A 144,179-nucleotide genomic window follows, 5' to 3' on the forward strand; every position below is an offset into this window, starting at 1 on the left:
AAACATTTTTTTGCTCTGCTGAGATTGTCCAACGTCAAAGCGATGATTTCACGGCCAGAGCGTGCGGGCCGAGAGCGTTGTGTGAGCCACCACGGTGACGTCAAAGCGTGGCGTTATCGTGTTTACTCTCTCCATGAAAGATCAACACCAGCCTGCAGTATTTATTGACATGCTGTGATGCAGTTAGGAAGCATAACATAACAAGCCATTTAACATTCTGTTGTGGCCTCAAGTTCATCACTAGGTCAAAAAAGAAACAAGGAAAAAAGGCAAAAATGAAAACATGTTTGCCACTTGGTGGACAAGATGACAGCTGCTGATAGGAGAGGACTCTGTCATGGAGGCAAAACTCATCACACCTAGAATTCAATTTCAGTGTTAACCCTGTGTAACCTTGTTCAAGAGGGTATCATCTGTACTGAATGATTTTACAACTTAAAGGTGATAAACTGTTCTAGAATCAGTGTAAAGTGGACAGAGGCAGTTGACATGTATCTACAGTAGAGATTACCAGATTGTGATTACATATTCACCATCTCAAACATCTGGGCCTGTATTTATCAAACTGCTGAAAATAAAAAAATTTGGACTGAAAAATAAAAGCAAAAATCCTTCTCTTTTACTCACAAACTATTCATCAAACTTCTTACTTAAAAATTACTCTCAAATGTCAGAGAGCTGCAGAGTCTATGAAGTTGCAAGAGCCAAACGTTGATGAAATATTTAGATCTTTTAAATCATTTAATGACATTTGCACAGAGTTTCAAATCCCCAGATCACACTTCTTTAAGTATTTGCAGGTGCGTCATATTATTGGTTCCCTGCTCAAAAAGTGACAATGCTGATTAGACTCCACTGAGTTGGAACAACTTATTAACTCTGCCACTTCAGTTAAGGGCAAAATTTCCCACTCAGAAAAATCTAGCTGCTCACTGCCCCAGTTCTTATCGATCTTTGAAAATAACTTGGGAACAAGACCACGGCCTCACTGTCAGTGATGGAGAGGTGGCATGCCTGTGCAATAAACTGACCTCCCCACCACTAGGTAAACAGACTAATTATAGATTCTTATATACATTTTATTTAACCTCAGTGAAGGTTAATAAATTTGACCATACAGTCTCATCTCTGTATAGAAAGTGTAATAATGAACCTGGAACATTAAGCATTTATTTTGAAATTGTAAGGTTGTTTCTTTTGAAAGAAGATCCAATTTTGAACTCTGATATGGTCAACAGCTTTCTCCTTTTTCTCCTGAAAAAACAAATGCATTTATAATGCTTATCTATTTTGCAAAAAAAAAAAAAAAGTATTCTTGCAGCATGGATTTCTCAATCAGAGCCCACCCTGGTGCAGTGGTTGGAGCAGATAATTGAATTTCTATCACAAAAGGAAATTACAAGTGAACGACAATTGAGACTGCAATGTTTTCAGTCCACATGTTCTTCAGTATTGGATTATATAGAGAGTTAAAAATAATATTTTCACAACAAATCGAAATCTGTCCACAGGTTGGTATGGTAGGATGCATTTATCCATTTATTCTTTTTAATGTTATTATTACTGTTTTTCTGTTAATTAAAAAAAAAACATTTAGGTGTGGACATTTAACAGGTTGCTTTTTTTCTCTCCTTTTTTGGTCATTTATCAGCTGTAAACAAACAACAAGAATAAATCTGACACTGATTTTATTTCTAATCACTGTCTAAACATTTTCACTGAATGCTTGTCAGTGTGGAATCAGATTCTCCTTATTATGTGATTTCTCTGACGCACCTCATCTACGAACAGAACATCTTACAGCAGAATTTTATTTCTGTTTCAGACAATTTCCTGTTATTTCACCCTGTTTCTATATTTGCACATTATACATACAGAACAGGATATTGGATATGATGGATTTTTTATGGAGGTGGGAAACACTGGGATGCTGGGGACGGTGCCCTCCAAAATAGAGAAAAATAAGTATTTTCAGATGACTGTTAGTGTGAACGAGACTGAAGGAAAAACTGAGAATCTTGGGTTTTTACTACTTCAACATATTTCTGTGTTTTCCCCCCAGGCTTTTGGAGAATTTGAACTTGAGAAATGGTCACCAACGCCTGGGAAGAAAGACAGAAAAAAACAAACAAACCAAAAACTGCGTTGTCATGGTGATCACTTCCTTATGTTCTCTCACACACATGCACACACATAAGCATGGTCAGATTAAGGCATTCAAAGGCTCTCAGGCTGACCCATGTTCCTTCCACTCTCCTCTGTACTTTATGTAACCAATCGCCTTCAAGTACCCTCATGTGAAGCGCACATACACAGCAGCTTCAAGGGATTTCGCTTGTAGCCCCAGAAACCAACAAGCTGAAATAATACCTGCCCCCATGTATAAAGTCAGGCCAATACAATGACTAGGATGGTGTTATGAAAAATGTGTTGTATCAGCTGGCCAATAATTGACAAGGAACTGCAACATATAAAATGTCAAAAGATTGTCAATACATAGAGGATTAATGGTAACACAACTGTAGGGCGACAACAAGTGACCTGCAAAAAGAACAGCAAACAGCAGGACTGAAGTGCAGAGTGAGTATGGTTGAAAGAGGAAAAAAGCCCTTCATCATTGAGGAGCAAAGAAGACCATAATGACTGGAGTGAAAATCTGGTGAAGGGTCAGCAATGATGTCGGGATGCTTCAGCGAGGCTGGAATTAGGCAGATTCGCCTTTGTGAAGGAGGCATGAATCAAGCGACGTACATCCACGTTATCCTGGAATAACGCTCGCTGACAATGTTCCCCAACTCTGAGGAACTGTCCTGGATCAGGACAAAGCTCCATGCCTCATAGCCAGATGAATTAGGCTGTGGATGGTAATGCATCTCAAGACACATGAAAGCTTCATGCAGATTTTGAACTTTTCCCATGTTATAACATTAGCATTGTGCTGTTTTAAAAATGAATATGAACTTGTTTTCTTTGTATTATTAAAAGTCTTGTTACCAGTTGTTATTTTCTGCAAACAAATGCTCGAAATTATATTTTATTTCAAATTTGGGTGAAATGTTGTCAGTAGTTTGTAGGGTAAACAAAATAGGATTTCTTCAACACATATCTATAAATAGTAAAATCCATGAAACCAATAATTTTGTACTGGTCTCTTAATTTTTTCCAGAGCTGTATATGTGTGTGTGTGTGTGTGTGTGTCTGTCTCATACTGTGCAGTCATATTACCAGCTAATGGCAAATATTGCCAGAGTGGAGACATTGTCATCATCATGTGGGTGTCTGTGTGTTTGTGTCTGCTGATGAACACACACTTTTAATCATGATCATTCGCAAAATCTGGATGCCGTCACATTTTTACACACCACATGACTAACCCTGACTCACAGAAACATTTTTGTGTTACAGCAAAACTAACTTTAAAGTTTCTCTGTGTGGTGCTTTTTATATTCCTTAAATTAAAAACCATATGTTTCATCAGCTGTGGTTAGCTGTGACCCAAATCCATATTACTCTTATTTTTGAGCAGGTCTAGGGTCTGGTCTGTCTGCAGAACCCCCCTGACAGTGTGCTTTTGATGGACATTATTCTGCCACAGTGAGGTAGAAGCTTGTAAAAACCAAAACTAACTGTGGGTGGTGGTGACAAAAAAAATTCTGCTATCTCTGTATGATGTTAAACTGGCATTGACACTTGCACTTGACAAGTTGCAGTATTGTATCAGTGATTTACTATATACCAAGAGCAAAAACAGTATACTATAATGGTTAGTATGAGTACACACTGATATTCAGTTGGGATTGAGTATGGACACCTGATGGTTTCTTTTGGCATGCAGGTACTCTGCTTTGTAAGTATGGAAAACAACTATAAAAGTAACTCACTGTTAACATGACTGACACTGGTGACTCCTTGTGGTGGCAACAACAAAGTGGCAAACAGTAATGCAAGCCTGTCTGCTGTCTGCTCGCTACCCATAAAATACCCAACATAAAACCAAGGTGAGCACAAGACATTCATAGGAGGCATTCTGGGAAATGTTGGAACCCAGTTACTGAAGACCAAGAAGTCAAACCATGTTGAGGCTAAAACTAAAAAAAAGCGTGAGGCCTGATGCAACCTTCCGAGTGAACAGGGCAACATCCTGTAGGTACATCCCACATATATTTCCACATAAGTACATCCCTGTACTTATGTGGAAATAGTGACATCAAGTGGCCATTTGTGAACACTGCAACAAAGCAATTAAAAAGCAGCTTTACAGCACATTACAATATATCAAATGTTATCAGATTTGGTGTTTTTATATAACTTTTGCATGTTGCTGCTGTTGTGAGAAATAAATAAATATAACAACAAATATAAACTTACACTATTTTTTGAATATCATTTTAGCAAATTTCAGCAATGTACAGATTGCTGTGTGTACATAAATACACGACCACCAGTGATGGAAGAAGTTTCCGATTTTTTTTAGCTGAAAGCTGATTAACTCATCTCCTTCTACCTTGTCACGAACCTTCTTCTTGTACTGCATGTACTCCTGGTAGCTTAATCTATGATGATACATTATTATATGTCATTTGTTGACTATATATTGAATAAGTAATATGAAACTACAAAGTCACTAGATACTAAAGCTTTAAAATAAACAGTGGGGTAAAAAAAAGTATTACATACGTTTTACACTGCCACATACTGGAGACCAGTGGTAACTCCAACCCCTAAATCCACAACCCCTGAACAACAACAAAACATAGTAAATAATCTTGGTGTCATATTTGTTCTTTAATCATCAATGGTTATCACACAGACCAACAAGTTTCAACATAAAAAGTATTCCAGGTCTTCACAGTATTGCATTTTGCACAGTGTTATACAGACTACAGAGTTTTTGAGTGAAGGCACAAAACTAGAGATTACTTCTGCAAACGAAATCCCTACAGACAAACATGATGAACTCAAAGATATTAAACTTGGCCGCGGAAACAGTTTTACACAACATAAAACTAACTTTATCTCTAAAGACTCACGGCAATAAAGGTAGTAGTGTCATAATCAAACAAACATTAACTCCAGTTAGAATACTTGCTTCTCAGCCTTTTTTTCTCTCAGTTTCAGAGCTCTTTGCACATTTTCCCAAAACATCTCGGAACACAGAAGTAATAAAATCTATTTTCAAGACTTTTCCAAACCTGTGCACGAACCCTGCTGATTGTCCAGCATACAACACATCCCTTCACATGAAATCCAACGGCTCAAAGCTAAGTGCTCTCAGTCGGTTTAGTGCAACTCTCCTTCAAATTCCATTAAAATAGACCTCGCTCTGCTACAAAAGTACACATAATAGTACAAGATAACAGTATTTTATAAGTACTTTGCTTTTTTTTTGCTACATATGAAGCATGCTTTCACAGTAACACAATAGCTACATATGTAGTAGTAGTAGTAGGGCTGCATCATGCATCTTCTACCACCTTCCAATGACTGAGCACCAGAAACTCACAACAGGAAGCAGTTCACCAGACACAAACCTGAAGCACTACACACACTCCTCCACACCCGCATCTTTCAAGAGCTATGCTGCTGCTTCAATAAAAACCCCACAACTCGGATTTCGATGGTTACAGGTTTTATATAGGTTTTATCATGTAATGTAAATAAGACACTTGGTTTCTGCAAATGGGGGTAGGAGATTAGAGAAACCTGGTGTCTCATTTACATTACATAATAAAAACTGATCGAGCTTTGTGACTCATGTAGCTGACAACAAAAACTGTTCACTGTTTTCACTGTTGATACAACTCTGTGTATCTGTTTTTCTAGAACAGAAACTGTTTTTTTAATTGACAGCAGCAGACACACTTGGGCTAACATCACCACTATCTAAATTCACAAAGTGCTAGAGGATTCAGAAGTCTAATCACACACAGATCTCTGGGATACTCAGTGGGAAATTTGTCCAAATTTATCTAGATCAGGTTTTCATGTGGTGAGAAGCAGAGGAGGGTGGATCTGATGAAACCCTACTGAAGTTTACCCTAAGCATTTTAGGGCCCTGAAGCCATTAAAAACTGCTAATGCCTTTTTTGCTTTATATTCCATATATATTCCATTTAACATATAATATTACTGAATTTCTAATATTTCAATCTGACTTCATTTGTTTAACTGGTGGAAAAAAATACAGTACAGCATCTGGCTTAAAAATATTGGCAACTTCCGCTAAATTTGGAACAAATCATTGTTGATACCACTGCTGGTCAAGCCTTTAAAACGGGTGCCTGCAAGCTTTATTCACTTATATTTAAAACTTTTTTATCACCTCATTAATTCCAATTAGAAATGTAAATAAAGTAAACTAACTTCAAAAAACTAGAAATTTAAAACAAACAAACAAAACAAAACAAAAAAAACATAATGGTGAAGCATCAGAAGAGTGTCTGTCTCTCAGCAGAAGAATAAAACACCAAGATGTGCGTCAAGGATTTTGAATTCTGTATTATGTAACTGTATTCAAGTCAAATACTTGAAGGCCTTGAATTTATATAACATAATTCAAGGAATTTTAAAACCTTTCCAGGACCTGCAGACACCCTGTTGAAAATTAAAAAAAAGATATTATTTGTGTTTGTGACCCAGATAAATGTTCTGCCAAGTTTAAGTACTGTGGGACTACTACTTCCACTTGACGACACATAATAGCTTTGTATACAAAATATCTATTAACACTGTCAACAAAACCTAAACCAATGACGGTAAAGATACATTTTACACTGAATACCATCTTTTACATATACATTCTTATGACTGAATGAGTGCAAAAATGACATGTAAACAGATCGTACGGAACGATGCAAAGAGAGAGAGGAATGATTCTATAAACAAGCTGTCATGAGTTGTTTAGTTTACTGCAAATGTACTGTATGCATTCACGGCACTGTAAGTCACTTTGGATGAAAGCGTTGATAACGACGTCATTCGTTTGTGATCGGAGAATCTCCACCCGTTTCTGTGTGAATGAGTGCGAGTTTAAGCCTGAGCGAGATAAAAGTCAGGTCTTAAAACACTGCATCTCTTCAGTTGTGAGCTATACATTAACTCGGAGTACATTCGTTATATGTGTGGTGTCCCTCCAGAGCTGGGCCAAGCTGCTCCTGCATGTACATGGCTTATTTTATCTGGCAATGTCGTGGAGAGTAAAACGTCTCAACTTTTTTAGCACAAAGACTGGCATCAGGGTAGGCTGATTTAAGCTTTAATTAAAGGATAAGTCTGGTGTTATTCTATTTTTTTTTGTTACAAATTCCCCAAAAAAGACCAAAACCAAGTATCCCAAGCCTTTTGGTTCACACTGAAGATGTAAATATTTAAAAACAGTGCACAAATATGTAGTTTCATGATCAAAAATTTGAGACTGTAGTATTTGGGGCAGCAGGACAGTGTATGTTGGACTGAGTCAAAATAAACTACAGTGTGTGTGCTCATGGCAATGAAGGAACATGTGAGCCAACAGTGTGGCTCACTGATGTGTTGTAATAGTTTCTGGAGCTCTGATAAATCTTATTCAGGCTTTGATACACACACACACACACACACACACACACACACACACACTATTGTTTGTAGGAGACTTTCATTTTGGTTTCTGGGCTTTTTGTGAGATTTGTTGACAAGAATAAAAATACAGAACTTATCCTTTAATCTGTGGAAATGTGTGCTGGTCTTCACAACTATGGGTATATCAGAGAGCTTGACAGTTGTTAGAAGGTGTATCTTGATGGTGCTAGGCTAGCAGATTCCCCCTTCATCCAGTCTTTGTGCTAAGCTAGGCTAACACATCCTGAACCGCTCTTTGTTCTGAACACAGAGACATGAAACAGATATCTATTGTCTCAACTGACTCTGGCTAAGGTAGAAAACAAGTGTTCTTCCAAAAAAAAAGTTGTACTGCTCCTTTAAAGAAAGGCTGAAAAGTGGGTTAACTAGTGCACATCTGGGTTTACCCTCCACTACATCTCTGGTTTAAGCCTGCCTTGGTGACAGACTGGTGGATGGCTAGCTCCATACAGCAGGACCACTACTGCAAGGAAAAATAAAAATCATAAGTATTTTCAAGTCAACATATCCAACATTTCTCTCTATATACAATTACCAGAAAGTCTCTGAAATGGTCCTAATGTAGAGAAGCCCACCATCTGTCATCTGAAGCAAGTTCAAACAAAAGCCAAGAATAATATGCAGACTGTATATGACCCAGGTCTGGTGTCATCAGTCTCTTGTCTGTGCTTTATAAACCAAATCAGAGCTGCGAGGGTAACACATAACAACATGTCAGCTAAAAAAATGATCCCCTAAAAAAAAAGTTCCCATTATTAATTACCACTATATGTACAGCTAACGATTAGGGTTACATTTTAAAATCCATGAATAGGGTCACCTTTGTTGTGCATATGTGACAATATGTCTGTTTATGGGTTTGAAATATTATATGAAAAAGTGTGAAACACATTCAAACCTAAGACAATAATAGTTTTTAAACTGCCCCATTGGCCAGATAATGCATTTCTGATGGGGAAAAGACGCACCAAAAGATATCCACAGCCTCCCCCTTACAGGGTGATGCACCAAATCTAAATCAACATCTGCTACACTTCTGCAAAAATGCTCTGAGAAACTGGTGGCAGAATTGTCTGTCTGTTGGTGGAGGACGTTACAAAACAAACAATATTTCAATCAAAAAAAGGTATAAAGTATTCTGATGGTGTGTATTATTTTTTGGCACAATGACTCAATCAATGAGGATGAACCAGTAATCAGTCAATAATTTAATCCCCCAGCTTCACCATTATTTTGGAGGGAGTCTTGATGCTGGTGGTGGTGCAGGTGGTGAGGGTCTGATGTTGGAATCTGCTTCACAAGGTGGAAACAGCACTCTCTTAGTGCAGTTTATTGACAGTTCACCATGCCCGTCAAGCTCTCCATTTTTGCACTGTACAGTGCAGTTAACACTGGTAACAGGGGCAGATTTATCACTCCAAGATTATCAAATAAATAAATTATTACATGTCTAAACAATGCATCCTTAATTTCAGACAGAGGTAGACAAAAGACTTCTGACTTCAGTGATTTCTTTACCGTTTCTGGCAGATTTTATCACCTGTAGCTACCAAGCTAATTAGGCTAACATACGCTGGTTAAAAACAATGTCGGGCTGCTTAGCTCACATACATGTTTATGTTTTCAAACAGTAATCCCTAATGTAGGTGGAAAGCTAGCAAACCAGACATGTTAATGATTGCAGTTTACATTAAGCCAGACAGACTGTGTTTTTTTGACTTAACGTAGCCACGGGACACGTGGTCAGTTTTGTCCTGCAACAATTTCAGTAAACTTAATCAGACAAGACAGCTGTGTTCTCAGTGCTGACAGAAAGGTAGCATTTCTTTGTGCAATTCTATTATGAACAGAAAGTGAGAATAAAGTAAGAAAAATATGCATCTGGAGTATATGGAGTCTGGAAAATGCAGACAATATGACCTGCCTGCTCTGAAGTGAAGTTCAGTTTCCTATCACAGCGGATCTTAAGACTGCCGCCGCTTCAACGTGCAGAGAAATCCAAAGCTTGACAGACCGGCTGTGCTTAGCTGTGGATGCTAAGCTAATGTTGAACATATATTATTCAGACGAGGGGTCAACTGATGAACTGTGTCAACTAGTAAAGGTGATCACTGGCAATAGTTGCTGCCATTTGGCCTTAAAAGCACAGACAGAGAGAAGATAACTGGACTGATCAGGAGTTTTTGGGAAACCAGGCCGAGATGCAAAGGTTCGACCAGAGGAGAGGACGTGTCATCAGCATCACTGGGACCTACTTATACTCAAGCCATCTGATTCAGGAGGATTTCCATGATCAGACCTCAGCTGTCATTAAATCTTAAATAAGTAAACTCATACAAAAGCACATTTTTACCTGAAGTTTCTCTAAAATTGAGTAAAGAATTCAGAACAGAAGTAATACTAAAGACTGAGACTATCTATTATACTGAGATAAATACTATGATTTGTGCTGTCTAATTAGACAAAAGACTAGAAGCTGACATTCATTTATATGTTTGAACACTCACATCCCACTGAAAAGCACCCAGTGTAACTATTTATAACCGTTTATTTCAGTAAAATAATCTATGGAAAAGTACAAAATACACAATACGACAGTGTTGGTGATAAAAAACCATCACAATATATACCGTTATGTATTTGAATACATCGAGCAGTAATATTTATTATTGCATATTGTTCTTAAACCCTGTTATGCAGTGTTATGTACTGTGATCTCTAATGTGTTTTCTTCAGTTTGAAACAAAATGGAAAAGTTAGTTTTGTTCTATTTTTGTATTTATTCTCTCTACTGGGGATCAAACTGCCCAAAACCAAGCAGCAGTCATTTATAAGAGTTTTTGATTTATAGTTTAGATTAACCTTGTGCTGAAAAAATGACTTAAGTGATTCTCATAGTAGCTGCAATTCGATGAATACTCTAATTGTTGCATCTTGTACAGTGTATGCAGAGAGTCACTTACATTTTGTTGAAAATTTCAGATTTGCATGTCATTTCAAAAAAAGATTTCATAAATGACTATTTAATTTTCAGTTCCATACCTACTAAGAAACTTAAACGTGCCATTTGAAAAAAGAGTGTAGGCAAGGCAACCTTCTTGTAGGCAAAAGGTTTGTGGTCAAAACAAATCTGATTTGAGCTCTGTGAGTTATTTCAGTATAAAGCACTGTCATAAAGACACTTAATTAATTTAAGTTTTATTATACTGAAGAGGAACTGCTTAATGTAACTACTCCAAAGAAGACTGATGTGGTGGATGTGACCTTGCAGTACTTTTCCACAGGTTATCAAACTGGAATAAAGTCATTGTATAATAAGGTTTTACCCACTGACATCCCCTCTCCCCGGTGTGTCCCTACAGTTCTAGGCCTCGTACCCGGTGGAGCGGCGGCGCTGGTGGTTCCAGATGTCGTCTCTGTGTTCGGGTCGGCAGAACAGCCTGGACGACTGGGCCAGCCGCTCCCGGCGCTCCCGTTCCCGGTCTCGTTCCCCGCCTGGTTTGGAGAATGGAGGACGGCTACCAAACTGGGAGGAGGACTGGGACCTGCTGTCATGGAGTCCAGACGAGGACAGCTGACCTCCTGCTGACCTGGGAATGACACAAAAACATGAACAAAGCAAATAATGGGTGTTGTCCTATTTTCACTATTCCTTCTCTCCTAAAGTGCCTGGCAAGTGATATCCACCACAGCTCAGTGTGGAAGCCAAGGCTGAAGACACCAACTTTTTTGGAATATCTGGTGTTACCACAACTTTCCTGTTCTGGGTCAAAGTCAAAAAGCCACTGTAGCAGACAGGCACAGTAAGAGACTAGCTGATGAACACAGCGGAGCATTTATCAGCTTAAATGCTGGATACTTCCCTCAGGAGTTGGTAGAGACCAAAATCAGTGTGTGGTGTGTCCTGTTACGCCGTGGTGACCAGTTTTAAAAAGGCAGTGCATATGCTTAACACAACAGGGTGTTCAGTGCACCACTGTATCCCTCTAAATAAACGCTTTGCTTCACTTTGTTGCAACTGAATGTGCCCTTGCTGATAATGCTGTCAGCAACCCAACAGGAGAGACACTCTGCAGATTTCATTACATGGTCCTGTCATATACTAGGTTTTTACCTAGTCTCACTGTCAATGCAGTCTTTTTCAAACAATTCTTAGCACTTATTTTAATCTGCTTGGAGTAACAATTGGGAAGAACCTCTTTATTCTTCACTCACATCACTGCTGATATTTTGATAGTCAACACTCACTTTCAAAGTGGGAGGAAATGTTCAGTTGGGATCACTAATGAATGCAATGACAAAATCCAGGAATGTCACAGGTGAATAATGTCACTCACAATATGCAAACTCACACACACACACACACACACACACACACACACACACACTCTTTCAGCAGCACAGTGAGAGACAGGTAATCCCACTCCCTTGACTGAGCGGAAGGACAAAGTGTCACATGTTTAGTGATGAATTAAACATGACGACAAATCAGAAATCTGACAGACGACACAAGAGTCCTCATGAATGATTTAGCAGCCACTCTGTTACCTTTTGGCTTTGATTCAGACCAGCAGCAGGTCGGAGCAGCAGTTTACCTGCCCTGTTAGGACGATTCTGCTTTTTAAAGCTGAATTTGAGTAGTTAATAAGAGGATGTTCTCACAACTTAGTTTTCTTGTCTGTCAGGTGGTTAATTTAATTGAATCTCTGTCTGCAGCAACAGTGTGTTTATTTATTCATATGATGACTTAATAAAAGTGTATTTATTAATTTCATAGTAAACTGGTAAATGTTTTTTTGTAGAATTTGTGCAATCCAAATTGCACCAACATTGAATTCTATGTGAAACTTAACTCACCTGCTTTTAGTAATTCTGTGAGGTCCATTATCAGTTGGCTGCTGGTGCTATTGAGAAGACAGAAAAGGTCAAAGTTCATGTTTTCACTACAGCACTCAAAGACCACGGGCAAAAATCCAAGCAAAAAAACAGTTCTCAAACTTTAATTAAGTCAGTGATTTGAAGTCGGTGTGTGTTGTGTCATGACAGACTAAGACCTATGTGCGTATGTGTGTGTGTGCTGTTGTACCTTGTAGTGGTTGCACTGTAGCGGACTGCCGTTAACCTGGTAATACTCCACCAATCTCTCGGCCAGAGCGATGCGTCTCAGCAGGTTCTCAATGAAGTGCTGGATTCGAACTTTGCCGCAAGTCTCCTGTCTAGCTGCTGCTTCCAGAAACTTCTGGATTGTTATCACCTCCCTGGAAAACAAAAATGATGCCAATAACCAAATCTAACCTAATCCCTCAGAGCGAGTCAGCATTGTCACGGCTGAAGGAGTTTTCAGGCAGTTTATTAATGTCAAATTTCTTGGCCTTGTCAGAAAGTTCAAGTAGTTTTAAGACATCTGGCAGCCTGAGTTTTGACATTTCAGTGCACAAGTGATTCATGCGTGACTGGATCAGACGTCAAGGTGTCCTGAGTGCATGCCAAAGGACCCAGCATTCCAGTGGGCCCCTACATGTGCAAGGATGGATTAAAGGTTAAATGGAAAAGGTTCACTTAGCAGTTGCTGTGGATATCAACAATGGTCCCACAGCACAAAACACCCAGAATACTATATGTAGATTTTTCCTCTTCAAGACTGCACTTGTGATGCAGTTTGAGAAAAGCACCGAAACTGATGCAGCAGTGAAGTGATATTGTCTTTTTTACTCCACACATTGTCTGTTCGTCTTAAAACCTGGCTCCTACATCACCCATAATGCAACTCAACAACAGACAGTTGGGTTGGAGACTGGGGTGTGATATGTTAGTAGGTGCTAATGTGTCCTGGAGCCTGCAGCAGAGGTGCAGCGCATATATCAGACATCACATGGCTCAGAAACTAAAGGCTTTATACTGCTATGTAGTTATATCCCTCCCCAACACCTGCACAAGGACACTGAGGATGGAAAATCAGCTGAGTTTTCCTTTAAGGTCTTCAGATGCCCACACCAGTCAAACCCGTTGCCCTTTTACCTCTCTCGTCGTTCCAGTTCATTCTCCGAGGCGTTGAGCTGCTCCCTCAGCGCGGCGATCACCATGACAGCCACGTCCACCTGCCGGCTCAACGACCTCTCCCGTTCCGCGACCTCCTGCCTCTCCTGGGCCAGGTGCTGCGAGTGAGCGCGCTCACACAGGAGCTCCGTGTCGGTCTGGGCCAGCTCCGTGCTCACCTTGGCCAGACGGCGCTGCATGGTGCTGTCCGCCGCCCGCAGGATGCTGGCCAGTCGCCGGCGCACCGCAGCTGAGGCCGCCGCCGTCTCCAAACCAGAGTACGAATTCTGCTCTGGTGGTTACAGTACAGGGAATACAAGTCACTGCAGATGTAAGCATGACTGTACTGTTTGAACTACACTGGAGGTGTCCCCCACATACAATCTCAACATTTCAGTGACCCTGAAAACATCATCTATAAATAAGACCCTGCTCCAAAAACAATGTAAGTAAGTGAATCTGAACGTACCGACAAGATCCAGATCCAGGTCCAGGTCCAGGTCCAGGTCTGGCGGGGGGCCAAGAGGAGCCAGTGGAGGGAACGGGAAGTGATGGTGGTTGAGGTGATGGTAGCCTGCATCGGACTTTTTTGTTTTGTTATCTTCCTCATTTCTACCTCCATCTCTCTCTTGGCCATTGTCTTCCTCCTCATCCTCTTCTCCTGCATCTTCATCCTCTGTGCCTCCCTCCTCTTCATCTTCCTCTTCCTCCTCCTCGGCCTGCGTCCCCACCCCGACGCTCTGGGTGCGCCTCCTCACAGAACTGTACGAGTGGAGGTATCCGCTGTCCCTGCTGTCGCTGAGGGAGCGGGCGTGAGGCGGCCGCCCCGCGCTCTGCTGGCCCCTGCGAGTCGGGAGGCTCATGTCGTGCCAGGGGATCGCCGCCGTCAAGGGGTCAGGGAGTTTACCGGTGATGCTGAAGCCGCCGGTGATCACATCCGGCGAGCGGTAAGAGTGGCGGTACTCCAGGTGGGCGCGGAGTGAGGCCAGGCTGCGGAAACGCTCCTGCTCACCGCAGCGGGGGCAGCGGAAGGGGAGGTCACAGGAGGTGATGGGGTCGGTGATGGCGCCACAGGCCTGGCCGTTCCTCTCTAAGAGGAAGGAACCAGAACCTCTGGAACACAACTTCTGCTGCATCACTCTGCACCTGGAATACAGACAAACCTGAAGCTTTTCAACCTGAAACAATGAGTCAGTTAGTCAATAGGTTGGGGTTTTGGATTTGTCAAGCAAAAAAAGCTATTTAAGGATGTCGCCTTGAACTCTGGGAACTGACATTGTTCTGAAATTTTGCAGAATAATGGTAGAAAGACATTTGATAGATTTAGAGCTGAAAAACAGCTAATTAATTATCCTGTCTATGAACAGAAATACACTATAATCACTTCACCTTTTAAGCCATCATCATGTAAAAAAGCCAAACATCCTCATGTTCCATTTTCTCAAATTTAAGGATGTGCTGCTCTTACATGATAACATACTGAATATCTCTGGGTTTTGGACTATTGGTCAAACAAAACAAGGCATTATAATGCATTTTTCATATATTCTAAATTTTTTCAAACTAAATGATTAATGTATTAATCTGGAAAAATAATAGAAAAAATGACACATAATGGAAAAAGATGTTGGCTGAAGCCCTGAACTACACAAGTCGTTATTAAAGTTTAGAATGAAAGTTAAATGGAACCAAACAGACCAGAACAGCATGGAGAAATATTTAATGATCACTGGGTAATACTGAAGAAAAAAAACTCCAAAAGTAGCCAAAAGACTTTTTGCTGATATTAATTTAGTATGGCACAATATTAGTTTAGATATTCAACATGTTTTGTTTTAGGAATTGATTTAAGAACAAAGCTGTTAGTAATTGAGGGTTAAAAAAATAATAAAAAGACTCATACTATATATGCAAATGTGTATGTTGCACTAAGAGACTAGATGTAATTATGATAAACAGGGGCCTGATTAAGTCATGCAGGAGGGGTGGGCGGTGGGGGCATTGTCCATGCCTGTGGGATCACATTTTATGATTAAAATGATGTATACTTATTTGTCATGTTATTTGGCATTCATTTACTACTCTGTATAACCAATGTAACTACTGATAATGTGCAGTTTATTAAAACTGTTTCCCAATTTGCCCAAGTCCTACTGAAGTTTCTAAATCTGTACCTGGGTCTGCTCTGTCAAGTCAAATGATTTACAATAAAAACAGATGACAATAACCTGACACTGCTCAGTGTATACATGTCATTGCAACAGACCTGTGTTTTCATGTATCAATGAGTTACATAATCACTATAATCAAAGACAATGTGGCAGCATGACACCACAGTGCTTTGTATTGAAACTGTGTGATTTCCAACCTGAATAAATGCCAAGAGGACAGACTGGACGGCAGCAGGTGACCTGAACAGGCGAACAGCGGCTTTACTCCCCAGACACAAACAAAACAAACTGGGTCTTTTACATTTTACAGTTTCCCTCTGGTGTCCGTTTAATTCTGCGTCTAAAAACGGCGTAACAGGTCAATTCCTCCCACAGTCTTTAGCATTTTTGGCCAACTCAACGTTAGCTCTGCTCTGTACGGAGAGAGGGGGCTAACGTTAGCTAGCAAAGAGAAACAACCGCTGAATCATTACTGAACATGAATCAGATTTAACGTGCAGCTCTTACCGAGTGTAGTTTAACGGCAGACTGCGAATAAACGTCTAACCGTTACTGTCTGACGGTGGCATGTCGCAGATGGACACAGGCAGCAGCCCGCATGATGTCATTCATTCAACAGAGGACCAGCATCAAGTTAGCCCAAAATAGTCACAGCAATAACAACGAGACATCCGGTCAACGTTTTCAAAATGAAACCAATACAGTTACTTCCGGTCTGGATTTTCAAAACATTTTAAGTATGTCTTTGTGCCTCTTCTATTGTCTGTGACTTTTATTTTAAACTGCTGCTTTTGTCTGTCTCTAAGGAGAAGGTGGGCTTTATTGTTGACTTGTCCAAAAAGACGAAGAAGGAATGAGATGCTGGCTTAAAAACACAAAAACTAAAGGAAGCTCTGATAGCTGAAACAGAGAAGAAGAAAGAGGCTGAGACATGACTGGCCAGACGGGATGAGGACACCTTCAAAGTCAGAATTTCACTGGCCCAGGCTGGAAACAACCTGGACAAGTCTCAGTGCCAGTGAAGCTCTTTAGAAGAACTGTGGAGAAATGTGGAGAAACAGCCTCTCTATTCTCAAAATTTTATCATTCCTAACCCCTATGTTCTCCTCCCTCCTCCTGCCTTTCTCCCCTCTCTTTCCCCTCAGTAACACCTTTAACCCCATGCTCCCAATCTTCCCTCCCAACTCTTCACTCCCCATCTTCTCCCCTCCCCATCTATCCACTCTGACTTCAAGCTGGTAAGCCAGCAACTTCATGTGTGGGCTTTCTCTGGGTGTTCCACTTTTCTCACACGCTCCAAAGACACAATGTGATCATGTTGTAACACAAAAAAGTTGACTCTTACATACCCTTAGTTTGACTTGAACTCAGACTCTACAAGCATTTCGTACTGAGTTTGAGTCAAACTGAAGTTTGGACAGTGTGACCCTCTGTCTGTCCTGTGCTGTTTTAATGGTTCTTTGTGGAGTAAGGGAAAATCTGTTTCATCAAGCTGCTGGCAGGACTTCAGGTCAACCACCTCTTGGAGATTTGCTGTACTCCAGGGGTTGACTGGCTGAGGCATTTGGCTGCTGCCTCAGTAGTTTGGTGTTTTTCCCTCTCTGCTGGTTCCATAGATGCATATTTTATTACAGTCCTTGCAGTGTTTAGTGAGGCAATTTTCCATGAAATCATATAATCTTGGATTATGGTGACATTTTATAAGTGCATACCTTAGCTGTGACTCTGAAACGCTCGGATACCGTTTATCATTCTGCACTAAGATTTATTACTGGTGATAACTGTGATCTATATGCCAAGGCTGTGTGGCCCCTCTCTTTGTGGGGTGGGATAGACACTGGGTTTTATTTATTCATAAGGCCCTTCCTGGTTTCTTAGCCTTTATATTACTTCCTTGCTGTTAATGCGGGTTCTTATCAAACATGCTTGAAGGGTTGGATTAAGCAGGTGCCAGCTGTTTTTACTGACCTCGGAAAATCCTGTTTTTGTTCACCTGCAATGTGGAATGATATGCGGAACAATCTACCTCATTTTTATCCTTAGAGCAAGTTCTATTTTTTTCTCATCTTATTTCACCAGCTGTTTTGGGATTTACTATTTCACCAATTTGGTTTTAAAAAAACAAACCAAAAATTTTTTACATTTTATTTTTCATTTTATCTATATTCTTTTCTGTGTTTCTTCTTTTTTATTAACCTCACTATGTTGTAAATGAGATCTATACCTCTGTGTATTTCCAAATTAAATTGAATATTGCAATGAAAATTCAAATATTGCTCAATGAATTGCAATTCACCTTCTGTCCTTGTGTGTGTGTTGTGTGTGTGTGTGTTCTCCCTGCAACATATGATCATGTGTGATTTCACATGTGTAATTACTGTGACAAGGCTCGGGGTCTAAAACAACTCCTCTGAAACCAAGGTGCTTTAGTGTAAGTCTACTTCTGAATTGTGTTTTGTTGCTTTTCTTTAATTGGAATAAGCATTACTGGGCCTATTAACAGCCTTGTGCATTAAATATACATTTTATAATGGCAATGCTTTTTTTTCATACACTGTTAATGAGAGATTAATGATAAATACAATAACACTCACCCCTAATAATACATTTTTGAATAGATTGTGTGCCACCATCACCCAAACACACACACACACACACACACACAACACACACACACACAACACACACACACACACACACACACAGCTTTCTGTCTCCTACCAGTTTAATCTGTGTCAGTATTGAACAGAATGGTGGCAATCATCTCAGCCAAACTGAAGAAGCTCTGGCACACTCCCAGTTAATCACACACACACACACACACACACACACACACACACACACACACACACTTTTTGATAGCTGGATGGACTCTCAGCTGAGCAACAAAGATGAAGTGAAACAACTTGAGATCAAATACGTGATCTGGAAAAGAGTTTTTATTTTTCATTATGATCATGTGTTGTGATGTACAGTACAGTACAAACAGTGAATGTGCATGTTTACAATAGCCTGTAATCTCATCACAGTATTGTTCCTGCCATGGTTTCACAGTCAGAGTGATTCTGTGAGTGTTTCCAGAGTGAGTTCAGGTAGCTGCCAGTATAAGAAGGATTTAGCCGTTATGTGTTTTAATCAGGTCAGTGAAAGACATCTGAGACTATAGCTGTGAATTGATGCTGCACTCATTGGGCTATTTTGACAAAAACTCAAAGCCAGGAGGTAAATAAATCAGATTAACTCTGGTTTAGCTGAATACAAAACTGCATCTGCTTAAAGCAAACACGAACCAACTTGGTTGAATGATATATGAGGTTTCCAAAGTAGTATTTATAAAGTGTTTAATTCTATATAATTGTTGAACCTTTTTTTGTTTTCCCTTTTTTGAGGTGTTTCAGCCTATTACCATTTTCTGTCTCCATCAACTGACAAAAGTTGGTTCAGAAATCTCTATTCTCTCATTATTGACTCATACAAATTCATTATTAAACATTCAGGTGAAATTTCTGAGAAGAAAAAATGAAACACAACAAAACAAAAACATTAGAGCGATTTCTTGCTTTGTCGTCTGTGTGGATGAACAGTGTGTTTGTCAGGTTTTGAAGCCTGGCCACACAGTCAGACTTAAGGTGAACCCAAATTCAGCTGCTTGTGGAGTATTAGGAGGAATAGTTTGACATTTTGGGAAATACACTTATTCGCTACTGTTAGTATGAAGCTACAGCCAGCAAGAAGACTGAAAACAAGGGGAAGCAGCTAGCCAGGCTGTGCCCAGCAGTAACAAAATCCATCTACCAGCACCATTAACATTCAATAATTATTTGTTTCATCCTTACAGAAACCAAGTATAAAAACGATCATTTGCTGTTTTATGGTTGGCTGTGTACCTGACTATTGCTTGGCTGGGAACTGTAATTAACAGGAGATTGGCATTGACCTCCCAAAATGTCAAACTAGTCCTTTAGTAGTTTCTATTCCAGAGCTTATACAACAACAAAAGATCACTGACTGGAGTTAAAAAGACTAGAAACCATGATGTACTTTTTCCCTTCTTGTTCCCCTTTTCTTCCATTTTTCCTTGAACCTTTCACATTGGGACTTTTTGCCCTGAACTAGGTCTTGCAGGCAGTGTTTCCTGTCAGTTTCTGTGCCGCCTCCAACAACCTCTTCTACCAGTTTGGGTTAATGTGGTTAAGGGTTCATGCCATGGTTGGGATTATAGTCCAAAATTATGATGGACCTGTCAAATGCTTGACTGAGGGGCTGAAAAGTCCCCCACACTCCTCTTTTCTACATACGCTCCCTCCCCCTTTTCCTTAATTTTATTCCTTCTTCTTCCCTTACTTCTTTGCCTCCTGACAGTACAGTTGGTAGTTGAGTTTGGCTCCCAGCCTGGTTCCTGCCAGGTGTTTGTTGAAGACCTCATCCATTTCCTCGCTCTGTTCAGGTGTAAAATGGTTCTTCCAGTCCCCGACCTCACCTGCCCAAGGACAAAAATATTACACAGTTAACCTGATGTTCATCTGTCAATCATCAGTCATCCTATTTGATCTTGAGGCTGTTTCATCTTGCCATTTTGCAAGACTGATTTTTTTCTGCTGTATCCATTTTAAAGGCAAACATTTCAGGAAATATGCTTATTTACCTTTTTTTTGAGATGAGAATTCCAGCATGTAAATCCTCCTAAAACTGCTAAATCAGGTTCAGAAGTGCTGGCAGGGATTAATAAAATTTCACTATCAATTAACTAGATGACTTTTTCCTCAATTAGCTGCGAAATGGCAGAAAGATGACAGCAGCACTCTCACAGAACATGTGAGAGTTGTATCGACGGGTTAGTTTGCGTGTGTTACTGTGTGGTATTTTTACTGTTGTATATTGGATAGTGATGATGTGAAGATGATGAAGAGATCTCCGCTGACACTGTCTTGCTTGTATAAAGAAGTTTATTACCTTTGTAAAGGCTGTGAATACCCGTGTTCTGTTCTGTAAAATTACCGTTTTTTTTCAATGGAGGCTTGCAGCAACATGTATGTATATAGTAATGTTAAAATGTATATATGTTTAGTTTAGTTTGGGTTTTTGTTAAATCTGATTTCGAGACTCTCAAGCACCTTTTCTGAAGATGACGTTTCCCATATTGCCATGGGAGTTGGCGGAGCTCTCCTTCATGGCTGTGAAGGTGCTTTCCTTTGCGATCTGCTGGACCTGAGCCTCCGTCAAGCTGAAACCAAAAAACCTGGAGATCTGACGGATGCTTTCGCTGAGGTCCTGCAGGAACAATAAACAGAATCAGAGCCAGTAAAGGCAGACACTCGCGCTGAAATTCTACTGCCAATCTTTGTCATTGAGGAAGTGCACTGAAAGCCTATTTAAACACTGATGGATAATTTGGAAATTTGTCAGCAGAAACAACAAGAAAGCACATCTGAATATATCACATTATACAAGTTATTCATACCTGTTTTAGCTCTTCATAGGTGACTATCATGACATTGGGGTCATCCAGCCTCTTCTCCCAGGCCAAAGCGTGGTCAAAGTATGACCCCCAGGGAACTGCACACAACAGCAACAACAAACCAACAAACAAGATCAGCCAGTGAGCACTGAGGTGAAAAGTTGTTTGTAAAAGTAAATTATATTTGGACAGTGAGTTGAAAGTTATCAGACATCTGTTCAAAATGCAGGTTCATTGTAATGCTGTTGAAACAACTATTATATGTAAGTATGTAAGTGTAGGTACAGTTTCAGCCTTGATATCTTGACTCTTTTGACTTTTGCAGGGAAAAAAAATAACATTAACCTCAAGTGTGCTGCAAACAAACCATAAGCTCATAAACAGATGACGTGATCCAACATTATCTGTGTAAAAGGCTGCAACAGTTCTCACAGTGATTCTGATATCTGACAGATGTTTGGAAGGTTTTGTCATGGTGAACCTTTACTGTCACTGTGGGTCTAAGCTGGCAGCTTCACACACACACACACACACACACACACACACACACACACACGCTCTGCCTGAGACACTTGCTGAATACTTGAAGCTATAAAGTTAACTTCTTTACAGCTCTGTAATCTCTGGGCAGAGATGATTCCATTTTATGCTACTTTGCACTGCTGGTCCACTTCTTCTCAGTGGTATATATTGTACTTTCTACTCAACTACATGTATGTAAAGGTTGGAGTCAGTTGCTACTGTGTAAATTAAGATCTGACATTTGATTTAAAATGACAATAAGCTGGAACTGAAATCTTCAGGATTATAAATAAAAAGTTTTGAAAAGATAATATTTTAAATATGTCTGCATGTTATGATAGCCAGATCCCAGATAATAACACAGTACTACAATGATTCATTTGTCCAGCTCTACTTAAATTTTTAATGGATTTGAATGCGTCCAGCATTGCTTCAGTGACCCTGCTGAGTTGGCTGCACATACTGTTTATTAGCCCATAAACCCAGTGGAGCTCATGTCAAACTGTGAATATATGTGCATAACAAAAGGTGGCATTCTGTCATAAAGTCTCAGCCAATGATCTCCTCAGGAGGGCTGGGGCTGACCCTGCATCACTTGAGATTAGTTCGTCTTTCTCACAGGTCCTAAAACTATAGAGCCTGGTAGATGTCAGGAGGAAATTTGTATTTGTCGATAATTATTGTGCTTGATCACGCGCTCCTTCATTAGCATGAACACACATACTGTAGTTTATTTTGAGTCAGTTACACGTGCACTGCCCGGCTGCCCCAGATACTCATGAGAGCAACAAATGTGGATTAATCCACCACTGAAAATAGTCCCCAATAAAAGCACAATTTTTTCCTGTTTGGCCAGGATCATTTTCCAAGTTAACTCATTTTATCTGTGAAAACAGGTGAAAGGAAAAATAGGCAGGTGATAAAAAAATATTATTATTATTTTTAATTCAAGTGTTTGTTGTTGTAATACTCATTTGGACCACGGGAGGCTAGAGTGCACCACCACCATAGTCTAAACTGGGGCTTCTTGTGGATGAAATGAGTATTACAACAACAAATGTCTCACTTGCCTTTTAAGGAGATTACTGAGACTGTTAAATATTATTATGTTAAATATTATTATTATTATTCATTCATACTATGAATCAGTTTTTTTCATTCAAGCAACTCAAACAAGTTCAAAATGTAAAGAAGTCTTTCAAAAAAAGAAAAAGAAAACTTTCCATTAAATATCACTTAAAGTTTTTGAGAAATGTTCCTAAGAAACAGCACAAACGGGCATGTCTTTCAAGCATATGCCTCACCATCAAGTATGACCCAGTTAATAATAAACAGACAGTGCTCATTTAATAATAATAATAATAATAATAATAATAATAATAATAATAATAATAATAATAATGTGCATTAAATGCCGTTTCTTTGGCTGGTTTGCTCACCATCTCCACTCAGGAAGTTTGAGTAGAAGGTTTCCCAGGACTGTCCAGATGGGAGGACCGGGTTGTTGTTGCAGAAATGATAGAAGGAAACCAGAGTGTCTTTAGGATTCCTGAAGACCACCAGCATCTGTACAATATATGATACAATACATAAAATACACAAATGACATTTCATTGTACTACAGTTACATTTTATGATCTACAAAGACAGGATCAGTAAGGATGGACAGGGAAAATAAATAAATTTTTAACAAATGATAAAGAAAAAGAAAAAATAAACCAACAGGAGAAAAAAACAGCAGAAACAATCAATAAAATAAGAAATAAATAAAGCAGTTTTCATGTAAATATGATTACAGGATGCTGTCGCTGGTCTGTTTTTCTTCCTTTGCAGTCCAGAAGCTACAAATTAGATTTGAAATCCAAATATATTCAGAAGTGATTTCATTACAAGGATACATAATGAAGAATAATGTTTTGTTTTTTTCTTTTTGCTTTATCTATTGTCCCTCCCTATTTTTTCCTTCTCTGCTGATTTAATCTCAACCAATCATATCAATGACATTAAGGCATAAAGCTTTGATTAAGCTCTGTGACCTCTTGACCTCCTTTCATGTTGTCTAGTTTTACAGTTAATGACATGAGGAGAAACTGTCTGTTCTCTGAGGTGAAAGCCTGTCTGTGGAAGTCTGGAAATTCACCTTGGTTTTCTTTGTATAGAAGGAAGCAGGGATGTTGTCGGGGTGCATGTGAGTCCCCAGGAACCTCGGAGAGGGATTCTGATCCATGACCTGAGAGGAAAATATTCAACATTAGCTGCTTCAGTTATTTTTGTTGCCAGATTTTAGTGTTGACTGAAAAAAAACAATTAATCTAAATAAAGGTAGAGTGAATTGTGTTACTAGAAAATGCCCCAAATCCAGCATAAACACAAAAACAGGCAAGAACCGCCTCAAAATCAGGAGAAATAGTGGCTGTATACTGATACTGTAGCTGCACTGTTTTTACACTTTGATTCATGTACTGACTAAACAAATGACATATAACGTGTTACTTACTGAGCTTAGAGGTGCTTATGTTAGTCTTTGCTCAACACATAATAAATTAGACCACAGCAAACTGTTTACACACACATGAACACACCCGTTTCTGATTCAACTGTTGGAACAGACCCAGCAGGTTTCTAAGAGCCCTTTCAAACAAAAAATTTAAGTTTAAATCCTTTATTTAAACAGGATGTAAAAATATATATGTTATGATCTGTCTCTTGATTAATGCCACCAACGCATCCTGAGGTCAGATTCAGATGAGTATCTTATCTGCGTCCGATCTCACTGACAAACCACAACAACACTGAACTCTGTCTGACTTTTGAGCATCAACAGAGCTACATCTAAAACCTGAAGTACTGTAAACTTGTTTAGAGCTGTTTAAACCAGACACAAACAAGTGTAGACTGATTTTTGTTTGTTTGTTTGTTTGCTTGTTTTGTGTGTGCGTTAATTTTAAATAGCAGATTTGTTTCTTTTGTTGCTGCCTCAATTTGAATGTTTGACAAAATCTGTCCAGGGTGTACCCCACCTCTCGCACAGCAACAGCTCCAGCCCCCCCCCACCCTCACCCTTAAGTATAAGTGTGTAGGTGATGGTGGTTCTAACTGAAACTGGTTGAAACCAGAGTCATTTAATTATTTTTTGCCTTTACTTTTTAGTACAGTGAGAGAGACAGTAACAGGGAGAGAGCAGGGGAATGGCATCCAGTAAAGGTCTTGCTGGATTGGGAGTTGAACCGGGGTCCGCCTGCTCAGACAATTAGGGCCCACACGCCCTAACCATTCAGCTATGAGGGCGTCCCAGTCATTTAGCTATTTTTAAAAATTCCTTTAAAACACCAGCTTTGATTTGAATATTTCAAACAACTGGTTTGAAACCAGTTTAGCCTGTCGGAAACTGGTGTTTTCAAACCTTCTTAAAACCCAGCGGTACCTTTATTTGCAGAGCACATTTCAACAACCAGGCAATTCAAAGTGCTTTACATAAGATGAACTGGTTTTTACTGAATGAAAATAGTTCTGGGGACAATGAATACCCACAGCTAATGTTAGCACTAACTGAATGATAGAGATCTTTGACTTTTCTTAACATCAGATATTATAATGCCTGTGTCTCAAATGTAAGACAGTGTTGCCTTAAACAAAATGTTTTCTTCAAATTGCTGATCACGTTTAAATGCAAGACTTAACACCTGCAGAGAAAACTGACCTGTAGTAAGACAAAAGCACACGAATCCACAACGTCAAAAGACAGAACCAAGAATGAAACTCAAATCAAAACGGACAGAAACGGACAAACTGAGGAATCAGCCTTTTCAAACGATCACAGATGGTTAGTCTCCTGATGAAATGTGCAACTGTTTCAGGGCTGACTCTCAGAGGAGAGAAACACCTGAAATAACAACGCTGTCTTCCTCTAACAGAATATCTGGAGTTTCACTTTAGTGTCAGATCTTTACCATTTATTTCATAACATTTGCTCCTCAGAAACAACCCACAGGCTAATCATGCCAGTCAGCGCGCTCTCTCATGTCCTGATCTTCTCTCAGTTTGTTCCTATAAGGTCACTGAGGAGAAACATGTCAGAAATCAGTCTCTCTCCCTCCTGGGACATTATTAGTTTCTCAGGGTGAAGTGTGGAATAAAATATCTGCACAGCTACTCCACAGAAGACTGGCTTTTAAAATCACAGACGATGAATGTGCACCACAGTGTATGTGTCATCACACATGTTGTGAGCATTTAACCAGCACTATGTAAAGTGGATTAGCTGCAGAAGACCTTTCACTTTTTGGGTCTTTACAATCCTGCAGATGCAGATGTAAGAATGTAATTTGTTTTGTGCTCTTTTGTGTGTATTTTTGTGTTGAGCTTTGTGTATTTCTATAAAGGTCCTTTAAGGCCTTGCAAACTAGTTTATGTTCTAAACGTTGTGGTATGTGACATTGGTCCTTGCCAAACACGTATCCCTATGAAAATAAACCTCTTAAAAAAAGAAAGACTTCCAAAGTCATGTTGAAATATTTTTTTTTCGTCCTCAAAGAAAAAAAGGTTTCAATCTCAGCTTCAATCCATAACACTAACATCTGTCTTTGTGTTGCTTTCCACAGCCACATAAAGACAAATACAAAATCAGCCTACTACCACCTTAAAAACATAGTAAGAATCAAAGGAAAAACCTTATTTGTGTGTTTATTTTCAGCAGGGAACACTTGTAATGGTGTCTTTTGAGGTGAGTGTCAGAGTCGTCACTAACACTGAGAAAGTGCAGCACATCACTCCAGGCCCTTAAAACACTGCGCTAAAGCACAAAGCATCCAGACCCCTCGGGTCATCTGGGACAGGTTTACTCAGCATTTGAGTGTTCCCACAATCAAAACCAAATGAGGTGAAGCAGCTTTCAGTTTCTGCTCCCCACCTGTGGAGCAAGCTTCCTGAATACCTGACTGTCAGCTCATTTAAATCAGAACTTAAAGGTAAGCTAACGTGAAAAGGCAGCGTTTACACTAAATGGAATCCATTTGCCATTTAACATTTTTGCCGCGACTTTCCAATAAATTACATATGTAACCTCTTTCTTTTGTTTCTGCTTTTATTATCTTTGAAATGCAATTTTAATGTCTTCTTATTTTCTGTGTATTTCTATGCCTCTGTAAGGCACCAACTGCCTTGTGTCTGATTTGGGCTATGTAAACAAACTTGCCTGACCTTGCCTTGCCTAAAGCAGGGTGTGGATGAGAGATATGATTATCAAGCTGCTGCTGATTTATTGTCCAGTAACCAGGTGCATGTGAGCATTTTATCAGATGACCTGCGAGACCTGGTTTCTCTGAGTAACCCAGTTCTGAGCCATGTCATTAGTATTCAGAGAGGAATAAGAGCAGCGGGAACGGCAGCAGAGAGCTGCCGCGTGAAAGGCTGCAGGCGACAGGCTCTACCAGCACACCTCCAACACTTCATCAATCAGTGTATTGTGCAGTGGAAAACCATTTAAAGAGTGGCACAAAAGCGTCATGCCTCTACAGTGCCTTTTTTCATTTGGGTCGGGGAGAAAGTAAACAAAAATTTACTGGAAAGAACAAAAGTACTGGGGATTAAAGAGCATTTTTTTAATGTGAGCTAACAATGTCCACATAAAAGGACAACCAATTATAATGAGTGAGCTGGTTTTAGTGTAACAGTCATTTAATATAGACTGTTATGAAGTTTATGCTGTTACGGTCCTTACTTACAGCTCTGTGTTAGACAACATTAGATAGTGGTGACTCAGAAGAAGTCACCTGCTCACACAAACACAAACAGACTTTATCTCTGTCTCACCTACACACTACCTACGCAACACATCCAGTCAGTACCTTTATGACATCTGGTCCAAAAAACTCGATCAGCGGCGGCATCCTGGATTCAGTTTTCACCCCTGTGGCTTCTGCAATGATCTTCCTCATCACCCCCACCATCCAGTTAAAACCTGCACCACACACACACACAACACACACACACACACACATTATGTTGTGGAGACAAGCGTTCTTGAGTTACACTCCATCTTAAATTCTGGCCAAGACAGCTGAACATGAACCTGAATTACAGAGAAATGTCAATAAAATGATGGTGCAAAACATGTTTTTCTTGTATAGTCAAGAGAGTAAGTGTTTGGTTTTAATATGTCACTCACAGTAACAGTAGAGCAAATACAACATGTACAGAATATGTGATCTTTCATGGAAACTATCCCAGAATTTAAGGGGTTCAGCAGTTTTAAAGTTAAGAGTGTTTGTGGCGAGTGATGTTTCCTTTTGATAAGAGAGGTATGTCATGCAGTAAGTCAGTGATGACGACTGATGAGACGTAACAGTATGAGAAAAATAATGGACCGGGTGGAGGTCTTGAGTCTCTTATTGTTTTTCACTTTTTATGGCAGAAAATTAAAATTGTTTGAATATGTTCAGTTGATAAAATGCAGCTTTACAGCAAATGAGCTCAATATACACTATATTTTTTTTTTTTTTTTTTTTTTTTTTTTTTTTTGCTTAGGTGCAGAGTCTTTGGTCCCTGGTAAAGTCCTTACTGGGAGTAAAGACTCATGATTAAAGTAATTTGAGGCAGCAAATTAATTAACACACATATTTGTTAAGTTTTTCTCCATGGCACTATCCAGGGTCCATACTGATTTTACAATTAGACAAGCTAGGGAACTGAGACTGCACCTGATGGCTATACTGAACATTAATATGAAATTATATAAAGGTATAATACATATTAAACTATGTTCCTATCCAGTCTTATACAGTATACTGTATGTATGCTTACAAAACACCCTCAACATGATTCTTTACAACTGTCAGTAAACCCTGTCTCAGAGACATGTAGTCTATCTTAAAACCTGGATGAACACAACCAGGATGATCATGCTTCTTTTTATTACTTGTGTAGACTGACACTTAAAAGCTAAGGACATTCAATAAAACAATATTATTTCTGTGCAATCCAACTGGAGCTCCCTTGAAAGTAAACCTGGCTACCTCCTGGAGTGACTGAGAACTGTTCTGTTCTTCTAAAAACAGCATCAGGGAAGAGAAACTCAGATCAGCTAGAGCCATGTAGTGCAGTGACGCACAGGAACTAGTGAAGGGAAAAAAATATTACAGAGCAGTAACAGCAGCAGACTGAAAATATGAGAGTGTTGCGGTGAAGGTCGGGTTAATTCTCCTCTATCGTCCTCATAAATCACCAAGATGTCAGAAAGCCATTATCTGTGGCAGTCTGCTGTGTAAGGTAGATTTCACAGCCTGTAAAGTCAAAGCAGGACATACAGTCATTTAAAAAGAGGCCTCCCATTAGTAAGACAGAAGGAAGGCATGTGTAGTCTCACACCCATAGATAAATATCTCTGTTATCCCAGTGTGGGCCCTGATCCAAATGGGCCCCTACATATGCATGGAGATGTGGGATGGGTGTGTATAATCTAGCATTCCTCCAAAGGTGATTAACTCATCTGTCTTTGTGTTGTTTCTCCACCAGCAAGCTGGCGTGCAAAAGCCTTTTCAAAAGTAAACACTTCCCTGGAAAAAAAAGAAAAAAAAACTTGTCACATTCCTCAAACGCACCGCGGCGACAAGCAGGAATGTCACGCTTTTCTTCCTGTAAAAGCTCACTGTGGACACTTTGTGAGAGTAAAGGTGGCGAGCTTTCGTGTATCAATAAATCATCATCACATTCATTCATGTATTAGTGCAAATTTATGCACTGTGGTACCCAGAATGCCTGCAGAGTGATGTCAGTTAAGTGGTCTCTGAGGCTTCACAGGGAGAAGGTCAAAGCGCTCGTATGTTACTGCTCAGGAGTCGGCTTTGAAAAGTAATCTTGGATTTAAAAAAAAACTATTCATTACTGTATGTCTGGCGATTTCCCACTTCCAGTGCCAACATTTAATTTAGGAAAACATCAAATTCATAAGACTTTGCAAGAGTATTTCACAAAAAGATGGTATGAATGTCTAAAAGAAAACATAACTTTGTGTAGCTGGAATATGTTACCCCCTTGTTAATCATTTTGTGATCCCTTGTCAGGGTCCCAACCCTTAGGTTTTAGATTCACTGACCATTATACAACTTTTGTCAACACTTTTGCTACATTTAAAAGTATAGTAAGTGACCCTGCAGCTGACTCTGAAATCGTGGATGTCTGAGTGTCCTTGAATGCACCAACAAGGAGGAGTTTTCAAACTGGTCCTCGCTCACGGGCTCATTACCACAAAACAAAAACTTCACCGTGACAGTAAATTAAAGGTAACATAACACTGACTCTGCAGAAAGTCTCTTTGTAAAACCAGCTGCTGCCTGGAAAAGAAGGAAGGAAATCAATCTGATCACCCGTGGATGAGCTGCGAAATAATCAGTTACATTTTGTTGCCTCCGCCAATCTCCTGTCCACCCCCCCACCCCCCATTTTGTGCAGATGTTTGTGGGGATTGCTGATTGTGGTATGCGCAACAGCTCATCAAGCCAAGTGGGAATTAGGAGGAAACAAAAAGGAAGTTAGTCAAGAAAAAAAAGGGGCTCTGTGGATTTTCTTCCCCACAACAGCAGCGTGTTCAGTGTAACATAAGAAATACGAGATGCTTCGTTCTGCACATTTCATCACTTCATGGTTTATTTTCTTCATGTAAAAAACAGGAAATACATTTGTTAACTCTGGATACAGAGTTATTTGTTAGACATCGGGTAACTTAAGTCCACATTCATGTATTTGTCCTGCACATATCCTGTATTAGTGTATGTGCACTGAACCAAAAGTTGTAAGGTGGTCAGAACCTGAGAAAGGTCAAAGTAATATTTTATTAAAGAGATGATTTAAGATATGCTAATAATATAATATGATATGCTGATTTAAAGTGAAAAAAGCTATGGCAACAAATGACAGTGTATCCATCCGCCCTCGGCTTCAATGCAGCATATCTAGCTAAAGTGTAGTCAGAAAACTTCCCTGTGACAGCAGGGAAGCTACTTTAGGAAGCTGCACTGATTTCCAGCACCCAAATGTCAAACTTTTATTTTTTACATGTTTGTGTAAGCAAAAACCACAGGACACGTTGGTGTCAGAGGTGTTGGTAGGTGTATTTCTTATTTCTCATGCTAGCTACCCCTGCTTTTAGTCCTTATGCTAAGCTAGGCTAACCGTGTCCTAACTTTTATTGAACAGACACTGATATCAACATCTCTCTCTCAGAAAAAACCCCAACAAATTTCCAAAATGTTTGAACTATACCTTTAAAAGCACATATTTTAGTTTAATTAGTTTAATTATTTCTGTGCATCTTTAAGTTAATTCAAAAAAATCACTTCTTGTGAAGCAAATACTTCACTGATTCTCTTTACAAACTTCCCCCTGTTATTCAGCTCTCTTTTCTTTGCAGCCTGTAAAGGTGGTATGTTGCATGTATGTCAATGTTAAATCTTTACTGTCCAGCCAAGTTGCAAATTTCAGTTAAACATTTCCATCGGCAGACTGACTTATCACATGTCACATGTCACTAACTGAGGTGGTTGGACAACTTAACATTCAATTTTGATACTGATCTTTACCACTTGAATCGGAAGAACTGCTTAGGTTTTATTTGAATGGGGCCCATCCATGTTGCCTGGCAAGAAAAAGTTGCATCATGCTCAACTTTTGCTGTGTCATCTGGCAAGGTGATGCATCTGCCAGTCAAATGCATGCAATCGCACATTCCTGGTAGATTACTTTGTCACGGGGAGCGCTGTTTCCACAACTTACCTTGCAACTGTCTGACAAACATTGCCAACGTGATAACTTTTCAGAGCTGTAAAATCCTCTCTGTGAGTAGTGTAAACTGCTGTACAGTGTTTTGGTGCAAGATAAGCCTTTAAATGCATTAATCTGTAACTCCAACTGTCACCTCATTAGGCTGTACAGCTCTTATCAACAAATATTGGATAGACTTTACTCAGCAGATACTCAATATTAAAACACTGATCAGAATCAGGAGCAAAAAAAAAAAAAAAAAAAAAAAGGTCCTGATGCTTGGCCATTGCCTGCACCTGGTTAAGAATGTTCAATAAAACCAATCCATGTGCCTATAAAAGTAAAACATCTATTTAAAAAACCACACATAAAACTTTGTTACCCATTTAATCCAGTGTAATTTCATCTGGTGGTCCTTATTCTCTGGCTCAACAGGCTTCTGTTCATCAGTACATTTTGTAATTGGATCACCATTACTCACCACATTTGGGATATGCCACCAGCATGATGTCATCCTCTCTGGCCTTCACGTTCTCCAGAGCCTTTAAATGTTCCTCGGGGCACATGATGGTGGGGTACAGCACCCCGTTGTATCTGTACAATTTCTCCTCGTCACTGATCTCCTGTGCCTTCTGCATCCTGGACTGCAGGGTGGCGAGGGCGTTTGCGCTCATCCTGAATCAGTAAAGTGTGGCTGCACTGATTAGAGGAGAAACTTCCCTTTCACAGCAAGTCAAAGACAGTTATTCAAGAGTCACTTCAACTTAAAACCACACACACAAACACACACACACACATGCAAAGGACAAAGAGTGTAGCAGGAAAATGAGAAGCTTTCTGTGCTCTCTGTGCAGCTGAGCGTCTGTCTGCTGCTGCCCTGTGAGTGAGCAGCACTGAGAAGGAGAGAAAGACAGAAGGAGTGTGTGTGTGTGTGTGTCTGTATGTATGGAGGAGGAGGTGCTTGGTGCCTCCTCCTCCATACATACACACACACACACCCTCACATATGCATTTCCCGCATGTGTGTGTGACTGTGCGCGGAGGTGTGACTGATGGGAGATGCCTGTACAATGTTCACCAGATGGGAGGTGCATGCTGACAGACTGACTGCAGACTCTCTACTTTCTCTTTCACACACAAACACACACACACGCACGCACGAGCGCGCACACACACACGCACACACACAGTTCAGTTAAGTTCAGTTCAGTTCAACTCAGTTCAACTCAGCTGCAAAAGAGTAAATTACATTCATTAAAGACCAGCCACAATCATCTTGTTCACTTTCTTCCTCTTTAACTCTGGTTTCTTTGTGTAGCTCAGGATCTTGTTGGCCTCCCTCCTCCTTTGGCCTCCCCCCCAAATTTCTATGAAGAAAAAAAAAAAAAAAACTGGAGAAATGCGAGAAGCCTCCAAAGACGAGATTTTAAAGCATGGTCCCACTTCCTCTGATGGTTGGGAGCCGTAATAGAAACCTCACAAATAACAAGAAGAACGTTAATCTTTGTTCCACAGTTTCTTCGGCATATGCTCCTGTTGTGTACGTGCGCTTTCCTACATTTCCCTGCAAAGAGCAAAGAACAAAAAAAAGATTGTTGTTTTTCCCTCTACTCTTTACTTCTTTAAATGGGTACTTCAGTGATTTACAGTTGCTTACTTGCTGTCATGGATTTGGCTTCAGTCTGCTTATTCATCCTGTCATTCATTCAGCCCAGTTGTTTGCACATTCCATGCTCTAATTTTGCTGTCATTTCACACCCTGCCACTCCCTCCTGCCTGTTTTTTCCATTAACTCTTGCTCTCTCTCAGATAGTCTCCATACCATGTGCCTTGCCTTTCCAGTACTCTGTTCTTTCAGGAACAGTTTTTATCCAACAGCTGTAACTACGCTCAGTACAGCTAAAAACATAACCTGAGGTGCAATGAGAACAGAATGTATGGTGTGTGTGTGTTTGTGCTTGTTTTTATTTTATTTACTTGAGCTGTTTCTATTTTATTCATTTTAGAATACGCTATTTTATGAATGATGCATCAACTGGCATTTTTAATTTTGATGTACATGTGACATGACAATAAAGATATTCATTCATTCTTTGCCTGTCTGTTTAGATCCTGGTTGTGTTTCTGACCTCTGATCTTGCCTGTCTTTTTTTATTTTATTTTTTTTTTGCCTTAGCCCAACCAGTTATCCTTTGCCTGCTTAAATACTCTTAACATTATATCCACTTCCTTAGTTGTGCTCCTCATGAATCATGACACTTATACACTCGTATACATTTGGAGTACCCCGAAATATCCTGAATACGTCCTTGTACATATCCTAAAAGTCCAGAGAATGGCTCCCGTAATGCAAATCGATTCCTCGACATCCTCTGCCTGGTAAACGCCCTCATATTTCAAACTCTGCACCCTCATTGTGTAACTCAAGCTCCCTGTTGTAAATGTGTACTCCCTAAACAGAAAACCTGAGAAAACCCCAGATGACACCACTGTAACAGACTTCCTCCAGAGCTGCAGAGGACCGATCTGAAACATTTGTTTGATGATCTTTTCTCTCTGGTCAAAAGTAAGACTGCCTCACATGTACATGCAATGTAGTGGTGAGAGAAAGCTGTTATGACAGATACAGGTGGGAAAAAAAATCCATCCTTGCTCATTAATAAAGTGAAAATACCAAAAGGGTGCTGCAAAAAAAAAAAGAAACTTATAGTAAATTAACAAGTTGTACGTCATTTCATTTTGCAGAGGATTTTCCTCCAAACAAAAACTGGCCTCAAATTCAAAATCTATTGAAGAAAGTTGCCTTTAAATTTTGAGTTTTCTGAACTTAGGTGCTCCCAACACTTCATTGAGGTTAGAGAAATGCCTGGTTTAATATCTACAGTCCACACTAACTAACATGTGTTTATTAACATTAAACCAAAAACTATGATTCTTGTGTTGCCGAAACCTAACCAGATCCTAATCCCTGATGTCAAAGTCCTGTACTTTGTATGCCCACAATCAAATACAGTACATAAATGCAACACTTTATTTACTTAAAAAACCCATTTATCAATTACATAACTGGGAAAACTATTTACCTATATAAAAACAAAGTTCATAACGGGACAGAGTTGCCTCAATATTAGCTCACATCCCCTCTCTGACTACAGTTACAGTGAGAGTGAACTGTTGCTGAACTGTGGCCACAGGCTGTCATCATTTGGTTATGGTACACTTCCTTACATTTCACCAGATTCTCTTGTGTCACTCAATACTGTAACCACTCAGTAGACAGACAATCAACATGTCTTCCAACAAGACTTCAATGTTTTTATTTCTTTCTTTCTACCTATAGTAGAAACATATAGAAAACCAATCACTCAGCACATATGTGATGATTGAACATGTGAATCCAAGTATGTGTTCATTTTGTTTGCAGCTGGAGTCCCAGTTCATAAAAAAGGTGCAAAGTCTGTAGATATTACTCCATAAAGAAAGGAAAACCATTTTTTATGGAGCTGGCTTTGTACAATCTGTTCCCACAAAGTTGGAGGAACACTGTTTCCTGAAATATCATTGTACTGTAGCATTAAGATTTTCCCTGCATTGAACTAAGGGGCCCATACCATGAGAAACAGACCCAGGCCAGGGGTATCCACAAACATTTGACAGTGTAGTGAGTAAATAAGCTAGCTGTGCCCTCAGGAGGTTAAACACACGCTTCTTACTAAACAAAACAGGAAATGCCCATCACCATAGATAATGATACTGCTCACTCATCTGTTGTCATACAAAATTTCAGTTTCTGCTTTTCATGGACAGAAAACACTTCTGAACACTTTCAAACGTCTCAGCACAGTGTTTCAAACCCAAATATGTCTCTAGTGAGGTGTTATTGAATCAGCGCTGGTGCAGATGTGCTGTCAGAGGGTTTTGTACTCTACTTCCACTTCACACCAACTGGTCCTGGTCCCTTACATGGTGAACCCTCTACAGAGGCAAAGTGGTTGAAGTCCAAAAGTAAAATTTAAAGATAAAGCTAGTTATCTTTTAGTTATCAATTTCCTTGAAGATATAATGATGACTTTATCCTGCTGACAGTATGAGGCTCTTTCATGTGCTTTTAATATTGGTCTGGAGACAATGAAGTTCCAAGGCAGTTGAGGCTTAAACTGTCTTTAGCTTGTTAGTCAAATGAAGTCATCATGTGCTTGTTTCTTTTGAAGTGATCTGTGTATTGCATAATACCAGTCTTATCCTTTAACTCTTGATTTTGGTTGACTTTGGCTTTATTTCATTCATTGTGTGAGGGACTGTTTCAGAATCAGCCGTCCTTTCTTTTCTTTTGTATGCAGAAAAATATTGAAACAGTTATTCCTCCCTTTGGCTTGAAACATCACTGATGCTACTACACTAAATAAGGGTATACTTCATATTTTTGCCAAAATATTTGCCAAAAATTCATTCAAAGATAAAAACATTTCTGGTGTGTTATAGAGAAGCCTAACTCCCTATTAAAGCCAAATATTTGGGAGGGATTCAGTGAATGTTCATTAACAAATGTAAAGCATTTGGATATCATTTGTGTGTAACCAGGTGTTAAAGCTGATACCCCTCCTTCAGTTGCTGGAAAAATGCATAGCCAGAACCCCGAAAAGAACTTTAGGCTTAAAAAACAAATGAATCAAGGAAGAGTTCAGCTGAGGAGTGGGAGCTCAAAGAGGAGACGTCAACTCTCTCGTGGTACTGTAAATGTCAGTACTTATTGTGTGTATTACTGCGCCGCAGTTACCTCCATCTGGAAGCAATCTTCCTGATCAAACTGGTGAAAACTGAGTGGACCAACTGAAACACCATAAGGAACAGCATGAATTCATTTCTCTCTTTACAGCCCGAACGCTGCACTTTTAAATGTTATTTTCTAGCAAATCTATGGAGTGATAGCCCCTTGACGGCGCCAGATGTTGCTGACATATTTAAACACCACACTTTCCCTCCACAAACACTGTGGATTTTGAGCAGTAATGTTTAAAATGCCTGTGTTGCTTTGGGCATTTATCTGAAGGTTCACAGATGTGGCAGGGAACAGATCAAGAGGCCGCTGAAACCTGCATGCCAGATGGAGAAAATACATTTACTGTAACACTGTAGTGTAAGAGCTTTTTTCCAGAAAAAAAAGAAATCTGTCTGTCTCTTATTGTTTTTGTAAAGGTCTGTTCATATCTCTCACTGTTTCATTTGCAAATAAGATTCCAATTTTGTTATCTTTGGTTCTTTTTTCTCTGTTTCTACTACTCTGTCCTCAGATCACTTGTTTCCCTCTTCCTCACCCTCCCTTTCCCACTTTCTCTCCTTGACCTTGCTTCACTTTCTCTCTCTCTCTCTGTCTCTCTCCCTCTCTCTATCTCTCTCTCTTTATGCATTTCATTATGGGCCTCCAGAGGCCCCACTCAGCTTTGGGGCTGGGGGGGGGGGCTCACACTGTCACTTGAGAAACTGTCCCAAACAAAAATCTCCATTCACAGTCCTACAAATGAGCAACCACATATTCCACACACACACACAGACTCAGCTTTGACGGAAATGCCCATGAACACACACACAAAATTACATCAAAGAGTTTGCTCTGTGGGGCCTTGGACATAATGCACACATTTCCACGCCTGAATTGGTCACGCTTCCTCCCCTTTCACTCATACTCTTTGATTACATGAATAATTTTTGAAACCCTGCTGACTTCGCCTGCTGACTGCCTGAACAGTCTCACTGCTCACTGCACACATCCACAGCACTGTGCGAACGTTTTAGGCACTTTACATATTTAGATTCTTCTCTATCACCAGCACCATTGGGAGGGGAGCAGCAGGATAACAAGGACAAACAAACTGCAAGAGTAATCAAAAACTACGGTCAGCAGCAACAAGGAGTCCTGCAACAGATGGTCTGACCACCACAGAGCCCTGATCTCAGCATCATGGAGTCAGCCTGGAATTACATCAGTGGGTCTCAAACTGGAGGCCCCCCTGGAGAGACATAGAGCCACTACAGTAGGGGTGTAGATCACCAGCAGAAAAAAAAAATGGAGTGAAAGCTGAATGGATACAACTTCACTAAAATTCAACTTGGATCCTTTTTATCAGTTGCTTCCGCTCTCATTGTTGATGACTGCAAAATATTGTGGTGTGGTGCGTGAAATTCTTTCAGCTTCTGAGGGGGACATGCCAAAAAAAGTTTGAGAACCACTGAATCAAGGGAAGAGACAGAAGTCACAGAGACAGCCTAAATCCACAGAGGAACTGTGGCAAGTTTTCCATGATTGGAACAACCTACCTGCTAAGCACCTGAAAAACTGTATTGTGGGCAGGTGTAATGAGGAGAATTGGAGCTGTTTCAAAGGCAAAAAGAAGTCACAGCAAACATTTAATTGATTTTGTTTTTTCTTTTTACTTTATCTCAAGATAATCAATTCAATCAATTGATAATAAAAACTATTCATGGCATTCTTCATATTACTTTAAGTGCCTAAAACAGTTTGCACAGTTCTGGACATTTAATCATGTTATTGTTGCAGCTGTAAAATTATAAAATTTTTTGTAGAGGCCTGTTTTTGGGACAGTATGCTGTCAGTCAGATGACTTACAGCTCTCTCCATCATTCGAACTTCATTCAATCACTCAATCTCCTGCACTTGTCATGCATGCAGAAGCACAACTATGTAGTCCAGCCAGCTGAACACAACTTTCCAACTACCAAACAGTATAGGACAACAATATGAATGATAACAAAAAAATAACATTCTATACACAGAAGTATTGTAAAACTATTGCAAAAGCTAGGACAGAAACAAGGAGACTGAATTCACAATGGTGTGGATAAGCTGTCAAACTAGTTTAACTGTGTTTCATATCAGGTAGAAACAAAGTATTATCAGTTATTAGTTTTTATTCATGCCAACAAAAAAATCTTCATAACCAATTTTGTCCTTGTCCTCAAAAGACGGGAATTTTGATTTCACTAATGAGAATAAAAAAGATCTCTATAGCATATGAACCGTCTCACTCCTGCGCGGCACCACTATGACGATGTACAGATCTGTGGGAGCGCGCATGCGCCCTACAGCCAAATAGAAGAGACTTATGGGTACAGGAAGTCCAAAATGGCGATGGACGGAATGATGTCCACGTCCTCTGGTCTCTCTTATCACAATGCTGGGGACTTTTACCCCCGAAAGTTCGGCCCGAAGCCGGACGTGGTGCCGTCCGGGGTGACCGAGAGGAAGGTGGGCCCGCTGGATAAACCTGACATGGTGTCGGTGGACGTGATTAACATCAAGGATTCAGGTTTGTTATGCTAACCGGCTAACATCTAATAACACGTATTCAAACGGGCGGCCGAGCTAACTTTGCTATCAGCCGTTTCTGAGTCGTTAACTGGGCATAACAACAGTACAATTAGTAACATTAATAATATTTTTAACAGTCATTTGAACCAGCTTAGAGCTCCTTTTACCCTTTTTGGCCTTTACACCCTGTGTGTTGAAATTAGCGTTTGTGAGTCTTCCTGTGAGACAGAGGAAGCAGTTAAATGTCTAAATCAACAATGACGCCTAAACGACAGGTTATGCTTAGCTACGTTTTTTGGTTTTTATTGCCAGTTTATCTGGCCACCACCACCTGAAACAGTATGTGCCTGTGGTGGGTGGTAGAACCACGCAGGATTATTTTCAGTTCTGAGTTGAAAAAGCCTCTTGGATGAGAGGTGAAACGTCTTCAGGTATCTACAACCAAATCCCACTGCTCTTGATTCAACTCTTCTTGGACTCCCTAACCAGCTCCAGGTCTTTTTTTATTCTTTGCATGAATGCACAATTTAAAAAACTCTTATTTATCTTGCACCGGCCTTTTATGCAGTCCCTTAGTTCAGCCTGCCTGAAACGAGCAGTTTGAGCTGCTAATGAGCACACTCTGTTCTGATTGGTCAGTTTCCGGAAGCTTCTCCCGTTTCCGGAGCAACGTATTCAAACGATCTGTCACGACATGGGCTCGGCCTGAAAATAGTGGCAGCCTGAAGCCAGCGCTCTGTACTCACAGGGATTACATCTACATACGTTTACTTCATTATTTGAAACGTTGGCCACGTTTGATACGAACATTCAACATTGTTACATTATATATATGGCAGAAAATAAGGCAAAGCATAATATATAACCTTTAAGAACAAAATTCTGAACATCTAAAGTATCTTAATCTTTTGCAGAGTACTGTATATAGCATTTATAGTTGTTTTTTTTAAACATTACTTTTAGTAATGTGACACAACCATTACAACATGCAGCACAAAAACATACAGTCAAGGAAGAAGGAAAGTACAGAACAACAACAATAATGTAAGACTATGTTAGAGCCATCCAGATGAGAACAAAAACACCCTGCTTATTTCACATATATCCAATATTTAATGCCTGTTCACCTTTGACCTATTTTTGGTTCAAGTGACTGTGTCCAGTACCAGTACAGTAAAGAAAACTGGGAGCTGATCCTCCCATGTTGTACCCAAGATTAACAAAGAGAGAGAATTTTCTTGCCAAGTGCAGTTAACAGTAATAAAACACCAGTCCATCTTGTTCCCACCAGGAGGTGTTTTATGTAATCTGTCTATTTCACTCTTACCTTTAAGACTGTTTGGTGTTTTTACATGTACATTTTCATTTTTTTTTTTTTTTTTTTTTTATTATTTAGTGTTTTGCACTCGTCCTTAATGTCTATTCTTATGTCATGCATATGTGTGTAAATCAATATAAAAGCTGAACTTAAACTTGATTATTTCTTCACGTAAAGCATAGAAACACGCTGTCATTACCTGCACCATAACACAAAAACCTTCAGTCTAACTACCTGGAGTTCAGTATCGTGCCATACTTGCATGCCCAGTTGCCATCAGATTTTGTTTAACATGTTATATATCTCTTCCTCCACAGATGTTCCCATGCATAGGAAGAAGCACGAGCACGACACATACGTCTTGGTGAGTGGCCTGGTTTTGATATCTATTGGATGGGTTTCAGTGTTGATGACTATCTGTCACGTCAAGGTCTGTTATCTCCTCATGACTCTAGCAGTGCACTTGCACACAGATTCATTCTGTGAGGATTTAGAGTCCATAGCTTGCAACAGTTGTGGTGTGTTCTGCAGAGAGAGAAAAAAAATTGTATGAATGAACAAGTTCTACTGGGAGACTGGAAGCTCCTCAGGGAATTTTTTCTTTGGCTAATCTTTGCAAAGACTATGAGATTATGACTGTGTCGTCAGCATCATTTTTGTTAAGGTTTCTAATTTGTTTTGTTGCGTGTTTAAATTTGATTAACTTCCTGTTGTGATTTGAGTCTTTGACATCAGCACACCACAGGATTGTGGAAAGACTAGTTTTTATAAATTACAGTTTTGATGTAATCACACTGTTAGCATTGATGCCTCGCACGCAATGCTGCTCACTCCTCCAGCTTGGCTGCTGGTACTCTTTGGTTTTTATTTTCAAAAGAAGACGCCCACGTTTTGTGCTTTGGTTACAGAGGTTAAACACCTGGCAAGCATGGGAATAGTGTTAAAGTGCAACTTTTTTACAGCAGTCTAAATGAAGATGACTACAATGGTTTGTATGTCTCATATAAGAGCAGTACTGAGTTTTGAGTCCTGTGCTCACACAGATATGATAAGCTGATAGAAAATAAACGGTTTTAATAGTCAATTAATTGTTTAACTCCCTTCTCAAGCCAATTTAATGTTTTTATGTTGTTAAATGTGGGAATTCACTGCTTTTTCTTGTCTCACATTATAGTAAAGCAAAATAAGATATAATCGGCAGATGAATCAATATGAAAACAGTCATTTGTTGCAGCCATACATATGATTATATGTTGATTATATACAGTATAACTCTCACATCTCAGCCTGATATCACATCTCTACCAGATCAGTCTTTGTGTATGTGTAGTGTTATCTACTGATATGAAACTACTGGATCTCTTGTATTTCTTAGAAAAGAAGAAACTCAGGCAGTGTCTTAAAATGATTCAATGTTGTAATTGGTTAGATAACTCTGTCTGCAACAACCTGTGATGTAAACGTGATTTCTGTCATGACCTCCACTGGTGGTTGGCAGCTACTCTGTTATAACCACTGTCAGGTAGATGTTGCATGACTGGCTGTTGAAAAGTTGTAGCTTTGGCATGAAAGGTGGAATTACTGAGTAAACAGGCTCTGCTTCATGTTAAAGCTTCCAAGCTGCCAATGTTTGTATTATATAATGCACCTTTAGGTTCCTGGTTGATGAAAGTCGCTATACAAACAAACCTCTTTGTCAGAGTATTGATTGTTGGTGTGGCTGAATTGAGTGAGGATTAAAACAACAACAACAACAAGAGCAGTGCGAAACTGTGTATGTAACCACGAGTTAGCAACTTTTCTACCTTCAGTTCAGTTTACTTTTCCTAGTTACAATGAAAACATCCAGAAATAATTACAGAGATGCCCAAAAATAAAAGTCCTGGACCTGTGCTGCAGTTTGTCAAGAGTAAGAACAGTCCTAACGAACATCCCGAGTAAGCAACCCCAGAATCCAAAAGAACATAGACGGGTGCAGATGAGCAACAAACAAGTCTAGTGTGTTGGTCATAGGGTTTGGTAATATAGCAAAAAATATGATCATGATTTTTTTCCCCATATTGACTGATATCAATATTTATCACAATATATGTACGTTTGAAGAGTATCCTGATAAGCCTAAAGAAGCCATTGGGCTCATTAGATAAACTTTGATTTCAATTTATTAACAAAAACAGAATAATAATTTGCAATATAAACATTTAATGTTTTATCTGCCTTAGATAGATCTGCCTTAACTAAACATTAAAAATTAACTTGCATGGTAATTTATCAAAAAATGTAAATAAAACAAAAACCTTTGACTGACATGATCACAGACTTCTTTGACAGGCCTTCTTTGTAGAAGTGCAAATTAGATTGTTATGACCACGCTTCTTTTCGATCGCTTTTCATATGGGGCAATGGCTGCAAAGATGACACAACAGATTTTTGTTTCTCAGTGTGGTTGCTGTGATGAAAGCTTTTCAGGTGATTGAAAAGATTGGTTGTGTTTCCCATCTTTGTTGGTACCGGCCTTAATCTGTCGCTTCAAAGGTACTCTTACTTTGGTGCCTCTCGTCGGTTCCACTCATGTTGTTTAATCACCCAGCTGTAGGTGGTCATACTTATGTGTTGTGAGCTTGAATGAACACTAGAGATGAAGCCAACCATCAGTCTGAACAAAAACTAGATAAACATAAAAGCCAGATATGACTCTTAGTTGGGTCTTGGCTGATTTCTGAGTGACAGTTACCACATCTTGTGGTGTAAAGGTTTTAGGATGGTAATTTCTTGTTACCAAACTTCTTGTCTGGATTGTGTCAGTGACATTCACAACAGAAACTGTAGACTAACTGGACTTGAGACCACAGTATGTCTGGCTGCAGCCAGTGATGTTACAGGTCTTGTAATTTATTCCCAGCATTTGCTAAAGTTTGGAGCTAATTTAACAGCTTTATTCACGTGTACATGTTTAAAAAAATGTATTTGTCTTTTGTAAGGTTTCCATTTAGATTAAATAGTCTTAATCTGCATTTATGTTAGGTTGCTATTTAATCTTTGTCTGACAGCTCTTAAAGCTGGAGTTCTCAAATAAAAAACCCAAAAACATCCTGTTTAGTTGAAGGTGCTATGCACAAACACACCACTTGGTGGTGGTGTAGTTCAAGCTTTGCTTCCCACTCTGCCTTTCCGTCACAGACTTGATGAACCTGAATGTACCTAGATTAATTTAAATACCACATTTAAAAATTAGTCAGTCTTGGTAATTATTAAATATTATATATGTTTTAATTTGCAGGGTACCATCCATCCATTCAGGAAGACACACAGATCCATTTTTGGGAAACTCCTGCAAGAATTCAGGCTGGTTGCCTCAGATAGACGGGTAAGTGTGTGTGTGTGGCTGTGTGTGTGTGTGATGAACTGTAAAGTAAAAGCTAAATTTCACACTTCTTGTTTTTTTTCCTGAAATCAGATGTAATGTTTGTATCTCTGGTGTTTTTGGCTCCATTCAGCCACATCTGCCTGGTCTGTATTATCCAAACCTATTTTTGGTCAGTAGTTAGTGTTTGGAGAATCCTTACTTTATAACCCCATTATACTTTAAGCTGGTTAGAGTCTATGTCTCATACACAGAGTCAAACCCAAACACCTCCAGTAATCCTGTTTCCCTAGTAGGTCACCATGTTCCAGTGAAAGCAGCAGGGATGATGTCCTCAGAGTAAAATACCATCAGCTGAACGCAGTTTCACTTTGTCTGGCAGATTGACCTGCTTCCCACTGTAGTCTTCATTCCTGTATATTCTGTATACTTGGTGTGGCTGGTTAAAGTTGCTGCTTGATGGCTAATGAATGCCACAAGTTTTGGAGCCACTTTACTAAGCCAAACACTCAAATGATTCTGTTCAACTACTCAATGATGGTTTATGTTTAATGAGGCACTTTCTTGGTTAAACTGTGACACCATTTAGTAATGTTAGCCATAAAACATGTACAGTTAAAAGCTCTTAGTACTTATAAGCAGCCATTTATACATTTCCCACTTCTGACCTTACATATTCTGTCCAGCCATTAATAGATGCACCATACTGATTAATTTTGCACTTGAGAGCCACTCATGCTTTGTTTGCCTGTCTGCTGCCCTCTGGTCTGGTTAGGCACCAGACAACTCCTGGTCGTTTTCAAAATTATGCAAATGTTGACTGGTTCCACTGCATTTAGTAGGTGGTCAGTTTTCTAGCAGTAGGTTATAATGATTTAAATGCCAAAAAAGCTACTGCTGTTACTGTAGGCTGTGATCTGATAACATAACATAAATTACCTCAGCATCAACACTAAACTCAAAGCTACGAAGAGGGAACAACAATAGAGTTTGTCCTAATTTTTCACCCAGAAAAACATGCTTAGTTGCAATGCTTGGAATGATTTTCTAAATCATTTTTTCCCCTAAAATTAGAGTACATGGAAAAAAACGTGGTAATGCGTCAAAACAGGGACAGATGTAGAGTCACACTGGGATGCAAAAATTACAGAGAAAACACTGGAGACATGATAATGAACGTGAAAGGAGCTCAGACATTATTGTTTTGCGCGCACGTGTGTGTGTGTGTGTCAGCATTATTGTGCTATAATCCACTTTGACCACACGCTGGCAGGGGGTCTTGCTTCCCCATAGAGCCTTGGATTGGATTACATGGTGTTGTACACAGCTTAGGGACCAAACATAGTTCAAACCGGTGAAAGCTGAGATGTGCTTCCTCAGCGCCTCATCGCCCTCGCCTCACGTCTCCTGTTACCTTTTGTGTTGTGAAATAAAAGTGAGTCTTGTCAACATCTGGTTTCAGGTACTGTTTGACCGATGTAGGAGTTTTTACGGGTTGATAAAGGTGTTATAGGTGTACATGGATAGCTGATATTTTGTGGTTAACTCTGGACATTTTAATGCCAAAAATGGTGGATGTAGTCCGTCTTTTCCCTCAGATTGAAAAGCCTCTGCAAAAACATTTAAACCGTTATGAGGGCTTCAGTATGCCTTAAACAAAGTGCTTGTTTTTTTGTTTGTTGAATGGTTTTGGAAACCACGTCCCCACACACCTTTCCCACGTCACAATTTGGGGTTCAACAGTTTTTGCCACACAGTGATTTGTCAGGTGTGTGGAGGTGTGAAAACAAGCAGAATTAGAATTTTTCCCTGAGCTTTATTTTGAACATAACTACTTTTGTCATCAATTAATAGAGGAAACTTCAGAACACATCAAGCTATTACATCATGAATTAAAAAAAAAAAGATCATCCCTCCCTCGTCGCCCTCTACTAGAAAGACTGGGCAATAAATCTATTCATATTTGGACATTCAGACATAATGTGCCAGATTTCCCCAATTTTGTAACTCTGTACATAAATACAAATTAATGCCTATTATCAGTTGGGGGGGGGGGGGGACTTAAAGATGTCAAGGAAAGATGTAGTCGAAGTTGAAGCAGTTGCAACAGAAATATCCTGACTTTTTATTTAGTTCCCAGCAGAGCTCAAGCTCCAAAAACACTAGGTCCTACATCTCCCATAATACACCTCAGTAGTGACTCTTCATTTGACCCTTTGTTGCTTGACAAACCTCCTTAAGAACCAGAGAAGACATGGTACAACTGTCAACAACTAGTAGATTTTAACTTGAAAAACTTTTTTATTTCTGGAAGTGCTTTAATTAATGTTCTCTGTGATAACATTTCTGAGTATCCCACAACATATCAAAGAGATTATATATTTTGCAGAACTAACTAGTTTGGGTGTGTTTTTAAGTTATTTAAACTTAAAATGGAAGCACACTGCTGAGACTGTGATGTTTAGGGGATTAATTGACAGAAAAACATATTTTCAGTGTAATTTTGATGGACTTTATTCAGCATGTTCATTGTACAGTTTATGTTTATAGTTCTGGACATTGATACTTGAGCTCATCAGCCACTGTTGCAGTGACAAAATGTCCTAATAAAACAGAACAGGGACATCAGGCCATTAGCAGAGGAAAGACATGACTGGAGGACAGGAGAGTGAGAGGACCAGGCGTCATCTCGTCTCTGCTCCAGCAACCGAGTCGGAAAACTCCACTGCCCATGTTAACAGGCCGCCGCCACTGCTGCCGCTGATTCATTATGTAAGTAGGTTTATTTTGAGAGAAGAACACGGCCACCCTGGAGACACAGAGCCCTGATGGCTCCAATCTGAGTAGACAAAGAGTGGGAGAGGACGTTCTTTGTGTTTTCATTGCCACCGGAAGCGAGCCTTGGCGGGTTGCGGTGGCAGCGGCGTGCTTCAGGTTTCAGTTGGGTTAAAAAAAATCCCACAAATCCTGCCCGCACGGCTCACTGTGGTGAAACTGTCCTCTCCTTCTTGCTATCCCCTCTTCTTCAGAGGGTAATATGAGTCACGCCTCTGCTCACCATGATGACACACATTTGCCCGGCGCTGCCCGATGATGCGGCAGCTTGGCATGGCGCTTGACAATGATGTAATCAGGCCAGGCATCAGCGGGGGCCCCTTATTTAATACAGTACCTGGTGACTGAGCTGCTGTACGGGAGCTCTGTCACTCCAATGTCACATGTAACCTCAATATGCTGGCACGCCGTTATGCCGCCGGACAGCTCGACGGCGCTGTTGACGGACAGTTGGGGGCAGCAGAGTGTCGCAATTCAACAACCATGCACTCTCCTCCAGGCGCTGTGCGTGTATGTGTGTCTGTGAAGGGGGTGGGGGGGGGTTGGCAATGTTTTGGGACGAGTGCTGTCTCTCTGTTTGCACACACAGTCACATGCACGCATGCACACACACACACACACACACACACACACTCTGTGGGTCTCCCATGCCTGTCGCTGGCTAGTGCTGTCACCAGACGCCCTAGTGCTGTCATAACACAGCACACCACAGTAATTGTAGATTTCACAGCACTCGGCGCTCCCCACCACGGCATATGACTCCAACACGAAGTGACAGGCCAGGACACACACACACACACACACACACACACTTACACATATTCGTTCCCTTGTTCCATTTCTTTTTTTCTTCTCCTTCCGAACACACACAAACACACTCTCTCTGCTCAGAGGGCAAGTTTAGACTCAAGTTTTATTTTTTTTTCTTCTTCATTGAAAATTCTGCTGAATCTACACCCAGTCAGATGGAGTAAGAACAGTGCTGAATGGGCTCAGATGCAGATTGTATGAAGCAAAATTAACTGGTCTTTGTGAGACTGACCTCAACATATAAATGGCAGCCTTGGTTATTTGGCTAACACTTAAACAACCTATGTTTGTGTTCTACTGACAAATGACTTGCTGAGGTTGTGTAATGACCGAGGTCTCAGGTGACCTTGTTGTACCATCCCAAAGTATTCACCGAGCTACAAACACAAACACGCATTTTACACAATGTATAGTGTACTTTTCAGCTCGTAGGTTTGAGCGCTCAGCTGTTTAAATCGTTGACAGGGATTATCCAAAACAGCAGAAAGACAATGCACGCCCATAAAAAGCTAAATGATCCACCAGGGGCATTTCAATCAGACCCAGCATGCACCTGTCGCCCGTTAATGTGGATCATTTAGCATGCTAGCTGGTTAATTACGGTAGATGCAGACTTTGTCCCCTACATTGTACAGTATTTTTAAAATTATGTAGGTTTCTGTAGATTTTTTTTTTCTTTTTTGTGTAGACTAGTGATAAACTTTCTTTAATAGTTAATTTTCAGTATTTAAGCTTTGTTGACTATCTTGGTATTTAGAATATTAAGATCTAAAATAAATAATTAGTCCCACAGATATTACTGATGAGCAGAGCTGCTCTTTAAAAGCACCAAGCCTGTTTTGTGCTCTCACGTGCTCTGAATGTGACCTTCCCCTGAGCTGGTATTTCTGTGATGAAGTGATTCAGACTGTGGTGAACATGTTAGGCCACACAACCAGGCCTCGTTCAGTCAGAGAACTCACCCAAATCGCCGGCAGAGCAGGTCGACCGCAGGGCAGGAAGCTCACTCTTCATCCAGCAGCCAAAACCCAGCAGCTCCCAGTTGGGTTGTAGGTTTGGATTTAGATTAGACAGCGGCTGGTCACCTGCCAGCGTGTCTGACACAGGACACTGACTGACAGTCAGGGAAGCCCTGTTCAGGAGGAGTGCTACTCAGCTTGTGAAAACAGTTGTATAATGTCTTCTGTGGCTCTGGAGGAGCTTTCTGTCATCAGGGTAATTATGTTTGGGCCTGTGGACACCAGAAACCCTGCATCACAAACTGGAGGCATGGTGTGTGAAAATGGGTCCAAGAAAAGACACTGTTGATGGGAAGTGTAGGATCCAGTGTACTTGGAACTTGAGCTGCATCTAGTAATTATTGTCATCATCAGTTAATTAGCAGATTATTTTCTCAATTTGGTTAGTTTGAACCACAGAATGATTGAACTTTTTTGCTTGAAAAATGACAATTAATTGTCAGTATAGTTACATTTTCTGCCAGTCAACTTAATCAGTGAATCTGTCAGTTGTTGCAGATATGCTCAGACTTAAAAGTCAGAGTAACTTCTGCAGCTTTGATTTTTGACTTTTTAAAAAAAAGTTTTCTCTTACTGAATGCAGCTTCACCTCATAGTGTTCCATTGACTAGTCATTTACGGTCCTTCTCTGGGTTTTGAACCTAGTCAAGGCTTTAAATTAGGCTTTAGCTCCCTTCCAGGTTCCATTAAAAAAATTTTGTGGTCTGCTTTCAGTACCCAGGTGTCAGTTTGCAGTTGTGTTGTATGAATGGACACGCAGGAATGTGAAACTGGACAGTTTCTGGGTTCACGCCAATATCAAAATGTATGAGTTAGTTACGTTTTTAAAACAACTCGGCATCATACTTAGGAGGCCTTTTAAAGTGTAAAAAAAAAGTTGTCAGTGCCCTCTGGTGGACAAACAATGCAGTCATTATACTGTTTCTGTATACTGTTCTGTACTGTCTTCAAAGATATCTCTGCAAATTCTCTACTGACATGTTATTTTGTTATTTGCTCTCAGCCAATGTATACACCGACACTGATATACCTGTGATAATCTAAGATTTGCTGGAGAACACATCTGTCATATTGACACCACAGGGGCTGGTAATATCATCCATGTAGAATGATCTCTGTCAGGTGCTTAGCAAAAAGTTGTGCTTGTGATTTTGTCTTCCGTTCTCCTGAATCCTTACAGCTAACAATATTTTTGTTTTCTGTGTTCTGATGAAAACATCATGTACAAAAATGTTATATCCCCCATCAGCTTTTGTGCATGATAAAAAAAGAAAAAAAAAAACTAAATGCGCTTATCAATATGACAGATGCTGTGTTTGGCCTCGGTCCAAAGGTTGGGACACTCTGGCCTTTGTGTTATTGTTCTTTAACAGTTATTTTGTTTGTTTGTTGTCGTTTTCAGTCATGGAGGATCCTGCTGTTCGGATCACTCAACCTGCTGTGTACCGGCTGTCTGCTGATGTGGTGCAGCTCCACCAACAGCATGGGTGAGCACACACACACACACACGCACACTCTGACAGACTCATACCCACAAATGAAACAAACATAGTGACAGAGGGAGATGCAGATAGACACATGCAAACTGACACACACACACACACACACAGACAGATGTACGCAGATTGACAGCGTCACACGCACAAAGAAAAAAAAACACACTCTTTGAGACTCGGACGCAGACGTTAACAGGCGGAGATACCTGTCTACACACAGTAAACACAGATTGACAGGTACACACTCTAATACGCATGCACACAGGAGCGGGAGTGCGTGCTCCTGTGCGTGCGCGCTGCAGCTCTAAGCACACACACTGTGAACAAGTCTTTAGGAAGTGTGTTAGCAGTGTCGTGTCACCACAGGGGCTCAGACTGATCCTGCTACTACCGCTGCTGTGTGTGTGTAATTGTGTGTTTGAGGGCGGGGGTGGGGAAGGGTCACCTCAGTCAAAATCTGGCACTTTAAAGGGCATGTTGAAGAAACAGAGTCCTTCACAGCGTCTGTTTTTACCCGCCGGCGCTACAACATGGAGAACGCATCTGTCATATTGACAAGCACTTTTTTTTCCCCCTCCAAATATCACAGCAGTGCATGGCTGACCAGGCAGATAACATCTGAAAGAGAGCGTTTAAAGAATTGTCAGACAGGTTGGAACAAACCACAAGTAAGACAAATTTATTGGGAAGTGAAGACAGCAACATTTATTTTAATCAATTAAACATTATGCTGACTGAGTGAAATGCCAGTCTGCAATCTTAAATGTCTTGTCCACTTCAAAATGTCTTTCCACTGTTCTTGAATAGTTTGTCACGTACAGGCCAACTGTGAAGTGCACCATCCACTAATACTGCAGATTTGTTACCAGATAAAATTCAGTTTTTGGGCTTTGACTGCCTCTTTTGAGAAATTTTCACACAGTCCTGTTCGCCGTCCTCTCTTTGCTGTCTACAGTGAACCTGCAGTGACTGATTTCTCATTATTTTATGATGATGAGTAATCTGCTGTGGTTATTATCCTGGTGGAGAGTTTTAATGTTGTGCGATGTGTTTAAATACTGTTGCAGAAGATTCTCTTCTGTACTGGAAAACATTAAGCGCTGACAGTTTGGGGGCTTTAAAAATTTGGAATATATGCATGAAATATCGGTTGTCACTAGCTTCCATAAATATCAGTGTTGGTGTTAACTGCAAGAGAGAGCGTGTGTGTGTGTGTGTGTGTGTGTGTGTGTGTGTGTGTGTGTGTGTGTGTGTGTGTGTGTTATCCAGTGGGCTGTGCGAGCAGAGCAGCAGCACTTAAAACCATTTCTCTGCCTCAGCTGAGCTGTCCACTGGCTTCGCTCTGGACGATGTGACAAGCTTATATTTAGGACACTAAAAGACACACACACTGAAACACACACACACACACACACACGCACACACATCCTAACAAGGACAAGTTCAGACTTAGGTGCAGGGAGAAGTGTTCGCAGGTGAGCGCGGCCAGGGGATAAAAGAGGAAGTAAGTAATTTATTTTGTAGGCCTCATCAGAAACAGTTTAAGATCAGTAGTTAAATGTTGTGTCAGGTTTGATTTAGGTTGTGATGAAGGTCAAGCTGTAGTAGTGAAAACAGAGGTCAGTGAGGTCAGAAATTAACTCGACTGTAAACATGCACACATTTGAGTGTTGCACCCTGTCTCTGTACCTGTCTCTCTCATGATGTGCGGAACTGTGCAGTGAGTATTAATGGTCAGCGAAGCTCATGTCTGCCACCAACATCAAATCCTCTCAGGGATTCCATCACACAGGAAAATGCTGCCATGAAAAGAACAACATGCAACCTTACCCCTGCTCACCCGCTCTGCCTGCAAATACTGCAGCATAAGACTCACACACGCACACACTGAGCAGTGGCGTCGGGTGTCGTGCAGACAGGAAGCGGAGGACAGAGGTATCGAACAAACGGGGGAAGGCGACACCGCCGTCGATACTCGGCCCCGATAAGAACAACGGGAGCAGACAGCGGCCCGGTCTCAATACTGTCAGTCAGATTCCTCCTCATGTTTAAAGTCTCCTCCGCTCACAGGATCAGCAAACCAAGCATTCAGACATTCAGACTGGAAGTAACTAAGTCCATCTGCTTCTTTACTACATGTATACTTCACCACGTTTATCTGACAGCTGGAGTTACAATGATGCTGTGATTATAAAGAAAGATGCATTGCAAGTTGAAACTTTTTTTGCAGTATATTACAAGTCATAGATTGCTTTTACACTTTAGCACATCAATATTTAACATGCCAAAAAGAGCCATTCCTCAGAATAAAGGCTTTCATTTCTCACATGTAAATGATCCTTATAGGTTTATTTGTTTATATTACATAAAGATACACTCCCTAACTTTTGTCTGTTCGTGCCCTCAAATACAAACATCAACTGATTGTGTGGGTAAATCTGTGGAATTTGGGGTGGCATGGCAAACCCACTGAGTATATTTTGCATGTCAGTAAATCAGGGCTTTACCACTTAAGTTGTTCTCTAGAATATCTGTTAGTGCTGGGCGATAGGATGATACACTGTATGTCTCAAGATGATAAAAATGAATCTACCATGCTTTAGGTCAATATTTGATTTGGATAAAATGTTTATATTGTGATTATGTACTTTTTTCTGTATTTTATTTGCTGGAAAAACCAAACAGAGTCATTCCTTTAAGTGATTCGCAGTTGAGATTTTTAGCTCTGTCGTGAGATATAGCTGCTAAGTTCCCAGGGATGTTATCACCCACTCACCCCATGACCTTTTCACTGAGAACAGATTTAACATTCTTAGCTTCACTAGTGGCAAATAGGTAGGTAAATTATCACTGTGTTTATTCTTTCCCACAAATGTGTTTATGGGATGCATAGAGTATTTCTAGAGGGTGGTAGCAGTGCTTCATTTTATGTACCTGAATGGAGGAGGAATCAGAAATACTTAATGGAAGTGGATGAATGAGAAGAAACCAGTGGACAGCTATAATCCTAAAGTTCATATTGCATCACAAAAGCTGGAGCTCAAGATGACCACTGGGGTAGTGGTCATCTTGAGGTTAGGCTTAATGTATCTACTGAACAGTCAGGTCCTTCAGCCATGATAACACACATATTGCTATATGCCGGCACATAAACAAACTGAACCGAGGTTCCCACTCATTATTCTCACTCTCTCTCAGTCGTCAATCATACACAGTGACAGTCTTACTACAGTGTGTTTACATCACTGTGTGTTGGTATATGTCTTCGTATGGCTGTGTGCATGTGTGTGTGTGCGCGTGCATATGTGTGTGCGCGCGCGCTTGTGTCAGGGCCAATGAGATCTCTTCATGTCCCTGGCTGAAGGCTAAAGACCGGGATGATGTGGAGCGTTCAGTGTTTGTCTTCCACCTCATTAGACTGAGGCCGCACACAAACACACACTCAATGCTGTGCATGTACACATATTTTAATTGCAGGTTGACACCTACAGACACAAATGTAGTCACAAAATTTTGGCCATTTTGAAATCCATATTTTCCAGCAGACTAACCAATAGCAAGGAAAGGTCAGAGTCTTACACTGCATCCTTCACCCTCTGCACTTCCTTTCACTTCTGATCATTCATATGAACTATATTGTTCTATCCCAGTTCAAAACCTCACTGGTGTGTAGCATTATAAGTCCTGTCAAATCACGTCTTTATTTCCATACAGAACTCATGTTATATGACTGTGCTTTGACCTTTTCTGAAGTTTCATATATCTGGAGACAAACTTAACATTTCTGCTAAATTCTAGCCTTGTATGCAGTCGTGCCTATTGCACCTTTACTTTAGTGTATATAGAAGTTTTTGTTCATTGTAATTTTCCCTTTTTCACAGACTGGTGTACACATCTGGGTACCCAAAGGCTTTCTATAGGATGAGATTTGTTTTAGTCTTTAAGTCCTGCCTCTTTGCAAGTTTTTATGATTGTTCGCTGCTGAGAATGTAATAATTGTATTACATTTTTACTCCATTTATGTAAAAATGTCTTGGTGGACAGTTATGTCCCCAAGTCTTTGCTTAAAATTCAATATTCATTGCAGCTTCTGTCGTTTTTTCACGGGTTTTCACGGTTGGAACGGTTGACGCGTCTGGAAAATGTGTACATCCAACGCCTCCAGTGCATTTCTGCCTCTAGTTTAAATGAAGCATAAGCCGCATGGAAGTCTGTCCTCAAACTCACACATACATCCTTGTTGACCCCAACCACCCCCCACCCTTTGCAAGTCTAATACCGTGTTCTAGAGCCACAGTGACGCAGACTAAGCCTCATATGTACATACTGTACATGCCTGTATGCTGCTACAGGAACACATGCATGGAAACACACACATGCTGCTCTGGCCCCATTAGCTCATGACTAACAGCTTAACAGACATGTAAATACACACACTATACCACACACACACACACACACACACACACACGCACACATATACACATATACACACACTGCAATCTGGTCCCATGTTCTCTTCTTGGCTGTCAGCCTGTTTGCAAACACGCACGCACGCACACACACGCAGCGCTATAGAATCTATGCATGCCTTGATGGGCGGGGTGATGCGGTTAACCCTTAGACGACCCGTGAAACTGCTGAAAGAGAGAATCAGACTGCAGCTTATCTGGACCCACTGTTCCTGATCTCATTTCCACTGTGTGTGAGTGTGTGTGTATGTTAGTTAAGAGAGAACATGGGACCAGATTGCAGTATGTGTACTTATGCATTTATTTCCAGCCCACTGACTATAGAGGGAACATGGTGCATGCAATATTAACACGTGTCTTCCAAGATTGACAAATGAGTTTTAAAGTTTCGTGAAGTGAGTAAAGATCTTTCTGCCATGCTTCACAAGTAGACTATATTCTGAGTCGTCATCGGCCATACAGTGCGAGTACAGATACGTGCCCTGCTTTTAAAAGGAAGAGGGCAGAGGAATGAGCTGTAATATCATCTTAGGAAGGTGTTATGGCAAATGCGCCGGTGAGCAAAAGCAACACCTTTCGTGTTAGATTTTTAATCCGCTGTTAGTGTAAATATATTGATTAGTGCTGTTTTGATAAAAGCTATACCATGTTGTACAGTGGAATTTGGTTCCACTGCATTTGATTCTATGTTTAAATATCCTGTATTTTAATTGACTCAGCGATGACTATCCTCTATTACGCCCTACCCTTGTTGACTTGGCTGAACACATGAAGCAGCACCTACTGTCGCCACTGTTTGTTCGTTTGTGCTCATAAAGGTTGGGTTGTGTGTCCGCGTGTGTGTCTAAGTGCTGTTTAAGCAGAGTCGTTGTTGCACTGTTGCTGAAACATAAGCTGATGATGATTCTACAGAACTTACTCTGCGTGTGTGTGTGCGCACAGTCAGGCTGGTCCTCCCATATCAAATTGTGCAGTGAACAACTGGATCAGCTTTCAGCCTTTTACAAAGTAAAGACATCAGCTTTTTGCCTCACTGGACCGATTGCACAAACACACGCACACACACGCAGTGGCATTTTAAGCATCTTTGTGTCCGTCCATCCATCGGTCTGCGTTTCCTTTTTTCCACTCCGACACACACGGCCCAACTCTTTGTGTCACTTAAACTCATCTCTTCCATTCTCTCTTTCTGACACACACACACACACTCTCAAGCACACACACCTCAGCTCTGTCTTTCCCCTGACCTCACCTCTCTCTCGTCTGTCACTCACTTCTGTCTGTCTCCCAAGAGTCATTCACCTGACCAGACACTCCTGTCTCCTCGTCTCCTCCCTGCTGATGGAGGATGGACTGTCTTCCATCTCCACAGCCTCCTTGTTTTAGTTTGAGAGTAGTTGGATATCGGTGAATCTTCTGATTGTCTTGTTGGTTAATCATTATGTCACAAAATGATGAAAACTGTATATTGCCAGAGCCCATGGCTATAAATTCCTTGTTTTGTTCAGCAGTTCAAAACCTAAAGAAATTTACTCTACGAATATAGAAAACAGATAAAAATCAAACTTCACATCTGACATGCGGCAACCATTGAATGTTTGATGTTTTTTTCTTGATAAATTAATTAAACAACTGTAAAAATTGTTTCCAAATAATTTTCTGTCAATCATCTTATTGATGAATTATTTATGAGAGTCTTAAATTGTAAATTTTTCCACTCTCATCAATTGGGCTTTACTCAAGTTAAGTCAGGACTGTCACTTTTTAGTTTAAATTTGAGGATTTTTCTCAATATAGGAAAATTCAAACTGTAATGACCAGTGTCAAATATTCCAATTCAGAACGCTGTTTGCTTGTCTACAAGTGCATCAGACCATTTAAAGTAGTTTTCCTTATAATCCAGCAGAGGGCATTTTTATCCTTTAATGTACAACCTTGTCAAATGCCCCATTTTTAGGATGGATAGAATACATGGTATATGGATTACCTTTGAATTAGTTTGGACAAATTACCTGCCAGTTTGAATTTGTTTGAACTTTTCTTTTCCAAACTAATTATTTATTATTACCATTATTACTCTACTGTTCTGATATGGTCTAACAGTTAGGATTCCTGGATTTCACCCAGGTGGTCAATGTTTAGTTCCTGGTATGAGAACTAGAATTTTCCCATTATGACAGGATTATGACGATGTGTCTTGTACTGTGCAGTTTATTGAAGAATGATGGTGGTCTGAAATAATATGTAGTCAAAATGTTGCGGCTCCTCCAGTCTGTATGCTGAAGTATCTTTGGGCAAGATGAAACTGAAACCCAAATTGTGTTAGTGTGCTATATATATCGAACAAGAGCTGTATGAATGCAGGTGTGAATGTTCATTAAGCACACAGGCAACACAGTCACTCACATTTAAAGTCATCCAGATTGTATTTAAGCAGAACTTTTATGATGGCTGGACTGTCCCATTCATATGCCACTGGCTCAGTCAGCTCCCAGTTGTTGTTGATGTAATGCAAAGTGACACAAAGATAATCAGTTTCTCACTAATCATCTGTCCACATATCCAGAGACTCCCTGTTGCTATCAGTCAGCTGCATCCTCAGTTCTGGAATGATGATGAATTGAGGGATGAAATGCCTTTTAGCCATTCACAATAAAAAATGTAAATATTAATTTAAAGATATTTTATACCTGTTTTTTTTCTTTCTTTTTTTTCCTTGGTTACCCCTGGAACTTTCCTGTAACTGAAGCTGCGAGCCAAGCAGCACTCTGTAACTAGTACACTGCAATGCATGTAGGCCATATAGGATAGTAAATTCTGTCTGACTGCTGAGCAAATTCATAGTGTTACAAGTAATATTCCCGGTCCCCAAAGGATAAACCCTGATTCACTCTCGCCTAACTCTCTGGATAAACCTCACATTTATAGTTCCACTACTAATAAGGCTCGAACACAGTACTTCTCATTTTGGTTTGTAATGCTAGTGTGAAATTATGTCTACTTGTGACCCCTCATCACAGGGTTTGGCCTTAACATGAATTCAAGAAGTGAGCCGTCAAACCAAGTGATTTTTCCTTTCCAGATTGTTTCATTTGACTTTTAGAGGTCAGAGGAGGTGAAACTAGTAAGCAAAAATAAACTGAAATAACAGCACAAATAAATATTAAACATTTTATGAAACAGAAACATGACAATATCATCACAAAATGAAAGTGTTATGAATTGTGTGTGAATTATCAACCACCTCTAGTAAATTGTATTTTTCTGTGTATTTAACTGCCTGTGTGTACATGTGTGAATCCCTGTGAGTGTATGTGTTCTCTGTGTGTGTGTGTGTGTGTGTGTGTGTGCGTGCGCTCTCCAGCTGTGTTTCGGCCAAAAGCAGCACTGAGAAACCAGGTCAAGTGTCTGCATCACAGACGAATAAACACACCTCCTCCTCCTCTTCCTCCTTTTCTCCACCTCTATGTTCTCCTCCTCACTTTCTTTCTCATGAATCAGTTTAAGAGAAAAAAATGTGTGTTGAAGTTTGGAGATTTGTATGTGTGCACTGTTATGATATTTTTCATGTCTAAAATCTCCACTGTGAGATAAAAATAATAATAATGTGAAGAAGGGTTATCATCATCTGATTTTTGAAAATTTTTGTCTGTACTGTTGCGTCAGCACAGTGTTTGTGTGCATATCCATTAGTTTGTTTGTTTGTTTCTCATCCAGAGATGGTTGAGTGTGCATATGTGATCTGAGCTGTGTCTGTGTGTGCGTGTGTGTGTTTGTTTGTGTGTGGTTCATGCGCGCATGTGTATGTGTGTTGTCCCCAGGGCCTCGGTGTTCCTGTGTGTCAGAACACAGCTGGTGAAGCAGTCCATCCCACAGGGGCTTTGGTACAGCCGACACACACTCACAGTAACCGTGTGTGTGTGGGTATGTGTGTGTTTGCGTGTGTGTGTGTGTGTGTGTGTGATCAGTTCCTCGTACTCCCTGAACAGCCACCACATCTGCTTTGCTCACTGTGTGACTCGATCACCTAAACACACTCAGGATGTCTGTGAATCTGCTCGCATGGGATCTTTTTGTTTAAAGGGACATTCCACAGCAAAACATGTGAAAGTAACCATCGTTTTCATTTTTATTACAGATTTAGTTTTTCCATAAAATGTCAAAAAATTAGTGGTAAAAACATCTCTTGATGTCAAAAAGTCAAAGACGTTACATTTTGAAATGATATAAATCAGCACCAAGTACTCATATTTGAAACTGGAGCAAGCAAATGACTGACATTTTGCTTTAAAAATGAGTAACTGATCATCAAAATTGACTTTATGCAGAGTTTATTATCTGTTTGATTTATCCTTGCCAATATTGTTATTTGTGACCGCCTCAAATGTTCACAAGACTGTAAATTTGGAATCGATTTGTAACTTTTAAGTTTGGCAACAAAAAGTTCAAGTTAATCAAATGAATGTGATTTTTGCCCAGCTCATTCTTCGATTGTGTTAGTAATGGACAGTGTTGGATGTGGTCTGAGGTGTGTTTTGTTGCACTTGTACCCACGATCAACAGTTACCACGATGTACAGACAGACCCTGGAGCGTGCTTATGAGTCACGGAATGGGGTGACAAAGTTTTGACAGCTAAGATTAGTTTGCCTCTGGAGCTCCATAAATATTGGCAAAGATAGAAGCCTTTATCCAGGATAAGAAAGTTGATAAAATGCTTTCATTCCTAAGCCTAGAACCAAGTTTGCATCAATCTGAGAATTTCTAGCCTGCTCTTATTCTGAAACTTGATAAATGCGCCCCCCCCCCCCAAAAAAAAAAAAAAAAAAGATCACCCTAAACATGCCAGTACTTCATTTCATAATGGCAGTTTTGTCTTAACAGATGATGTTACATTGATTATCATCAGCAGGGGGCAGGGTCAGGGCACGAGGGGCATTAAGATGGGGATGGCAGGGTTTAACATATCACTGCCAGCTGCCTCTCAAATCCCACGTGGAGACATGAGAATCTGTTTTACCTCATAAATGGACGTGGCAAGGCTTCGGTCTGGTTTCATATTGACAGAAGCTGTTTGTCTTATCTGAGGATGACAAGCTGTGTGTATTTGTGTGTGTGTGTGTGTGTGTGTGTGTGTGTGTGGGCTGTTATCAGCAGGGAGTGTGTATGTGTGTCTGTTGTTTTTGTTTTTGTGTATATGCTTTCTTATACAGTGTGCTTTGTTTCTACTGTTTCCAGTGAGCGCTGGAGGAGATGGCTTTTAATAAGTTATTACTCTAATTCCAAATCATCCTGTAAAATTACTAATTGCTAATTATTCTCTGTGTGTAAGGAAAGATTGTCTCTTGATGACTGTTACAAACCTGAATAACATAGATAAAAAAGTCTCTCTGAAAAGGTTAAATTGTGTAATTATGGAAGAGCAAAAAAAAAAAAAGTGGTTTATGAAAGGGAACTTTTTGTGGCACATTTTGCAATATTATGAGAATATGTTGCCATAAAGTAGCAGCTTTAAAATCATTTTGATGATTATATGATATACTCTGTCATTCCCATCTCGTGCCCCAAATGCCTGTTCTTTCACTATATAATTTTAGTGAGAGGGTATCATCTCCCGTGAGAAGTGCTTTACTGAGTGACTGTCAGCAGCTTAAACTGCCAGAATCAGAAGCAAGGAAGAACTGTGCCAAACTGCAGATCATTTAAAAATACTTAGAAGTCATTAAAAAACAATATTCATCTGAAATCCAGTGAGGAAACTTTGAAATACCAAGAATTCTAAACAGAGTTTGGTGCATTTGTTTCAGTGGACAGTACTTCTGGCTTTGGAAGCCAGAGATCATAAGGAATATTCACCGCTCAGCCATGTTTCAGTATAGTGGGTGGGATGATGAGATGATGAGTCGGAGCTCTGGTCAAGCAATTGATAGACTTTAACCGCTTGGAGTTGGAGGGCAACAGAATCAATCACCACTGATGGCCACTGAAGTTATATATTGCTACTTAAATGTTAAATGTAAGAAGTTGTACGCTTGTGTTAGTCTGTATACATCCATAAGGGTTGGGCATTTGCGTGTGCATGACACAATAAATGATATGACTAACTAATCTTATTAACTGCGGCTTTACAGGCTCAGTATACTTCTGTGATCCCCTTAATTCAGTCCAGTCATTTATACCCAAAACTTACTTCATGCACTTCATTTCCACTGTGGTATATACGATACCAGGATAAAACTGATCAACAAAGTGTTAAAATTATAGCATAAACGCCTCTTGTGTGTGTGTGTGTGTGTTTATTTATGTGGGTGTTTGCTGTGTGTTTGCATGTTAATATTAATAAACAGTGTTGTGATCACTCGTTTTGTGTACATGCCCTTAGTGAGTATATGTCAGGTGTGTAATTGTGAATGCGTGTGTGTGTGTGTGTGTGTGTGTAGCCCTCAGGTCCAGTCTCATGTTTCTTCCTCTGTAGTCAGCAGTGTCAGCGCTGGGCAGCGATCCCAGCCCCCTCTTCATCTTTCTCCTCCTCCTCTTATATCATTCTCCATCCTTTGCTCTCAGGTCCGTCTGTTCCTCCTCATCTCACCCTCCTGTCCCCATCCTGTCTCCTTTCACTCCCTCCCCTGCCTCCCCCATCCTCCTCCTTCTCCTCCACCTCCTCCTCCCTGGGGATCCTCCTCACCGCAGCAGTTGAGGCGTTCGATAGAAGCTTTTAGTTTACATCTGCAGCACACAAGAGCTGACCTGACACCACGACCCACACTGCGCGTGTGTGTATGTGTGTGTTCTGGATCTCAGTTTACTGTTTACCGGAACCAGTGACACTAAGCTGCTATTTGCTGTGGTTAGCACATCCAGCTCCTGAATCTGTGTGTGTGTGTGTGTGTGTGTGTGTGTGTGTGTGTGTGTGTGTGTGTGAGTGTGTTTAAGGCCAGGCAGCAACAAAATGATGATTAGAATTTGCAAATGTTTGATCATCGACCACCTTGAAAAAAAAAAAACCTAAAGAACAACATGGTCACAAATATCCATGATATTTGTTCTCTGTTCAAGTCACACCCTTGCAGCATCAGCATCAGTTGTTGACACTTTTTTTAAACTGGAATTTTGCCTGTGTGTTGGCTTGTGTGTCCTTATGCATGCATTGGGGAACTTGTACTTTGTGTCTGTTGTTTGTTTTAATTCAGTTTTTTGACCATCATTGCTAGGGATGGGATGATTTTTCTTGATAAAATCCAATAACTGATATGGGGTTTATAAGATTTTCGATTAAATCATAATATAATTAAAAGTTCAATGACAACCGTGTATGATTGCAAATTACTTGTGCTTTATTCCTCCTTTCCCCTTTTCTGGCATTGGTTTGATTTAATATTTAAAAAACAACCATACATGCAGCAAAAATAATACTTAATGAGAGTCCACTCAGGTCTGAGGACCTGAGACACCCCCGGGTCTAAATTATGCTCAGTCTAGCTTCAAAAATTAATTATTAATTATTACTAATTAATTATTTTTTTCTATAAATTAGTATTTGAAGCACATAAACAAAGTGTTGTTGAAATTGCTTTCAATGACTTTCCTTCTTAGGACAATAGTTTTATATGCTGCTCAGCTGATTTTTAATTGATGAAGCATTGTGCTGGTGTTCTTTCTGGTTTGCTTCTGGTTTGGATCAACCCCAGGTCTGATTTATGCACATCGGGTTTGCTAAACATCTTGGTCTCACTATGTTCTTCAGCCTCTTGCACATGTTAGAGTAGTTTTACTTTGTTTCTTCTCTTCCTGTTTTCACTTCATTAGTTGGTTTGTTACAGTGTTCTCATGCTGGAGTGACTGTGGTAGAAATTAGGAGCACTTGATTTGCTGTATTAGGTCTTCCTGCTAAACAGATGTGGGTGACATAGCACTGAGGTTTGAGTTCATGGATTTGATTCATTATGTAGCCCTGTAGCAAATTAAGTTTCTTTTACTTTACTCTGGTGATAAGCAACTATGTGTGTGTGTGTGTGTGTGTGTGTGTGTTTGGGCTGCTCCTCTGCAGACAGCATTAAATATTCATCCTCCTGCTCGTATTTCTCCTCTCTCATCTGTCTATCCAACCCTTGCTTCCTTTCTTCGCCCTACCTCCTCCTCCTTCCCTCCTATTTAAGTCTGTATGCTTTCCTTCCTGCCTTCTATCCTTCTTTCCTTCCTCACTTCTTCACCCTCTCCATCATTCCTCCCATTGCTGCTCTTTTAGGGGAAATGAAAAGAAGAATGAATGAAAGAAAGAGACAGTGAAAGATAAAGGGAAAGTCAACATAAAATGAAGCAAAAGGAATTGAAAACTGTGTAAGAAAAGACGAAAGCAAAGTGATTGGTATGACAAACCTCCTCCCCTCTCCTCCCCTCTCCTTCCTTCTCCTCCCCTCTATCGATCTTTTCTGAAAACAAACACAAGGATTTTTAATCCCTCATTCTGTTCTGGGTATTGAGTTCAGGCCCTGTGGGGCAGCTGTGTGTGTGTGTGTGTGTGTGTGTATGTCTTTATGTCTGTACATGTGTTGATATGTGTGTGTGTCTTTTGTGCATGATTTTTTTTCATATTTGGTCAGTGTCTGTGTAGGTTTTGTGTTTTTGTAGTTCTGTCCTAACATGCATATCACTTTTTAGTGTGTGTGTGTGTGTGTCAGTCTGAGTGTGTGTTACGGATGAATTATGTCCTGTCTGCTCTGTTTGTTGCTCCGGTATCACATCTTCACGTCCTCTGGGTGTCAGTGTTTGTAAGCAGGAGATTTATAAAAGAATTGTACCAGGTTCTCTCTCTCTCTCTCTCTCTCTCTCTCTCTCTCTCTCTCTCTCTCTCTCTCTCTCTCTCTCTCTCTCTCTCTCTCTCTCTCTCTCTCTCTCTCTCTCTCTCTCTCTCTCTCTCTCTCTCTCTCTGTGTGTGTGTGTGTGTGTGTGTGTGTGTGTGTGTGTGTTGTGGTCCATATGTAAACCTATCCAAGCACAATGAGGGGAAATTTCAGCCCAGGTATTGATTTGGTCCGGTCTGTTTCAGGGTCACTGTGATGTCAGCGTTTGTATTATTATTGCTTTTATTGTCTGCTGCTTTTAATTCAACACAACAAGACGACATCAACCCTCATTGATCCCTGTGGGGAGATGAGCTGCTACATATCAAAATAACAGGACAAAGCAAAAGAAAAATTGACTTTAAGCAGCGTAGAGAACTGTAGGTATTAAAACAATCCAACTGATGAATAAAGTGAAGAATTTCAGTGAAACTTAATGAATCAGTTATGGTGACTTGGAGACATTTTGTCATTTCAGAGGGAAATAATGTACATTTTACTCCTCCATGCTGCTATCTATAGTTATTAGAAGATTACATTAATGCTCCTTATGGCTTTATGCAGACCTAACAAGACTGCTACATGAAAAGCCACAGTCTATGCATTTTTAGCCTCAAACATGTGAGATTAGACGGTACATAGAGTTATGTACAACGTGTGACTCTTGTGTTCCTGTCAAAGTGCCTGGTCATCTCGACTTTGGTGCGAAGGAAGAGCAGCTCTCTTATCTTAGTGTTGGACCAACTTCCAGCCGCTTTGCAAAATATTTTCGCACCTTATTGGTTCGCACCTTTTAAAGCGTCACCTTTAAGGATGTCATGATTGGTAGGCCCACTGTACGTCAAAATGTCCACTTTGTATTCTTACTTGTGTCCGTCTCTCAATTGGGATTCATTCATTCTGACATTATCTGTATTTGAAGTGACTTTTATGGAAACATGAGTTTATTCAGACTGACAGGTTAAATTGCCATTATAAAGGGGCTCTGGACAAATTTTAGATAAAGTTCAGATCAGCTCTATTGTTTGCAGTTTTTAGCTGCTATTGACATTCAGTGCAACATCAGTGAAATAAAGTTGAATGTACAAATTTGACCATGTGGTGTTCAAGGTGTTCATAGTGAGTTAAACACAGGAATATTAATATTACTTTCACTTTTCATATACTTTTTGTTATAAAACGTTGCTTAGCTTTGGTTTGGTTTCTAGTTTTTAGTTTCAGGCTCTCAAGGATATCTTCCTCCCCAAAATCTGTTACTCTTTCACCAGTGTTGAGGGTTGTCTTTCACTCTCTCTGTCTCACTCATTCACTTTCCCTCTATCGGCCTGTCTGTCTACATGTCCATCATCCTGTCTTTCTGCCTTCTCACCTCTCCCTGTCTGTCTATCCGCCTCGATCTCTCAGTCCATCCATCTGTCCTCCTCTCAGCCGCTTTCTCTCTCTCCCCGGCCGTCGATCTGTCACTCACTTCTCAGTCCTCCTGCCTGTCTCTCTCTCTCTCTCTCTCTCTCCATTCGTTCATCTCTCTGGGTCTTTGCCGCAGGCCTCTCTGTCAGGATTACATGGCGTCAGGTTGGCCAACATGGACGCTGGTGGTGGGGAAACAAAATGTTCCTCTCAGCACAAAGCCGCTCTAATCCGCTCTCCTCATCCCCCACAGCAGAGCCTGATTACAGAAAGCTGGTTGGCAGGCATTAAGGCAGACACACAGGCAGAAAGACAGGCAGTTAGGCAGACAGGCAGAGAGACAGATAGAGAGACAGGCAGGTTGGCAGTGAGTATTAAAGCCAGGCCAGTTGGAATCTGCTGGCTGGTTAACTCACTGATTAGTTTATTGGCTTGCTGGCTCACTGACTAATTGGCCTACTAACTGGCTAACTGACTCTTCAGCTTACCTAGTGGCCGACTGGCTACGGGCCAGTTTGATGTCTAGGTGTTTGACTCAAATTAAAAACTGAATGACTGATTCGGTAGCTAGCATACAAGCTTGTTTACCAACTATCTAGTCAAGTAATTTCAGACTATCTGACTAAGGTCATGTTTGGACCTGGTGTCCAGATCTGTCCAGAATTGTGTATGCCTCTGCTCATGAATTGATATTTGCTTGAAGTGCTTACACTGAAAGTACAATAACAGAATGTAAGGGGTAACAACAAAAACAAACGTATAGCTTACACCAGGGGTGTAAGAGACTAAAAATAGCAATAGATGAGAACAGGAAGTCTGTGTGGAGTGAATGTTCTCTGCATTATTTTCCACTGAGGTTTGACTAGTGCTCTGTCTAACTATAATGATTGAAATCCTATTCACTATCACAGTGATGAATCTCTGATCAAATAACTAACTTTGTTCTTTGGATTACAACACTAAGCCTTGTATCTGAATTGTGATGGTCTTTGTTTTTCCCTTTTTGTCATTTCAGCCTTAACAGCCTACACATACCTCACCATCTTCGACCTCTTTAGGTGAGTGTGTTCTTCTCACGTGATGTCACCCAACAATCTTGTTTCCAGAATATTGTACACATCAGTTTGATCAGTGTCCCAGTATTATCCCCCAAAAATATTGTGCTAACATTTGTTCAAAATTTTGAGCAGGGGTCATTACACTTACATATAGACAAGTAGTCAGTTTATGAATTATTGGCAACAACTGATTTAACCATTTCTTACCAAGGAAAGATATTTAGCTTTATTCTGTCTTATGTAATTGTAAATTGAATCTCTGGGTTTTAAATTGTGGATTTATTTGTATAAATTCCACTTAAACTAGATGATCTAATATCTTACAGACCAAACAGTTAATTTAGAGCGTTCATTGAAAATGATCGGTACATGTCCATTTTGTATTTTGTTTTCTGTTTGTTTGCCGAACAAAGAAACAGAAGCAGATGTGAGGTAACACTGACTCGGCTCAGCTGTGCTGCTGTTTGCTGTTCTGATGGAGAATTTCCACTCATGAAAAATGAATTCTGAGATTATAATGAATAAAAGATAATTTAAGAAGTGAACTTCAGCTGACCTCTCTGTTGTTTCTGTTGTCTACCACTTGTCTCTCACTGACTCTCTTCTTATGTGCCCCTCTCCTGTCTGTCTTCTGTATGTGTCTCCCTGTGTCTCCCATCCCTCCATCAATCACTTACTTTTCTCTTTCCCTGCCATCACCCTACCGTCCTTACCTCTCTCGTCCCTGTGGCCTGCAGTTTGATCACCTGTCTCATCAGCTCCTGGGTGACCATGAAGAAACCCAGCCAGGTCTACTCATTCGGGTGAGTTCACCATAGTAATCTGGTACGTGTTGTACACAATAGTCTCTAAGGAATGTTTCCAACATCTTGAAGAACTGAGGCTATTTTGAGAGCAAAAGGAGGAACTACCCAGTATTGGTAGGGTTTTCCTAATAAAGAGTGTATATCATTATCAGAGGCTTTTTGGTCAAAGCTCTATCTGTGTTTATTTATTTAGCATCATCCAACTCAAACACCCAGCTAGTTTGATATGTGCAGGTGTGTGTGTGTTTGTGTGTGTGTGTGTGTCAGTGAAGTGGCCAAACAGTGTGTATGTAGCTGACAGGTGACCTCTGACCTTGAGGTGTGGGAGAGTGGTGATCAAATGGAAATCTGCTTTTCAGCTTCACTTGGCTCTCAGAATGCCTGTGTGTGTGTGTGTGTGTGTGTGTGTGTGTGTGTGGTGTGAGTGTGTGTGCACGCAGGCTTTAGTTTACATCAGCGTGTCTGTGAGTGTTTCTCTGGGAGCATCTGTGGATATATGTGTGTTCATTTGAGTGTATTGCTGCTGTGTGTGCGTCCTAATGGACAGAAATGGATGTCCCTGTTTAACCAGCAACATCTACAGTACTTACTCCTTTAAGCCCATAGGAGTAAAACTAGTCTTTCTAGGTATTAGTCTTACCCACCTGAACTATTTCCTGTTCTGTCAATCTGTGTCGCAAATCTTACTGTGATCAGGTTAGGTTTGGTGAGAAAGTATTTATACACACATTGCTACAGGTGTGACATTTGATGGGAGTGTGCATGTACACTGAGTTGAACTTGTAAATGTATTAAAGCATCAATAGACAGTGTTTGGGGGAGTGTCGTGGTTGCCTTGTGGTTTAAGAGAGGTTTACCAGAGCAGAAAGCAGGTTTGGGGCTTTAATTTCGGGTCATACTCTTTCTCTGTTTTTCCTGTCTTACATTTCCTCTGAAAATGATCTACTAAAGGCAAAAAACTAAAGTTCTGGTCATTCACAATACTGAGGAAGACAGATGATGATAAGTAAGTATCCAGCAAACAGCAGGTTTTCTATGTGGCACCCTTATGTATTAACCACAGGCTGTGGTTCAAAGATGTTTCTGGGACAGTTTGAGGTCCTGTTGGGGATGCGACTGCCGCATTTGAGGAGGCAGGGGACCAACTACCAGGATTGTGATGTGGCGATGAGAAAGAACAAATGCAGCACGCAGCATTCACTTTCTTTGTGAAAGCAGCTCGAAAAAATAAATTGATGTGCAAATTAATTGTGCGAAAAAAATAAACGCCCTCAGTATGAAAAGGCCTTAACAGTGGAAAAAAAATAATTAGCTGTAGGTTATATCAGGCTATGTCCCTGAAGTAAGGGTATGCTCTTATGGCAGAGAATTGGCTACTAAAGAACGTGTGTTTTTCCTGAATGAAATCTTTTTTCCGAGAAGAAATAGTTGTCCAACAACAATCCTCTTAAACAAAGCCTTCAAAGTTGAACTAACAGAAAGCTAAACTAAAAAGATATGTGGTGCTCATAAAGGCAGCGGAGCCTGAGTCAGACCAAACAAATCAAAAAAACCAAAGCTATGGCAATCATAATGCACGCAATTGAGAGTCTTTCAAACACAATACAAAAAAGTTAGCAATCATATCAAATGTTAATAAAATACATTAATTAAAAAAATATAACATTAGGCTATTTAGTGCTATTTAGTGTAAATTATACACATCCAAAAGGCACCCAGCTGAGAGAGTAAAGTAACTCCAGCCTACTGATTTTTGTTGAGACAGATGAGCATATCACAACGCTCAGGGTGAGACATTCATGGGCGAGATGCAAATGCTCTCTTAATGTTTACCTTCGATCACGACAGCTCAAAGGCAGCTTTGTTAAATTTTAATTGCAAGATACTCTACACAACATTGATGCGAACGTATCGATTAAATCGTGATCAACAAAATTCTTAACGATCAATAATTGATAATCGCCATCTATCAGTCTTTGCCCAACTTGGCAACATCCAGGTGGTCCTGGACTGAGGTGCCTCTAAAAGAGCACTGCGGGTCTTTGAATGGACTGGTGTGTTGAGGATGAAAAGCTGTGTTTGGAGATGGTTTGTCTCTGGGTGGATGACAGTTTCTTTCTGTTTCTTTTCAGGTTTGAGAGACTGGAGGTCTTGGCAGTTTTTGCCTCCACTGTTCTCGTCCAACTGGGGGCCTTGTTCATCCTGAAAGAGAGGTGTGTATGTCCTCCCTAACGCAAACTCACTCGCTGATAGTCACACAGAGCACACAGTAATGTTCACCTCAAAAGGAGGCAAAATGTAATTTCATTTAGAGCCACATTAAGATCCCGTGTCTCTGTCTTTGTTCTTTGTTTCATCTTTGCCTCACTCACTCTGTCTCTCTCGATTAAAATTTCAATTACTTTCTTAGCATGACTCAGGACAACAACAGAATTAATATTTCCAAAGCAATACACAGAACAATCCGATTGTGTCTGTCTTTTGTCTTTGTTTTTCTCCCCATTACTAATTTCACTACATTGTTTTGCTCCATGCAGGGTGCATGTTTTTCTCCGTTCTCTGCTTTATCGTCAAATAATTTAGAAAATGCAATAATTGGACCCCAGGATCTTGTAGTCCCTTCTGTAGTCCCATTTTATGTCACAACCAAAGTCTCTTGTGATACAGCTTCATAGTTCTCAAATAATGTCCTGTCCTGTATGTTTCATCAGACAAATTTAGTTTCCATTTACTGATCTATCTAATCCCTGTATATGATCTGTTTTCCCCTGTCTTTCATGACCATGCATGGTTTTTAATATAAATATTATAATATTATAATATTTTAAATGTAAAAAGTACTAATACAGTGCTTTGATATACAATATGTTATATTCATGAAATGATAAGGAAAAAGAAAAGGTCTCGCCAAATTCCCCCCCCCCCTCGAATAATGGGAAAAGTGGTTGCTCACAGTTTAGGAGATAACAAAAAAGAACAACAAAAAAGTCTAAATGATGCCAAATGCCAAATTTTAAACTGTAAAGATGCAGTAACTTATAGTGTTAAGACATAAAGATCTTGCTTGATAACAAACATTAGGAATTAAACTATTTTGGGCCAAGTGATCTGCCGTCGAGTGTGACAGAGTCTGTTGACAACTTTGTCTAACACCATCTGAGAGCACTGATTCTTTAAAGGGGTGGTCTTGGAATTATCCTTAAAGGGGAGGAGTGTATGTGTGTTTGTGGTGTGAACTGTTGAGGGAATGTCACAGCCTGGCGGTGTCATTGTGGCGCACACACACATACACACACCTCCAGGCGCCCTGCGTGGGGTTGTCTTGCGGTCAGTTCTCAGGGAAGGGAGGGGTGAATTAACACACACACACACACACACACACACACACACATGCAGGTCAAGCAGTTGGCACACTGCCTGCTAACACTTTTATGTGCAGACACGTGTGTGTGTTTGGCTTCTGGACTGACAGTTTAGTAGTCAGAGTGACTGTGAACTATGTGCTGTTCAGAAGCACCGACACACACACACACATATACACACATATACACAAGTAAGGTTGCCAGCCCGTACAGTGCAATGGATGTTATGAATGGCACAGTGGGGCAGCAGCACAGAGGGAGGAGACAGACAAGACTGTGTCTGTTTGTGTGCGTCTGTGTGTGCCATTTTGCTTTTTCATGCAAGTGTATGTGTGGCGTTGGTGTACATGTGTGTGTGGATACATTTCCTGTTTTCTCTCTCTGTTTGTTCGCTCCTTGTCTCCTTTCATTCATTTCATTTGTCTCGATCACTCTCTCTCTAGCTCACTCACTCACTGGCACACACACACCCCCACACACACACCTCAGAGTAGTCCCACCTGGCCAGTGTTGTTGACTGTGTTTGTTTCTGTTTTGTTAGTGTGGAGCGCTTCATGGAGCAGCCTGAGGTCCATACGTAAGTATCACCCCTCCACACACACACAAACACACCAATTCCCTCATCGCATTGAAAGATAAACAGACACAACATGATATACTCCTGTGTCTCCCCATTTAAAACACACACACACACACACACACACACACACACACACACACACAGTGCCAGCTGTTGTTGGAACAGAACATCCCAAACAATTGGGTCAGACACACAGACAAACAGAATTACATAGTCAGAGTGTCAGTGAGTCAAAGAATCAGACTGACCGACAGCGTCATGTTCATTGTTGATTTTACACTCCGACAGCGTGTTAATTAAACACACGCGCACTGTGTTGAACACTGGCCTCAGGCTAACATCAACTCTGTCAGCAAATGAATATTTTTTTATTATAAAGTGAAAGATCAAAGTTTGATCACAACGGTGTATAATATGTTGTGTGTGTGCATATCATGAGGGGTCTCACACACACATCTGTCAAAAACCCATCAGTGTTCACAGTTCACAGAGAGCCGTGACTCCTGAGATGTTCTCCGAATTTGGCGGTCAGCACCACCTGTGATGGACGAACACATTCTCTCCCCTCTGTCCTCCTCTCTCTCTCCATCATCTCTCCATTATAAAACAGATTAGAGGTGGCTTTTATAACTTAAAACACAGAGAGACTTAAACCTGTCTCCTGTGACGAGATTACCCCCCTCGTTTTTCTGCCCTCACCTCCTCCTCCTCCTCTCCCCTTCTCTCGCTTTCTCTCTCCTGTGAATGGATGTGATTGGACGGCATGAGAGACGGCTGCTAACTGGAGGGACAGGTGTCGCCGGGTAGAGAGACAGACACACACATTCTCTCTCCCTCTCTCCCTCTCTCTGTCTTTAATCTGTTCTTTGAGGGAGGTGGGGGTGGGGGTTGGCGGGGTTTATCATCCAGTTATTGTGGCTCACCGTCGGGCAGCCCTTTGCCTCCCGCTGATTGTTTGGACCAATTTGTAGGCTCTTAAAAGGATTGTCCTGTGTGATTAGTGTATTGAAGAGTACAGCATTTTGTGCGTGTGTGTTTGTGTGTGTGTGTGCTGCTGCTCTGCCGTAAATTCAACCTTTGCCAAGTTTATGATGATTGGCTTTTGTTGATTTGGTCAGAAATGTGTAAATGTACATACATATTCACTTCTGAGGTCATAGTTAAGGGTGGTGTAGCACTGGACTTCATTATATTGAGAAGTGTTTAATTTTTTGTACACCCTATTTATAAACATAAGGAGGTCAGAATATTAGAAACACCTGTGAATATTTTGCAGTCCATCACTGTGACCTCTGTGCTGAATCATTTAATATAATTAACATCTCCATGACAATGTCAAAAACCGAACGTTATAGGTATCATAAAAGTTGACTGAATGGTAACAACAGTTGTATTGACCTGCATTTTATTGTACAGGTGTACCTAATAAAATGACCACTGGGTGTATATCACAAAGCAAAGGATGAATATACGTTGTTTTTATAAGAATCGTTTGGATTATGTGTCCTCTGCGTCTTCACATTACGCTGCTGTAAATCACAAGGTCACATGTTCACATTAGGTTTAATTCACATAATTATCAAGTAATTGCTACACAGTTCTGTTAACGCTGTATTTTAAAATATCTCTCCATTGGTTAAAGGTGTTTGTCAGCACATTTTTACAAACACATTCTGTCTCTCTCTGCAGTGGTCGTCTGTTGGTCGGGACATTCGTCGCTCTGTTCTTCAACCTGTTGACTTTGCTGTCTGTCAGGAACAAACCATTCGCCTACGTCTCAGAAGGTACAGTCAACCCCCTCACTCCCACTTGGACCAGTTCATCACACTGGTTGCTCTTACTGGAGTCATGACATGAGAACGGAACACCATCGTAATTGATTTGTTTTTTCAAGAGGCAGGGTGGATTTAGTGATTTTTGTGTCTTTTGGGTTTCTCCTCTGGACGGTGGAGGTTTGTTAATCCTCGCCCTCACTGGGGAACAGGGATAATTTGGCTTTTGTTATATTTTGAGGGATTATCGAAGTAAAATGAAATGCTGGCTCACTGTTTTGTTAGTAGATAAATCACAAATGGCAGCAGCAGGATCAAAGGTTAGTCCCTTCCTAATTGCAGAAATCACAAAGTTATAAAACCAAACTCAGTTGTATGGTCTTAAAATAAGACAGTATGTGTTTTTCAGATTATTTTCAAATGATTATTTTTGGGGTGTTTGTGCAGCACGGAAAGACAGAAAATAGTAATGTATGAGTTGACATGCAACACTCATGAACTGGATTTAGGCCAAACATACTGCATAACATATGATGGCACACATAAACTAGATCACTGATGTATGTTCTTTCAGGGTTCCAGCTAACGATACACAGTTTTGATGAAGCTGGTGACTTTTCAAGTAATTGTTTAGCCTATGAAATGTTGGAAAATGGAAAGCAGGTTTTGTCCAGTCAGCAGTCCAAAAGATTCATCAGTTAAATAACGGATTATGAAAATTATTGTTGATCAATCTTCTGTTAGTTGACTAATTAATAGGTTCTTAATTGAGAACTGACGGCATTTTGTCAGTTTGTTTCCAATTTTGAATAATTACCAAATGCCAGCATCATAATGCCCTATTATCATATTATTATAATGAACAGTTTTTTCTTCCTGTTGACTCATTTGATGTCATCAAAACCCACTTGCATGCCTCAGTGCCAAATTTAGCTTATTTTTTTCATGTCAAATAGACCAAAGCAAAATGTCTTGCAATTAAGTGCCTGACTGTATGTGAAGAATTTAACCACAGTTTAATACCCATGAGCACCATATAAACACAGACACTCACACACACAAAGTTATGATGTTACATATTCATCAGTGGTCAATCACCATTATGGTTAGCAATCTGTATCTGGATAACCACATTCTTAAGAAAATTATCTGCCCAACAAATTCACTTCACTTCAGGATAATTTGTTTGTCCCTCAAGCAGCAGTTCCGCAAAAAAAAAAATGCACTCATAGACAACTGACCTACACACATAAACCAGAGCGGAAGTCAAGATTAGTAGTGTATTTATCAGTTTCTGTGCATTTCTTGTAGTTGTCCTGTTGAGAGGTCACTGAAATCTTCATTTTTCTCTAAGCTTAGGCAAGTGTAATAAACATTCCTGGCTAACACAGCAAGTCAAGTCACATTTTATTTATTTATCCCAGTATCACAAATCAAAATTTTACTCACAGGTCTTAACAATCTGTACTGCACTTTAATACCAGGTGTAAATGCAGGGACCAATGGAGCTGATGATCACTATTATCAGGCACAAAAATGCACAGCATACACGTGTAAGGCAGTGGAGACACACACACGTTGTAGCTAACACACTCAAACACAAACACACACGCGCGCACAGTTGCACACACAGTTGCACACACAGATGCATGCGGGGAGAGCAGGCCAGGCCAGTGTGGACCCCAGGACATATTAACCTCACTGAGACTCAGTCTACTGCTAATACAGACAGACTACGCACACACGCACGCACAGATGCACACTCTCACACACGCAGATACACACATACAGGCTACAGCCTCCATCACACACAAACACACACACACACACACACACACACACACAAATTTGCAGACAGCAACATACACTCATTTGTACCTGTATGCACAGTTGAATAGAAATATGCAAATGGACGTGCATGTAGAAACAGATGTCCATTTACAAGAATGAAAACACAAACACACAGAGAAACAACAGATATTCCCTTTAGGTCAGGCTGTAGTTCAGGAGTGAAGGGGAAGAAGAAGATGATGGAAGAAGAAGAAAAAGGAGAAAAGAAAAAGATTGAGAGAGTTTAAAAAACAGTATAATACACCCCTCTCCTCCCCTCATCCTCTCTTTTCATCTCCTTTCCTCTCTTGTCCTCTCCTGGTTCCTCATCTTCTTTCCTCTCTGCTGCTTGTTTCCTCCTCTCCTCTCCTTTCCTCTGCTCTCTTGTTTCCTCATCTTTGTTCTTCTCTTTTGCTCATCTCCTCTCCTCTTTCCTCATCCTCTCTCCCCTCTTCTCCTGTTTCCATATCTTATCTCAGATCCACTACTTGTTTCCTCCTCTCCTCTCCTCTCCTCCCCTCATCTTCTCCTCTCCTCATCTCCTTTCCTCTCCCCTCCTCTCCTGTTTCCTCATCTTCTTTGCTCTTCTCTCCTCTCCTCTCCCCTCAGACCAACTCACTATCTGTATGAACAGTCTACTGCTGAATGAGGTCAGTGTGTGTGTGTGTGTGTGTGTATGTGTCAGCTGTCTGCTCTTGCGTTCGGAGCAGTCTCAACATCACTTAACATCTGACATTTTGGGATGGGAGGGGGATGAAACTACACACAGGCAAACACACACAGGCACTTAACTTTGCAAAAACACACAATATCTCTCACTCTCATTACACACACTCAAACACACACACACACACACACACACACACACACACACACACACACACACACACTGACAGAGCGAGACTAAAAGTGCATTACGCAACCATGTTCCAGACAGTGGTAATGTAGTGTGCCAGGGGGCCAGGCGGGCAGGGAGACATGCCAGCACACACACACACACACACACACACACACACTTACGCTCACAAACATGGTACATCCTCCTCGTACACATAGATCATAAATAAGTCACTCCATTAAAATGTTTGTTTAGACTGACTCACCGTGCTAGCAAAACAAACAAAACACACACAGTCTCGCTCACACACACACACACACACACAGGTCTGAACAGGATGGGATGTGAAGGGCCTTTGACCCATTGCGGAGCCTTTGGGCTTTGCGGTGTCGTCAAACATTAAAGGTGGGACGGTGCAGTGGAGCGAGAGCGCTTATCTTTTTTGAAAGACGAGTGGGCGATCTGTGCTCCCCCCCCACCACCACCACTACCAGGACAAAAAAAGTATTTTTATACCTCATCATGACAGGGAGGCTGACTGCTGCTTGTTTGTCTCCGCTGTTGAGTTTAATCAGAGTTTGGGTCCAGTAATAAGAGATCTGAGCAAAAGTGGGAGCTGCACGCAGAAAATGATAATAATTAACAACTTTGTGCTGCAGTTTGAAAAAGTTTGATGTAAAGCTCCAACTTCCAGACGATGCTTAAATCTATAGGACAGAGTTGATGGAATCAGCTGTGAAATGAAACAGCTGTGTGTCTTAATATTTCATGCAGCGTTGAACTAGAAAGATGTTTTCTGTTCTTGCCTCCATCTGAAACCACAATGTTCCTCAGTTCATGTCAGACTATAGAAAATGTATACTTGAGAGACGTATGCTGTATCTGAGACAACATGAAAACAAGCGGTTAGAAAGTTGGTTTTACTAAAGCTGAAACAATTCGTTAGTTAATAATCAGCAACAGTATCAGGTGTTTAATCACTGAAGACAAATATCAAGCAAAAATGACAATCATCTCAAAATTAAAAATATTTCTACTTTTCTGTCTTGTGAAAATGCATCTTAGGGTTTTGGATTGTTGGGTGCTGTCATTTGGAGATGCTGCCTCATGCTCTGGGAAATTGTGACAGACATCTTTCACCTTAATTGTTTTGCTGCTTCTTCTTCTCCTTCCTCCTCTTTCCTAAAATACTACCAAGCAATCTGAAATCTAGTTAAATGACTTTCCACCATATTTTGCCTGGATTTTACTAAACCTTACAATCACTGAACAGTGAACTGTAGATACAAAATACAGTAAACAGGAGTAGACTGGCAGTTTAGCACAATTACTTTAAAAGCAGCATGCTCTGTGTCACCTTTTTACACATCCTTCTATGTTTTCATACGTGTTCTGATGTATGTTGTGTGTTAATGGTTAAAATTAATTTCAAAAGTGACCACTGCACAGTTCAGGCTCTCAGCCACTGGCAGCACCTGCCCTCTACACATGACCATTGTACTACATGAATGCAAAAAAAAAAAAAAAAGAGTTATCAGTCGCTCTTCTCTGCTGATAAGTTGGTGCATACAGTTTTGTTGCAGACCTAAACCTGACTCATGACGAAGAGGATAATGTGTGGGATGTGTTAGGTTTTCAAATATATTGCTACTGGCTGCTGTGCTGGAGGCTGCTGTGGCTGTTTTGCCTCTGTTTGACTGGTATGCTTGTGAAAGGCGTGCACTTGTGGCTAACAAAACCAGAGCTCTGTGCTGTGTTCATTGTACCTTCTGAAAACATCAGTAGTTACAATACTGGTGGCTTGTTCTGCTAAAATATACAGAAGAACATGTATACCTCTAAACTCCAGACTGTAAACACATAACAAAGACTGGGTGGAGAGTTTCACTAAAATATTTTGTGCCTATTGTTGTTGTATTGTCTTTAACAGGTGGATATGTTGTACATTAACAGCTCTGTCTCCTCTCTGTCTCTCTCTCTCCCCCTCTCTCTAGCGGCCAGCAGCAGTTGGCTTCAGGAACATGTGGCAGATCTGAGCAGAAGGTAAAAACATGGACGTCAGTCTCTCATCTTTCCCGTTTCTGTTTTTCAGACCTTTTGTCTTTCTGTCGCTCTCTTCCCTTAATCAGCAGATCTCTGTCGCAGGTAGGAACAGGAAGGATCCACTTACACTGAGTCAACACACACACACACACACACACACACACACACACTCCTAACAGTGGTAAAACTGCCCATCCTGTGTATTACTGCTTAAACTGTGAATCTGTGTGTCCAGATGTGTGTATATACAGACACATATGGCCTTCCTCTGAGGTCAAAGGTCACCCTCGGTCAGCATTGGGGACATGAGGTCACAGGGTTGAGGGAGTGGGGCCTGAATGCTGCTGCAGGCAAACAGATTGGATCATTGATTACGCTTCTCAGAAACAGCTGTAAGATCAGTTTTCTTGTTGTTTCCCAAAGAGTACAGTGACAGGACACACACACACACGCACATGCACACAAATACCCAACACCCCCCTACCCACCTCAGGCTGGATGATCTGGGTTCAAGGGTCATAGGTCACAGATCAGTGTAACTTAAACTCAGATATCAGAGTGATCTTTTGGTAATACTACACCTTATCCATAGCTGAGTGATCACCTCTCAGGTGTGTGTTTGTGTATCCAGTTCAGTAACATTGTTTAGGTCAGTGTTATTGTTAACTCTGGGTTTCCAGAACCAAACAAGCTATGGTTTTTGCTGTGGTTCTTGCAGGATTAGTTTTAATAATCTATAGTACTTATGTCACTGGCAGTGACAGCGGCCTTGATATTGTCTGTGCTGATTTAAATTAAACCCATCCTGAGCATCACATTGTCTCAGGCAGGTTATTTTACAATTTCTAACCTCCTCCACTCCTCAGACACACAACACACAGAGCTGAAAATACTAGATGATTAACTGAGTAGCCAACACCACCTCTGATAATCACTTAAAACTAAAAGAATCAAGTATTCATACACCCCTGTTTCTTAAATATGAATATATGCTGGATTTATAACAGTAAACTGTATATTTGGGGATTTTAAACTGTTGGTTGGACAAAACAAGACGTTTGAATAAGTCAGCTTGGACTTGCATAGGGCGTTTTATTTTTCCTAGGCAATAAACAATGACTGAAGAACATAATTTGCAAATTGACTGATAATGGGAACAGTTGTTTGTTGCAGCCTTACTCCACCAGCTCCATCATTTTAAACTCATGTTGAAATGATTAGCTTTGGCCAAACCTACAGAATACAATTTTAAATTTGTCAAGAACATGACAGACAGAATTTTGGGACAAACACTAAATATTTATGAGAGGTGTAAAGGGAGGGTTAGAGTGAGTCATCTTAACTTAATATTAAAGTCCAGCATCTTATCTAGTTCAATCAATACATTTTCCTGAGCTGTGGTCTGTAAATGTTCAGTGGTCCTAACTTCACGTGTTTAGGCAGCTGTCTTGCTTTCTTGCAGATATAAGGCTGTATTGTATTTCTGTATGCAGGGACCTAAATGTCCCACCACTGACAGTTTCTGGACACCTGATATTTGTGGTTGGAAGATGATCCTTTGCACCATTTAATCTCTCTTAAATTCTGTTGATGCAGAATGTTTTCCACAAAGACCTGCAAACACTCTCTGGTCCCTGAAATTATTTGCCAGTCAGGCAGAAAAACCCTCTGAAACTCATAATTCATTAAAACTCATCAGATGATAAAATGTAGTTTACTACTGCTGATATATACGTATTTTCTTCATAAAAAATGTCTATCTTGGTCATAATTCTTTGGATTCTTCTCTGATCAATCATTACTTGCAATCTTTCTCAACCTGCATGATGTGAAAAGGAGCTGCCAGAGACCAACTCCTCTGATCAGAAATGTTAATTGGCATCGGAGGTTTTGTAGAGGATGTTCTAAGTGTTGTCAAAGTAGCTCAGAGAGGACAAAGAAGTCCTAATATGCTTATCTTTCCATCTGAGCTTTGTAAGGCATCCTGGCCACAGAGTACTTTTCTTCTTTTGTGCTCTACATCCCTAACCTGTATGTCATATTGGCCATTTTTTGGCTTCCACTGCAGAGGCTGATCACAGGGAACCATTTATAGATTAAAAAGCCATCAATGCATTGTTGTCATCTTAACTTGACTTCAAATTGCTATCCAGTAAAGATGTCAGTTTGTAGCTAGAAAATATCACTTTCAATATACAATGAATCAGACAAGTGATTATCTTTCTTATACTTACCCAAAGCAGCCTGAAGTCTTGAATACAACAAGCTGCTGCAAACATTCCTCATGCAGGAGCTTGTTGGCTGTACAGGGGAAGATCACAAGTTGGTGGTCATAAAGAGATACACATTACATGGAGACTCCATAAGCCTTTATACAGAGTGGATAAGAGGTTTCTGAGATACTTGACGTCACTTTTGCTCTCCACTCTGTCATTTGGTCTGAACAGAATAGAACAGGTCTGGAGTCCTTTATATTGTTATATTTACAAAGAGATACCCAATAATTCCCATGACCATGAGCAAGGACTAGGCTACAATGGCAACTTCCAGAAGCAGAAACCTTGAGCAGAACTGGACTAGGGGTTGGTGGGGGTTCAGGCCTAACTATAAGCTTTATCAAAGAGGAAAGTTTTAAGCCTCCAGAACCCAAACTGGGGGAAGGTTTCACAGTAGAGGAGCCTGATAGCTGAAGGGTCAGCCTCCCATTCTACTGTTGGAAACTCTGGGAACCACCAGCATTCTGGGAACACAATGTTCTATCAGGATAACAGGGAACTATAAGCTCTTTAAGATAGGATGGTGCCTGACCATTAAGGGCTTTGCAGGTGAGGATTTTAAGTTCTATTCTGGATTTAACAGGAAGCCAATGTAGAGACGCTAACACAGGAAAAAAGTCCACACGTCAGTCAGCCTTCTTTCCTTATGCTATTGTAACTTATAGACTAAAACTCTCCATAGACTGATGCTCAGTGTCAACTGTTGTGATGAATATTGCATCCCACTGTGTATTACCACTACTCAAGTGGGTACACACACACACACACACACACACACACACACACAGAGTCAGCAGCTCAGTTGGTGCAGGTTACTCGGGGAGACAGCCTGGAGAGTTGTGCAGTAGAACTGAGCTGTGATTGGCTGAGAGGGCAGAAATGAACAGGACGTCCCAGCCTAGTTTCCACTCTTTGACTATGTGTGCGTGTGTGTGAGGGTGTGTGTGAAAGAGAGAGAGATGCTCTGTACGCCTTCATACAAGCATTTTGTGTGTGTGTGTGTGTGTGTGTGTCTGTGTGTCTGTGTCTGTCTCTCTCTGTCTGTGTGTCTGTGCAAAAGCCTGTCTGTATGTGTGTATGTGTGTGCATTTTCCAGTGTGTGCTTCCTTGACTGTGGGTCTGTGAGTGTGTGGCTGTGTGTGTGTTACTGTCTGTGTTGTAATGGCCTATCCCCACTTAACCTCAGCAGGGTCTGGGTTATATAAAGCCTGCTGCCCTCACCAGCCAGAAGCCTGAGCTCGGTGTGTGTGTGTGTGTGAAGGTTGCCAGTAGGGAGAAGAGGGATATTAATTAAAAAAAAAAAAATCAAGCACGACTAAGAAAGAAAGAAATTTTGCAGATATGGAGTATTATTAGATCCTAGTCCTGATTCTTGTTTACTTTCACACAAATAGAAATTTAAATATCTGTCCCATATTTTTGTGAATGCAGTCTGTTTTTGTTTGCTGTTTCTTGAAATGTTGCTGTTAAACTGAGCTACAGAATGTTAGCTTGTCCACATCGAGCCTCAAACAGCTTGAGTACTCAACAGTGGTCCACCAGGTTGTAAATGTAAAAAGTCAGCAGGTCCAAATTTTACCACTGAAAAAGTACTTTGAGGAATCAATATGTTTTTTCATGCATATTAACAGGGGCCCTACTTTAATAATACAACTGCAATGACAAGTAGAAAGCAGTCTCCAAGCACAGCTACTATTTTTTGTATATTGAAACCACTGACAAGTGAATAACACTGTTTATCTCCTTACAGTGGCACCTGTCTAGGGGTGGGATATATTAGGCTGCAGGTGAACAGTCAGTTCTTGAAGTTGATGTGTTGGAAGCAAGAAAAATGGGCAAGAGTAAGGATCTGAGCAACTTTGACAAGAGCCAAACTGTTATGGTTCAAAACAGCGTGGGATGTGGGATGGTCCTGCTGTTTGCAGTGTATGCAGTGTTTAGTACCTACCGGAAGTGGCCAAAGAAGGGCAACTGGTGATTGGCTGGTGATATTTGTTTCTCTTTTCTTCTTGCTAATGCCTGAGTCCACTGTGAAAAACTGTGAAAATCTCTGTTGTTATTTTTTAAAATAAATACTGTACTGATAATGGCCTGAATGATATAAATAGTTTTTAGTCAAATAAAATCACTCGACCAGATACATACATGGCTCAGTAGCAGGCTGAAATCCTTTAGTTTGAACACCAACAATTGTACTTTTTTTAAATAAATAACACACAAAGAGGTTTAAATCTAGCAATGTTTGACTAAAAAATAAGCATATTCAGTGTCATGAACAGTATTTGGCGTTTCTCTTTACTCTGTTCATCATTCAGTCCATTGTGGAGCCAACAGAACAGAGTATCAAGTGTTTGCCTCTCCGCTTTAATCCCTCGCTCTCTTTCTGCAATGTGTCTGGATTAACACACACATACACACACAGGGTCACATGTCAAATTATATCAATGCATCAGTGGGGATTATGGGATCGTTGGATTGTCAATCTCGTCCTCAGATCTCTCAGTGTCTCTTTCTTTCTGTCTTTCTTGCACCGTTACTGTTCCTCTCCTCCTTTGTACCACTTTCTGTTTTTCGCATCAGTGGGTTGAGCAAGGCAGTTTGATTTCTACCACTGTGCTTGAAACACTGACGCTGTTTATTTTCAGGGCTGTTCATTTTCAGGGCTGTTCATTTAAAGTGAAAGTAAAAATGGCTGAACGGCGTCTCTAAATCCTTAAATTGAAGAGTCAGCAGGTTTGTGTTTTATTCTCTCTTTGCTTGCAGCATTCAGATTTAGATAAATAAAGAAAATTATTTCCATAGCAAGCAAAGTATTATCTATACTTCTAACTAACTTTTAAACATCTATTGTGAATGTTACTAAAAGGATAATGCTACTAATGTATACAATAATAATAAAATATTGACAGACATATGTGAGGCTGCTGAACTAAACCTGAAACCTTATGTTCTGCATGAATCACAATTCTTGCAGGGAAAGAAAAAAGTCTTATAAAACTGGCGAGGGCAACCCAGTGGCTCAAATGTTGTGACTCACTGCTTGGCTTTACAACTGGCTCTCTGTGTTACTGACTGACTCTGTGGGTTTGATATGAACACAGAGCGGCCAGCAGTGAATCACAACATGTGCTCATATATCCCGGTAACATCATCGCGGCTGCTGTCAAACAGTCCCAGCCGTCCCTCTATTATTCAATGTCTGAGGAGCTGCTGCAGGATCTGTCTCTGATGACATCACCACCGCTGTCTGTCTCTGCTGTCCAGCTTAACGAGACTCCAGCTCGCGTTCACTAATTAATTTCGATTTCCTTTATTTAACCAGGTAAGGTCCCACTGTGAAACCATATCTCATTTTCAAGAGAGACAGCAGCATATAGTTAAAGATGCACATTACCATTAAGATAGTATTATTGTGTTAAATAATTATAGTAACTAAAATAAAGAGGGCGCCAGTGGAGTAATTACAAATAATGAAAATTTGCTATTTTCATTTTTTTTCCAGAATTCCCTCAAGTAGAGCAGCAGTAACTGTAAAATAGCTTTTGTAAATGAGTTAACCTGTGAACAGCAAGAGATGGCCATCCAACCAAAGAATACAACTCACAGGGATGAGTTCTAAAATGACACCCAATGACAAATCAGTCAAAACAGTGTCTACACAGATTTTTGACACTCAGCTGAGGCTCACATATCCACAGTGTGAGAGTAGTGAAAATGTAGCAGATGCGAGCCTTTTCCAAGCGTTAGACGAAAACAATGTTTAAGTCTAAGGTCTAAAACTGAGTTTGATGATATAACAGGAGTCACATTTTCTAGTTAGGGCTTTATAAACAAAATAATAGGAAGTGAAAAATGTTCATAATCCACAAACACATACACACATTAATCAGTCCTCCCCTGCTTTCCTTCCTTTTCTTCCCCTCCTCTCTGCTACTTTCCAGTTCTATGAAAGTCCTGCCTGTGGCGAACATGTGACTCTCCAAATGATGCTTGACGTTAATAACATGCTGACATCCATGTCACGGTTTTGTCTTTAAACATTATCTAATGACAAATACCTTGTGGCACCGAGCCATCGTAGCTCCTCTTCATGTTTGTGACAGTGCTCGACGCCATCGACCATGGCAGCTTCAGAGCGCTGACCTTTGACGTATTGGAAATCCAATCTGACATGCAGCACAGGGCTGATCTGCCCGGAGATGCATTCATTGACTGTTAATCGGTTCCAGGAACACCGTGCTGCCTGTGTTACCCAGAGAGTGTGTGAGGTCGCTTTTGGGGAATCAGCTGAATGTCTGAGATGAATGCAGCTGTCTGCTGGTCTGGTTTTCCCTTCAGGGGCCAAAGAGAGTTTACTCCTGTCATCCATGTCACTTATTTATGCAAAAAGTGCAGTTCAACAAAGTTGCAGTAGCTTCTAGTTTTTACCACATTTCAACTGAAACTTCAGGTTTTTATTCAAGCTAGATATTTCAATCTTGCAGTACACGTTTGTCACTCATGTCCCAAACATCTGTTAAGAGAAAACTAGATGGCTTTGCTTAGTTTGCATTTTGTTTACTGAGGCAAGTTTCCCTGTATTAAACCAATAATAGCTTTGTACACAGGCACAGCAAGTAAACGTGTGACAGAAAAATACAATAAGAGTAAATGGACACAGATGTACATGACTTAGAAATAACACCTGTTACATCAACATACTGTATTTCTTCAATTGCCATGAAACTGAAATTGAATTTCTTTCAGCATCTGCCTCTGCAGCTTTTGTGTCAACTGAAAATAATGCCGGTGGAATGGATAAGTCACTCAGTATTGATTGTTTAGAGCAGAGTCAACCCGCTTTTGAACAGAAAATAGCTACACAGACTGAAAAATGAACTTCTAAAAACCTAAAATGGTATTTGTGTCTAATTATAGGATAAACTAGAATAACACCAGAATAAAAACTATACAAATCAAAAATCTTCTACAGTAATTAGTTGACCTTTTTTTTTTCTTTAGCGAATTTATTGAAGGCAGAGCCTTACCTTTGGACACCACATATCTGAGGCAGGATAATCATATATTTACATCTAATATGTACTGTAGTTACATATTAAAAACTGTAAAGTTGCAAGATTTTAAAAATCTGTACCCAAGATATAGATTTTTTTTAAAGGCAGCAAAGGCCCAAATATCCTCAATATGTGTAGGGTAACGTCACTTCCTGGGCTGCCTCACATAGAATTGCATCAATTGAAAATGATCTGTAATGCAATGATCTTGCATTACAGATCATGCTGGGAAATATGACCATGGTGTATCCTGATGCACTGATGCACTGATGATGCACGTCGTCACATCAGGAAGCACCACTCACCTTTTTCTCCACACTGCCAAATGTGTGGTCTGACATAAAAAAACAAATGGTGCTGGTGTTTTTATGCATACATACCCTGCTGATGTTTGTTTCTCTTCAGTTGTTAGTACGGGTCAGTCTCAATGTTTGTTTGTGTTTTTAACACTGGTAAATTGCTCAAGATTACAGATTATTACGCTGCTTTTTAAAACGTGCCAGCAGGACTTTGCTTCAGCTTGTCCAGTAATGACGTTAAGTGTTTAAAAAAAAAAAAAAAAACAGTTTGTCTCAGTTGATGAAAGAAGAGCTATTGATGTGTGTCCTCAGTGACCCCGTTCAATTAAACTAACAGCAGTGAAGCCCCGCTGATTAAATCTACTTCTCAGCCTGAACATCCAGAGCGTGCAGCTGTCATTAAAACTGCCTATGTCATGTCACACTGTGTCATGTGATGCTGCATCATGATACCGTCCCAGGTCACATCTTCAAGTGTCACATCGTGTTGCATCACATCATTCAGATCACATTAAACCATGTCAGACACCTAATTTCCTGCTGAAGTGCCTTCGAGCAAGACACTAAATATTAAACAGCTCCACAGGTGCCACTTGACCTTTGACCTCTGTTGAGGAGACAAGAATAAAGAAGAAAAAATCATGTCATAATTAGGAGCACAGAAAAAAAGCTGTACCAGGGAGAGATGCCACATCTCTGCTTTAGAGGAGAAAATTAGAGATGCCACAAAAGCTTAAATATACCTTCAGGTTAATACAGAACAAGCTATGATGATGTACCTTTCTTTGACAACCAGCAGTCATTACATTCACCAAACAAATCATGTTCTCTGAGGAGCCCATTTTTAGAGCATGTGGTCCCTTGCATGGTTTGTATTACATTAGGGTACACAGAATTAAACCAGCAAACAGGCACAGTGCATAGGTTTCACTTTGAACATGTTAAGGGCTGGTGCTAATCATTTGTTTTCATTAACGATCAGTTTGCTGATTGTTTTCTTAATCAGTTGTTAATTTGTTTTGTCTGTAAAATGGTTGAAAATCTCTTTCTGTTTCCCAGAGTCCAAAGTCACAACTTCAGATGTTTTATTTGATCAACAGTCCAGAAAGATATTCTATTTACAGTGACATTAAACTATTACTTAAAGTGTTGATTCATCACCCTCTACAAAATATCATTAAGCAGGGATTTTGTTTGAGCCCAAAACAGCATTTTTCTCTCTGTCTGTGAAGCTCCTTTATTTGTTGTCGAAGCAAAGGAGGAGTAGAAGAGTTTGGTTGGAGCTTAGACTGCAGACTTAGGCCTTAGACCAGCATAGCAAAACAAGAATGATCCCATCAACTCCAGTTGGAGTCTGCTAAAGTCCATTATGATGGTGTGATCGGGTTAAAGGCCTAATCCTAAAGACAAACATAAACACAGATTCATCTCTGAGGCAAGCTGCAGCTTAGGAAGGAGGAAACATGCTCAGTCCTCTGTAGACAATGTGTTTCTGGGATTGTGTGACTTACGTCAAGTAGTAAATAATAGAAGCTCTTGTCCAGATGTGCCTTTGGCCTCACTTTTGTCATATTACTTTCTGAGAAACTCCACAGGACTGCAGATTTTGTCCATCACTTTCATTAAAAACACATAAAGACTTGATCAGGAGGAATGACTACAACGAGAGAAACCTGTGTCATTATTCGTACAGAAATCTGATCTGAAGAAATGTGAACTTGTCCTTTAACGGCCAAATTTTCAAACATATGCTCTTTAAAGTCAGTCGTTGAGCAGAGAAGTTAATAAAAGATAAAAACAGATGCATTTCCTGTTTGTCTTCTATCATTAATCTATTAATATGCTTTTGCTCTTTGAACACATTTAACCATCTTCTTTAACTATTTTACTAGGTAATTGAAGTTAAAAACACTGTAGATGATGTCTGAAGGAGTCTGAACTTAAGCTGATTGTCATTTATTAATTGGTTTGTGATATCTGAATCTTCATCTAAAAAATTAAATTCTTATTTTTTATATATTTTCTTTAGAATAATGTCTTTATGATTAGATTTTTATTTAAATTCTGATTTGATTTAATTAAATGGTATTGTAATTTCCCTTTTTGGAAGCTGGGAAACATTTGGAGTTGATTTAGGGAGAAAATCTGGAGGTGATCATGTGCACTAATCTGGCTTCTTTTTTGTTTGTTTGTTTGTTTGTATGTGTGTGTGTGTGTACAGTTTGTGTGGCATCATTCCAGGTCTCAGCAGTGTGCTGCTGCCTCGCATGAACCCGTTTGTCCTGATCAACATGGCAGGAGCTCTGTCCCTCTGCATCACCTACATGCTCATAGAAATCAAGTAAGGATTAGTCTGTCTGTGGCTGGTAAATCCCCACATTCACCAGCACCAGTCACTTAAACCAGGGCTGCTTTCCTGGGTTTGATGCTGTCACACTTCCACCGCAGCTGGAAATTCCCACTTGCTGCTTTTAACTGTCCTGATCTTTATCTCCACCAAACTTAACGTGTCCTGATGCAAGACTCTCCACTGGAAAAAATGCAGAGAGCATGCAGAGATGAAACGCAGTGAATCAGTTTTGTTGCTTTAAATTTTGTTCCTTAGGAAGAGATAATGATTTAAAAAAAGAGATTTACATTCAATAGTGATTGGATGTGCCACATGTCCCTCCAGTAAACAACGTTCAAAGCCAGTTCTTGAACTTGACAACAGCTGTTGACAAAACAGTCTCAGTATTAGGTCTGTTTTATGGGAAACAAGTTCAACTTTGCCCAGTTGTCATGGAACTGTAGACGTTAAAATTTCAGTTTTTTTCTGAGCATTTTAGGGATTTCTTGTCCCTTTTGACTTAAAAGCCCGGGATCAGTACAACAGCTGAGAAAACAATCTCACCACAAGGTCCATTAAGTAGCTTTTCTGGAGCTGTTGATCATATTGCATAATCTTCATCAGCTTTTCAGCCAACATGGACGAGAGGTCCTTAACGCTCCAGTTCCAAGACAACTGAGCCAACTCCAACTACTGAGGAAGATTGTGTGTAATGATTGAAAGCTGTATGAACAGCTGATATATAATAAGAGTAAATATATAACCTGTACATTTAAAGCTCTTTTAAAAACAGTAAGTGCATAGTTGAAACAAAATTTCACTTGAAGATGAAGATAAAACTGAAAGAACTGAAAGAACTTTTAAAGTCAGCAGTCCGCTTCAGTCGCTAAGACCACAAACAGTAGCAGCCAGTAATGTTGTAGTTAGGGACTGGTTTTAATATCCACATTAAGGTGATTGTAGAATCAGCCTGCTTTCACAGGTCTTACTGTCCTAGAGTAAAAGCTACATGTTATGCACCACATCACTGGAACAAACTCTTACTTCTTTTAAATCAAAGACTTTTTGTTTGCCATTCCCCATTATTTTTATTCATTCAAATTTCTCACTGCATTTTAACTGCACTGTAACAATTCCTCTGTTGCTTGTTTTATCCAGTTTTAGCTGATTTTTTGTTCTTTTTAAATCCGATTTATGCATATCTACTATATTATCGTGTGTTTCTTTTCTACCTTGCCTAAACATATTTGTTTATGTCTGTTCAGTAACTATAATGCGGTGGACACAGCGTCGGCGGTCGCCATTGCTCTCATGACCTTTGGCACCATGTATCCCATGAGCGTCTACAGTGGCAAAGTGCTGCTGCAGGTAAGACAAACATGTCTCTTGTTGTTGCATTTTTTTGTCTATTGCCACAAACACTGAATGGATTACTGAAAGCATGAATGATAGATGAAATTAATGACATTATGGCATTTTAAGAAGTGTAATTATTAACTTTTTGTTTTTCATTTGGTCCACAGACCACGCCCTCCCACATCATTGGCCAGCTGGACAAACTGCTGAGAGAGGTGAGTTAGTGTTGCATATACAACTGTACTGTATCAACAACAACAGTAATATTAATTTAGAATAAACTTAAAGAGAACTTAAAAGATACATGGGAGTATAACTGGTATATATTCACTTAAAATCCATATCGAAAGTTGTCAAAAGGCACTTTATGGAAAGGGGAGGATAATTTTCTTTCTGATATAAATCTATTAGTATTAGTCCAGGTAATATTAAATTGAATGTGTTCAAAAAGTGAACTAGTCATGAGAATCTGCAGACAACAGGTCTAAATTATTTTGTGTGTTGCAAATAATTAAAACACATCTGTTAATGCCTCTGTGAAAAGATGTTTGTCTTCAGGGCTGACTTTTACTTAACTTTTATTTCACAATAAGAAAGACCAAAAAATATAGAATTTATAGAATAGACTTCAGACATTCTTCAACACAAGTCACTGTTGAAAGCAAATTGTTCCTATTTGTATCCAATCAGGTGTCGACTCTGGACGGCGTGCTGGAGGTTCGCAACGAGCACTTCTGGACTGTTGGCTTCGGGTCTCTGGTACGTTTAACAGCCAAACTTCTTTGAGGGGTAAAACTTTGCCCCAGAAACTCCATTCAGACCCTGGTTCCTCTGGTGGAAATGCACCATTGGTTCCTCATCTGTGATAGTCAGAGTCTGTCACATTGGACAGCAGTAGAATAGTATCTGGTTCAATAGTCGACTTCATGAACATTCAGTGTCCGAGCTGAGAACAGAAACGAGTCATGCTGTTTTGTATCTCTAACAGGCTTTTCATGTTGGAAATTTACAGCCTACTATGCTGTTATCATGTGTTGCTCTGTGTGCAATGAGGCAGCTAAAAAAAACAGTGATTAGTGATTCAACTTGGGAGCTTCTCTTATGGTTTGTCTCATCAGCATTCATAGGGCAGCCCTATTGTTGCCCCAAACTTCCCATAATCTATAGTGCATCAGCAGCAGCTTCATTATTTCTCCAGAGACTTAGAAACCCAGTCCTCCTCGGCAGGAATAACACCACCTGACCCAGGTTTTTTATGTGTCAGTTAGTTTGTGGCAATTTGATTAACTTGACTCAAGAAGATGTACCTCACAAGCATGATGTAAACTAATTTAATAAAACAGTTTTGGCTGCTTTGCAAAACAGGGGCGCAGCATAAGGTAACAATCTGGGAGCTGACTCAGTTGATTTTGTACTTAAATACATTAACAATTAGTTCATTTAAGTGCGGTCAAATGACACATTGTGTATCTGAGCCAAGGTATGGGGGCCTGGGGCATATGCCCACTTTGCCTGTTTGGTAATTCAGCCTTGCTACAAAGACTGTTATGTACACCTGCTGCAGTGGCTCTCAAGTCCTGTTTTATCATCTATCAGCCTCGTCCTCTCTCTCCGTCTTAACACCTTTGCCTCATCCTGTTTACGACCATTATCCTCTCTCTCCCTCCCTCTCTCTGCCCCCCTGTTAGTTTGTTTGTTTTGTTTGTCTCCATGTTTGTTTCTAGATCCCCCCCCTCCCTCCCTCCATCGTCTCGTTCATGCCTCTCTGTCATTCGTGGGTTCGGAACGACGATCTGCAGGGATTTGTTCGCTCAGACGAAAAGAAGGAACAAGTCATTCATGCGGAGATATTCCCTCTCTCTCTCTCTCTCTCCCTCTCCCTCCATCTCTGTGTCTCTGTCTCCAGTTTTTGGAGGGAACGCTGTTGTCGTTGCCGTTGTCTATGTTGAGTTGTCGTCGTCTGTGTTGCACGTTGTCGTAGCGACAGCAAACAAGCCCAGCTGGCTTTTGGGGCGGCTGAGGTCCTGGGGAACACACACACACACACACACACACCAACATCTGTCTGTCTTCTTGCAGAAACACACCGTGCTGTCAGGATGGAATACAAATTATTTATTGTAGCTAATTTCACTGTACTGTTGTTGAACTTGAAGGTTCACTCTTGATGGAAACATGTCTGTAGCAGGATGTCCACACACTTACAACACTAATAAACCCTGAGAACATAAGTTTTCAACACTGATAAAGTAATTTGAAGCAAATGAAAGCAAATCATCATATTAGCATATTTAAAAGTGGAGGACAGAAGGCTCTGTATGCTCAGGTCCAATGCAGGTACTTCATGATAAAACCAAGCTTCAGCCTCCTCAGATGAGTTTAGATATCAGATATCAGTGGAGGGAAACGCTCTAGAGTGAGAGGGATGCCGGCCACAGCATAAAACTTCAATACACCTTATAAAGACATCAAATGGAGCAGAACTGTGCTATGTTCTTGTGGGAAATGCACTTCACAACTGTGCTCCCTGAGGTTCACAAACACAGGATAATTTAGATCCAGATCTATAAATGTTGAGGTCAACTTTCCACAACAAAGTCTATTTTTTTTAACTTGTGTTGTGACTTTAGTAATATTCTCTATATATTCAGTATCTGTCAAATTTGTTGCTGCGTGCATAAATCACAGGACACTAAACACATTCTTGTTTTTTAGCTAAAATATTTGTTGCCTTCAAATGTTGATATCAAAATACAAAAGGCCCAAATGAAAACCCAGAATATCTGGGTTTTTTTTTTTGTCTTGATTTATTGATGATTTTTGCAGAGAAGTAGGTGTTACAGTCTTTGTTTTATGTGTGGGGACATTTACAGGTTTATATCTGTATGAAATCTTAATTTGTAGGATGATGTGGAAAGTGTGTCACATTATGCAAATGAATCCTTCTATCTCTTTTTAATCACAGATGAGACTGTTAGTCACTCTCTCATACTGTCTGTGTGTGTGTGTGTGTGTGTGTGTGTGTGTGTGTGTAGCAGTTGTACCTTTTGCTGCCTCTAGGTGGAGCAGCGTCCTCTGTTTACTTCAGCACTGACACTGCTTTTATAGTTGTTTTTATTTATGTTATCGATGCTGCTGCTCCTGTTGTTGTTGTTGTGACTGATGTAGCTGCAGTTGGTTGTTGGCCCACTGCTAACAGAGCAGCTGTCCAAACTGATTTGACCCTCTGACTGCACTTCTGCCCCACGGGGGACTCACTCTGTGTGTGTGTGTGTGTGTGTGTGTGTGTGTGTGTGTGTGTGTGTGTGTGTGTGTGTGTGTGTGTGTGTGCGCACATTCTGTTCTTTTGAGAACTGAATATTCCCATGAGGGCGGTCAAATAAGAAAACTAGGACAAAATGAAGGTCTTTGTCGAGTGTTTTAAGGTCAGATTTAGAAGTTAAAGGTTGAATGTTGGGGTGAGATGTGCAGTGATAGCTTCTGTCATTTTGATGTTTATTTAAGTAGCTGCTCAAGGTCGTCTTAGAGAGAAGAGAAAGGTTTATGAATGCATCGCTGGAGAAAAGCATCACTGAACAGCAATAAATTCCAGTCCGAGTCGTTTAGAAAACAGGAAAGTGATTTATTGTATTTGTTTATTTCATTGTAATGACTTTTATCTGTGCTATAGAGCTCCATTGCTGCCCAAAACCTATGAAAAATACATCAGTGATTTATATAGCACCAAATCATAAGAGAAGTTATGTCTGGGCATTTTTCATTTAGTGCAGATCTAGACTGCTGCTACTATACTCATTCCTTATTTGACATTCATCCCTGTGAACCTTCATTACCATGAACATGCTACTTATTCAGACTCAGTCCCTCACACACCATCCTGCATGCACTGTTTCCTCCCGTATGATTGAGCTACAGTGACCACCTTCCAAAACATCCAAGATAAAAAATGACATTTTATTTTGTCTTCAACTTCAGACCAGACTGCGAAATATGACTGTGTATGTGGAAATGCTAGAGAAGATTTTGAAAAGCATCTTAAATTCATCTTAAAGCTTTTTGGGGTGTTTTTTTTAAGAGCACTTTGTATGTGTAGTGTTTTACTTATTTTACTCTTTTTCAATTTCCTACTCAATTAACCCTCTTTCTCCGTCTCTTTTCCCGCTTAATACCCTCCTGTCTGCCTCTCCGTACTTTTCTGTTTCAGGCCGGCTCCGCACACGTTCGTATCCGCCGTGACGCCAACGAGCAGCTGGTTCTGGCCCACGTCACCAACCGGCTGCTGCCGCTCGTCTCCACGCTCACCGTCCAGATCTTTAAAGATGACTGGACTAGACCTCTCCTCACCGGGACCCTCTCCTCCTCCTCCTCCCCCTCCGCTCCCCCTCTGGGCTCTGCCGAAGGCTACGCCACCGTCTCCTCCTCCTCTCTTCCTCCTCTGCTGTTGTCCTCGGGGGGAGAGCTGGACCCGCTGACCTCCACGCCTTCCAAACCCAGCAGCCCTCCTCCAGAGTTCTCTTTCGACACGCCAGGGAGGAACGTGCAGCCCATGGTCCTCCCTGCTCCAGGACACCACACCCACAGGCCCTATGGAGGCCTGGGACTCACCTATGGTGCATCTCCCTACACGGGGATGCTGAATCAGGGCTTAGCGCGGCCCAGCGGTGGGCTTGGACTTGGCATGCAGGGTCTGGGGGCTGGGTTTGGACTGGGTATGGGCGGGAGCAGGGGTGCCTTCATCTCAGAGTTACAGAACTGCTTTTGGGGGGTCCACAGCACCGCTTCGGTTTGGAACTAGCAACCCGCTAGCTTCACAGTACAGACAGTACCGACCCTGACTGTGCTGAAATGAGCCTGAACTGTTTCTGTACTTTCAAATACTTGAACGAAAACATGAGGTGGCTGATTCATGATAGAGGTCAAGTTTCTCCACACCGTAGTTCAGATATTTGAAACTGATGAGATTTATTTCCTGCCTGGGCTGGAGAGCAGACACTGCAACATTTCCTCCTAGTGTGACAACAACAGGACAGCTTTAGAGAACGAAGCCGATTCTTTTCAGGTCTGGTATAAAATCTTATAGTGTGAGCCTCCCCTGACTTGAAGAAGAGAAACAGAGAAGTATGTTGTAGTATTTATTTTCTAACAAGGGGACCAAGAGGTTGACTGTGGTTGACTTTTTTTTTTCTTGGAACTGCCTGTGAGGTTTGAGGGTGAGAAATCAATGTGCCCACACATATTCAAACTTTTATTATATAATATAAAAGCCTATGAGGAGACTTTGTTGCAAACATGGCTGAACAACATTCCTGGGGGGAGAAAATAAAACCTTGAATTAAATCAAAATCCAGCCTGACATTTTAAGTGTCCAAACACCAGACACCAGAGTCCAAAATGATTCACAGTAGAAGCTGTTTTAAAGTCAATCACCAACAATGGTGATACATGTCAAAGAGAGATTTATATTTCTGATGTGACTATAAGGAAAAGAATCCTGAATGTGTGATGGCCACAAGACCGCTCAAGATAAACATTAAAATTCACCATTTTGACTACAGAACTGCTGCTGAGGACAAACACAGTGTATAAAACATAACACAGTAAACAGTATCTCACCTTGAATAACACACAGGGTTTGAAAAACACATCCCTGAGAAAACATTTCACATTGTCACACATTTAGGGCTTGGGCTAACTATTGCTGATTGATTGATTGATTTTACATTCTTTGATATAAGAGGAAGACATAACTCCTTTACTTCAAATATTAAGAAGTTAGGTAGCACTTTTGTTGCTTCCATCCATGTGCTCAGCAGCAGCTCTGCAGACATCATCTCACTCTTAACTTTCTCATCTGCCACCTGGTCTGTCCCCTTTTCTGTTATTCCCCCAATTTCAGCAAAAATCTTGGAACTTGTCGGGTGAGGATGTGGAATTGGACAACAATGAAGCAGTTTTAGCACAACGTAATGAAATGGGGAGCCTGTTTCTTTACTCTATTAGGAGTGAATATTTGACTGGGATGTTGATGGATTGATGAGTAATAGGGGGAATTCCAATTTTTATTATTATAATTTTTTTTAATCTGAACAGGGCTGGGTGTCATTGAAACAGTTATTCCTTGTCATTCATCAGCCACTGGTTTCTGGTGCCTCAGATTTACAGAATCAAAAAGTGCTGATACGCATCAAAATTGTCACATCAGAGCTGAGAATATAATACATATGTAACAATGTAACGATGCAACTCACTGCGTTTCCGATAACAGAGCAACCAACATTGATGGATCTCAGAGCCGGTGTTGGATTTGTAAACCACAAAACATTGTTGTCACAAAACTCTCAGTGACTCTCAGCCCTAATGAGTCATATTCCATGTATGTTTATTTAAAAGGAGTGACTGCGACTTGGTTATTAAACAGGTCATGAACTCTCCAACTTTTCCTCATGTTTGTTCTTCTGTTTCATCTCAAATGACACCTGTATTATGACTTTACATCACTCCTCATCTTGGTGCTTCTTAGTTTTCGAGGTGGGGAAAACATGGCTGTCTGTGGTGCAAAGTTTTAACAGCTGATGTTACTGTATTTTGAGTGTTTTCTTCTTGTAAAAGTTGCTGATTCTGTGGGCTGCTGTACTCATTTGATGTCAAGTGAAGAGGACATGACCTGAACTCCTGAGAGCCAACAGTGGTTTAAAGGTCCTGTTTTATATAAGAAGTAAGACACATTCTGACTTAGACAGGGACTCACATAAGGCCAGACTTTCACAGTGATAAATTCAAAAAAGTCATGATGAAAAAATGGGAGATAAGTTGTATTATTAAGACAGTCCTTCAGTTTTCTGTACAAACCAGTGTTAATATTTGTTTTCAGTGTCTCCCTAGGAAAACCTTCAGTTCTTAAGTTGCGTCTCTGGGATCTATTTGCTCCTCCAGGCATCAGTGTATATCTACATGTGTGATGAGGCTTTCTGTTCCTGCAGCACTTCCTTTGCTCCCTCAACACATCCGTCATGGGAATCTTCTTCTCATTGTATCCTGATGTGAACTGGTGACCTTCTGACCTCACAGCATCTGGTGTAAGAATGATACTCCACTCCTTCATTTACAGAGCTGTAAGCAAGTAAGTACATCAACTCACACAGGCACTGTATTAAAGGGCGGAATTGAGAATTGAGATCCCACTATATCCTGTGAATTCGTAACAAAATCTGTTTGTGTTTCCTGTGAGAAAAACCTGTGGGAACTTGGAATATTTGACATTTTTGCACCTGTGTGTTAAAGAATATTGTACCAAACATCAATGCATCCACACAGCTACTGTATCAAAGGTATTTGGTAGGTCTTCCAGGATCCTTCTTTAAAGCTTAAAGGCTAAAACAAATCACATCCTATAGAAAGCTTCCAGGGCGCTCAGATCTGTTAGTTAGTCCATGTAAAAAGGTAAATTATAATGAATAAAATCTTACAGAATTTTATATACACTATGTCACATATATTTCAGCTCATATATACTTAGACTGTACTGTGTACAATTTGACAGGAGGAAATTCACACTAAAACACTATAAAAATGACATTGTGACAAGAAAAAATATCTAAATAAGAAGAATAATATGCAAAACCTGATTAAATCAATCAATGATATAACAAAAATATAAAGTGGTAACCAATAAGGTGTGTTATGCCTAAACAGGTAAAAACAGAAATCATAAATGCCATGTCACCCCAGCTGGTCTTATTCCATTACATGTCTAAATAACATGCAGTAATTGTATCAGGAGCCAATCCCAGCTGACATTGGGTGAGAGGTGGGCATTGAGCATATCTCCATAGAGAGTCACCACATCTTGGTTGGGGAGAACCAGAGTCTACCTCCGCACAGAAAAGCCCTGGAAAAAAGCCTGACAGTGCTAACCACTGCACTGTAAAGCCCCCAGTAAGTGTATGTTGTAGCGAATGAGAACGTTTTTTTCTGTGTTTAAAACCTAATTTAATTGAATTAATCATGGAATCCCAGGAAAAGCGACACATTGCTAGGATGTAATATTTTAAAATCCCAACTGTACTTTATAAATGACATGCTGAGGTTCTTTTATGTATTTATGTAAATGGAGTTAACAGTTATTATGTCGATTTCTGTTTAGATTTTACATTCAGAACATGAGACAACTGTAATAAGTGGACAGCACTTAAAAAAGTAATTGCTGTGCTTTACAAAAGACAAACAACAATAAAAACACAGAACAATATGAAAATAAAAATTAATTACAAAAAACAAAGACCACAAAGAAAATTATGAAAAAGCACCAATGAAATAATATTGTGTAAATAACAGAAGAACTCATCTTAACTCTATTTTTTCATAATTGAGTTTATTTTCCTGCTACTTCATGCTATTACTTATGTAAAATTTCAAATGACTTACTTGAAATCAAATATTTTTCAGTGTGGTACTGACAGCGGTGCAACAAGTATTGAGATCTTTTTCATAAGTAAAAATAGCTGTACTTTTTATTTATACTGTACATATAATATATACACACATACATATAAAGTAATGATTCTGAAGTGCACTCTTACCTTCATTCAGTTATGTAAAAGTACCTCAAGATTGTACTACAGTACTTGAGTAAATGTACTTTCCACCACTTGGTGTTGATACAATTACTCAAGTAAAGTACTTGAGCACAACTTGTGTTAATGGAGAGAAAGCAGTTAAACTAAAGAGTTGCTAAAGAAAACAGTGTCATGTATCAACCCAGGATGTTCATGTAAGCAACTGTTTTGGCAAACGGCACAAACTCAACAATGTTCTCTCCTTTGTGTTCTATTTCAGCCACATGCTGCCCTCCTTGCATAGTAATGTATGACACACTGTAGCAACTTTGCAGCGACTGGTCATTATTTTGTCCCCTGCAATCATGTTATTCTCTTGGCCCGCAGTTCGCCGCCCTCGCATCCTCATCAGCCCAGAAAATATTCAAATGAATGAACGGCGCTGCGGGCCGCCGTGTGAGGCTGAGGTGAGGAGACAGCTTCGAGTCCAGCAGAGTCGCAATGTGTTAGGAGGCCAACAGACTCCTGACACGGTTACTAAGGGACCCGTCTGGTCTCCAAAAACCGTTAATAGGCCCAAGATCCCCTTTTTTTCCAGACCAATACTCATCGATCACTGGGTTTGTTTAAAATCTAACGAGGGGAAGAAGATCAGGCGCATTTTCCCACTGAGGGAAACTCATAGTTTTCCCAAGAGTTTAGTCAGTTAATGAGGTGGATGTTCATGGGCTTTGTTCCAAACTGTGATAAAGATGCAGTGACTGTGGAAGTGCCAAACATTTACTAGAGTAGATGCTCAATGAAAAACCACTTGAACTCCAGCACCTTCTCCAAGAGAAATTAAAGCTACCCTGGGGAGTTGTCTTGTAAACACAGTGATGTGTGTTTTAACACATCCTGTGTATCCTCAGGGCTTAAAAACACAATGAATGCTTCTACTTGTAAAACAATTTCCATATTTTAAAATTTCAGTTGAAAGGTTATAGACCTTAGAAAAAACTCTTTGCATAATGTCCTACCCACTGGATACTTTGAGAAGCATTCAGCCACAACTCATGACCTTCATAGGTGAATGGAGTTCGCTCAGTTGTCATGGAGACTGGAACATTTCCAGTAAATGGATCTTAAGCAAAGAATTTTCTGTCAGATTTTTCAGTATTTTAAACCTGCAATTTTTTAATTGTCTTCCTCCCAGCCACTTGCTGGTGCATTGCTGGTGTGTTGCAACCCCCAGCCATCAATCTGTCAGTTGATGGCTTGGACCTCTTAGGCTAATCTTAATGTTACAACATACAATAATATTTTTAGACAGTGTTCCTCCAGCTTTGTGTTAGCAGTTTCCTATTCGTCTCTTTCCTATTTCAACACAACACTGTCCTTGTGCACAAAGCCAGCTCCATAAAGAAATGGTTTTCCCAGTTTAGTGTGGAAGACCTTGCCTGGACTGGTGCATCAGTGGTCAACCTTGCAGAGGCTGCTGACTTCTTTGACTGACTTCAGCCCTACTTGGAAAAGCACTGGCATAAAAATGGGTTGTCTGGCAAGAAAAGGTTGAACGAAAAGTCAAAATCCTGCTGTGGCTCATGGAATATGTGCAAACACACATTACTGGTATCACTCTGTAATGTGAACTGAGCCCTTTATCTCACGATCGTTACAGAAGAAGATAAAATGATCCTGTCTGAGTATTAAAGTCTGATGAGCCTTCAAACCCTCTATTACTGGAACTGCAGTTGTCGCTCATCTCGCTCACTGGTACCTGAAACAACACAGCCCTCCCCACCACCACGACCACCACTAGTGCAGCCCCTACGGTTGTTTTATCACTAGGCTGTTTTTTTTTTTCGGTCTGAACACCCAATAAATCTGCTGTGGCTGAATGGGAGCAAATCCCTGCAGCCAGGTTCCAGAATCTGGTGGAAAGACTAAAACCAGAGGAGTGGAGGCTGTTAAAGCAGCACAGTAATGCTCTTACTTATAGAAAGACAAGTGCACCTATTGCGTATGACTAGAATGTTTGAATGTCTACATACTTTTGACTTTGTAGAGTATTTCTAACTGATTTTCTCATCATTGTTCATATGGCCAACAATGATCTAATGATGAAGGCTGCTACTGTTACTTCAGACTTTACCTAGCTGGTTTTTCTCAACTGGCTGAACGAATCTTTGACTTATATGAGTTAACAAGTCGTAAATGTTCATCACTCATATTTTCCCCAACACACAGACAGAGCCACCCAAGCAGCAGTTCCCGTCATTCATCCTGAAACCTGTTTAAGTGCCTCGTCTGAAGAATTTCATTTCCTCTCCAAAAGAGGATAATCCGTCCTCCGTTTTTGTTCTGTGGCTTTTGGAGGAGATTTTGAACAAACAATCAAAGAAGTACTTTGCCCTCAGAGCTTAACAGGGCTTCTGCTCCCCGAGCGTTGGATGTGCTCAACGGCCCTAAGCCTCTAAAAAGGTCCCCTGGCATTTTGAAGTTCAGAGCCGCAGCGTTTGTATTAGTGTTGACTTCACATGCTTGTTACAAAACAAATGGGGTAGAGCCTTTGTAATCTGTGCTGAAAATCCCCGGAAAATGAATGAGATCTGTGCTGTGTCTCGGCTTTCTGGGTCAGTCTGACACAGCCGCTTCGCGCTACCGAGGTCGTCGTCGTCTGTTTGTTCAGGCCGCTCACATGTGACCTAACCAGGAAAGGTCAGAGGAGACGGCCAGTGGTTGAAAGTGCATATAAGTGCATTTACTCAAGTCCTCTGCCTAAGAACAATTTTGCAGTGGTTTATTTGAGTATTTCCATTTTATGGTACTTCTACTGCAGCACATTTCAGAAGCAATACTTGTTCTTTTTATTGTGTTACATTTATTTGACAGCTGTAGTTTCTTGTAGTTTAATATTTTACATTAAAAAACATATGATAAGCTCATAAAATATGTTAAAGATTAAACCAGAGGTTCCCAACTTTTTTAGTTTGTGACCTCAAAACTATAACAATCAGTGTCCAGTTGTATTTCCTGTCATGTTTGAGATCTTTGACTGTAGTGAGTCCAGTCACAAAAAAGTTCACAGTAACTATTTGGACAAAGATGAAGGCAAGAGATCAGACCCTGACCAATACAGTCATTTAGAAACGGCTGTACTTTCTTCCCAGAATCACAAAATAATCAGTCAAATGACAGCTTAGTAGGTTACTTGTGGTGCAAGTCCAAGCCACGTCCAAAGTTTTTAACAGCAAACTAGAGTAAAGAGGAACGTTTTTCAAGTTTGAGTGATGTCTAGTAACATCACTTTCTTTCTCAAAGTCACACCAGATGTGATGCAGTGGTGTTTGCACCTTTTGGAGCATGGTTGACCAAAAAGTTGCAAAATGAAGAGAACAATTTGCCATTTTTTGGCGTTATCATCACTCAGACAGATCCAGAATACGAGAAGCAGAGATGCATATCACCTCAGGCTGGAGTAAATGTGGATGTGTTAAAAATAACGCAACAGGAACAGCAGCTCTATATATAATCTTTGTTTGCTCCGCTGCATGTGAAAACACCTCCCGCCCTGATCTGTATTTTTAGTGATCCCCATCTCACACCTCTCCGTCTTTGTTCTAATATCCCCTGTAAAGCAGTGCTCAGTCTTCTGCAGGTTTTTTTTCTTCCTCCTCCTCCTCCCCTTCCATCTTCCTCCCTCGCTATCTCTGTTTTGACTCGACCTGTCAGCTGTCTCAAAACAACATGGGGCCTGGTGGCGAGTGGCAAGCTGCTGCATTGGAAGAATCAAGGGATCTTCAAGGATTCTCTGGTCTGGGCTCTGATTGGTTTCTGCATCAGACCATGGACTGACACCCAGAGCTAATATTGTAACCCTTAAATGCAAATATGTCAGAATGAAAGTTTTTTATGCTGGATAATACAGGTGATTTTCTTTTTCCAGTCTGACCTCATGGTGGCGCTGTCATCTCACTGTTACCATGAACAGAGGCAGACACATTGATGAATATGTCTGTTAATATTAGCTCACTGTGACATTAACATGATGGTTCAGCAGCTGAATATCAGGTTCAGTGCAGACCAGCATTTTCTTTGATATTGCTTTGATGACAGCTTCTCTGCAAATGAGGATGTACCTGAGGCTGCTGATGATGAAGGATTAGTTTTGTTTCATTCATGAATTAGATCATTTAAAAGTAGTACCATGGCATGAGAAAGGAAAAGCTACCTCAGAATATAGGAGCTCTGAATGGGACAACGGTCAAGATGCGTCCGAGTAGCAGTCCCAAGAGAAGTTAGGACTCGTGAGGGAATCTCATGTAGTGACCCCGACTGCCTCAACCCTGCTGCTTTAAACAAGCAAGTAGTTTTCCAAGCCAAATTCACAACTCAGGAAGCAATGGCTGAATGGTCATTCAGATCTGCTGCCCCGGTAAGGGAGAGGGAAAGAGGTGACTTCCAAAAGCTGCTGGATGCTCTAAAAGTCTTTGTTTGTCCAGGAACTGAGTTACTTCAGCTTAAGCCGAAAAGCTGAACATGTCACATCTGACACCTTGATCCTCCAACAGACCCACAGAGGTCATTATATCATTTATAATGTGTATATATATTGCATTACAATGCTGTCCATAGGAAGCATTTGTGTTAAACAGAAATCTGAAATCTGAAATCTGTGTGTGTGTGTGTGTGTGTGTGTGTGTGTGTGTGTGTGTGTTGTGTAACGTTGGCAGTGAACACTGTGTTCAGACAGGATCACTGCATCTGTTTACAGAGACCTGCAGATTAGATCAGACCTCACACTTCAAATAGAGACTAATCCAACACACAGACACACACTCTCACACATATACACTTTGAGCCCTGCGGGAACATTAAAGTCAGCAACTTAATCCACAGAGTTCAAATAGAAACACATGAATCAAAGTTGTAATCATGGCCATGATGTGTATGTTTAAGTCGAACATCCTACCAACACACACCCACTTTACATCAGCTGTGTATCCTCTCTGTACAAGTAACACAAGCACACTCTCTTCCTCCTCGTCCAAAGTTGTTTTCTCACTGGTTCACTTGTTTTTCTTGCATTTGAACACTTCTCATCTTCTCCAAGTAGAATTTACATTTGCTCAACCTGTTTTCCTGTTTAATTCTGGATTATTGTCTCACTGATACTTGAAAATAACAATTTTTTCAGGGGTAAAACAGCCAAAGAAGTCCCAGGTTTACTTCTTGCCATGTGGGTTTACATTTGATTCATAAGAAATTTTGTAGGAAATTTATACAAGTGAAGGGGCTGTTGTATCTGTTGTATTATGATCCTTATAGGATTCAGGATTTCAGTGGGATTTTCTTGCTACACCAATCCACATGGTGTACTTGCAGAATAACCTCAAGTCTTTCAACAGAAAAGCACAGCTGCAAAAGAAAATGTCTTCTTTCTAAATCTTTTTAAATGCACATTCAACTAACATCCCCTCACCCTCTCTCCTGTCAGTGAACTAATCAGACAAGCAGTGGTAGCTGCATTGTGTGTATGAGAGGTCAAAGGTCACAGACAGGCTATGTCAGCAGACCTGGGTCAGATGAAGTGCAGCGTTCCCGCTGCAGCAGCAGGGCGGCGCCGTCGAGCTGAACTTGAACTTGGCCGAGTTTGATGTTGATGCTGTTTGACATGTCGCCGCCTCCTCACTCACCCACAGTGAGACACAGAGTGCTTCACTCCCATTAACAATGCATGGAGCGTGTGTGCCTGTGTGTGTATGGGTGTGTGCGTTTAAAACAATTTAGCTTCTTGAATGCTGTAACCCAGTATGTGCTTCTTCATTTACTGTTAATGCTAGAATTTCTGTGTTACATTTGTTACGTTGTCGTAGATTTTTTGGTTGGATGAGACATGAATGTGAATGGGAAATCACTGTAGTGGGAAAAAGGACAGTTACAGTCAGTTATACTCTACACTGTTCTCTGTTCATCTGTTGGGTTCATCAACATAAAGCTTAACACAGCTAAAGATTCAGTTATATATATATATATATATATATATATATATCATCCTAATATGTATGCATGTATGTGTGTATTATATTAGAAGAATGATTATACATACACACACACACGCATATGCATATATACATATAAACATATTAAAAGGATGCTTCAATAGACTATTTACTTAAACTAAAATAATTCCAGTAATACCATACAAAACAAACATATATATTCACTATACATAGATGTATACAACAACTACAGATATAGCAGCAGTGCAAGCCTGTCTGTCTTCAGCACAAAATAGAAAAAAAGTACTCAGTAACTGAGAGGTATTAAAAAAAACTTGTAATACTACTGCTGGTAGTACTACTATTTTTATGTCCAAAATTTTCTCATTAGACTTCTGCTCTTGATACATGTTTGCTTTCTAGAGTCTGTATTTTGCAGTAGCTTTTCTTGGGTTTTTGGTAATCGGTGTCACAGACACATTTCAGTCAAATTAAGGTTTGATACTCAGCCCTAGAACTGATGTATGTTCAGAAATATTATTCTGCATGTGCTAGTACTTTAAGAACACCTTACCCATGCTTACCTTTAGCATTAAGGCTACTGATACCACCATAGTCAATGATTATTTAAAAAAAAAGTCAACTGGTTTCAATACAATCCAACTTTTTAAAAGAATTTTCTAAAATCAAGGGCTGTAATGTAGCAACCTGACTCATTCTGTATCATTTCAAGATATACTTGAAACTACTTGTGAGTTTCAAAAGTGCAGGGTGTTGTATTTCTTTCAACCCATCAGACTAAAAGCCAAACATGTTCCATTTACAGTGAATATGTCTGGCTTTAAAAATAACAGAAATTATTAATTAGTCATCAAAAATTTCTGATGGTTAATTTTATGTTGGTCAGCTAATCAATTAATAAACAAATCCTTTCAGCACTGATCATATTGACGCAATGCAACAAGGAAGAAAACCACAGCACCTTTTTTTTAAAGCTCCAAGCAGTAACATAACTAGAAACAGTTTCTCCTGTGGAGGAAAATTGCTGCCCTGAGCAGTTCTCTTCAAAAAATCAAGTGAAAGTCAATAACAGTTTGAGTTTCCAGTGTGTTTCAGTAACAAAGGTCTGCATGTTCAGTATGATAACCCTGGTGTGTGTGCGTATGTGTGTATACATCTCTCCCATTAACAATAGGTGATGTATCGACTGCGGGAGGATAGATGGACAGATGGGTTGGTTGGTTGGTTTAGCAGGAACACTCAAAGGGCAGCAGGGTTAGCTGTGTTGCCATACAACAGCAAACTGCCAGAGGGCTGAGAGGGGGATGGTGTGTGTGTGTGTGTGTGTGTGTGTGTGTGAGAGAGAGTAAGAGGATGGAGAGGGGTAAACAAAGCCCAGAGGTCAGAAAAATGAACATGTGACCTGAATATTGTTGGTTTGAAGGTCGTACTGCATGTCTGAGAATGTGTAGAAGGAAAAATGATGAGAGAAAATTTCTTTTTGCTTGGAGCTAAAAGCAAGTAAGTATTTTTGCCCAAAATGCTTAAGTATTCTTTTCAAGAGCTGAAGATTATTAAAACCTGCAGAGTCAGACTACAGCACAGTGGTGCAGTGGTTAGCACTGTCGCCTCCCAGCAAGAAGGTTCTGAATTCGAGCCCCAGTTTGAGCCGGGGAGTCAGGAGTTTGTATGTTCTCCCTGTGCCTGGATGGGTTCTCTCTGGGTACTCCGGCTTCCTCCCACAAAGACAAGTGCGTTAGGTTAATTGGTAACTGGCGACTGGCGATCCGTACAGGGTGTACCCTGCCTCTCACCCAATGACAGCTGGGATAGGCTCCAGCCCCCCCCCGAGATCCTTAACGGATAAGCGGTATAGATAATGGATGGATGGAATCTAGACTTCCCACACATAACAAGTGTTTTCCACCAACACTGTTGTCTTTTAGTCTCACCTCATCGTGTTGGAGGAGTTTGTGTTTTTTTTTCCAGATCATTGTGTTTAAAACACAAGCTCAGTGATTTTCCAACTGATGTATGTATTCCTCTGATCAGTACGTTGAACACCAGTCAAATGATATTGATGGTTTTGTGTTTGTACAGCCGAGCACCACAATGAGAATTCAGCTCAGAGCAGAAACAGGTGATGACATCATTCCGCGGGCGTATTTCAAAATGCTACAGAACGGTTTAGAGTCACATGCTGAGGATTAGGCCTGCACAATTCTGGAAAAAAAATGAGAATAAGAGAGAATGAGAATTGAGATCACGGTTCTCTTTCACGTTTGTTTTTTGCTTTCATTTACCCGATACACAAGCAAGCGGAACAGAAAATATAATGGTGCCTGATATAGGACAGGCCATATCTTAAAGAGTACAGTCTAGACCTGGTCTATATGAAAAGTGCCTTGAGATAACTTCTGTTATGATTCGGCGCTAAATAAATAAAATTGAATTGAACTGAATCTTTAGCTAAGTGGTAGTTGATGGAGTCTGTCATTTCCTTGTGTCTATGGGAGCTTGTCAGGTATGGTAATAAACTGTGTAAGGTTCTAAGGCTGCCCCCGAAATGTCAACCATTGGATACATTAGTCAGGAGTACCCTGATCTGACTCACAGAATGTCAGTGGACGAGCTGTTACGCTTTTTCTTAGCTGCCTCAGAATTCACACACACAGCACTGCAGGAGCAACAGAGTGACAGGCTGTAAACTTTACTACCACATCTCGTCTTAAAATGATCAAACCACAAAACTAACTTTACAGTTAGATAATTAATGAAAACAGAGGGCAGAACAACAACGCAATGCAGGCAGTGTGACTCCTCTGATTCTCTCTGCTCCAGTGTCAGGTGAGTTCTACCGCTGATAAGACGAGTTAAAACCAGTTGACAGTTGAGTCTGTCTGTCTGCAGTGTTTTTGCTTTATACATTTTGTAGCAGCGACCCACCGTGGGAATATTGCTGCTGCTGCTGCTTAAATATTAAGAAGTTGCAGAATACCTGGTTGAGCTGAGAGGGAGAGAAAGAAATTGCGTGGTGTAACACGTTTTGATGCAGCGGGTGTCTCTGATGAAAACGCAGCGGAATCGTCGTCATTTAGAAAGTAGATCCCATAGAGCTCTGAATCAAGATCACGATTTTAATACGATTAATCGTGCAGCCCTACTGAGGATTTAGACCTTTCCAGTTGCTTTTCTGCATTTGGAAGGTCGAGTGGATACCACTACCAGTCTAAGTGTTAACAAGGTTTCTACAAAAAAGAAAAAAAAATAGCCTGTTAGCTGAGCTGCTTGTTTACACTTTTATGAACCCAGTGAATATCCTAAACTGCATATCAACACCAGAGGGCTTAAAGTCTGCGTTGTATACCACCTGTAGTTCAGGTCTTAAACCATCCCATGAGGGCTACTCAGCCACTGATTTGGAATATCAAATAATAATCCTGTTGTTGGTAATTAAATCTTTAGGTAGTTGTAGAGTTTTATGTTTTATCCACTTACTACTTATAAGAATTATTTTTGCTTTTCGGTATCGCTATTGTTTATGTCTGTGGTAGCATTGACGTATTTTGACTATTGCAAGCTAAAGTAATAACAAGTGGAATAAATCATGTCAACAGAATAATCTGTGAACTTCCACACCGTGGAACTAATAAACAATTATCTTATCAAAAAAATATAAGAAAAATATAGGAATAACAATTAACAGCAAACGTGGCTGTTGTTAACCTGCTACCAAAGCCTAAACATAACACTGTCAGTGAAACAAACATTTGTTCACTGTAGTCTGATGGTACTGATGATGATGAAGAATCTGAGGTGCCTAAGACTTTTACACGCTGCTACAAATTTTGTGTTCTTTTTGTGTCAGCAAAAGTAGGAAGTCCATGAGCCCTCTTGTGGTCTTGATGAATTAAATCTGTGAGTTTTGGGACGTCTTGACATTTGGACTGTGCCGTATTGAAGACATATGATCTTGTCTTGTGGTGTCTTATGGTGTATGGTGGTGACTCCAGAGAGCCATCTGGCACTGTGAACTACCCTTTGTATGCGCCACCATACACAGAGCTCACTCTAAGTGGGTGTTGGACTCTGCTGATTCTGTCCACTTTGGTGACTTTAGGATTTTATCTACACCTCTGAACTGTGGCATCCATCTGCTTGTTAATGATCTGTATCTGTTTCCTGTATATTTGTGTCTTTTGTTTTCAAATGCCCCAATTTTCCTGGTTAAAGCTCCATCTGCTTGTAGATCTGTGATTGGTCCAAGAGATGGAGCCAAGAGAGAGAGAGGAAGAAAAGAAGTTTATCCCCAGACTGCCTCCTTTACCTTTAACTGCCCCCCCCCACCCACACACCCACACACACACACACACACACACTCACACACTAGACACTCAAACACATCCATAGACAATCAGCCAGCTATGCAAACACAGATACTTATTGCCACCCTTGACTAACCCCATTGGCTGTGTGTGTGTGTGTGTGTGTGTGTGTGTGTTTGATGCTCATGCAGAGCGACAGGCAGGTCTCCAGGTCACTCTCTGGGACGTCTCAGAGCCTCGGTCAGTCCTGGCTGCCCGCCAAACTGTCTCCCTCAACGGGCTGGGGGCAGCACCAACGGTGCCCCCTCTGTCCCAACACCTTCACACACACACACACACACACACACACAGCTACATGTGTACACACATAAGGTCATACTGAGTTACTCTTTCTCATTTAGATATTTTTGATTACTTGAGTGCTACTCAAGTAAGTCATTTTTTATACATTTCTTCAGTTCTTTTGTCTGTCAGCTCAAATGTGCAATGTCCACTTTTTCAATGTGTTTCCAGCATTTTGCTACTATTTGTAATTTTGAAGAATGGGTCACCTCTGCAATGCCAACCTTTTGTACAAAAGCTCTTTTCTGAACTTTGTTTTTATATTTTACACTGCTTAAAGTGCTATTTGTAAATTTCCTCTGCTGCCAAATGTGGTTTCTTGCTGGGAGCAGGTGGTGGTGATGGTCACTTGCCAAGAGCTTTCAGCCAGTGTTGCGTTTACAGTACACGGGGTTAGAGTATGCCCTCTGAGCAGCACTACTACCTAAGGGCAGTCTGGAAGCTACATTGAGTTGCTATCGGAAAGTGATGGGATGTGCCGGTGCTGGCCGGCTAGCATGCTAACCTCAGTAGAGTCAAACAAGTGATAGACCTAAATGCCACTTTCCACTGCTGGAGACAGCTCTTGGTGAGTAAAGGAATGAAGTTTGATGCTGAAATAACAACAATGCAAATATAAAATCACTTGACTCCACTGTTTCAGTGTTATGTATTACATTGGACAAAACTATTCACATGGTAAACCAAAACTTTAGCTAAGTTTTAAAAAGTTTTTGATATTGATTAACTCAAATCCTAGCAGTAGCTGAGGTCATGTTCTCTGTTCTGTTTATGGGGAATTGAGTTTACTTTATTGCCAGCATCTTTTATTTACCTATTTTAGGTTTTTTTTTTAAAGTCTCAGGAACAGCTTTAAAATGTACTGAGATAAAATTGATTGAAAATATATTTCAGGGCTTAAATGATTAAACTCATGATGAAATGATCATATGATATAATATGATATAATAATACATTAAATCTCTGTCTATAATCCTGTTTTTCAATAGACCATCAAGTTTCCTGATCATATTCCTGCTCTCCAGAGGATGAAACCCTTCAGATTTTATTGACATCATGATCCTATAAAACCATCCTCAGGACAACCTTCACTTTTTTATCTCCACTACTGGTAGGTCTCTAAGAACAGATAAATCATCAGTATGTGGTTTGTCTTGCTATAAATTGTAAACCTGGAAAAGTGAGGAATCACCTCATTTATGTCATTTAGAAATAGACTTCTGAGAATGTTTTAAACACTCATATATTTTTTTTACACACACACATTTGCTCAGATACTCAATTTTATGTGTAAAGATTTTGGTATAAGGTTACACAGACACACACACATCTGTGCATGCAGACAGTCATTAAGACATTCCTATTCATGCTGAAACTCTCAGTAAGCCCTGGGCCTCTTTCTTTCTTGCTTTTGTGTTTGAGACACATACTGACATTCTTGTGGTCTTTTGAGTGTGTGTGTGTGTGTGTGTGTGTGTGTGTGTGTGTGTGTGTGTGTGTGTGTGTGTGTGTGAAAGAGAGAGAGAGAGAGAGACAGGGCAGCGTGTCTGTGTTTGGAGTTCCTCTCTATGCGTCTTCAGTCAGTGGTGATGGAGTGGCAGCAGACTGAAGGGAGTCTGGACCGAGCGGCACCAACTGGCCCAGCTATAAGCTGCTCTCTGATTGGCTGTCCACAGGAGAAAGAAAACAAATCAAGACCTGAGGATGCAGATTTAACTCTGAGGTAAGACACAAGCCCTGTCCAAGTTCACACTACACAATTATTCTAAGCAGTTTTTGAGTTAATGGTCAGTTCACACTGCAAAACTGACAAGATTAAAATTTAATGTACTCAAACTAGCCATCACGCAAACCAAAAATGCTTGATTTGTGAATGTGCTGTTGATTTGCACTATTGTCCCACAATGCAATGCACCAGAAAGTGGAAGCAAATTATTACATCCTTCTCTGCACTGGTGCATGCAGTCCATTAAATAGCCAGTCAGAATCAAAAGGCATCCAGCAGGTACTGTGATCAGAGCTTAGGAAATCACTGATGCCAAGGTGCCAAGACAATAATAATAATTAACCTTTCAAATCAATAACTAGAAGTAAACTTACTTTATAAAACAATACTACAAAGTGCTTCACACAAAAAAAAGAAATACACATAAAAACAAACCAACAATCAAACAAACAACAACAAAAACAGCAAAATAATACATAAACAGAAAAACAAGTTAATGAAAATGATTTTTGGTAGAGTCTGGGGCTGCTGGCAGCGAGCACACAGTTTCCTTTAGTTTTAAGTCGAGATCAGGGGACCGCCAGCAGAGTTTTGTTGCCAGATCTGAGGGTGTGTACAGGTACAGGTGACAACATTATGTATAGGATTCCTCCAAAGATAGACCTTTTATTAAAGACTACGATTCTTTTTGTTAAACCAGAAACATCACTCTATATTTCTACCAGACTCCACTGACAAAAACAGTCATTTTACTGAGCAGAACACAAGAGCTGCTGGAATACCGACGCCTTCATAGGTTAGTTTGTGTTATTGTTAACTTTCAGTAATGGAAGTATTCAGATCCTTTACATAAGTACCACACCCATTTTGTGTGCCACAAAATCACAATCACAATATTTATTAGCCCGAGTGATAGTGGTAATATCAGTTCAATAATAGTGCTTCACAAATAACTTTCAAGTAAAAATGTGTAAATAGACAGCCGATAATAAGAGGCTGACCGGTAAATGTGCCAGTGGAAAATGAAAAACCAACCTGCAGAAAACAAACAGGTAACTAATACATTTTCACAGGTGGAAGTGATTTAGTTGGTTTCCATCGCTCGCTGTCAAAGCTGGTGGTACTCTGCTTGTGGGTTATAATGTGATCATTTGATGAAAGGCTACAACAGACACAAACAGTTTGTAAATGTGAGATGGTGTTTCTCTGGAAGATTGGAAGGAGAACATTCTGCTTGTCACTTCATAGAAAGTTTATTTAGAGGCATTTAGGTGAAGATGTGACTGTTTGGACATATTGAGCATTGAGGACCGTCTACAGGGGGCTGAATGTTTGATATCCAGGAGGATTATGGGTGGAGGATCATATTAATGTGAGATATTTGGCTGTGTCGTTTAAAAGAGGACAATTTTATTTATGTGGCACAACAATAACACAAGTCATTATAAGTAAACTCAAAAGGATAGGGTTCAAAGTCATTATTCTCTGTCGTCCCACCTGGCATTGCTGATGGTATTAACCTTAACGGGAGTTTTGAGATTAACTTTCTAAACATGACAGCCCTCCAGATTTGACCAGTGAAGTGTTTAAATCCTGTAGGTCTGCCCATCTGTGGAGTGTCCATATAAACAAGCATGCAATAACTCAAACCAAAACCAAAGAGAGTTAACCAGTAACACAGTAACAGCCAAACCTTTTGTTTTTCTGGTAATACAATGTAAGACACAGGTAGAGGCTGTAGAGACCTGCAGTGAGCTGTCTGAGTCTAATGTAGCTGTATGTGACTGTCTGAATTAAAAATACTTTGTGGTCACTTGTATGGCTGCAATCGCTTTGAGCATTTATTCATCTGATGATCATCTTATTGATTAAATGATTAATCAATGAGTCAATACATTGTCATAGTGAAAATGTTCAATTACAAGTTCTCTGATCTCCAGATGAAGTTATCAGTTAACTGATCATGGAGATTATGCCTAATCATTTAATTGTAAGTAATCACTTATTTGCCTTAGCTCTTGTCAGTCACATTACTATAGCCATGTTCTGATGTGAGCATATATCTGAATGGTGCTGCCACAACATTAAAACCAGCAACTGGTTTCAGTGTTTTTGCGCTGACTGTTTTCTTTGGTAGTGATTTTACTTGCTTGGTTGTAGTTTGGTTATCTGGTCTTGCGACAGCAATGAGGTACATGTTTTGTTCTGTATTCATATAGCCCCTTTCAAAACCAGGTTTCAAGGGTTCAGGCTTCAATTCGTTGTGTAACTTAGAGATCCCTGCGTGGCTAGGCACATTAGAGATTTAATGCAGTGTTATGTTACCATAGGTCTCTGAGGTCTTCTGATCAGGGTTTGTTGGTTGTTTCCTCACCTGAGATTCAAAACTAAAGGAGACATTAAAGTCTCACCCGTTAAGACTTAAGATCTGTGGACAACTTTAAAAAGCAGCTCACGATTCATCTGCTCAGACCTGCCTGAGACACATTCTTATTATCCATGTCTTTATTTATTACTTTTATACCATGTCTTCATTTGCTGTGTCTCATCTTCTACTGTGAAGCACCTTCTTTATAATGAAACAAGAAATAAAATCCAAAACAAAAAAGAGCTAACATGAGATAAAATGATCATTTAAAACAAATTCCCATCCTGCAAGAAAAATCTGTTATATAAAAATTATTATTATTTTGACCAAAGTAAAGTGTGGTTCAGTAACCACATACGTAAAACATGGCTGACCTCCTATGATGTGAATGTCTTTGGGCAGTGTATACAGGTGGACGTTTGAATGATTTTGTCAGGGATCCATCAGGGGGCAGTAGAGCCCCTGCTGGACTGACTGATGGGGAATGTTTCTGTTGGGTGGAGTTGAGATGGAGTTGATGATGATATAACATAGTCAGTAACACGGCCAATGAATTGGCAATTCATCACCACAATTCAGAAATGAATATAGTTTCATCCTGAGGTTTGATGTGTTGAACGTAGCACAGCACAAAGTCCCAAAAAGTTCCAGACGGTTCACAAATTAAAGAGACAGTTAAACCAGGTAATAATAATAATAATAATAATAATAAAACAGCAGAAGTCGTCGAAAGTTGATGTTGTTCAGCAGTGGCCAGAAAACATCTCTCTGTCTGAGCAGGTTTGGTTTTCAGACTTTGGGTTTGTTGTAACAAGATTACAGAAGCTCCGTCGTAGCAAAATATTTTTGTATTCTTAGCCTTGACCAGGAGGTGAAAGATTAACAGGAGCAACTGCAGCATTATTGTATTTCAGAATCAAAGATCCCCTTACCCGCCAAACACACACACACACACACACACACACACACACACACACACACACATCCTCTTCCTCTCCTGGTTTTAGGTGTAAATCAAATTTTTCCTCTGCTGTTGTCAGTGACCCTGTAGAACTGGATGATGTTTATGCCCTGGATTACATCTGTAAAGTCAGGATTAATCTGCACCTTTAAAGACCCTACACAAGCTATTATAGAATTCATAGTCCATACATCCATCACACATGATCCCAGAATCCCTTGTTGTTTCCCGCATGTTGCTGTTTTTTGGGTGATCTGTGTCAACAGTGGGGTTTGATCTGTGACTGAACCTCTGAAGTGAGAAAACACACTTTATTTTCTTATCATATGCTTAATTATCAGTGGTGAAGGAAGTATTAAGAACCTAAAAATTAAAAGCTGTGTCGCCGGGTACAGAGTGTAATATAGTATGTTTTATCCCACTAATTTTATTTGACAACTTACTTTGATTTTATATATAAAACATATGATAAACGTATAAAATACAACCCATTATTGTAGGTTAGGCTCCAGTTGTCCCGTGTTATTATGTATTAACATGTAAGCAACTTTTAAATGTTTTAGTTGGTTGAGGTGGAGCCAGTTTGAACTCTTTTGAAGTACTGAACTACTACTGAACATATTATTATATGTAATATATAATAATACTTGTATAAACAACTTCTACAATAATATCATATTTAATCCCTTTTTATAATGCTGATTTTATGTTTTGTATGTTGTGTTATGTTACAGTCCCTCAGTTAATTGAATTTAAGATTCAGTGTTTTATTCAAAGACATATAAACGTGTGGACAGAAGGATTTATCTATCTATGATCTTAACTTTATTTTCAATTAATTTTGCCTGTCAAATATTAAAGTGTAAAGTAACCAGTAACTCCAGTAAATCCAGATAAATAAAAAGCACATTATTTCCCTGTGGACTGTAGTGGAGTAACAGAAAAATACTAAATAGAAGTAATTAAGTACTTAATATGTACTTAAATACATTCCACCACTGCTGAATGTATAATCTTGAAGAGGGAAAATTATCCAGTATTTTAAAGGAATAAAGCAAAGGATAAAGGTCAAATCTGATAAAATAAACAATTCTGTGCATCAGAATAGCATTTCTTGACATAACATCACTTCTGCCCCATTAACTATCTCACAACCCTTTGAATTTGGGTCACCACTTTTAGGGATCTGACCCCCAGTTGCAGAACCACTGAACATCCTGTTCACCCAGATCTCTGACTTCTTTCCACAGAATAACTCCAATTTGAAATAGATAAAAATGAATAAGAAATAAAATGAGTCACTTTTCAAAAACAAATATTCTGAATTTGATTAACACTCTCATCCATGTGCCATCTCAAACGTCAGCTAGTAGTAATAACGTTCACCACCCTTTAGAAGAGCTCTCTGTCAGAGTCACAAGCCTGCGTTCATACTGGGCAGCTCCCAGCCTGAAAGTGAATCAGAGTGGAAACCAGCTCAGAGATCTTTATTCAAAAAAATAAATAAAAATTTAAAAATTGAATGATAAAATTAAGTTTCACAGAAACATGAGCATCGTTTTTTTTCCTCACCACATTCTCCCTCCAGAGTTAAAAATGAGGTTTATTCACTCTTGTACATCCAGGGGGCGATGTTAGGCAGGCAGGGGGATATAGTTTCCTCTCTGTGGGTTTGAGAAACACACTGACTGTGTCTGTTTATATTGACATTTTAGATTTCAGACTTACAGAAGAGCACATCCAAACAAGCATTTTACTACTTCCCAATTCAAACTGACAAAACAAAACAAAAACCATAACTCTGAAACACTGTGGAGGTTAAAGCCAAACACAGTGCGATGGGCGTTTTACTGTGACTGAGGCCTTTAAGAAAAACTTTTTTGTTTGTTTATTGACAAATAAATGGGTCCAAACTATCAGACCCTTGTTAAGTATTTCATAGGTGCATATACTGTATATATACAAAACAAATTTTTGAGAATTTTAAATCATTGGTAGCAGTTATTCTGTTGTTTCTGGCCCAACAGAAGAAATATAAAATGACCACACAGTAGCGGAGAGAATGATGGGTAACGGATGAATATGAAACAAGTTTCCTAATATATAAACATATAATTATTTGTTTATAACACAATATAATGTAGTTTTAAGCAGCTCTAACTGTTCATTAATATATTTTTCAGCTCCTGTAGTTTATAAACCGATGATGATTGACTTTATAGTAAAACACAGCTGTATTAATATAAAATACAAATTCATAGTAGAAGTTAGAATTGCTGACAAATATTGTACACCTCAAATTAAACCTTATATCTGCTTTATATCACTACATTACAGTAAATAATACAGTAGTAAATATAAAGCAAAATATTTTATTCAAATTGTTGTGACTCTTCTCATATAATGTAAAACACACACAACTGTATCCAAAGAAAGATGACGTCACTGTGTGTCTGCCCACTCAGTTTGATTGACAGGCAGTCTCCAGGAAGTGCAGGGCACAGCTTTGACTAAATAAACTGATTTCAGCTTTGGTCTTTATATACCTGACAGAGGTTTATAAAACAGCCACACTTTGATTGGTCAAACACAGGTTTCTGAACAAGATGAGAGGTCTTGTTAAACAGCTGATTTTAACGCTGACCGTACATGTTGTGCTCAGTTTATCATCTTAACACACATTCATGTGTTTTCTTTGTGCTTTTTCCTCTAAATACATGACTCTGAAGTAAAATTTAACACAGACAACAGTTCCGCGCAGTTTGGGCTAGCATCAGTATATTAATAAATAAAGCGTGAACTAACATTAATTAATTAATTTTATTTTGTCATTGCCTCAGTAATTTGAGGAGAAACATAGTTTATGTCAGCAGTTCCCTGACCAGTGAACTAAGATTGCTAAACTAAAACAGATGTACCACCAGCTCTCTGTCCTGACCTGCCAAAAGTACTTTTTTATTGCCTGAAATAACAGTAATGAAATTACCTCCAGTACTGTTTTAGCATCAGTTACCAACTTAGATTTTGGTCACTACGCACCAGATTAGACCTGTTATTATAATTCAGTGAATCTAAAGTGTTTTTGTTGCTGTCACACTTTACAGCTGCGTGACACTTATAAAAGGGAATCTTTGAGCAGTTTTTTTTTTTTTTAAATGTACAACATCTCTGTATCTGTAACCCCAGCAAAGAACAATCTATAATACAAAAAATAATATTAAACTAAACATTCAAATAGCATAAAGAATGCATTTGAATTTTCCTGCCCAAGTGCTGAAAAAGGCCACAGATGGCCTGATGAGTTTTTTGAAAAATAAAAACCTTTACTGAACAGGTCTGAATAAAACAAAGAGGCATTAGAGGCATGATATAAAACATACTGTGTATATGAAATATATATATTATATATTTTTAGAAAGCAGAAGTGTGTTTTGTTGCCCATCAGAAATTATCTTGTCATCATCGCTGGTAAAAAAATTTTGACCAATGAATAAACATGAACGCAAAGTTAAAGCTGCATCTGCATTAATACAGTGTGGTTCAAATGAGAGTGAAAAAAGATCAGGTTCACCAGTTTATCAGAATTGTAATATATTTAAAGATTTTCCAGTCATTATTAAGCTTCATCATTTTGCATCCTTCAATTATTTTACATGTAACAAGAGAAACATTTTTGTAGAATGTAAAATAATTCACCCTAAATATATGTTAGTCAAACTAAAATGACACATTAATACTTTTTTTATGGATTCACAACCTTTTTTTTCTACTTTTGTTAATTGGGAATATTTTGATTTGAATAATTTTGATTTTTTTTAAATTTTTACTTCTTGTTGGTGTAACGAAAAGAGCAAACTCCACTGCAGTTACAGTAATACAATAAAATATATTTTTCTTATATTTGATTTTGATAATTTTATTTAATTTGTCAAATATGACACTGTTCTTTCAAAATTAGAGTTAAAATTTCAGATGTTAAATGCCAAGGTAGAGAACAAAATTTAAATTTAACAATGACAAAACTTTTGTGTTGTGTATTTCATTCATTTTTGTCTGCTAAACTCTCAATCGCATATTGGCTGTAATAAAATGATGCATTATAAATCATGTCAAATTAAAGTTGTTGATGCATTTGTAGTATTTTTTTGTAAATTTTAATTACACTTATGGTTGCTGAAAGATGAAACACAGATTCAGTAAAGTGTAGCAGTGACCTGTCTGGTGGAGTAAACCAAACACAAGCCGTCAATGTAATTCCATGTGTAGAAAACAATTAAGCTAATATGGTCATAATACATTAGAACACTAATAAATCACTTTACTGCCTGTCTGTTGCTGTTGCTGCTGGTTTTCATTAGTTTTATTTTGACAGTAATTCAGCCTTTTAACCTGCACAGTGACATTTTAATACCACAATGATTTAATAATTAATTTTATCACAAAGCTCAATGCATTCAGTCATTTAGCAATATATTCTGCTATTGACGTGGTAATAACACAAAATTCAGTTCGCAGGTCAACTTATTTCTCTGTTTTTGCAGCACAGGTTTCAGGGCGCTTTGAGAAGGAAATGAAGAATAATGCAGATCACTGCCCCACTATTAAGCAAACAACATTTGATTATGAAAAAATGTTTTATTTGTGTGTGAATCGGTGACAGAATCTCACCCCAATTTTTGCTCGTGTCATGATTTCTGAGTAACAGACAAAATCATGACGGTTTTATTTGTGCTTTTAAAAAAATAGATTTTTGGCATTTTGGTGTAGTCCTCTGAGAACAGCATACAGAGTAAATCCTTCACTGTGAGATGGCAAAACAAAGACTCAGAGCAGAAGCGATCATGTCAACAAAGAAGTTGATCCTGAACGCAGCCCAGAAAACCTGGTTTCACGTGGGCTTGACGCCAGGAAGAACTGGAGGGAGAAACACTGCTTTTACCAACAAAAGCAAACACAAATAAGAATCAGGCAGTTCCAGTGTCACCTACCTTGTGTAGTGTTACCATGGTGATAATGTGCCATCAACCACAGCGGCCATTTTGTGTCCTGGAACCTGGTTTTGTTTAGATTTTATATGCTCGTAAAGCACAAACACAAACTGGAAGCAGCCTCCCGTCATCACCAGCACCTTCGCTTTTGTCTGTGGGCAAAGGAGTTGCCCATAAACACACCCCAGGAGTGTGTGTGTGTGTGTGTGTCTGTGTGTCTGTGTGTGTGTGTGTGTGTGGTTTCACACCCCTCCCCAACCCCACCGCACACCTTCACCCCAACAAGCTTCTTTTCTTCCTGTTCTTTTCATTTTTTTAACCCAACTGTTTCCAACAGCTTCCACACACCCGATGACCTCTCTGTTGATGCTACAGCAGCAGCCATCTTGTTTCATTAGACTGTGTGTGTGTGTGTGTGTGTGTGTGTGTGTGTGTGCATGTTGTGTACAGAAGCGTCGCCTATTGTTTGAGTCAGTTCTGATTTGATTAAGTTCATTGGTGGTCAGCGCTTCACTGGTCATTAACGGCTGGTATTACTGGAAGCTTTGGCATCAAGCCAGAACTCTGTGTGTGAGTGTGTGTGTGTGTCTGTACTGTATGTGAAAATGTACAGAAGCTTAAATGTGTGTTTCCTGTGTATTTCTTTTTCTTTTTTTGATTTTGAATTAAGCTTAAGTGTAATGTGTGTATGGTTTGTGCTGTGTTCATGTCATCTCATGGGATTGCATATAAATAGCACAGCACTTACGGGACATTTAGTGTGTCACGTCTATGCATTTTAAGCTTTTCACGTGTCACTTAACTGTTTTGGCTGAGGTTAAGTTTGGGGTTAGGGGTTCGTAAGCAGAGAAATGATGTGGCGTCAAATGACTTGCGAAAGGCAAAAAAAAAAAAAAAAAAAGTGTGATGACGCGAAATTTCTTGAGGGAGTTGAGGAAGTTGTATGTTTCTGGGATTCTGTTTTTTTGGATATGGATCTGACTGTGTGTGTGTGTGTTTGTGTGTGTGTGTGCATGTGTTCGAACGAAATGCTCCAGGAGCGCCGTATTGGTCTGCAGGTCCACCACTGTGGTCCAAAATAAAACATGTCAACATCGATAATCACATTACTTTTGACACTGTTGTGTTGTTCTAATTGTTGTAATGTAAAATTCGCCTGAGTCGCATTAACATTGTTTCAGAAAATAAAAGCCTCATCACACCAGGACAGCACATGAATGACGTAGTGGCTGCTTGCAGGAATAAGCAGGTGACATACTGTAGCTGGTGAGCTAACTGCAGTCAAATATACAGATATAAAGTAGTAGGGAGTCTCTACACTACACATGAGGAAGTTGTTCATTTCTTGTTGTACAGTTTGTTTTCTGAGTACAGCATAGCTCTTTTGCTGTCTTTTGAGTTGAGATGTTCACCCTGTAATGCCACTGGGTGCCTTTTAAACCATTGCTACAACACCAGGTTTTATTTGCAATAAAGAGCCGCCTCCCGCTCCTCCAACTCTTCGTCCATATGTGTGAATCGCCTGTAACGTGCAAATCAGCTGAGCTAGCTTTAGCCAGTCATGGAAACTCTGTGGCATTATTTCATTTGATAAAGTACTAAAGAAATGTTTGTGTCTGTGGTGTGTCTGTACAGAGACCAAAACCTGTTCTCACCACCTGGATTGGCAACCCTCGCTTTAGCTGGAGAGCCCACACAGATAAATTGGGTGGTTGAATACACCGTTGTTTGTCATGAAATAGTCACAGCATCCAACATCAAAAAACATAAATTGTTTTTCTCACATTTCTGTTTGTGCACAGATGAAAGAAACAAGACACACACAGAAATATATTGCTTATATAAATATAAATATAAATAAATATTAGTATAATGAATTTCAGAAGTGTTTAGGTGTATTTTTTAACTTTATGCAGAGCTAGGCTAGCAGTTTCCCCCCACTTCCATTCTTTATGCTAAGCTTGGCTAACCACAACCTGACTCCTGCTTACCTCACAGATACGATATTAGTATCCACCTGGAACATCTCACCTTCAGAAAGAAACAGTAGATCCCAAAATGCAAAAAGTCAATGACATTTTGACAGATGCGTGAAAATCCGGGCTGTCCCAGTTTAACTATTTAGTGAACATATTCTCATCAGACTATACTGGTGGGAACAGTAGTAGTTGTAGTGTTAACAGTAGTATTAGCAGTCGTGCTTGTAGTTATTTTTAGCAGAGTGTTGTTCAGTGAATGTCCGTTTTTGCCCCAGAGGACTCATCTGTTATTTCTTGGCCTACAATTCTTCTTCTGTTTAGATAAGACATGCTGTGTGTCATCAAGCCTGTCTCTCTCTCTGTGTTTGTGTGTGTGTGGGTGTGTGTGCATATTAGTATTTGAGACTGTGTGTAAAATTCGTGAGTGACTTTACGCGTGTTTATCTGCTTGACTGCATGTCTCGGAGTGACTGAGTGTGTGTGCGCGTGTGTATGACGAAGCGAGTATGTACACACACACATGTCACACTTGTGTTTAGGAATGACTGTGTGTGTGTGTGTGTATGTGTTTGCATGTGCAAATGCGTGCACGTAAGTGAGCAATTGTGTGTGTGCATGCGTATGAGTGTGTGCGTGTGTCTTTCTTTCCCTTAGGCCTGAGGTAAAGAACATCTGCATTTGTGTGTGTGTATGAGAGAGAGAGAGAGAGAGAGAGAGAGAGAGAGAGTGTGTGTTCTCATGTGTGTGTTACTGTCCGACACTGCCTCATTCCAAGGCGTCTGTTAAAGCTGTCAGGAGGAAACCTTGTATCTCCTGCATGTCTCATACTTCAGTTGAATGAAACTCAGTTTTCAGACTAATTGATGAACCTGAACGCACCATGCTATTCTATCTTACTGAGTAACTTAGTATATTTTCTCATGTATTGTATTTTGAGGTACTTGTACTTTATTTTTTCACTAAAGTTTTAAGCTGTTTCTTTTTTAGAGAATTATTGTACTTTTTACTCCACTGCATGTATCTGACAGCTGTAGTTACTAGTTACTTTTTAGATGAAGATTTTACTTGTAGCAGTACTTTTACATTGTTGTCTTAGTACTTGAAAGATCTGAATGCGTCCTCCCCAGCTGATTAAGAGCATGTGTGAATTCAAAGAGTATTTATTTCATTTGATTGAAGTAAATCATATGATTTATTTATGTTATTCATTTGGTAATTTTATCATCCATTTCAGCACCATGCATCATGTAAATACCCTGGCATCTGAACAAAACACAGTTCCCTTGTGGCTCGTGTGACTTCTTAAACTGGATACAAATAACACAACTTTACAGTGTAATATTGCATGCAGGGCATACACCAATCTTTTCCATGTTGTTTGGGTTAAAATGGTTCAGTTTAGAGACAAAACCACTTGGTTGAGGTTAAGGAAAAATCGTGGTTTGGGTTAAAACTGTAAAATACCTTAAATAACTAAAATGCCTGGCATGACAGTTAAAATATCCAGTATGAAAGTCCAGTGTTCTCCTCCTGCTTGTGTAACTTTTTGCTAGCAAAACTCCTCCTAACACCAGCCTCCTAATATGACTAAAATCACATTTAAAAAATTAAACAAAAGTCACATGTTACCTGAAAAGCATTATTTGGACATGGGAGGGGTTGATGTATCACTTGCACGCAAAATTTGACTTCACTGCATATTCACTGCACACATTGTGAGAGTGTAACATCATGATATGCAGATTGAAGAGAATAGGCTGCAGATTTAGTACTGACACACTGCTCCAATAAATGCCCAGTTTGTAGATAATCAAATATCAGATATATTACTGTACAACTACTAAACAGGGCATATATATATAAGTGCATATTTATATTTTAATGACATGCCTCTGCTGGAAACCTTTTTTTTTTTTTCCCATGTTTAAGCCTCAGCTCTTATGTCACCCCATAATCAATAGTGTTTGTTCTAGTTGTAGCTGCTCATGGGCAGATCAGTAGAAAAAACATTTGTGGTGATGTGATATGATTGGAGCTGAAGTAGTGAAGCAAGTATCTGAGTTTCAGGAAAATTATCAGTCTGTGTTTGTAATGATTGAATGCTTTATTCAGTGACTCAGATTCACTCTGACAGCTACGTACAGGGTTTTATCATGAATCTGGTCGTTTACCGTCATGTATCTGGTGCGTTAATTGGAACTGGTGGTTAAAGTGGTTTGTCTGGGTCTGTGATCATGTGACCTGGTCTGTGAAACTCCTGATTATTAAACCACCAGGGCTGAAATATGATGAGCAGTGATTGTAAAACAGACAGGAAATTACCTCACTGTTTCTATACAGTCTGGGTGTATAGAGTGTCTCTTCATACTGAATTATTTACTGAACATCAGATGTGTGTGAACATTAGTATCAACTGAATGCATTGTCTGTATGTATGGCTTAGCAGACTAATACATTGCCAATGTTTGCATTCATACTTATTATATGTTTTTGTGTGCACATGTACAGTGAGTGTACATGTTAGTGTGTGTGTCCTGTCTCATTGATTGAGCTCTTCCTGCTCTCTGATTGTCATGGTTTCCAGATGCCTGATTATCAGTGAATGCTCCCTCTTTCTCTGATGACTCGTCAGTTACCGGGCAGACTGTAAAGCAGGGCCTGCGTTCAATAAGTAGACACATTTATTTGCAACACATAGGATTCGTTCACCAGACGAATAATTAGTTAAACTTTATGTTTAACAGCTGTTAAATCAAAGTTAGTAGTTTAGTTTAAAATAAACAGAGGCAGAGCAGTGTTAGCGAAAACAACTTCAGGTTAAGACACCAGTAGACGCTTCATCCCAAGTCTTTTGTTTTTCCAGTTTTCAAGTCATACAAATCTCCTACAGGCTATACATCAACCAATCAACCTGTTCTGATTTTTTTGTTAGGTGAGTTTCTGATCTTGCTCAGCCTGGTGAAAACAGTTTGGTCTCCTGCTTTCTTTTCAGCTCCTCAGGACTTATAAGCCTCAGTTGTACTCGCTTGTGGACGTATAAACAGGCGTCTTAGAGGATACGTTCCATTCATGTGCATTAGATCATTGTCTACGTATTTGGTGCATAGGCACTATGAGTCAAATCAAAATGGTGGCATCCACGTAGGGAGAACAGCTGCTATGTAACATAGAAGAAAAGCATGGAGAGCAGGAAAATGGTGTGTGCAGCGGCTCAATTACGATATGAGAGCTCATGTGCAGTTCTATGTGGACAAGTCCATTTGGACAACACAAATGAGTGGGTACGTAGACGTTCGCACAGAGCCTCACGAACACCTTCAGATTACAAAACTTAGGTGGGAGCGCTCGTATACTTGTGGTTGCAGGTTGACAGTTAAAACATCTTTATCACAAACCTGCTTAACTCTCTCCGTCATTTGAGCAACTGATCGAAGTATGAGATTTAATTTATATAAAATATCTTTAGAATATTACAGTTATACTTATTAGATTCAGCCTGGTCGCACCAGCATTTAAAATAGTGAAATTTAGTGCATTTATGGAGTCAGTCATGCAAATTTTGGCATCAAGTTAAACTTTGGTGGATTTAAAATCTCTTCTGTCAGAATATAAATTAACACAAAAGATACTTGTGATGAGATAGACATTGATGGTTCCAATTAAACTGTGTGAGGTATTGTCCTGTTAGCAACTGAGCTAAGCTATTTAATAACTTTTTACTGAATGGAATGAATGGTGAACAAAATACAAAGAAACAGGAGTCATCCTAAAAGTAAAGAGAAAAGAGAGAGAATATCTGTGGCTGATTCATTAGCAGTTAGCTCAACAGCTACACGCCAGCAGTTCATCATCTAGCTCTGTGAGTATGGTCACTATGTCATCAAGTTTCTAATTTCAAATATTTCACGACACACAGAGTGATTTGCTGTAATTTATGGTGTGACCTGACTTTTATGAAAAAATCTGAGTGCTTAGTGCCCTGCTGCAACTATACCTGTTTATTTCCTAATTTACCATCAATCTCAGTAGCTAACATGGCTCAGCGAGAGAAAGAAAAGAGCAGACACCTGCAGAAAGTCTAATCCACTTTCATTCTGAGAAATTACTTCATTTAAAATCTCTAAAATGACATTTCTACAGAGGAAAACTTCTTGGCTTCTTAAGCTTTCCAGAGACAGACGAGCTTTAAAACCTGACCTGGAGTTACAAGATTTTCACTGACGGTGATGACATGTATAAACATATGTAAAAATGTTGGCCTGATAGATCATGAGCAGCCTTTAATCTGCAGCACAGCTCTTTCCTGTATTACAGCTGATTAGTTGCTGCTTTTGCTTCCTGCAGCACTTTGTAAGCGGAGACGATCGCCCTGGAAACTCGACTGTAATTACACCCAAGAAACGCACCGACATTAAACCATCGGTTCAGGCCGCAGACGCATTAGGTTGCATTTCACGGGACGCATTATAAACCGAGAGCTCGCAGTGTGTTGTTTGAAAATGTTTGAATATGTTTATTGAAAACAGCTTGTAAAATCCTGATCAGTAAACCGCAGTAAATCCCTGTGGGACAGATGGTGATATTAATGTTCTCTACTGTGCGCTGTCTGGTGGAGCAGAGACTGTAAAATAATGCCTCCATCCTGCCATGGAAAATTATACAGCAAACACCAGACCAACATTACCAACAAAAACACACCACAGTCTTATGCTTCATAACTTCAGGCAAAGTTATTTCTCATGTTTTGTTCTCATGATCATGTAATCTTAACATGACAAAATCTGTCTTCTCATGACAAAACATCTGTTTCAGAATTAAGTGAAAATGGTTTTGACTGATTCACCACCACCACAATGAGAAAGCTTTTCCATAACATTATAGTTCTACTGTAAGAAAGTGACTGAGAGTTAAAACACTCAATAAATAAATAAATGAAAAATGGACATTTAAACACCTTCAAATTTTTTTTTTTATCTGAGATACAAGCAATTTCTACACACACCTTTTCGTTTTGTATATATATATATATGTGTGTGTGTGTGTGTGTGTCTGTATATACATATATATATATATATATATATATATATATATATATACTAGAAATGGGATTATTGTAACAGTGGACTGTGCCTATAGAGCACAGTAGTGAGAAAGATCATGCACTTATAATGTCAAAGTGCTAATTCTAAATTATCTTGGCTTAATCATTTTATCACATAGATGGTTCATCCATCCATCCATTTTCCATTTTCTGCCACTTGTCTGGGTCCAGGTCACATTTATTTAAATATATCATTAGGAATTAATGCTGCTGGGAAGCACTGGAAAATGTGATATAATAGTAAATAAATCTAGGCCATACTGTTCCACTTGTTTTTTAGGAACCCAGCAGAAGTGGCCTTACTGCCCCAGCTCAGTCATCTCTGAGTAGAACGGGATTTGAACCCCTGATGAATGTCTCGGGGCTGCGGAAATTTGCCCCACCCATCAGAGAACAAACTTTGCCGTAAGCACATGTGTGCGCGCACATATGTGTGTGTGTGTGTGTACAGACTGTACTGTGTGTACATGGCTGCATGGGATGTTTTTAAATATACAGCCTGTGATCCAGATGTGTGTGTCTGTGGGATTTGTACCCAGGAGGTCAGGCGTTAATGTACACTAAGACCTAGAACAAGGCACAGTGGGAAAACCTTACATCTCCAGGACTGCCTGTGATAACCCATGTATTTTTTTCTCTTAAATCCAAAGGCAAAAAAAGTTCAATGTTTGGGTTTTTGGAAAGGTTTTGTAGACCAAACAGGCATCACAATCCTTTCTGAGCCAACATTAGAGTCACCCAAAGTTGCACTTAAGAGGTTTTCCCGAACAGCAGCGATAAGCTGGTCGCGACGCTCTCGTGTGGATTACTGCTCAACGAGGCAGTTGTGAGACAGATCGTATGTCAGCTTGCGGTGGCAGTAGGAACATACAGTCCACAGGGTTAACAGCTTAAAGCCCCTCTGATGTGTTTTCAATCAGATGGAAACTAAAGAGGCAACTGAGAATGGTGGATAAAGCCGAGAACAGACCAGACTGACCAGAGAACACAGTGTTCTCTGCTGAGACACGATGAGGAAAGATGAGATGAACCTGATTGATCCCAAAGTGAAACTGGGACAATACAGCGGCTAAGAAAAGAGATGAAGGGTAGTGGGATGTAAAAATTATAACAGAGGATGACAGCTTCAGGTTTCTCATCCTCTGTTAGTGGAAAATATAGATCCATAATATAGATCCAATCTGCAGCTGTTTCACAGTAAAAGCTCTTCAGCTCTGTCAGTAATAACTATAAACTACTTTTCAGTTTTACTCAATTGATATAAAAATATAGTATCCAATGATAAACGCGGTTTTAAGCTTGTTTCCTACAAGCCCCATCATGTATTTATCTTCAGCATGTATTTATCTTCTGGAATTTATCTTTTATTTGCTAACTGAAAGTAGAGAACTCAAAGACATGCTAAAAATACCCCAACCTGGGGACCATATGGTTGCAGGGAGTCCATCTTAGACCAATGATTCACAGCTGTGGGGCCGGGTACATTGTGTGCAGATCACAAGCTAATGTGACCATTCCACATGTTTATCATTGTTACCAATGGCAATGTCACGGCTATACTCCTATGGGTTTTATCAGAGGATGTAGGGACAGGTGATTTATGTATGTGGTCACTGAGGTTGGAGGTGGTTGGTTCCCATGTTCGTCAAAAGCCTCTGGGCCCACTAGATGTTCATGCTGGTTGAACCATCTTTGCAGTCTGGACGTTAAACATTTGCATCTTCAAAATACTTGAATATACAGATTTTTTAAAGCAGCTTGTAGAACACGTTGATTGTGATCAGGACAGACTACTGTAGGTGCAGCCTGCTAACCTGATTCACACTCTCTCATCTTCTCACTTGTCATTTTCAATTTTCATGCTTTATATAAACCAGTTTACATCCTCACAAACCCATCACACAACTGTAAGCTGAGTGAGATTAGGTTAGCACAGTGTGGATGTACAGTAGTTGTCTGCGCTGCATGTCAGTGATTTTGATAAATAATCCACATACAATAAATGCATTACAGTATTATCCTGTAATGTTACTCGGCAGGCTTTCAGTTTTAAAAATGCATCACAAATAATGCAAGCTTTCAAAGCAAAGGAAAGAAGTTAAAATTGCAATTGAGCAAATAACTGTTAAAGACCTGATGCTGACCATGCCAGTGTGTTTGTAGCACAGCAGAAGTAAGAATGAAGCTGGTTTGTCTGGATAACTTTAATCTAAAAAGTTACCCAGACAAGTCTAAATCCTCTTCAACTCTGGAAAAGGAACTGATGTAGAAAGACTTACTCAACACGTTTTTCAGAATGCTCAGTGAAACTACTTCTTTCAGTAGGCCAATGGACTAAGCAACATTAGATCCTCTCTTGTCTGTTTATATCTCTGGTATAGAGCATCGCACTTCAGCAGGGTTGGTAAACTAGAGCTGTGCAGTGTTCTGACCTCATCTAACAGGATTTCTGAAAATTGAACATCATTTTTTTTTCTTAATCATTCAAGTGGTATCGCTTGGAGGTTGGCAATGTCAGTCAGTCGAGACTGGGATAGTATCAGGTAACCCTGTCTCATTGGAATTACATTTATTTATTCCTAAATTGTTTTCCCAATTACGTTGTGGTATCACTTGTAATAGCTGCCTGGATTTTGTTTAGAGGCAATGTTTACTTAAGCTACTTATCTTATGTAACAGTCACCAGGAGGCAGTTGGGGTGGATGGCAAAGTGTACAACTTAAATTATCAGTTAAATGTTTGGCTCCTGATAACTTTGGTGATCCATCTGACTTTTCCTCTAGCACTATCATTAATCAACATTTTAACCTGCCTAATACTTTGTCATGTAATAGTGAACATGATAAACATTATACCTTCTAAGCACCTGCATGTTAGCATTTTTATTAGCATGCTGGAGTTAGCATTTAGCAGAAGACACCACTATGTGTGGCTCTTCCTCTTGTTTAATACTCATCTTTTGCTGTCATTTGGAGTCACGAGCATGACAAGTTGCTTAATGTAACTTAAAGACATGTACAACAGGTTTATTATTTTCAACAAGTCAGTTAGCCAACCCTGTGATGAATGGACAACCTGCTTCACTTCACACCTTAGTGTTAACTCAATCATCTGTGGTGGGTCACATAACCATCACATTGCGTGTTCTAGCAGGCCTTCAACTCTCCTGTTGCAGTTGGTTGCTTTAATGTCACTTCAGATGTGTGTGTATGTATGTGTGTGTGGTTAGAATCAGTGATAAGTAAACACTGTAATCAGTGTAACATCATAATTTTAATATGGAAAATAATACTTAATGTTAATAACTATTAATACTGTATATTTAAGACTCTAACTCAAGCATCAGGCCTCTAATTATAATCAGTGGACATTTGAGCTGATGATTTATTCTGTCTTGTTAGAAAATACCATTACCTCTCCTTCCAGGTTCCAGTTTGTATTTGTCATATGATGTGACAAGCAACCACACTTACAAATCAAAACCTTGAGAAGCTAAAATAAAAAGAGATTATCTGGTTGATCAGAGTCTGAGTCTAAAACTTAAATCAAAAGAAAACATCTGTATTATCAGTTCTATTCTACTGTCTGCATGTGGACGACACATCAAGCCTTTAATGGTTTTACTCCGTCTGATTCTGTCTGGAAAGCAATGAGCGTTCCTCAGCCGTTTTTCCTGGAAACCGAGCATCATGTGTGTATTGTCAGTCGGCGTTTAAAAAAGGCTGCAGCAGAGATTCATCTCTTCCTAACAGACCATCAACACACAGCCAGAGGTGAAGTCACTTTTATGGAAATGAGGAAGATGAGTGGAAGCAGGACAGAGGCCAAACCAACTACAGACCCACTAACATCAGCTGAAATGGTGCACTGTGTGTGTAGTTGTATTAGTTTATTGTTATCAAAGTATGTAATCCTTATCAGTATCAGAGGCCTGAACCAAACTTGTTTGAGCTCTATCCAGTTTACCATCTCCATAAAATGAACGTGAAATTGTAGAGGTGGAGTCTCATTTTACTGTCACTGGTTTTGGGTCTTTGTGTTAATGTGTCTAATACGCGAGTGCATCCAGATGAATCAGCATGTACACAGTCTCAGCTTTGATCACTTGGAAAGAGTATACTATTACTGTACATGACAATGAGGGATTGTGATTCACAAATATGAAATAATTAAGAAAATTATTTTAGTTTAGAGTTTGTTTTCACAACTTTATTCACATTATGTCCATGGTGTTCCCTACCTCTTATCCTGGGATTGGTTTCAATGCTCCTGCAACCCTTAAGGATAAGCAGTATAGGTAGACATTAATTCTAAGGGTAATTTTTATTACATATCTGCTCTTTTTGACCATTTTGACTTATTAATTGATAGAGCATGATGTTACAGATGTTGGATGAGGTCTCTTTATGCTTAGAGAAGGGTGTAAATTCCACCAGGGATTGTTGGGGATGCCCCCCTTGTATTTTTTTGTCCCCCTCACTGTAATTGTTCTAGATTGATTTTCTTACCGTCAATTCTCTGACTGTCCAACCTCCATAGTCCAGATAAACAATGATCTGAGTTGATAAAAATATTTGTGCACACATTTAATTTGCCTTTATTTATTACCATGCGTTCAAAGTAATGAGCTTAATGATCAGCTGTGACTATTGTGAGGTCTACCCAGTAATACTGGTAAAGGTTGTGTGGGCAGTATGCAGGTTGAAAGTAATACCTATAGGCACTACTCAGGGCTGAATAAAAGGTACTGTTAACCAGGAATTACAGTTCATAATTTTATTTTTATTTTTATTCATTTTTATTCTGAGGCACTGCTTACATGTACAGTTATGAGACATAGTACAGCCTTTGCAGTAAAAGTAGCCCCTCAAGCTTCCTCTGAAGCCACATGATCTTTCTGAGTGAGTAAATAGAAGGCCGAGCAGAAGCAAACAGCATGCATTCTCAAATGTATCTGAATTCAAGTTCAGATCGTTATTTTTAAATTGTTGTTTTGTCGCTATTACCAAAACCTGAATGAACTACACAGTTTTTGTTTTAGGTTGTCTTGTTTGTTACTTGATTGTCTGACTGTCAATTGATGGATCATTCCATTCTTATTTTCTTCTAACAAGACAGGTGAACACACAGCTTGTCTTGGAGAAATGGCTCAATGATTCCACTGACAGAGCAGGAGAAAGGCCAGTATAGAGGTTTGACCAGGCATGACTGCTGCCTCACCCAGGACCAACCCCCGACAAAGAGATCATGACCATTGGACAAGTGCAACAAGCCTTTCAGCTTAAAGGTCAGATTTACTCCTGAAACCTTTGAATCAACAGGTTTATATCCTAAAATAACCTGCACACAGATTACAAAGTGAGACAAAGCAAAAGACCTATATATTAATAGTGAATACTACTCTGTCATCTATTTTAGTGGTATTTACATTGCTCATACCATTCTGCCATAATAATGCCTTCTTAAAGGTCTGTAAGGTTAAAGCCTGAATCTTTACTTTAGGTTATTACTTTTCTTTCCTTCCTGGAATGTCTTTAGAGTCTTCAGAAGAGCTGAAGCATAAACTGTCAGGACTCTCGGCTATAGCTGTGTTTCCCTCTCTGTCTTTCAAGTCTTCACTGAACCACAGGGTTCCCTAATCCAGGAAGAGTTAACCTCCTCCTCTCCTGGTCAGACAGCAGACAGACGGACAGACACCAATTAGGCAAAGGAAGGGAAGGGGAGATGAATGAACAAAGAAAAAGGAAAGGAAGCTGACAGAGGGGAGAAAAAAGGAGGCAAAGGTCAAACTTAATGCAATGTAATGCTAAGAAACAAAACAAGAAAGGACGGGTAGAAAAAGTCAAATTGAGAGAAAGACAGACAAAGAAAAGAGTAGAAAAACAAGTGACAGAGGTCAAGCTAAACGCCTTGTAACGCCAAGTGACTAAACTAAAAGAAAAATGAATAAAGTAGGAAATGGCTGAGGAGAGAAAGTGTTGGCAAGAGGCCAGATAGACCATTAGCAAAGTTAGTCCAGTCAGTGTAGCGGAACGACGATATGCCTTCAAAACTCTGCCTTCCATCTCACGTTTCACTCGCTGTACAATCCTGCTTTTAACCCTTACTACAGTGGTGTTGGCACAGCTTGTTTTCAGTTCAGAGAAGAAGAAAAACTTCAACTAAGAGGTGAAGGAATCCATGTGGGTAGGACCATGGGCCTCCACCAAGGAAATGACAGAAAAGCCGAAACTGTAGGCCTTGAAGTATCAAATGCTTCAGTTCAAGCTGTATTACTGATGTATGAAATGGGTGTTGTAAAAGAAACTATACTATGGGTGCTGATTCTGTGGGTACTCTTGAGCTCAGACACCCACATGTAATTGTGAGAACTGATGGGGAAATATCTGGAGAACAATAATGAAACCCAATGAGAAAAAAAGACAGCTGGACACAATGTCAAACTTGAGTTTTGACTGTGAGCTACATCTGTTTCCCTTGCAATACTCAACGGTCTTGCTGACATTTGACAGTCCCCCCTACACACTGTCTACCACTCATACAGAGATGAGTCATTTAGCTTCTGAATGAGCTGTCTGGTGTAGCTGGCTGTGGGAAATTCATGTCAAACAAGTGCACAATAACTTTAAACTGAGGCAGAGTTAATCAGTATTACCCATCTTGTTCTTCAACACCAAGATTTTTTGATAAAATGATTGCAATGAAATGAAAGAGTGATCAGTCAAACAGTGGCATCGTCAATTAGTCCAAACCTGTGGTGAGTCAGACTAATGGCAGTCTTGGAGTCTCTGAATCAAATGTGCATCACGGTCGACTGCATTTCTTTGTGTCTTGTTTAAATGGCATCAAACGCACTGTTTAAGTTTCCAAGCAGCATGTGTGTATGTGCTGCTGCTCATGTTTCGTGACACAAATTCAGTGCTAATTTTTTAGCACTACATATTTTCCTTTGGTTTATTTTGCTCATTTTCTGGCAGTTTAGTTCTTTCCACAGTCAGTTCTTATTTAGTGGTATGGTGGTTGTTTTCACTCATACTGCATATACCTCTGAGTGCTATGTGAAAATTACTTTGTGTATAATGATCACCTCACTAAGACTCATTAACCTGCTAACAAAGAATTAAAAGGACTTTTCTTTTTAGCCAAAGTTGTATATAAGCTTTCAGGCAGCTTTGAAGGACTGGAAAATCCATGCTTGTATCAAATCAAGCCAAATCAGTTATCGAAGGACAAGGCCTAGGTTTCTTTTTCTTTTTTTTTTTTTTAGAAATATTGCATTTCACTTTCACAGTAGCACACAAATGACAATAATGACTGAAGAGTGAGTGTAACTAGAGTCAAAAACAAATGAACAATCACCCAGTGAAAAATATGTAGTTTGTTGGCACCACTTTAAATTATTTTGTCTTTGAACAGAATATTTTCTGACTTTTTCTGTGGAGATTGCCAGTAGAGGCTGATAAAATATGGCTGACTATGTCCGTCATGGTGGAGGGGGTGAAGGGGGTGGGGGTGAGGTCCAGACTCCCTCCCAGCTTCCTTAGAACAACAGTGATCATTGAAGAGCACTGCTGAATAGTGGCTGGTCTGCGTGCTGACACCCAGGGCAGAGGAACGACAGACCAGCCGGGATTATTGTCAAAGCTGATGACCTGTTTGCTTAACCTCCTCACCCGACCCCTGAGGAGAGGTCAAGGTAGCTTGCCGACCCTCCTCATCCTCCTCCCACTCCTCCTCTTCTTGTTCTTCTCCTTCGCCTCCTCTCCTGCTGCTTGCTCCGGCTTTCTTCCAGTCTCATGTAGCCCTCCTCCTTTTCCTTCCCATGCCATGTCGTTACCTCGATTACATTACACGTCATCAAGCACGCCAGGGATTTGGGCTGGTCGGGCTTTCCCTTGTGCCAGATGTATAGTCGGCTATATGCGAGTGTGTGTATGTAATCCTAATCTCCAGTTTCTCCTCTGCCACAGTAGAGACAGTGACTGATTATTTGTTGTTAGAAAGTATCAGTAAAGATAAACATGTAGTTTAATGTTGCATTCTTTGTATTGTCACATTAACTCTGTCAGTATCAGCAATTTGTAAACTGTAGTACTGAGTTTCTTACTAGCAGTGTTAGGACTAATATGTTAAAATGTTAAACAAAAAAAATAGATTTTTTAAAGGAAATATTAGAATATATCTCCCTCAGTTTTATTGTATCAGCTTGACTTTCTCATTGAAATTTTATTTATTTTATTTTTTATTTTATTTTATTTTATTACAATTTGGAGTGGCAGAGATAATATTGTTCATGTATATAGAGAAGAGGACCAAGACATGACCCTTGTGGGACACCTATGCTAACTTTAAGTGCCTATAATTTGGAGCAATCAATAGCTACTGCCTGTGTTCTTTCAGAAAGTTAGGCATAAAACCATCTAGTCCTATCAAGGGTAGTTTTTCAAGTAAAATACTATAATCAACATAATTAAATGCTTTTGATAGGTCTATAAAAATGCAGTACTGTTGACAACTGTCCAGGGCATTAACAGTATAATTTAGTACACATAATATAGCTGTTGTTGTGCTGTGGCATTATCTAAATCCTGACTGCTGAGGCTATAATATGTTTTTTGTCTCTACAACCAATCATAGTTGAGAGTTTACTCAGGGGGAACTCAAAGGTTTTTGCTAGGCAGGGTAGTTTTGAAATCAATTTTGAGATGAAGCACAGTCAGTCCTTTGACTGCCTACTACATGAGAGAAAGGATTAGGTGATGGCAATTTCTTCATCTGAGTCACCTTCAGTTTTTACCGTGCACCCATGGTTCATGGCTCATGAGCTTAACAAATAGCAAAGATTGGCACAGCAAGTGCTTTGCAGACTCTTTTTGCCCTGGGGTTGCATCTTGCTAGGGCTGCGTGTAGTACGTCCACATCTTCTGCATGTTTTTCAGATGAAAAAGATTCTATCTAATGTATGTTTTTGTGTACAGTTAATGTTCTATAAGGTGCAATAATGCATTGATCAAAGAGAAGACATTAAAGGACAAAGTCCTTGTTTTATATTCATCTACTGATACTACCATTAATATTGAAAATGAGCTAGAAACAGTCAGATCTGAAACTGCAAAATATGGTCTCTCTTTGTGAATTCAGAAGCTGCTGGGACTAGTTGCATTCTCCTCTGGCTATTGATTTTTATTTTTTATTTACTTATTTTTTAGGGTATTTTAGCTCTTCATGTGTTAAACTACTTTTTGGATTGGTATCAGTCATTTTAAATAGTTTTCAGCTGCTCCTGGGATGCTTAAAGGTCCCATTTAGTTTGATTTTTGAATTAAATCTATTTTATCTATTGATTTAGCTTGATTTTTCTTATTTTTTAACATTTTAATTCTTATTTTGTGTTACCTCTCTTATGTTGTCTATCTGTAACCCATTGTTACAGATAGGGTTCCCCCCCCACACACACTCCTCGCCCCACCCTCAAAGGATAAGCAGGAGATTATTATTATTGGATTAAGAACTTTATAAGAATAGGTTAATTATTTCAGGAGATATGCTTATCAACTTTCTTTGTGGAAGTGAGATGTCCAGATGAATATGAATGTCATGTCAGCGTGTTCAGTGAGGTGTTATTCTGTGTCTTGTTAACTTACCTGCATTTGGAGGATTTGATTCATGGAAAAATGAGATGGGTTTAATCAGATGCTCTGCTCACCAGTGTTGGTGTTGTAAATGAAACCTGGATCTTAGCTCACTGTGACACATTTATATTAATTCATGTGCATTGTTCCTAATAAATAAAATTAACTTAAAAAACTAAAAAACTAATATTAGGCCTCACCAGCCCTGTGTTCGCCATCCTGTGCTAGTGCAACTGTGAGCTGTGGACTCTGTGGCCAAATGCAGCTCTTAATGTTGGTACACAGGATTAAGCTGAATAGTAAAGCCTCCTGTTATCTGGCAGCATTATCCTGCAGGAATGCCTAACATTAGTGACCTGTAAGCCTGTGTGTTGGAACGCAGTCACTCTGCAGGTTAATGAGCAGTAAACACACAAGGCCATGTTCCATCAGTGCTACACTAATGTAGCTGAGCTTTCTAATGATAGGTCAGGTTATACTGACCCACCTCGCCAACAAATGGATATTTTTACTGTTAGCACGTACAGACAGTTTCCATGAAAAGATTCCTGTGTGGTTCCAAACAGGCCTTATTTACCATGGCCACAACTGAATTAGCTGCGTAGTGTCTGTTAAAGTTAGATCAGATATATCAAACTTATTTCATTCTGCCTCTACATCAGAATCCTGGTTCCAGATTGCTACTGCTTTTTGCTTTTTTTGCTGGCCATTTTTTAGTGTCAGCATTTTAGGATTTCATGCTCTCACTGATTAGAAATCACTCCATGTGTCTTTTCAGTGAAACTTCATGAAACTTCATTGTGCAATAAGGAGGTAATTTCAGGCATTTGTGTTTTTATCAGGCAACCTATAGGTAATGTCATTATGCAAGTATTTTATGCACACATGCAAAACACCAAAAATCAATAGTTTGTGTGCTTTTATTCTGGGAAGAGCAGTAGAGTACATTAACATTAAACACCATACAGCTGAGGAGAATATATTACTTTCTGTATAAGTCCTATTAAAGCAGGGTTTCTTCCAGATGTGGAAAGTAACAAAGTACATTACTTAAGTATCATACTTGAATTGTCGTTGTACAATTTTGAGGTATTTGTACTTTCCTTGTGTATTTACTTTTAATGTTACCCTTATGCCTTTACTCCACAACAGTTCAAAGAGAAATGGACTTTACTCTCCACTTCATTTATTTTACAGCCAAACTTATACTTTGCAGTTTAAGATTTTACATAAAAACCCATATGATATGATTGTAAAATACATTGTTCAAGAATGACCCAGTGGTTCCTTGTGTTTTTGGCCTGTGACACCATCCAAAAAATAAGTATGTATATCCATCAACAACAACAAAAACAAAAACAAATAGAGAAAACAAATATCTACATAAAATGGAACCATTCTTATGATCCCTCAGAGTTATCTTACCTTTAGAGCTGCCCAGCCCCTAGGTTAGGAACTACTAACCACCCCCAGCAGTAGTAAGTAAAATACTGATACTTTGCTGATACTCCTTTTCTACTTTTATTTTATTTTGCAGGACCTGTAGTCTTTACATTGTGGTGTTGGTGCTTAAGTAAAGGATCTGAATAATACTTCCTCCAGCACTGCTTCCTTCCCTGTATCCTGTGTCCAATGAAAACACTGCTGATTTTCCTGTTTAATGAAACTTTGTTGCCATTTGATTACCTCAATTTAGTGCAACCTGTCTTTTCCTGATAAAGAATCCATGGAGAGCTTGTACTTTCTAATCCACTCACTTTTTGGACTGAGTATCTGTGTGCAATCTTTGTTTAGTTTGTCTTCCATGCTCTTTTTCAGATCACCATCCTCTACTAAGACAAAGCTGAAGTGCTGTAGTAGTTAGTTGGTCTATATGTGTTGTGGAAATTGAACTGAATGTTTATCCTTCGGCAGTGCCTAATATTAGTGACCTGTAAGCCTGTGCTGGCAACAGTTACAGCCAGACACACAGTATGATGTCCCACATCTCCATGACACTGGACTACGAAGGTGAGTCCAGGTGAAGCTTGGATCCCTGGTTGCTATTTACCTGTTGTATCCATTTAATCAGGGGGGAAATGAGAAAAATACATTTGGAGATTCTGAGTTTAGCATTTTTATCCAACATATTATTTATGTTTTGGTATAAATTATTGGAAAGAAGTGGTGAAGAAAACCTGTAGCCCTGACTCTCACTTGTTGCATTTGTGTTTCTCCAATTTAAGACCACAATTCCGATCAGCCTTGTCGCTCTAAGTCCCTCCTCACTAAAGAGGATAAACATGCTGGAAGTAATTTTTTTCTCCACTGGGTTTCACTCCCTCCACCATCTGCCCACTCCAAAAACTCAAGCTGTGCCCCAGTTGTATCCTATACTCTAACTCTGAGTTTGTTTTCAAAATGTAGAGCATTTACACTTCAAAACGGACCAAAAAATCATTTACTTAAAATGTTATGCAGACTACAATTTCCAAATCTGTAATGATGAAGGTTTAGAAGTCTCTCATGGGGAAAAAAGTAGTGGTAGTCAGACTTCAGCTCTAGCCCAGTATTCCCAGGAAATGTATTTTGTATTTGACAATATGAACCAGTGTCCAGATCCAGTGCAGGAAACAGTGTGTGAGAAGGCAGAAAGTAACCATCATGACGTAATGACTACACGTTCTCACTCCCAACTCGTCACAGACAGAAGCTCGCTCAGGACTCCTCGACGTCACTTTTTCACACACTGGGTGCTCATTAGCATCATTTCTCAACCTGCAGGGTACACTGTAGGATTATTAAGCTTTTGAAGGTCATGTCAAGGCACTAACAGCACTTGGTTAGTTGTGGCCTGATTTAATACATAAAAAGTTCAGTGTGACATCAGGACCATAATATGGTTTTGCCCCATATATGTCTATATGACTTATGTGCCAACTCTAAAAGCAGTAGAGAACTTTGGAACTCTATCAGACTAAATTATCCTTAAGGGGTACGCATTGTGTTAAAAAGTAACACAGATGGGTCCAGACCAAGCAGCTGTGAGTGACAGATTTTCAGCTGAGTTCAGTGAGCACAACCTGTCCACATACTTTTGTGTACTTCTGGTACAGCATACGATGGTAATTTACAAACTTGTCTGAAACACTGACAGTGATTCTGCTGTACTCCGATCAGAGTGGTGGTTAGATGGTCGACAGCATCCAGCAATTTCTGTTTTTTTCTTCTTTCCGAAACAATCCTACATTCTCACCTGCTTCACTCAGTGAATGCTCAGGGACAAGTGCTCGAGTGCAATACTATGAATGACCTCAAGGAGAGACTGCCTGAGAATGTGTGCCGTTATCCATGTATTTAAAAGATTTTCTGTCCTCCTCCTTTCTATGACAGTTAGCTTTTCACCCCATCTTGTAGTGTAGCTGTTCAGAAGAGTTTTTTCCCTTCCGTTGACTTCAGACAACATATTGTACAACCTGGTTTTTCTAGTGTGTGACTGGGAGCAAATCCCTGGGGCAGGTTCAGCATTGAGAGAGAAGACTGAAACCAGAATAGCGTAGGCAGTTATAGTAGCAGATTAATGTGCTGTGGTTGCATGCATCATGGGTGGAATGTTTGGCATAGTTTTGACGATGGAGCATACTGTACTGTACTGTAAATATATAAATTTACATTAGGGAAAAACTGCATAACAAGAAGCGCCACCCTTTTGATTGCACTATTTTGTTCTATTGTGAGGTTATAGTGTCTAAAGGATCACGACTCAACACACTGAGACATGGTGGGTGGATGGATGGATGGTTGTATTTACCATATCACTCCTCAGGGTCGGGCTGGGTAAATGCCACCCTGGTGACATCACAGATCAGTGTCATGGTTGCAGGCAGAAAACCAGTGCATGTTTGCACACATTGATTTTCCTGGCTGTCAGAGCAGCAGCTAATGTGAGTCCCGTTTGATTACAGGTTGTTTTATTTAGGTTTTTTTTTTTCTGTTTAAACTCTGACTCTAATCTCAGACTGTAAAGTGCAGCTCGAGGCGTCTCCTCAGATTACACTGAGCTGAGGAGAAGAAATCAGATGTGAGTAAACGGCCGCTGGTCACCGCTTTTCTCTGCCTAATTATCCTCTCATTTTCACCAACATTTCACAGTTTGGGCATGTAGCTGATGTTGTTTTTATCCACAGTGACACTAAAATAAGCTTCAGTGACACCAACATTACCAGCAGCCAGTAGCCCAGTGCCTCCTACAAAATAAAAGTCACGAATAAAAACACATGTGAGTTCCTGTGGTTTTTTTTTGGACACAGTGGTTTCACATGTGGACAACAGGGTTACTGTGGCAGCATTTTCCTTCAGGTCACTGCATAGGTTAAAATCGCCCTCAGTTTTCACCCTTCAGTTTTACACCTGCCATAACAGAGGCCATATATCTGTTTCACATTTGAATAATAAATCTACATAATAGCCTCTTTGCAGCCTTTTATTCTGTATATTAACATAAGCAAAAGTATTTTTAAATTTACAAAATTAATTATTTAAATAATACCCTGAATAAAAATGTATTTGCATGTTTTAATGAGGCCACCTTTACAGTGTGTTTGGGCTCAGAATTACATTTCATGAAGTAGACATTGACTTGTGCCCCAAAATAATCATATTACATATCACATTTACAATCCATTTTATAACATTTAATACCTCTACCCCACTACAGATCAGTTAGAAATATTTTTCTCATGCCATTATTTCAGCAGTTACCAACAAATGGAGATATTGCATATAAAACGTTAATTGCTAATTCTACTGTCAGTTTCAATACAGGACTTTTAGTTGTTTTTTTACACTGTGTTCATGCTATTTCAGTAACAAATTTGAATACTTCTTCCACCACTGGCAGATGTTATTATTATTATTATTATAGCATAACTATTATTCTTATCATTTTTATTTAAATCAGTTGACTTACAGCTTTTGATCAATAAAAACATGAAAGTGACAGCACTTTCATCAGCACTGAACAACACTAAACATTTATATAGTTTTAAAATGTACTGTATGTATTTTGGAAGGTATTGTTGTGTAATAATAATTCATTTTAAATAAGTCTTAATAATTTCTTTAAATGTTTTCCAGAGTTTCCCTTTGAGTTTTCAGTTCAAAAGTTTCCTTCTTTGTGCTGTGAGGGCCAATGAGAATCAAACCATGAATAATCTCTTTATTAATATTGAAAGTAATAAAACTGCTGCTGTAGGAGAGACTTTTTTTTTATTGAACTGCAATATAAAGGGATGTGGATTAAAGTCTAAAAATATCTTCAGAATCACATCACTCTGAGCCTTTTATTCTGTGAAGTAATCAAGACAGGAGATGTGGGATCGTTCCCACGTGGTTTATGTTGTTCTGCTGTTGGTTCACAGAAAATCCCGTGATGTGATTTTTGATTTTGATTGAAGTATTAAAACAGTTCAGCTGCAGCTTTATCTCCAGGAGAAATCAATAACTTGTATTTGTTGCTGAGATAATGACTTTACACGGGGCAACATCGTTTTTCACGCGTTTTTCTGCTGCTTTTTCCTTTGTTACTAGTTTAATGTAAACTTTACATGGTGTTTTTTGCCGCTCTGTTCGTCGTCCACAGTCAGTGAACATTCATGCAGTTATCAGTTTACAGCCTATTCCCATTTTTTCTCTGAAACCCGACAGTTCGTTTTTCCGTTCTCTTTCCTCAGAGTTTAAACACCATGTAAATGATATTTTAATCACAGATCTGAACAGTAAAGGGAACCCTCTCAGCAGTTTAATTAGTGAACACTAAACGGACTTAATAAAGTTTAATAAAGTCTTGATTCGTGGACTTTACGTCAGTCACTGACTCTGACAGAAGGTACATCGGCTACAGATGAATTCATGCTTTTCTAATAATAATAATAATAATAACACCTTATTTTTATCGCTCTTATTTACACTGATAATGAGACCAAGTTATTTTTTTTACATTTAAAAATAAACTATTGTTCTACTAAATAAAATGTTCTTAAAGTTTATTTTTGTTGCCGTAAAATCAAAAGAAGTTTCATACCAGAGGAAAAAACATTGGTCCATGATTTTTTTTAAAAATTACATTCTTATTTTCACGTATTTTATTAAACCTTTGAAAGTAGAAATAGTGTAGGTCACTGTAATTTCCCTCGAGGAGACACAGAGGCTGCTAATGACCAGAAATGAAAACATATGTCCTAGTAATAATTAGTGGAGATCATTAAAAAAAAAAGGAGTAAAAAAAAAACAATTCGGTTAAAATTAAATAATAAATAAAAGTTCCTAACAAACCGTGCAAGCTAAATGAAAAGGTAAAACTCAACATGTGACAAAACATTTAAATTTACCAAAATAAAAGCCCACATGATGTCATATCTTCGTCTTTAGGAAACGACGAGCTAATAAGATGATGAACTTTACAGAGCTACTCAGCAGCTGCAGAGTAAAGCCGATAAAATTCGTTCCTGTGGAGAAAATGCATCACACCACCTTCTTGTCTGCAGCTCCATGATCAGAAACAGCCTCCAACACTCCAACACAGAAAAGCATTCAATATAAAAAGTTATCCGTCGACTTTCCCCACTGATGGAAACTAGTTTGGAGCGGTTTGTTTGATTTTCTGAGCAGATTTATGAACAGAAATGTTAATGTTTCCTGATACATATAAAACATTACAGAAAGGTATTCATTTTACAACACTGTCCATCCACACACAACATACAGGCGGAATACACATGGAAGGAATGAGTGGAGAAACATGACGACATTGCCCCCATACACAGAGCACGAGTGATCACTGAATGGTTTGCTGAGTATGGAATGATATGAATAATCTGCTGTGGCCTTCACAGTCACCAGATCTCAACCAAATCAACATCTATTGGAGACTTTGATTTTTTAGAGTCACTGCCAAGGAGCACTGAGGCTCGTGATGGCCCAGGATACTTAACATGATACTTTCTGTTGGTCTTTCCTTTAATTTGTCACATGTCCCCATATATCTACTCTAATATCTACTCTATATGTCGCTCTCAAGTTCGCATATGTTACAAATACGATCACGATGATTGATGATCAAAGGAAAAAGGTTAAGATGTCTCAAAACTATTTAACTTGGCTGTATTTAATTCTGAAAATAAATTCTTATTTATTATTAGTAGCAGTAGTAGTAGTGGGTATTAGCATAAGAGTGATAAAAGATTAAAGTAGAAACATTATTTATTTATTTTTCAGTCAGTGGTTTGAACTTTAATATCATTAAAGGACCATACCAGTGTTTTTGTTTTTTCTTTCAGCTCCTTAACTATAAATTATCTCAGTTTTATTTTCATGCTGAAAGTAACACTAAATACAGGCTGTAGAGTTTCTATTTTTTTTTATTATTATTATGCTTTAGACATTTCCAGGCAGCAATTAGTTTAGTTTTTCTTTATTCCAGTTAAAGTACAGAGTGATGTGTAAACCTCTGCTGTGGACATTCATATGAGGAGGCTGTTGTATAGATAATGACAACAATATAGTAAGACACATAAAATAAAATTTGACGTTCTCCTTATAGTTGTTCATTCTAATTTGTTATAAATTATTTATCCCCTATTCATTTTACTGCTTATCAAAGATAAACAAGGCTATTTGTGTATCAGCTCTTAAAAAATAAGTTAGTGTTCATTGTGATAGATCATAGACACATAAACACTGTTGTAAAAGTTGGTATACCAGCACTAAGATCCATCAAATCAAGAAACAAATAAGTGAGAGACAGTTTGTGTTTGGTTTCCCCATGAAACCATGACGTATTAATGGCAGTGGCAGTAATAGCGTCGGTATCTTTGTTTCTTTTCCTCTGGTATCTCACCTCTACATAAGAACATCCTGTCACTTCAGAAGTTCAGCTGCTTCCCAGGCTGCTGTACTAACATTTACAGTAAATGTAATTTTGTTTACTACCACGTCTAAGCTCTGGGCTCGACCTTTGACCTTTCAGACAGCGACTCCTGAAGAGGCAGAGTGGATGTTCTTTCGGTCTAAAACACCTCGCTGTTGCATTATTAACCACGAGCTGAGCTGAGCGGATCAGCTGATCAGAGCTGCTGTGGCGGTGGACTCGACTCTCCTCGCCCTCGGAGGTGATTAGTGGTCACGCGATGGGCCTCCACTAAAACACACCCGAGGAAGAGGAGGAGGATGAAGAGGAGAGGTCGGGGAGGGATGATGTGGTGGTTTCTGAACTCCTCATTGGCTTGCAGACTGGTTTTCGGTTGATTTCTAGTGGTTGGTACTGGTTCCCATGAGGGGTCCACAGTAATAAAGGGGGGGGGGTTGTAAAGAGGGGTGGGTGTAGGGGGGTGTTAGGTCAAACTGGCTGCACCCTGTTAAAACTTGCCAGGTTTCAGTGTTCATCCAGTGCTGACCCCTGCTGCGCTTCCTCCTGTTGGAGCTCTCCATCTCCTCTTCACCATCCTACTCCTCCTTCCTCCGGTATTTCTCCACTTCCTTTTCATCTTTACCCCCATCTTCTCCTCCTTTACTGTCCTCCAACTCTTCCTTATTTAGCCATCACTTACCTCCGGCCATTGCTTCTACCTCCTCCTTTCTCCTTCTTAGTTCTCTACCTCCTAACAGCTTATTTTTTCTGCTTCACCTCTTTTTCATCTATCTCTCTTCTTTCTTTTGTAGTGAACAGTATTGCTGAACTCTTTTAGTTTAGTTAGGTGCTTGAAATAAGGTCTACGGTTTTAACACGAGATCAGCATATTTTCACATTTTATTCTACGTCATAAAATACGCCAGAAAATTCCTCACCTGTGATTTCTAAGATTTACTCACCAGTCTGCCTTTGCAGCTTTGTTGACACTCTTTCAAACTATCACTAGCCTTCTAAGAAGAAAGGCTTTTATAGAGGAGACAAATTAAATTACAAGTAGGACGATTAGTGATGGTGGCATTTAAGTCATGTGACTGGTGCAGTTTGTTTATCCCTTACATTAGCTTTTTACTTTTGGTGATTGTATTTAGGCTTCAAAGGTCATAAAAGTTCTGTTCATTTGTGGAGATTATCTTGCTGAACAAAATATGTAAATATTGTATTGTATATGTGATCCCTGCACCGCTCTATCAGCAAAACAAAAAACTGTTAAATGAGTAAAAAAACTGACAAATATCCTCAAGTGATGTCACCTGGAGTCAGGGTCCACTGGGTCAGAAGACTACAAGATCCCTGGACTGAACCGTCTGTGTTCAAATTTCATTGTAATGTAGATGCAAGGTTACTGTCCATCATGGGTTGGACAATGCTAAACCAGTGGACTGTTTTAAGGTGTATGGTTTATGGTTAGGAGATGAAAAGGAAAAGAGGCAATACTGAATATTTCTGTGACGGCACATCAGCTCTGGTCTCAGGCTACACATCCGTTCACTATAACCCAGCCTCCAGCTAATTTTAGTGCTTTTGTTACCTAAACCTGATGACATACATACACGATTATACAGCCTACGGTTCATAATGTCGTGCTTCTTCCTGTGAAAAAAGATCACCTGTCAACATCCCCATCCCATTCCCATAAGCACAGTTTCTATGGGCTTCCTCCTGTCCTGTCAGTTCTCCACCTCCTGTCTCTCCTAGTTTATCTTTTCTTCTTCCTTCCACCTCACCACCCCCAACTGTTCTTTCCTCTTTTTTTTCCATTTTGTGTCTCCTCCTCCTGGTATCTCTCACGAACCTCCTGCATCTCAGCTTCCCCTCCTCCAGCTCCTCGATGTCTTCATCTCTTCCATTACAACCACCCACCCCCTGCTTCGTCGTCGTCCTCCTCCTCCAGCCTTAACACCCTTCACTCCTTACCATCCTCCATCTCCTTCTTGCACAATCATCAGCCACTTCCTCCATCCATGGCACCATCTCCCCCTCTTCCTCCTCCCTCTCCTGTATCCCCCGCTGCTGCACCACCTTAACCTCATTCACCTCCTCTGATCATATTATAAAATCAATCATATCTGTATGAGAAGGAACATCTGTCTTTTGCAAGATCTGTCCAAAACCGTCCATCAGTGAAACATTCTAAGGCTGCATCTCTCTTTTCTTCCTGATGTATCTGTTACGTATTGTCTTTAATATATGTGCAGTCAAAAATCTAAAAATATGACCACA

General features: G+C 39.8%; 3 protein-coding genes across 7 annotated transcripts; 1 reads left to right on the forward strand and 2 right to left on the reverse strand.

Moving 5' to 3' along the window:
- Positions 1 to 4,764: 4,764 nt before the first annotated feature.
- On the reverse strand, positions 4,765 to 16,482 carry znf365 (zinc finger protein 365). 4 transcript variants are annotated; one of them, XM_051076690.1, is made up of 8 exons: positions 16,332 to 16,482; positions 16,022 to 16,237; positions 14,123 to 14,799; positions 13,636 to 13,945; positions 12,704 to 12,875; positions 12,475 to 12,521; positions 10,995 to 11,207; positions 4,765 to 6,594 (listed from the first exon to the last, which is right to left on the reverse strand). In XM_051076690.1, the coding sequence occupies exons 3-8, from the start codon at positions 14,787 to 14,789 to the stop codon at positions 6,519 to 6,521; spliced, it is 1,485 nt and encodes a 494-aa protein (XP_050932647.1). In that variant the 5' UTR covers positions 14,790 to 14,799; positions 16,022 to 16,237; positions 16,332 to 16,482; the 3' UTR covers positions 4,765 to 6,518. The 4 variants fall into 4 exon arrangements, with proteins under 4 accessions (XP_050932647.1, XP_050932648.1, XP_050932646.1 ...); XM_051076691.1 differs by lacking the exon at positions 16,022 to 16,237 and having other exon boundaries at positions 14,123 to 14,793; XM_051076689.1 differs by lacking the exon at positions 16,022 to 16,237.
- Positions 16,483 to 18,743: 2,261 nt separating this feature from the next.
- Positions 18,744 to 32,555, reverse strand: sult6b1 (sulfotransferase family, cytosolic, 6b, member 1). Its single transcript, XM_018660794.2, has 7 exons — positions 32,042 to 32,555; positions 27,651 to 27,763; positions 23,945 to 24,034; positions 23,244 to 23,370; positions 21,286 to 21,380; positions 20,939 to 21,095; positions 18,744 to 20,304 (listed from the first exon to the last, which is right to left on the reverse strand). Exons 1-7 carry the CDS (start codon positions 32,232 to 32,234, stop codon positions 20,165 to 20,167), a joined length of 915 nt encoding a protein of 304 aa, XP_018516310.1. The 5' UTR covers positions 32,235 to 32,555; the 3' UTR covers positions 18,744 to 20,164.
- A 6,020-nt stretch (positions 32,556 to 38,575) lies between these two features.
- On the forward strand, positions 38,576 to 94,484 carry slc30a6 (solute carrier family 30 member 6). 2 transcript variants are annotated; one of them, XM_018660809.2, is made up of 16 exons: positions 38,576 to 38,885; positions 40,523 to 40,569; positions 43,486 to 43,572; positions 49,636 to 49,720; positions 65,463 to 65,505; positions 66,243 to 66,308; positions 68,444 to 68,524; positions 70,215 to 70,250; positions 71,943 to 72,037; positions 76,688 to 76,736; positions 86,587 to 86,706; positions 87,960 to 88,062; positions 88,218 to 88,265; positions 88,741 to 88,809; positions 92,255 to 92,735; positions 92,773 to 94,484. In XM_018660809.2, the coding sequence occupies exons 1-16, from the start codon at positions 38,591 to 38,593 to the stop codon at positions 92,883 to 92,885; spliced, it is 1,818 nt and encodes a 605-aa protein (XP_018516325.2). In that variant the 5' UTR covers positions 38,576 to 38,590; the 3' UTR covers positions 92,886 to 94,484. The 2 variants fall into 2 exon arrangements, with proteins under 2 accessions (XP_018516325.2, XP_018516323.2); XM_018660807.2 differs by having other exon boundaries at positions 92,255 to 94,484.
- The last annotated feature ends 49,695 nt before the right edge of the window (positions 94,485 to 144,179 follow it).

The sequence above is a fragment of the Lates calcarifer genome, linkage group LG16_LG22 (genome assembly GCF_001640805.2).
Source record: "Lates calcarifer isolate ASB-BC8 linkage group LG16_LG22, TLL_Latcal_v3, whole genome shotgun sequence".
NCBI classification, from domain to species: domain Eukaryota; kingdom Metazoa; phylum Chordata; class Actinopteri; family Centropomidae; genus Lates; species Lates calcarifer.

What these genes read in the sequence shown, in the direction of transcription:
- znf365 (XM_051076691.1), bottom strand. Translation starts at nt 14,789, where the DNA reads ATGCAGCAGAAGTTGTGTTCCAGAGGTTCTGGTTCCTTCCTCTTAGAG. An exon ending in CCTGGATCTGGATCTTGTCG is followed by an intron (nt 13,946 to 14,122) that starts GTACGTTCAGAT and finishes TGTAACCACCAG; the next exon opens with AGCAGAATTCGTACTCTGGT. An exon ending in CACAGAATTACTAAAAGCAG is followed by an intron (nt 11,208 to 12,474) that starts GTGAGTTAAGTT and finishes TGTCATTCCCAG; the next exon opens with GTCAGCAGGAGGTCAGCTGT.
- sult6b1 (XM_018660794.2), bottom strand. Translation starts at nt 32,234, where the DNA reads ATGAGCGCAAACGCCCTCGCCACCCTGCAGTCCAGGATGCAGAAGGCA. An exon ending in GGTGGCATATCCCAAATGTG is followed by an intron (nt 27,764 to 32,041) that starts GTGAGTAATGGT and finishes TGTGTGGTGCAG; the next exon opens with GTTTTAACTGGATGGTGGGG. An exon ending in CCTATGAAGAGCTAAAACAG is followed by an intron (nt 21,096 to 21,285) that starts GTATGAATAACT and finishes TTGTTCCTGCAG; the next exon opens with GACCTCAGCGAAAGCATCCG.
- slc30a6 (XM_018660809.2), top strand. Translation starts at nt 38,591, where the DNA reads ATGAACCGTCTCACTCCTGCGCGGCACCACTATGACGATGTACAGATC. An exon ending in ACCATCTTCGACCTCTTTAG is followed by an intron (nt 65,506 to 66,242) that starts GTGAGTGTGTTC and finishes TGTGGCCTGCAG; the next exon opens with TTTGATCACCTGTCTCATCA. An exon ending in TACATGCTCATAGAAATCAA is followed by an intron (nt 86,707 to 87,959) that starts GTAAGGATTAGT and finishes ATGTCTGTTCAG; the next exon opens with TAACTATAATGCGGTGGACA.